Source organism: Hyperolius riggenbachi, chromosome 5 (assembly GCF_040937935.1).
Source record: "Hyperolius riggenbachi isolate aHypRig1 chromosome 5, aHypRig1.pri, whole genome shotgun sequence".
NCBI classification, from domain to species: Eukaryota; Metazoa; Chordata; class Amphibia; order Anura; family Hyperoliidae; genus Hyperolius; species Hyperolius riggenbachi.
Genome location: NC_090650.1, coordinates 40116081 through 40234308, shown reverse-complemented (window position 1 = coordinate 40234308; position 118228 = coordinate 40116081). Strand labels below are relative to the sequence as shown.

The 118228-nt window shown below is 45.8% G+C and overlaps 2 protein-coding genes across 5 annotated transcripts in view; both read right to left on the bottom strand.

The window, feature by feature from the left end:
• The window catches only part of ADAM22 (ADAM metallopeptidase domain 22), a 378095-nt gene extending 369939 nt beyond the window's left edge, over positions 1 to 8156 (bottom strand). For all 3 annotated transcript variants that reach the window (XM_068235530.1, XM_068235532.1, XM_068235533.1), the window contains exon 1: positions 7830 to 8156. In XM_068235530.1, the coding sequence (XP_068091631.1) occupies positions 7830 to 7914 (85 nt within the window). In that variant the 5' untranslated portion in view covers positions 7915 to 8156. The remainder of the gene's footprint in view (positions 1 to 7829) is intronic.
• Positions 8157 to 60918: 52762 nt separating this feature from the next.
• On the bottom strand, positions 60919 to 111876 carry DBF4 (DBF4-CDC7 kinase regulatory subunit). 2 transcript variants are annotated; one of them, XM_068235526.1, is made up of 13 exons: positions 111779 to 111876; positions 108390 to 108453; positions 105214 to 105383; positions 102345 to 102542; positions 96458 to 96508; positions 93189 to 93258; positions 91773 to 91840; positions 81626 to 81656; positions 81483 to 81528; positions 68860 to 68973; positions 66349 to 66481; positions 64658 to 64785; positions 60919 to 63208 (listed from the first exon to the last, which is right to left on the bottom strand). In XM_068235526.1, exons 2-13 carry the CDS (start codon positions 108436 to 108438, stop codon positions 61672 to 61674), a joined length of 2595 nt encoding a protein of 864 aa, XP_068091627.1. In that variant the 5' UTR covers positions 108439 to 108453; positions 111779 to 111876; the 3' UTR covers positions 60919 to 61671. The 2 variants fall into 2 exon arrangements, with proteins under 2 accessions (XP_068091627.1, XP_068091628.1); XM_068235527.1 differs by lacking the exon at positions 108390 to 108453 and having other exon boundaries at positions 60920 to 63208.
• Positions 111877 to 118228: the final 6352 nt, after the last annotated feature.

The window sequence follows — 118228 nt, the reverse complement described above, 5'->3', positions numbered from 1 at the left end:
TTTTGTAAAAACGTGTGGCTGTCCCATTCACTTTTCAGTGATGGGATCAGCCACGCAACGCACACAAACGCGGATGGCGTGCGTTCGTACGCGTCGCGTTCCGCACGCATGGCCATCCGCGTTTGTGATGTGAACGGGGCCTTAGACAGGTCCTAAAGAGCCAACACAGTGGGAACAAGTCATCAATTTTAACAAGCAGCATAGGCAGTAAAGAGAAGACAACCCTTTGTAGAAAGGTACTCAAGATCAGACACCAGGTATTTGTGTGTATGTTACGGCCATGACCCGAAGTCTGGCCACTTTGCGATCTGGTCAGGCCAATATATGAAGTGGCCGGCCTCTGCGGCCAATATGCAAAACTTATTCCGGGACATTCACGTTTTCGGGCTTTGGCCGGCCAGAACACGAAATGACAGGACCTGGCCGGCCAAGTCTCGAAGAAGGGCAAACAGCAGAAGTCAAAGTTTAACCACTTCAGTAGTAGCAGTCTCTGGCTCCTTAAAGTGACCCGGAGCAGGACCCAAACATGGCCTAATGACCTTACCTGGGGCCTTCTCCAGCCCCTCATAGTCCGTGAGGTCCCTTGGCGTCCTCTGGGCCCCGTTCTTGGTGGCTCCGTTCGCCACGCAACTGCAAAAGGAGTCATGCGCAACTGTTCTTGCACAGCCCCTCCGCGTGCCCCTCTCACTTGCCCATCACTGTGAGCATTCTGCGCATGCGCGGTTCAACCTCTCGAGAACCGTGTGTGCGCGCGCTGAGGGGCCACGCATATGCAGTTGCATATAACTCCCGGGGAAGTCGTGCTGCTGATGGAGCCGCCAGCAGAAGAACATTGATTTTACCAAGCTAATCGTAAAATCACCCACGCACTACCATTTTGCGGTTTATAGTATGAATGAGCCCTTAACCACTTAAGGACTGCAGTCATAAAACCCCTTAATTTTTTTCCATTCAGACCACTGCAGCTTTAACGGTTTATTGCTCGGTCATACAACCTACAATCTAAATGAATTTTACCTCCTTTTCTTGTCACTAATACAGCTTTCTTTTGGTGCTATTTGATTGCTGCTGCGATTTTTACTTTTTATTATATTCATCAAAAAAGACATGAATTTGGTCAAAAAAATGACTTTTTTTACTTTCTGTGCTGACATTTTTTAAATAAAGTAAAATTTACTATACATTTGAGCGCGAAAGTTATTCTGCTACATGTCTTTGATAAAAAAAAAAAAAAAACCATTCAGTGCATATTTATTGGTTTGGGTAAAAGTTATAGCATTTACAAACTATGGTGCAAAAAGTGAATTTTCCCATTTTGAAGCATCTCCGACTTTTCTGAGCACCTGTCATGTTTCATGAGGTGCTAAAATTCCAGGATAGTATAAATACCCCCCAAATGACCCCATTTTGGAAAGAAGACATCCCAAAGTATTCACTGAGAGGCATGGTGAGTTCATAGAAGATTTTATTTTTTGTCACAAGTTAGCGGAAAATGACACTTTGTGACAAAAAAAAAAAAAAAAAAAAAAAAAAAAGGAAATCTACCACGGACTCACTATGCTCCTCTCTGAATACCTTGAAGTGTCTACTTTCCAAAATGGGGTCATTTGTGGGGTGTGTTTACTGTCCTGGCATTTTGGGGGGTGCTAAATTGTAAGCACCCCTGTAAAGCCTAAAGGTGCTCATTGGACTTTGGGCCACTTAGCGCACCTAGGCTGCAAAAAAGTGCCACACATGTAGTATTGCCGTACTCAGGAGAAGTGGTATAATGTGTTTTGTGGTGTATTTTTACACATACCCATGCTGGGTGGGAGAAATCTCTCTGTAAATGGCAATTTTTTTTTCACACACAATTGTCCATTTACAGAGATAATTTCTCCCACTCAGCATGGGTATGTGTAAAAATACACCCCAAAACACATTATACTACTTCTCCTGAGTACGGCGATACCACGTGTGGCACTTTTTTGCAGCCTAACTGCGCTAAGGGGCACAAAGTCCAATGAGTACCTTTAGGATTTTACAGGTCATTTTACGACATTTGGTTTCAAGACTACTCCTCACGGTTTAGGGCCCCTAAAATGCCAGGGCAGTATAGGAACCCCACAAATGACCCCATTTTAGAAAGAAGACACCACAAGCCTGTATAATACACTTTGTAAACATTACAAAGCGTATTATAGGCTTCCTATGCAGCGATCGTCGGGTTAACAACCCGCCGGCGCTTCCGATTGGCCAGCGGGTTGACGTTGCGGGTGGGCGGAGCCTATTGCCGGCGGATGCGCGCGCATCCCAGCGCGCGATCCCCGGCAAAACAGTGTTCCAGGACCTGACGCCATTCTGCGTTACGTGGTCCTGGGGCTGCCACTTTGCCGCCACCAATCTGCAGTAGGCAGTCGGCAAGAGGTTAAAGAGGAACTGTCACGAAAATCTTAAAATTTAAAACACATACAAATAAGAAGTACATTTCTTCCAGAGTAAAATGAGCCATAAATTACTTCTCTCCTATGTTGCGGTCACTAACAGTAGGTAGTAGAAATCTGACATTACTGACTTTTTGTGCTAGTCCATCTCTCCATAAGGGATTCTCAGCATGGCCTTTATCTTCCCTAAACTGCTATTCACTAAGTGCATTTTCAAGATACAGAAATCACTGTGAACCCCCAATGAGATGGGCCAGTCCAAAACCTGTCGGTTTTGTCAGATTTCTACTACTTACTGTAAGGCAACATAGGAGAAAAGTAATTTATGGCTCATTTTACTCTGGAAGAAAAAGTACTTCTTTATTGTATATGTTTACATAGATTTGAAATTTTAAGATTTTCGCGACAGAGGTCCTTTAAGAACCAGAGACTGCTGGTACAAAAACTGGGGCTTACCGACCACACGCCACATGGACACGCCACTACCGCCGCTCTCCTGACGCTAAAGCTCACTCGCTCTGCCGTCCCTATGACAGCAGAGCTCTATAAGTTGGTCAGCACCCTGTGATCAATGGGAGCCAATGAGATCAGCTCACAGAGCTCTGCTGTCATAGCGATGACAGAGCAAGTGAGATGCAGCGGTGGGAGAGCAGATGGGGGGGGGGGCAGGGGATGTGCCCCCGAATTACAGTGTCACAGTGTAACCCAAAATTAACTTATCAGAAATTGTGTGCTGATTTGTGTTTGCCAGGATGTGTGTGCTGACATTCTGTTTCCAGAGTCACTGCTGAACTACAAACCACCAAATCCATATGTACCCTTCTATATTCTCTCTTCTCCCTGTACACAAACAGCTGCACCTCCTTTACGGATACCGTCAAGGTCATAAAGTTTGCGGATGACACCACCATCGTAGGACTCATGGAGGATAATGCGGAGCTGGAATATCACAACGAGATCGAGCGGATTCTCAGATGGTGCTCAGACAACAAACTTGTACTAAACACAGCAAAAAACGGTGGAACTGATAGTGAACTTCAGAAGAAACACTCCACCACCCAGCCCGGTCATCATTGATGGCACCGAAGTCACCAGGGTACACAGCGCGCGGTTCCTGGACACCACCATTACGGAGAACTTGAGATGGGATGAAAATACCTCTACTACCCAAAAGAAGGCCCAGCAGAGACTGTTCTTTCAGAGGCAACTGAGGAAGTTTGGCATGCCCAGGGAGCTACTGACCAGTTTTTATACGGCGACCATCGAATCTGTCCTCTGCTCCTCCATCATTGTCTGGTACTCGGGGACAAAGGATAGGCTCAAACTCCAGAGAGTCATCAACGAGGCTGAGAGGATCATTGGGTCGCCCCTGCCACCCTTGGACCTTCTCCACACATCCAGAATGAGGTCCAGGGCAAATAGAATCACTCTGGATCCCTCCCACCCTGGCAATCACTTCTTCAGTCCCCTTCCGCTTGGGACGTCGCTATAGGTCCATCTACACCAAAACCACCAGGCGTAGGAACACATTCTTCCCTCAAGCGATCACTCTCCTAAACTCAGATCCTCTCCCAATGCCATCTCCTAATCCCCTTCTGCACCTGGGTGCACTAGAGGACGAACTTGCATAATATAGTGACAATCGTTCTATGTGTCTTTTGCTATGTTGTAATGTTTCGTATAAATTGTACTGTGTAGTGTTACTTGTACTGTTTGCACTGCCAACTTGCCTTACGTCCACAAATAATTCCGGGTGCAGCGCCCGTCGCACTTGGCGAATAAAGTCATTCTGATTCGGATTCTGATATTCCTCTAGTTTTCTGATGTTTATCGCATATCTATTCACTGGCCCAATTGAATGTCAGCAGAAAGTGATTTACCAGACTCAGGTGATGAGGAGTAAAGACAAATGTTTAGAAAACTAAAACACAAAGAGGTACATTTTGAAAATCTTTCTTGTTCGTTTCTCAGCCGATTATATTAAAAAAAAAAAAAAAAAGGAAGAAGCTTCATAAGCAAATCAGGTCATGAAGAAGAACGGAGAACACTGAAACATGGGTGAAATTAAATTCCTGGATGTCATAAAAACTATTTCTAGTAACAGGCTATTGGTTTTCTGCCTAGTGACAGGAGAGCAGTACAGTCTCAAGTCTCAAATATGCGATCAAAAAACATACTGGGAAGTTCATTGGTCCCGTGAATAAGATTGGCCTTACCACTTTCATGTAGTATAAGAGCTTATCCAATCAATCCAAGGTATTTTCAATCTGTTGGCCCTTATACTACATAGATTTGGTAAATCTGTACAATCAAGATTGTATGGTGTGTGTTGAGCCTAAAGCTACGTACACACATGCAACAACGATCGTTCGTTGAGAATTGATGAAAGAACGACCTAAGTAAAGTTAGTTTTTAAATGTGTGTAACGATCTGATCGTTAGACCGAACGTTACATCACGTAAGGCAACTATTGCGCTTGCGCATAAAAATGAGAAGTTTCATGGCGAAATAGCGAAATGCGCATGTCAAGCCTAGTACGAATGACCGTTTCCAACGATGTACTACTTTTGCAAACGATCGTCGTTGGAAAAAATCCGCCAAGCTAGATCGTTTGTTTTTAATGATCTAGCTCGTCCGTCGTTAGACTTAATGATCGTTGGTTGCTTTTTTTTTTTTTAAACGATCGTCATTTGAAACGATCGGGGAACGATCGTTTCAAACGACTATAGTCGCATGTGTGTACGCACCTTTAGACTATGATAGGGACATAAGACCATGACTATGGCAGGATTAGACTGTAAGCTCCTCTGAGGATAGTGAAGCTTTGTTCACATTGCGTTCCATCCTCCTGTCCGTCCACGTTGGTCGGTATTTGAAGAGTTGTTTTTTTCCCGATTTCTCTGCATTGGACAATTTTCTTAAGCGCTTTTCTAAGCGCGTTTGCAGAACGATTGCGTTTTTTTCACTTCCTGACGTCAGTGAAGTGAAATCTTTGATCCGGAAAAGAATAAACACAATGTATTTATTCTTAAAAACGCAATCGCTGCACAAAGCGATTTTGTGAGCGTTTTGTGAGTTCCTATACCTTCCATTGAGCCTCAAAAATGGCCCAAGCACCGCTTATTTGAGCGGATCGGAAACAAACCGCTCAGATGTGAACTTTCTCATAGAGAATCATGGCACAGGCGTTTTCAGGGCGATTTTTAAAATCACCAGCGTTTAAAAATTGTCAAAAACGCCCCTAATGTAAACGAGCCCTGAGACTTTGTTCACATCTAAAATTGTACTCGCTGAGGCCAGCATTTTGCGATATTGTGAGTGATTTTTTTTCCCCCTCCCAGCGCTTACCTGCGTGCTACGATTATTTGTAAAGCGCTTTTCAAAGCGGTTTTGCAGAGCGATTAGTTTTTTCACTTCCTGACGCAAATCAGGAAGTGAACTCTTTGACCCGGAAAATAATAAATACAATGTATTTATTCTTAAAAGCGCGAACGCAATCTGCGCACAAAGCGATTTTGTGAGTGTTTTGTGTTTTTCCTATACCTTCTATTGTAGTAAAATCGCCCTAAGAATGGTACAGGCAGCTCTTTGGTGAGCGGATCGGAAACGAACCGCTCAGATGTGAACTCTCTCATAGGGAATCATTGCACAAGCGGTTTTAGGACGATTTTGAAAATTGCCGGCACTTAAAACAGGTCCTCAGTGACAGGACTATGCAGTCTGTAAAGTGCTGCAGGAGATGTCAGTGCTTCATGACTACATACCATAATATTATTATTATTATTATTATTATTATTATTATTATTATTATACACCATAGTATGAATATGATTGGATTATATTCAGGGGGTGTAACTACCAATTATGGAGCCCTCCAGCAAGACTTTGTAGGGGCCCCTAATGTTTACAAACTCACCCTTGCCTCCCCTTAGTGACCCTCACTGCCTGGGGCCCATCTTACATGGACCATAAAACAAATGCAGCCATCAGGATCTTCACACGCGCTCTGTAAAGTCCTGCAGACGATGTCAGTGTTTCATAAATACATACCGATACAGAAATAATATGGTAAGGACATTAGACTATGGTAGGGATTACATTGTGAGCTCCAAGGGACAGTCAGTGACATGACTATGTACTCTGTAAAGTGCTGTGGAAGAGGTCAGCATACATAATCATGAAAAAAAAAAAAGGGGGGGGGGAGGCTAAATGTGAAAATGTGAACCTACAGAGATATGGGCCTTAGTCATACACTTACACTTCCCCTCCCCCGCAGCATCCTATACTATAAGACCCCTGTCGCTGTGTCCAGCTGTCCCTGTATTTTGCTATTGCGCATGTGCGCAGTAACGGACAGCTGGACGGGACCAGGGAGTGATGCGGGCGCGCGCATGCGCACTGCCGGCGGCGGCAGGAAAATGACCTAGAGCCTGTTTTTAAACGGGCTTGGGTCTACTAGTTGAATATAATAATCACAAGATACAGATCACCAGGGCAGGCTTTCCAAGGACAATCACTGGGAGAGAGGCATACACTGAGGAAGACAAATTATTTTCTCAGAGATCAAATACAGAGACTGGGCTGTGACGCCATGTGGGCCCCTTACATCCCTGGGCCCTAGTGCGGTCGCAATCTCTCCTGCTTCACCACTGGGAATAAACATGGCGGCCTCCATAGACCTCTCACCATGCTTTACCCTCAACAAAACACACAACCCAATGAAAACAGATTGCACCACTCCTCCTTGCGCCATGTGTTTGTAAATGTTTGTTTCAAGTTTGCAATTAACTCTTCCACACCAGCAGCAATAAAGTATATCATAATACAAATAGAACAGGGATGATGCTGTAGATGAAGATAAAATACTCTCTGCGCTTGTGTGGGTTTCCCCCATGCACTCACATTTCCTCCCACACCTCAAAACACGTAGGATTCACCCCCTAAAATGTTGGCGCTAGATGATGACTTTGGTAGGGATTAGATTGTAAGCTCCTGTGGTATAGAGGGAGGGGGGCCATTTGTTATATAGATCCCTATGTAAAACACTGCAGAAAATGTAAACACTATATAAACAAACAACAGTAATAATTAAACAATAATAATAATAGCAGTTTATGTTAGGAATTGAGCTTGGGGTAGCTCAGATCTTTCCTCCCCAGCACTGATGGGGTTAAAGCATCCTGGTGAAATCCAGGCACACACCTCATGTCCCCAGGCCTGGTAATCAGGTGCTGGGTGATGCAGTAACGTGAGGAGGCAGTCCTGGACCCCCAAGCAGGGAAAGAGGGGGGGGGGGATGAGAGACTCTGCACCAATGCAGCTGTGCACCCCTCCCCTGGGTCAGTGCTCTGCATCTCAGCCCTGCATGCATGGGAATGGCGCATCCATCCGGGCAGAGGGGCTTACCTGGCTGGATGCTGGCATGGACCAGGCACAGGGATCCAATCAGGCAGCTGATCCATGGAGCCCAGCAGCCTCCTGCGCACTGCATGGCTGGCACTGTCCGGGTAGCAGCAATGATCAGAGCGATGCCCTCATTGTGCTGCTGATGCTGGGGTCTCCCTGCTGCTGAGGCTGCCAGTCATAGTGCTACATTGTATCCTCCTGCTTTCCATTAGTGTCTATGTGAGTGTGTGTGTGTGTGTGTGTGCTGGGCTTTTACTGCATTGGGTGGTTAGATTGGGGATGCGAGAGCTCTAGCACCTCCCAGGTCTGCTCATCCACATGCACAGCCACATCCTTACACACATCAATGCAAGGAGCCCTGCAATAGCCTGCCTCCTTCCCCTTGCTCTATGGGAAATGTAGTCCCCTCCCCTCCTGCCTGTGGCCTCTCTGCAGCTAGCATCACATTATACAGTCAGCTGTATGGTTCACCTGCCTCAATCAGGGCGCAGGGCTGCTGTACTGCAATGCCAGCTGCACTGGCTGCTCTGCTATCTGGCCATTTCAGCTCATTCATTGATAGATGGGCATGCTGGGTGCAGATGGAGCAGTATATGATGTTTAAAGGTAGCCATACACACTTAAAGAGAACCCGAGGTGTGAGACCTATGGAAGCTGCCATTTTTATTTCCTTTTAAAGGGAACCAAAACTGAGAGGGATATGGATGTTTCCTTTTAAACAATACCAGTTGCCTGGCAGTCCTGCTGAGCTCTTTGGCTGCAGTAGTGGCTGAATCACACACTTGAAACAAGCTAATCCAGTCTGACTTCAGTCAGAGCACCTGATCTGCATGCTTGTTGAGGGGCTGTGGCTAAAAGTATTATGCTGAAGTATTATGCTGAATACACAGGTTGCGATATCCCGCGTGATTCGCGGGATCGATTCGATTATTTTCAACATGTTCGATCGTGTTTCGATGGATACAGCCGTCGATTTTGCATACTTAATATGCAAAATCGATGGCTGTATCCATCGAAACATGATCGAACATGTTGGAAATGATCGAATCGATCCCGCGAATCACGCGGGAAATCGCAACGTGTGTATTCAGAATAAGAGACATAGAATCAGCAAGAGAGTCAGGCAAATGGTATTATTTTAAAAGGAAAAATCCATATCCTTCTCAGTTTAGGTTCAGGCTTTGGGCGGTACTTATCTCAGGAGGGGTAAGCCTCTGGGTCCTAATGAGGCTTCCTTCGTCCTCCTGTGAAGCTACTATCCAGCGCTGGCTCCCCCCGAAAATCCTCCGCACAGTAGCACCTGCAGCGATATTTACCTTGGGAATCACAGTGCAGCACCATTTTCCCTTTCGGAGCTCTGGAGGAAATAGTCGAGCCTGATCGGACCCGCTCTACTGCACAGTAGAGCAGATCTGATCGGGCTTAGCTATTTACGCCTGACCCCGAGGGGAAAGTTGGTGCGGGTTGCGTTGGATGACAACGGTAAATATTGCCGTCTGCTGCTGTCCGGGATTCCCAGAGCTGGATCTGCTGGATCCGTGCTGCGCTGGAGGAAGAGGAAGCCTCATTAGGACCCAGAGGCTTCCCCCTACCGAGATAAGACACCCCCTGCCCCCCAGGGCTCTTTTCTTGCAGGTTCTTTTTAAACAATACTAGTTGCTTGGCTGCTGATCTTTCCGGTCAGTAGGGTCTAAAGGCCCATATTCACGCCTGGCTTAAAGTGTACCTGAGGCAACACATGACATGATGAGATAATCATGTGTACGTACAGTGCCAAACATATTAATAACCAGGCTGTTTTACTTGCTTTATTTCACTGTCTGAAAGAGTTAATTTTCAGGCATGCAAGTGACAGTTTCTGACTTGTCAGTACCTTGTCAGGAAAAGAGTAAACATCACTGAGAAACTAATTACAGCCATAAAAGTTTTCTTGGCAGAATACAACTTCTGAGGACAGGGGAGAGGTAAGACATGGTCAATAGTTCACGTATTTTCACTCTGGGACACTTAATAGACTGCTACTGATTAGAAACAGTAAAACATTCAACCTACTTTGTGAATGTTTAAGAAAACCCTGGGATACTTTTTTTTTTAAAAAGTCATTTTTAGGAGTAGGAGGATAAATGTAATTGTTTATCTCATCAGTTTTTTTTCACCTCGGGTTCACTTTAAGTCAGCTGATAAAGACTGCCTCAGTTGATCATTAGTCGTGTATACGGCGGGTCTACTCACCCCCAGCGACGCCGATCGCCCTCTAATCCCATTGTTATGCCACTCCCCTGCCCGCCGCCTGATGTCACACACGCCGCTTGTCATCTCTCCGTCACTCCCCCGCATAGCAACACAGCACGTCATCAGCTACACCGCTGATGCGTGTGTGCAGCCCGGCCCATCAATGTCGCCCAAGGGGATCAGGTCCTGTGTGATAGAAGGGTGACTGGAGGTGTGGTTGGGGCAGGTCTGCAGGTATGATGAAGGTGTGGCTGGGGCAGGTCTGCAGGTGTGAGGAAGCGGGTACTGGAGGTGTGGCTGGGGCAGGTCTGCAGGTGTGAGGAAGCTGGTACTGGAGGTGTGGCTGGGGCAGGTCTGCAGGTGTGAGGAAGCGAGTACTGGAGGTGTGGCTGGGGCATGTCTGCAGGTATGATGAAGGTGTGGCTGGGGCAGGTCTGCAGGTGTGAGGAAGCTGGTACTGGAGGTGTGGCTGGGGCAGGTCTGCAGGTGTGAGGAAGCTGGTACTGGAGGTGTGGCTGGGGCATGTTTGCAGGTATGATGAAGGTGTGGCTGGGGCAGGTCTGCAGGTGTGAGGAAGGTGTGGCTGGGGCAGGTCTGCAGGTGTGAGGAAGCTGATACTGGAGGTGTGGCTGGGGCAGGTCTGCAGGTATGATGAAGGTGTGGCTGGGGCAGATCTGCAGGTGTGAGGAAGCTGATACTGGAGATGTGGCTGGGGCAGGTCTGCAGGTATGATGAAGGTGTGGCTGGGGCAGTTCTGCAGGTAGGATGAAGGTGTGGCTGGGGCAGGTCTGCAGATATGATGAAGGTGTGGCTGGGGTAGGTCTGCAGGTGTGAGGAAGCTGGCACTGGAGGTGTGGCTGGGGCAGGTCTGCAGGTATGATGAAAGTGTGGCTGGGGCAGGTCTGCAGGTGTGAGGAAGCTGGTACTGGGGGTGTGGCTGGGGCAGGTCTGCAGGTGTGATGAAGGTGTGGCTGGGGCAGGTCTGCAGGTGTGATGAAGGTGTGGCTGAGGCAGGTCAGGTGTGAGGAAGGTGTGGCTGGGGCAGGTCAGCAGGTGTGAGGAAGCTGGTACTGGAGGTGTGGCTGGGGCAGGTCAGCAGGTGTGAGGAAGGTGTGGCTGGGGCAGGTCAGCAGGTGTGAGGAAGGTGTGGCTGGGGTAGGTCTGCAAGTGTGAGGAAGCTGGTACTGGGGGTGTGGCTGGGGCAGGTCTGCAGGTATGATGAAGGTGTGGCTGGGGCAGGTCTGCAGGTGTGAGGAAGCTGGTACTGGGGGTGTGGCTGGGGCAGGTCAGCAGGTATTAAGGTGTGGCTGGGGCAGGTCTGCAGGTGTGAGGAAGCTGATACTGGAGGTGTGGCTGGGGCAGGTCAGCAGGTTTTTGGAAGCTGGTACTGCAGGTGTGGCTGGGGCAGGTCAGCAGGAATGATGAAGGTGTGACTGGGGCAGGTCTGCAGGTGTGAGGAAGCTGGTACTGGGGGTGTGGCTGGGGCAGGTCTGCAGGTGTGAGGAAGCTTGTACTGGAGGTGTGGCTGGGGCAGGTCTGCAGGTGTGAGGAAGCTGGTACTGGAGGTGTGGCTGGGGCATGTCTGTAGGTGTGATGAAGGTGTGGCTGGGGTAGGTCTGCAAGTGTGAGGAAACTGAAAATGGAGAGGTGGCTGGGGCAGGTCAGGAGGTGTGATGAAGGTGTGACTGGAGATGTGGCTGGGAATGTCTGCAAGTGTGATTGGAGGTGTGTCTGAGACATACCTGCAGGTGTGACTGGAGGTGTGGCTGGGACATATCTGCTGGTGTGACTGGAGGTATGGCTCGATTATGTCTGCAGATGTGATAAAAGTGTAATTGGAGGTGTGGCTGGGGCAGGTCTGCAAGTGTCATGAAGCTGGTACTGGAGGTGTGGTGAGGGCGTGTCTGCAGGTGGGATGAATGTGTGACTGGAGGCGTGGTGGGGGCATGTCTGCAGGTGTGACTGGAGGTGTGGTGGGGGCATGTCTGCAGGTGTGATGGAAGTGTGAGTGGAGGTGTGACTGGGACATATCTGCAGGTGTGACTGGAGGTGTGGCTGGGGCATGTCTGAAGGTCTGATGAGCATGTGAGTGGAGGTGTGGCTGGGGCTGGGACATGCAATCAGGGGGCATAACTACAAACAAATCACTGGGTGTACCCCCCCCCCCCCCTCACTTTCTGCGCAGGTAAATTGAGAACCAATGTTATTCAAGTGGCTAGTGCACACGTTAATGTTTTTTCCCCCATACAGAGAAAAACAGACAGCAGCGAAGCACTGTAGGCATTTTCTCTATCAATTAACATTAGCTTCTGTGATAAAATGTGCATGTTTTCACACATACAGACACACATGGTGTGCAGAAAACACATACAGAAAACTGACAGACGAGTGTGCTCCCTGCCTCAGCTTATTACACTCACTCTGTCCTCCTCTGATGGAGCAGAACTGGTTCTGCAGACTCCTCCAGCGGCACTACAGTACACAGCACTTGGGGAGGGGTGGAGAGGTTGGAGGCTGGGCTCTGTACACAAGACCCTGCATCAGGCATGCAAGTGACAGTTTCTGACTTGTCAGTACCTTGTCAGGAAAAGAGTAAACATCACTGAGAAACTAATTACAGCCATAAAAGTTTTCTTAGCAGAATACAACTTCTGAGGACAGGGGAGAGGTAAGACATGGTCAATAGTTCACGTATTTTCACTTGCGGACACTTAATAGACTGTTACTGATTAGAAACAGTAAAACATTCAACCTACTTTGTGAATGTTTAAGAAAACCCTGGGATACTTTTTTTTTAAAAAAGTCATTTTTAGGAGTAGGAGGATAAATGTAATTGTTTATCTCATCAGTTTTTTTTCACCTCGGGTTCACTTTAAGTCAGCTGATAAAGACTGCTTCAGTTGATCATTAGTCGTGTATACGGCGGGTCTACTCACCCCCAGCGACGCCGATCGCCCTCTAATCCCATTGTTATGCCACTCCCCTGCCCGCCGCCTGATGTCACACACGCCGCTTGTCATCTCTCCGTCACTCCCCCGCATAGCAACACAGCACGTCATCAGCTACACCGCTGATGCGTGTGTGCAGCCCGGCCCATCAATGTCGCCCAAGGGGATCAGGTCCTGTGTGATAGAAGGGTGACTGGAGGTGTGGTTGGGGCAGGTCTGCAGGTATGATGAAGGTGTGGCTGGGGCAGGTCTGCAGGTGTGAGGAAGCGGGTACTGGAGGTGTGGCTGGGGCAGGTCTGCAGGTGTGAGGAAGCTGGTACTGGAGGTGTGGCTGGGGCAGGTCTGCAGGTGTGAGGAAGCGAGTACTGGAGGTGTGGCTGGGGCATGTCTGCAGGTATGATGAAGGTGTGGCTGGGGCAGGTCTGCAGGTGTGAGGAAGCTGGTACTGGAGGTGTGGCTGGGGCAGGTCTGCAGGTGTGAGGAAGCTGGTACTGGAGGTGTGGCTGGGGCATGTTTGCAGGTATGATGAAGGTGTGGCTGGGGCAGGTCTGCAGGTGTGAGGAAGGTGTGGCTGGGGCAGGTCTGCAGGTGTGAGGAAGCTGATACTGGAGGTGTGGCTGGGGCAGGTCTGCAGGTATGATGAAGGTGTGGCTGGGGCAGATCTGCAGGTGTGAGGAAGCTGATACTGGAGATGTGGCTGGGGCAGGTCTGCAGGTATGATGAAGGTGTGGCTGGGGCAGTTCTGCAGGTAGGATGAAGGTGTGGCTGGGGCAGGTCTGCAGATATGATGAAGGTGTGGCTGGGGTAGGTCTGCAGGTGTGAGGAAGCTGGTACTGGAGGTGTGGCTGGGGCAGGTCTGCAGGTATGATGAAAGTGTGGCTGGGGCAGGTCTGCAGGTGTGAGGAAGCTGGTACTGGGGGTGTGGCTGGGGCAGGTCTGCAGGTGTGATGAAGGTGTGGCTGGGGCAGGTCTGCAGGTGTGATGAAGGTGTGGCTGAGGCAGGTCAGGTGTGAGGAAGGTGTGGCTGGGGCAGGTCAGCAGGTGTGAGGAAGCTGGTACTGGAGGTGTGGCTGGGGCAGGTCAGCAGGTGTGAGGAAGGTGTGGCTGGGGCAGGTCAGCAGGTGTGAGGAAGGTGTGGCTGGGGTAGGTCTGCAAGTGTGAGGAAGCTGGTACTGGGGGTGTGGCTGGGGCAGGTCAGCAGGTGTGAGGAAGCTGGTACTGGAGGTGTGGCTGGGGCAGGTCAGCAGGTGTGAGGAAGGTGTGGCTGGGGCAGGTCAGCAGGTGTGAGGAAGGTGTGGCTGGGGCAGGTCTGCAGGTGTGAGGAAGCTGGTACTGGGGGTGTGGCTGGGGCAGGTCAGCAGGTATTAAGGTGTGGCTGGGGCAGGTCTGCAGGTGTGAGGAAGCTGATACTGGAGGTGTGGCTGGGGCAGGTCAGCAGGTTTTTGGAAGCTGGTACTGCAGGTGTGGCTGGGGCAGGTCAGCAGGAATGATGAAGGTGTGACTGGGGCAGGTCTGCAGGTGTGAGGAAGCTGGTACTGGGGGTGTGGCTGGGGCAGGTCTGCAGGTGTGAGGAAGCTTGTACTGGAGGTGTGGCTGGGGCAGGTCTGCAGGTGTGAGGAAGCTGGTACTGGAGGTGTGGCTGGGGCATGTCTGTAGGTGTGATGAAGGTGTGGCTGGGGTAGGTCTGCAAGTGTGAGGAAACTGAAAATGGAGAGGTGGCTGGGGCAGGTCAGGAGGTGTGATGAAGGTGTGACTGGAGATGTGGCTGGGAATGTCTGCAAGTGTGATTGGAGGTGTGTCTGAGACATACCTGCAGGTGTGACTGGAGGTGTGGCTGGGACATATCTGCTGGTGTGACTGGAGGTATGGCTCGATTATGTCTGCAGATGTGATAAAAGTGTAATTGGAGGTGTGGCTGGGGCAGGTCTGCAAGTGTCATGAAGCTGGTACTGGAGGTGTGGTGAGGGCGTGTCTGCAGGTGGGATGAATGTGTGACTGGAGGCGTGGTGGGGGCATGTCTGCAGGTGTGACTGGAGGTGTGGTGGGGGCATGTCTGCAGGTGTGATGGAAGTGTGAGTGGAGGTGTGACTGGGACATATCTGCAGGTGTGACTGGAGGTGTGGCTGGGGCATGTCTGAAGGTCTGATGAGCATGTGAGTGGAGGTGTGGCTGGGGCTGGGACATGCAATCAGGGGGCATAACTACAAACAAATCACTGGGTGTACCCCCCCCCCCCCCCCCTCACTTTCTGCGCAGGTAAATTGAGAACCAATGTTATTCAAGTGGCTAGTGCACACGTTAATGTTTTTTCCCCCATACAGAGAAAAACAGACAGCAGCGAAGCACTGTAGGCATTTTCTCTATCAATTAACATTAGCTTCTGTGATAAAATGTGCATGTTTTCACACATACAGACACACATGGTGTGCAGAAAACACATACAGAAAACTGACAGACGAGTGTGCTCCCTGCCTCAGCTTATTACACTCACTCTGTCCTCCTCTGATGGAGCAGAACTGGTTCTGCAGACTCCTCCAGCGGCACTACAGTACACAGCACTTGGGGAGGGGTGGAGAGGTTGGAGGCTGGGCTCTGTACACAAGACCCTGCTGCACACTGAATAGGGACTGTCTACAAATCTTTGTCTGCAAAACTTTGTATGATTCCTTATCAGTGGCTGAGTAGAAGCATCATTGGAACAACCGTGCAGAGAGCAGAAAGATTTTTCACTCCACGCCGTTAGTTGTCAGTCTCTCAGGGCAGGGAAAGACATGTGTCTGTACAGTGCCAAGCACACAAATAACTAGGCTGTGTTCCTTTTTTTCTTTCTCTGCCTGAAAAAGTTAAAAATTAGGTATGCAAGTGATAGTTTTTGTCTAGGTCGGGATTGGGTCAGACTATAGCAACCCTCAGTGCTAAGGAATTGCAGCCATAAAACACTTTCCTGGCAGGAAATGGCTTCTGAGAGCAGAAAAGAGATAAAAAGGGTAATTAATTCATAGATTTTAGCTCTGCCATACTTCAATGAATGAAGAGATCATGAAACAGTAAAAACGTAAAAAGTAGATTTAACCACTTGCCGACCGCACGCTTATACCGTGCATCGGCAAAGTGGCAGCTGCAGGACCAGCGACGCAGTACTGCGTCGCCAGCTGCAGGCTGATTAATTAGGAAGCAGCCGCTCGTGCGAGCGGCTGCTTCCTGTCAATTCACGGCGGGGGGCTCCGTGAATAGCCTGCGGGCCGCCGATGGCGGCTCGCAGGCTAAATGTAAACACAAGCGGAAATAATCCGCTTTGTTTACATTTGTACGGCGCTGCTGCGCAGCAGCGCCGTGAGGCAGATCGGCGATCCCCGGCCAATCAGCGGCCGGGGATCGCCGCCATGTGACAGGGGACAGCCTGTCACTGGCTGCACAGGACGGATAGCGTACTGTGCAGCCCCGATCACCGGGGGGACAGGTAGGAGAGGGAGGGGGTGAATGTCGCCGCGGAGGGGGGCTTTGAGGTGCCCCCCCCCGCAACATGCCTGCAGGTAGGAGCGATCAGACCCCCCCTGCACATCATCCCCATAGGGGGAAAAAAAGGGGGGCGATCTGATCGCTCTGTGTGGCCGCGGATCTGTGCTGGGGGCTGCAGAGCCCACCCAGCACAGATCCAAACAAACAGCGCTGGTCCTTAAGGGGGGGTAAAGGGTGGGTCCTCAAGTGGTTAAATATAAAATAAAACTGTGGGGTGACTAAAAAAGTCCTTTTTAGAAGAAGGAGGACATATCCAATTGTTTATCTCCTTAGTTTATTTTCACCACGGATGTCCTTTAAGGGAAATATTGAGAACAAGGCAAAAAAAATATTTTTTCAAAAGTTTTTGAGATAATCAATTTTGAAAATGCAAAGGGAAAGGGGTTTTTAAACTCGGAAATATGAAAGGTTAAAAACCCTTTTTCCTTTGCATTTTCAAAATGGATTATTTCAAAATTCTTTTTTTAACCGTTTCCAATATTCCCCCTAACATACGTAGCAATGTTGATGATGATAGCGTGTATGGGGCCTTTACTAATAACCGCTAAATTCAGCACAAAATGTTCATAATTATGCAAAATTACGGCTTTATTACGTTTACATCAGTGTGCTGATAGGCAGTTGTCATGGGACTTGGGCTCACCATTCTTCAGATGTGTCCCGAGGGCATAGAGAGCTGGATGGTTCTGCCCACCCAGCTCTCTATGCTACATGCATGAAGCCAGACTGGTCACTGGTGTGGGAGCCTAGAGAGCTGGATGGGCAGTACTTTCCAGCATGCCTATCCAACTTCGGGATGCAGGGGAAGAGGGAGGTGACATCTGGTTTGACCAGGGAACAGGGACAGCCAACACACTTGTGGTGCCATTCTGCTGGCAAACCTTAGTTTGCAATTGCATCAAGATTTGCAAGTTTCAGTGGAGGGCGGAGTTCAAGGCACCAGAACTTCTTTATGTAGTGCCTTCCAAGATGTACAAATCTGGTCAATAGCGTAGGGATATCATTTCAGCCATAGTGGCTGCTATGGGGGCCATGGCCATTGGGAGCCTGGTGTGCAAGGCTGGCAGCCGCAAAATGGGGATCAGCGCCAGGTCTCTAGGAGACCCGAGGCAGACCCCCGCCTCCCGACCTGGGGAGTAGCAGCGGCAGCAAGTAACTCACCTCACCAGGCACCACTGTTAATCTCCAGTCTCCATGAAGAGAGAGGGCGCTCTAAGCATAGAGACAGGGATGCCTGGAGAAGATAGATCCTCGGTGGAGTCTGGAAAGGTGAGTTACCTACTGCTGCTTCTCTGCGCTCTCGGGGGTAAGGGCTACAGGTGGCTACCGATACAGAGGTCCTTCTGGCTACCTATACTGGGGGGGGGAGGGGGCTCGCTACAGCTGGCTACCAATATGGGGGTCCTTGTAACTACCTACATGGGAGGGAGGGCTACAGCAGACTATCAATATTTGGGTCCATCTGGCCACCTACTTAACTTTGCTACCAGTATGGCAGATGGGGGGTCTATCTGACTACCTACACGGGGGCTACAGATGGCTATTAATAAAGGGCTCCTTTAGGCTACCTACACAATGGGGCTACAGCTGGCTACCAATACAGGGGGTGACATCTGGCTTCCTCCTACAAGGGATACTTCTGGCTACCTATCCAGGGAGGAGGATTAAATAGGGGGGTCCTTCTGGTTGCCTATATGGGAGGAGGAGCTACATTTGGCAAACTATAGGGGGTTCTTCTGGCCCCCTTAAGTTGTTGTGTGGGGCGAAGGGTAAAAAGGTGCCTGGGGAGGGGGGAACCAAAACCACATAATTTCTAGCCACGCCCCTGAATCCGGCCCTGTTCTGACCTCTCCGTGTTTCCTGACGTGCCAAAGTCAGGTCAGGCGAGGTTGCTGGCGGTGCTGTGCGGCTGAACTGTCCTGAGCCTTCGGCATCACAGACCTGCTGGCAGCTAATATGTTTCGCATGTATTTGATATGTGTTCGGCCGTCATCATCTCAAGGTTATAAATGGGAGTCCTGCCTGTAAGCTGACTCTAATACGCATCACATAACATCTATGTAAACACTTCCTGCGCCGTGTTGGGGCCTTGAAGTCAGAGCCGTTAGCAGAGAATCCTCAGGGGAGTCCTGAGCGCAGCTCGTGGCCACTTAAAAATGCAGAAGATGATCCATAAGCGGGGCAGCTGGGCCGGGAGTTGCTGAGTAAGTGGGCTGGCCGCTGGAAAGATGCATGGCTAAGCTTACCTTGCCATTGATTGAGGGCTGCATTAGGTACTTAATCAATGTTACGTCCAGGAAGCCAGCAGCCGCTTCTCCCGTCTAATGTTTATTCTCATCAAGCCTGACAAATTTTTCTCTTTGTTTTACAGTTTTCCCTCTGTGTTTACAGGATAAAATTTCCTGTTGTTAGCAAAAACTACATTGCTATGGAATCTTCTTCATCTATTACAGTTACATCCAGCAAAACGGATCATTTTGCAACCCGAAGGGGCTTCACTTTCACAAATGCAGCGGTTTCAAAAATATGAGGTTTTTAAAGGATACCCGAGGTGACATGAGGAGATAGACGTGTGTATGTACAGTGCCTAGCACACAAAACTATGCTGTGTTCCTTTTTTCTTTCTCTGCCTGAAAGAGTAAAACATCAGGTATGTAAGTGGCAGTTCCTGTCTGAGTCAGGACTGGGTCAGACTACAGTGTGACCCTCACTGATAAGAAATTCCAACTATAAAACACTTTCCTAGCAGAAAATGACTTCTGAGAACAGTAAAGAGATAAAAAGTGTCAATAGTTCATAGATTTTAGCTCTGGCATACTTCAATGAATGTGTCATTGAGCAAAAACAATAAAACAGTAACAACTTAAAAAGTAGATTTAAATATAAAATAAAACTGGAATATCTTAAAAAGTCATTTTTAGGAAGAGGAGGATATATACAATTATTTATTTCATTAGTTTATTTTCACCTCGGGCATCCTTTAAAAAAAAAGTTTGATACTTGCCTCAGTAAGGGGAAGCCTGTGGATGATTCTGAGGCTTCCAGAAACCTCCTACAGCCCACTTATTTAACCACTTGACGACCAGTGGATTTCTGTCTGATCTGTGCTGCGTGGGCTCTCCAGCCCGCAGCACAGATCAGGATTATGCCAGGGCGATCAGACTTACCCCCTTTTTTCCCCACTAGGGGGATGTCCTTCTGGGGGGGTCTGATCGCCGCTTGCTGCGCTTTGCGGGTGGGGGCTCTTCAAAGCCCCCCTCCGCAGCGTTCTCTGCGCTCCGTCCCTCTCCCTCCCTCTCCCTCCCCCTGTGAGCTGCGCAGGACGGATATCCGTCCTGCGCATTGAAGGATAGGCTTCAGCCTATCATAGGCCGGCGATCCCCGGCCAATCAGAGGCCGGGGATCGCCGATCTGCCTTGCGGCTGCTCCGCAGCAGCGCCGTATGATGTAAACAGTGGGGATTTCTTCCCCGCGTGTTTACATTTTGCCGGCGAGCCGCGATTGGCGGCTCTCCGGCTGTTCACGGAGACACCCTCCGTGAACAGACATGAAAAGGCCGCTCGAACGAGCGACCGTTTCCATGGAAACCCGTAGACGACCAGTTTATGCCAATCGGCGTTAGCTGGTCGTCAAGAGGTTAATGCAGGCAGGGGAGGTTCTTCCATGAAGCAACTCGAATCACATACTTCAGGGTGGCAACAATTAGAGGTCGGCCTAGATGTATGGTGCCGCTTCACTTAACTACTCTCGTCTCCGCGTTCCAGTGATGGGATCTCCATCTTCCCATCCAGCATCCTGTATCCATGGCTACAGCAGTGCCTTATGTGACCTGTTACGTGCTGCCGGGTCACATGAGGCGCCGCTGTAGTCAGACAGGAAGCAGGACAATTTAGAGGGAGGGGGTTCTCGGCAGAGAGAGTTAGGGCAGCGCTGAGGTGGGGTAGGCCTCCTTGAAGAGGTGAGTTTTGAGGGCTTGTTCGAAAGTATTGAAAGAGGGAGCAAGCCTGATGGGCAGTGGGACTCCAACTGTGACTCCCGAGTATTAGCGCAGCGTAGCTACGTGGCTATATTTACCTAAGCTCACGTCTCCTAATGGGCAACCACTCGCTCTGGGCTCAGGGCCGGGCCGAGGCAGAGGCTGAAGAGGCTCCAGCCTCAGGGCGCAGCATAGGAGGGGGCGCACAATTCATTCAGCTGTCATTTCCAATTGTGTTTGAAGCAGAAAGAAATAAGAATATAAAGAAATAAGGCATACATAGCAGTGACTGCAGGCCAGAGAACTAGATATTAAAGAGACTCTGTAACAACAAAAACCTCCCCTGGGGGGTACTCACCTCGGGTGGGGGAAGCCTCCGGATCCTAATGAGGCTTCCCACGCCGTCCTCTGTCCCACGGGGGTCTCGCCGCAGCCCTCCGAACAGCCGGCGACTGTGCCGACTGTCAGTTCAATATTTACCTTTGCTGGCTCCAGCGGGGGCGCTGTGGCGACTTTCGGCACGGAAATAGACAGAAATACCCGATCTCCGTCGGGTCCGCTCTACTGCGCAGGCGCCGGAAACTTGCGCCTGCGCAGTAGAGCAGACCCGACGGCGATCGGGTATTTCCGCCTACTTCGGCGCCGAGAGGCATCAGAGCGCCTGCGCAGGAGCCAGGAAGGTAAATAATGACGTCACCGCTGCCCGGACTGCACGGAGGGCTACAGCGAGACCCCCGAGGGACGCAGGACGGCGTGGGAAGCCTCATTAGGATCCTGAGGCTTCCCCCACCCGAGGTGAGTACCCCCCAGGGGCCGTTTTGGCGTTACAGTTCCTCTTTAAGGTTGGGGGCCCTAAGGAGCCTCTTAGTCTAACAGCAATCAGTGTGTGACGGCTGGGGTGGGAGGGATGGAGGGGTGTACTTTGGTGTCTCAGCCTTGGGTGCTGAAGGACCTTGTCCTGCCTCTGCTGCATACATGGTTTCAATCATGTGACCAGTACTGTAGCTAAGGAGGAGCTTTGGGCCCAAGTTCAGGTATTACATTGCCCCCCTCCCCCAAGCACTCTATATATAACAATCGGTATGGTGCACCAAAACCTGCCATGGACCGCCATAGTATTAGCGGGGCAAGCAGGGCATGGGGAACAGTTTAACGACAATTACTATCTTCCAATAAGTTTTAGAATCGGTTTCAAGATCCTATGTTTGGCCTACAAATCTATACACAAGTCCTGCCCGAACTACATCGCTGACCTGATCAGCAGATACACACCTGGCCTCCCATTTCGCTCCTCCAACAACCTCCTTCTAACCCCCCCACGCATCTCGTACTCCCATGCTCGACTACAGAACTTCACTAGAGCTGCCCTAATCATGTAGAACTCTCTCCCACTGCCCATCAAGCTTGCCCCCTCTTTCAAAACCTTCGAACAAGCCCTCAAAACTCACCTTTGTCTGCATCCATGAAAGCAGGAAGTAGACACACTGAATTTGTATTTTTACAGAATTTGTATCAGCTGTAACAAAGACATGTTGTTCTTTAAAGGTTTTTATGCTGCTGTTTGGCCTAGTGCACACCAGAGCGGTTCGGCTGCGTTTTGCGATCCGCTTGCGGCTGCGGATACGCTTGGGTAATGTATTTCAATGGGTTGGTGCACACCAGAGCGGGAGGTGTTTTGCAGAAATGCATACTCTCGGGCTGCTGCAGATTTTGGATTGCGGATGCGTTTCTGCCTCCAATGTAAAGTATAGGAAAAACACAAACCGCTCTGAAAAACGGCAGTTCAGAGCGGTTTGCCAGGCTTTTTTTGTTACAGTAGCTGTTCAGTAACCGCTTTACTGTAACAATACATGAAATCTACTACACCAAAAACGCTTAACAAAACCGCAAAACGCTAGCTGAAACGCTACAGAAAAAGAAGAAAAAGCGTTTCAAAATCTGCTAGCATTTTGCGGATCTGCTAGCGGTTTTTGGTGTGCACCAGGTCTCTATCTTTTAGAGCAGAGAGGAAGTTCTGAGTTTAGGTACACTTTAAAAGCTAAATAAATATAGCATTTCCATTTGTGATATTTCAATGTATTTTAGTACTAACAAAATGAAGGCAAAAATATATGTCCTAATGCTCAGATAACCTAGTTTTAGATAATGGGATGCATGAAATAGAGGCGCTGTGAAAAAAGGACACAGAATACAGCCAAATTCCTTATTTTACAATAAGTATAAGGCTGCTTACACACCAAGACGTTACAGGCGCACGTTAGTGCGCCTGTAACGCTCCCCCAACGCACAGCAATGTAACACAAGTGGGCTGTTCACACAGCCCACGTTGCGTTACATGTAACGCTGCACGTTCGGTGCAAAGTGCAGCATGCTACGGCGTTGGAGCGGCTATAGCCGCGTTAGACTGTTTGCACATGCGCAGTGGGGGGCGGAGAGGAGGCGGGGAGAGCCAGCTACAGTAGCCGCGCACATGGCTACTTAATATTCACTGCACTGACGGGCGCTGATTGGCCGGCGGGACCACGTGATGCGGAGTGTCTCGCTCCGCATCACGTGGTCCTGCTGGCCAATCAGCGCCACTCTGGGAGACATTATAGGACTCGAGCCGCCTAACGCGGCTCACTCTACCGTCGGCTCTTGCAGCACCATACGTTGTGTTAGGTGCACGTTATGCGACCTTAACGTGGCACCTAATGCAACGTCTTGGTGTGCAAGAAGCCTAAAGGGGGCCACACACCATACATTTTTTTTAAATATCTGTTCAATTCAAGAACAGCAATCTGACTGATTATAACAAATCAAAATTCTGACCAATGTACCACACACCTATGTTAAATTTTTCCCCAATCATGAATAAAATCATTGAATGCTCAGAAAAAAATCGATTGGAACTGTACATCAAGTCATTGTTAATCCCTCACACACCATACAATTCTCGATAAAGTTGGTCTGAAATTTCCAACATGTCCAATCTCCAAAAATTGAAGAGAAAAAAAAAAAAGTCAAATTCGATCGGATTTATTGATCAAAAACAAAGAAAAGCCCTCGATTTTCCAGGACAACCGATAGAAATTATCGAATTGGATCTTTTAATTGTATGGTGTGTGGCCACCTTTACCCTAAGCATCAACCGCCCCCCCCCCCCCCCACTCCCCCAATTCTTATACATTTTTAAATTGCAACACGTTTTTGTTTTTTTCATGTGTGAGATGTGCGATTTGCATTTAGCGCAAGCCAATGGAAATGCAAAAAAAAGTTAAGTTAATAAAATTTAGTTAATCAGATACATTCTCAAGTAAATTAACTTCTTTGGTATGCACACACACACACAAAAAATCGCAATGCAAAATAGTGTATAAGACGCGTACAAAGATGCAAATTCGCAGAGGAAAAAACAAAGGTCAAAAGGGTGACAAACGAGTGCAAAAATACAGAAAATTGCATGCGGAATTTGCATGAATAAGTGTGAACGCTGCCAAAATGTTCCTCAAACCTCTCTTCTGTTGAAGCATGAGGCCTCTTTTCCACGAACTGTTGAGCTGTGTGCTCAGCAAGCAGTTGCCAGGCAGCAGTGAGCAGATACCAGGCAGCAACAAGCAGACAGGGGCAAGCTACCTACGTTGGGGGCATACAGGGGCAAGCTACCTACGCTGGGGGCAAGCTACTTACACTGGGGGCATACTGGGGCAAGCTACCTACGCTGGGGGCAAGCTACCTACGCTGGGGGCATACAGGGGCAAGCTACCTACGCTGGGGGCATACTGGGGCAAGCTACCTACACTGGGGGCATACAGGGGCAAGCTACCTACGCTGGGGGCATACTGGGGCAAGCTACCTACGCTGGGGGCATACTGGGGCAAGCTACCTACGCTGGGGGCATACAGGGGCAAGCTACCTACGCTGGGGGCATACTGGGGAAAGCTACCTATGCTGGGGGCAAGCTACCTACGCTGGGGGCATACTGGGGCGAACTACCTACAGTGGTAGCATACTGGGGCAAGCTACCTATGCTGGGGGTATACTGGGGCAAGCTACCTATGCTGGGGGTATACTTGGGCAAGCTACCTACGCTGGGGGCAAGCTACCTACGCTGGGGGCATACTGGGGCAAGCTGCCTACGCTGGGGGCATACTGGGGCAAGCTACTTACGCTGGGGGCATACTGGGGCAAGCTACCTATGCTGGGGGCATACTGGGGCAAGCTACCTATGCTGGGGGCAAGCTACCTACACTGGGGGCAAGCTACCTACGCTGGGGGCATACTGGGGCAAGCTACCTACGCTGGGGGCATACTGGGGCAAGCTACCTACGCTGGGGGCATACTGGGGCAAGCTACCTACACTGGGGGCATACTGGGGCAAGCTACCTATGCTGGGGGTATACTGGGGCAAGCTACCTACGCTGGGGGCAAGCTACCTACGCTGGGGTCATACTGGGGCAAGCTACCTACGTTGGGGGCATACTGGGGCAAGCTACCTACGCTGGGGGCATACTGGGGCAAGCTACCTACGCTGGGGGCATACTGGGGCAAGCTACCTACGCTGGGGGCAAGCTACCTACGCTGGGGGCAAGCTACCTACGCTGGGGGCATACTGGGGCAAGCTACCTACGCTGGGGGCATACTGGGGCAAGCTACCTACGCTGGGGGCAAGCTACCTACGCTGGGGGCAAGCTACCTACGCTGGGGGCAAGCTACCTACACTGCTGGGGGCAAACTACCTACACTGGGGGCATACTGGGGCAAACTACCTACACTGGGGGAAACCATGCTACTACACTAGGGGAAACTGTACTAGCTACACTGAGGGCAGCTATGCTACCTATATGGGGACAACTATGCTACTTATGGGGGGGGGGGGGCAACAAAATCCGGTTTCGCTCAGGGCGCTGTGAAACCTAAGGCCGGCCCTGCAAGCAGTTACCAGGCACCAGCAAGCAGTTACCAGGCAGCAGCAAGCAGTTACCAGGCAGCAGCAAGCAGTTGTGAGAGTTTGAGAGGCATACCACTGCCTGTAAACAGTTCGCAGAAAAGAGGCCTAAATGTCTACGTAGGCATTAAAGGGACACTTAAGTCAAAAAAAAAAAAAAAAAAAAGAGTTTTACTCACCTGGGGCTTCCAATAGCCCTCTGCAGCTGTCCGGTGCCCTCGCCGTCCCCCTCCGATCCTCCTGGCCTCGCCGGCAGCCACTTCCTGTTTCGGTGACAGGAGCTGACAGGCTGGGGACGCGAGTGATTCTTCGCGTTCCTGGCCACAATAGCGCCATCTATGCTGCTATAGCATATATCATATACCATATAGCAGCATAGAGGGTGCTAATGTGTCTGGGAACGCGAAGAATCACTCGCGTCCCCAGCCTGTCAGCTCCTGTCACCGAAACAGGAAGTGGCTGCCGGCGGGGCCAGGAGGATCGGAGGGAGACGGCGAGGGCACCGGACAGCTGCAGGGGGCTATTGGAAGCCCTAGGTGAGTAAAACTCATTTTTTTTTGTTTGACTTAAGTGTCCCTTTAAGTAAATCAAGGATCTTATCTATTTGCCAAAAATGCCGCACAATCCTTGCAAGATCCTTGGTAATTAATGTGTCTGGATGACACTTATATTTGCAAAATAATCTCTATATTGCCTTCTGATTGTATGTTCTAACATTGTCAGTCAACAGGAACAGAGTCCAACGATGGCTTACTAACTGAAAGCTTACTGTTTTTCTTTTAAATTAGCCAATAAATGGTATTATCCTGATTCAAAACTTCCTGTCTGTAAAATTATTATTATTATTTAGTATTTATATAGCACCAACATATTACGCAGTGCTGTACAGTGTGTATATATATATATATATATATATATATATCTTGTCACTAACTGTCCCTCAAAGGAGCTAACAATCTGAACACTACCATTGCTATATATCTATATTATGTAGTGTAAGTACTGTAGTCTAGGGCCAATTTTAAGGGGAGCCAATTAACTTATCTGTATGTTTTTGAAATGTGGGAGGAAACTGGAGTGTCCGGAGGAAACCCACGCCAACACGGAGAGAACATACAAATTCTTTGCAGATAATGCCCTGGTTGGGATTCGAACCAGGGACCCAGTGCTGCAAGGTGAGAGAGCTAACCACTACACCACCAAGCTCTAGTCTCCAGCAATGCTTAACTACTAAGATAAGGAATTACACACAGAGTGTTTCTCTCCCTCCTGGCTCTTCCCCCTCCCCTTGCTTGTAGAGTCATCAGACACAGGCTGGGGGCTGGAATGATCTACCTGTGATCTGTCCACACAGGAGGAGCTCTACTCAAAAGCCTCCGAGTTCTGTTTGTGATATTTACATTTGGTTCTTATCATTGCTGAACTAGTTGGCCTTAATTTTATCATCTGAGTGAGGACTCTTTTCCATTAACTGTTTACAGGCAATGAAATGCCTCTCAAACTCTCCCAACTGCTTGCTGCTGCCTGGTAACTGCTTGCTGCTGCCTGGTAACTGCTTACTGCTGCCTGGTAACTGCTTACTGCTGCCTGGCAACTGCTTGCTGCCGCCTGGCAACTGCTTGCTGCCGCCTGGTAACTGCTTGCTGCCGCCTGGTAACTGCTCACTGCTGCCTGGCAAATGCTTGCTGCTGCCTGGTAACTGCTTGCTGCTGCCTGGCAACTGCTTGCTGCCGCCTGGCAACTGCTCACTGCTGCCTGGTAACTGCTTGCTGCCGCCTGGTAACTGCTCACTGCTGCCTGGTAACTGCTTGCTGCCGCCTGGTAACTGCTCACTGCTGCCTGGTAACTGCTTGCTGCTGCCTGGTAACTGCTTGCTGAGCACACAGCTCAACAGTTCATGGAAAAGAGGCAGGAACTGTTGATAGGCATTGAAATGCCTCTCAAACTCTCACAACTGCTTTCTGCTGCCTGGCAACTGCTTCTTGCTGCCTGGTAACTGCTTGCTGCTATCTGTTAACTGATTGCTGAGCACACAGCTCAACAGTCCGTGGAAAGGAGGCCTCTTTTCCAGGACTGTTGAGCTGTGTGCTCTGCAATCAGTTACCAGGCCGCAGCAAGCAGTTGCCAGGCAGCAGTGAGCAGTTGCCAGGCAGCAGAAAGCAGTTGTGAGAGTTTGAGAGGCATTTCATTGCCTATGAACAGTTCGTGGAAAAGAGGCCTAAGGCAAAAAAATATTTTTAGGGAGCGATTCAAACTGCTAGCGATTTCCCTAAACGTTCAGCTAATGTTAATGGATGGGCCAAATTCCACTGAAGCGATTGCGATTACCAAAATCGCAAATGCAGGACATGCAGCATTTTTGAGCGTTAGCGATTAGCGTTTCTGCAATGTAAAGTATATAAACGCTAGCATAATCGCTCGTCAAAACCTACACAGAGCCATTTTGCTAGCGTTTTTACATTACTGCACACTGTAACAAAATTAAAATTAATTGAAAGGACCAATCAGAATTAAAACCGCTAATCGCTACACAACTGCTGGCAAATTGATAACACTTTTTAAAATCGCTCTTGAAATCGATTACAAACCGCTCATACAAAACGCTAGCGATTGCGATTAGCGATAGCGTTTTGTAGTGGGTTCCAGGCCTAAAGCTCGCCTTACAAAACATGGATTTGAATCACCCAAATGGACCCCGCCAGCCAGCCATTGTGCCCCCCCCCAAAAAAAAAAAAAAATGATAGGCTGGAGCCGACACCGACCTGGGGATTAGTGGGTGGCGCAAGGAGCAGGACAGGACAGGCAGTCACTAGAGGGTCTTCTTAATATAATGAAACAAAATGGCTGCCTCTAGGTCACATGGTCTCTTGCTACTGCTGAGAGATCTCTGTGGCAGATATTTTTGGTCTCATTTTGCTTTATGTGCCAGTAGCAACCTATGCTGTGTCATGCCACCGTTTTGCCAATATTCCTATTCATTCTAATAGAGATGCAGATCTATCAAGTTTATTGGTCGCTGCTCTTTGCTCGGTCTGTTGCTGAGCAATGAACAACAGTGATGGATTTAGTACGGCGTGACTTGGCGGGGAAGCTGTGTTTCGGTGAAAAGCAATTTGAATGGGCATTATTTTGATGGTTGACCATTAGAGAAAGGTGTTGAGGTAGAAAGTGCACAGAAGTCTCACCTTAGGGGGAAATCTTTGGCAGATAGTCAGATACAAAGGACTTGCAGATTTTTAAAGAGAACCTATGGGCAAGTTTAGTGAAGTAATGCCAACTTGTGGAAACATTATTAGGGCTCGTTTCCACTATTGCGGTGCGGTTTCCACCGCTGATGAAATCGCATGCGGATGCGATCCTGCATGCGTTTTTTGCCTCGAATTCGCATGCGAATTTGCATAGGTGAGGGTATATGCGATTTTAACCATGTCACTGCCTGTGTGAATTTACATTGGTACCTATGCGAATTCGCGGCAAAAAACACATGGGGAAAACGCATGCGATTTCCCTATTAACCTCCCTGGCGTTCTATTAAGATCGCCAGGGCGGCTGCGGGAGGATTTTTTTAATAAAAAAGTTGGCTGCATGAAAGCCCAGTAGAGGGCGCTCCTGAGGCATACTTCTGATCGCCTCCGCGATGAGCGGCCTTCCTTGTTTCGCTTTCCTCGTAGCCATGGCGACGAGCGGAGTGACGTCATGGACGTCAGCTGACGTCCTGACGTCAGCCGCCTCCGATCCAGCCCTTAGCGCTGGCCGGAACTGATTGGTCCGGCTGCGCAGGGCTCGGGCGGCTGGGGGGACCCTCTTTTGCCGCTGCTCGCAGCGGATCGCCGCAGAGCGGCGGCGATCAGGTAGCACACGCAGCTGGCAAAGTGCTGGCTGTGTGTGCACCTTTTTATTTGGAGAAAATCAGCCCAGCAGGGCCTGAGCGGCACCCTCTGGCGGTAATGGATGAGCTGAGCTCGTCCATACCGCTCAGGAGGTTAAATACATTGTGTGCGATTCACCTGCATTCCACACGCAGGCGAATTCTGAGGGCTCTGCCGTGCAGAAAAATCCTGCACAGAAAAACGCACAGCAAAACTGACAAGTGGAAACAGGCCCATCCATTTGTATTGGCTGTGCGAATCCGCATGCGGACAACGCATGCAGATTCGCGATAGTGGAAACGGGCCCTTAATGCTGTGATCTGATCTTTTGATTGCTCTGTGTCTAGCTTCAAAATAGTTTATATGTTTTCTTTGATCTAAAATTGCATTTTTTATAGGTATATGAAGTAAAGGTGGCCACACACCATGCAATTAAAAGATCCAATTTTACACCAGTTCGATAAAAATACTATCAGTTGTCCTGAAAAATCAAAAGCTTTTTTGTTACCTTCATTCGAGAAATCTGATCAAATGTCCCGTTTTTAGTCGATAACAGACGGTTGGGAGTGTTGGATTTTTCTGATCAATTTTTATGAAAATTGAATGGTGTGTGGTAGATTGGATATGTACATCAAATAATAGACAATCAGTTTTTTGAGTTTTCAATTATTTTATTCACGATTGGGGAAAAATTGAACATGTGTGTGGTACATTGGACTTTAGCCAGAGTCACACATTTTGCCCTCCCCTACCTCCTTTACCATGCTTCTCCCATCTGCCAGCAGTCACCTTCTATAGCAGGAGTGGGCAAACTACGGCCTGTTTGCACATTTCATCCAGCCTAACGATGCAGGGCCAGATTCTGTGCACCTTGCCCCCTATAGGTGAACTGGCGATACAGCGTCCTATGTAAACCGCGCCAGTTCACCATTTGAAGCTCACTGGCGGCTGCGGGAGTCTCCGGATCCAGCTGAAGGGTTATGGTAAAATGGCCTCGGACAGGCCCAGATTTGCATCACAGGAGCCTATAGGCACAGATGTCCTGGCACCCCAGACTCCGTCCTCTATGAGCTTACAAACCCTGGCCGAACAACACCGCAAGTGTGCTGGCTGGCTCAGCTGTCACTTCTCTTTTACTCCCTTTACCCATTATAGGTAGCTACAGGTCAGGGGCAAATCCAGGATTTCCAAGGGGGGGGTTCCTGAAAGCGGTGTGTGGGCGTGGCCAAAACATGGTGTGGGTGGAGCCAAATACTAGCAGTTTCTAGGCTAAATTGCACCCAGGGTGAGGGCGTAAAATGCGCCCCCAACGTTTAGACAGGTATAGGGGCCCGCAGTATAGGTAGCCAGCTATAGGTCCCCCCCCCAGTATAGGTAGCCCATATAGTTGCCCCCAGTATAGGTTAGATAGGTATATGCCCCCAGTATAGGTTAGATAGGTATATGCCCCCCAGTATAGGTTAGATAGGTATATGCCCCCCAGTATAGGTTAGATAGGTATATGCCCCCCAGTATAGGTTAGATAGGTATATGCCCCCCAGTATAGATTAGACAGGTAAATGCCCCCCAGTATAGATTAGATAGGTATATGCCCCCCAGTATAGGTTAGATAGGTATATGCCCCCCAGTATAGGTTAGATAGGTATATGCCCCCAGTATAGGTTAGATAGGTATATGCCCCCCAGTATAGGTTAGATAGGTATATGCCCCCAGTATAGGTTAGATAGGTATATGCCCCCCAGTATAGGTTAGACAGGTATATGCCCCCCAGTATAGATTAGACAGATATATGCCCCCCAGTATAGATTAGACAGGTATATGCCCCCCAGTATAGATTAGATAGGTAAATGCCCCCCAGTATAGATTAGATAGGTATATGCCCCCCAGTATAGATTAGATAGGTATATGCCCCCCAGTATAGGTTAGATAGGTATATGCCCCCAGTATAGACTAGATAGGTGGAGGAAGGTGCCCCTGTGTGGGGAGAAGATTGCCCTGGGAAGAGAAGAGAGAAAAAAATTGTGGCGGCGCCAATAAGGGATGCGGGAGCCGGCTTTATTCCTCGCTCCCTCCCTCCCTCTGAATTCCCCTCACCTGCGGTGATTGTGTGCCCGGCTCCCCCATGAGTGTGTGCGCAGCGGAGCGGTAGGTCCTCTTACCGCAGATCAGGCGCATCGGCAACTGGAGTCTCCTGCTTCCTGTTTACCATGACGTCACAGGAAGCATAGAGACTAGTTGCCGGTGCGCCTGATGTGCGGTAAGAGGACCTACCGCTCCGCTGCGCACACACTCATGGGGGAGCCGGGCACACAATCACCGCAGGTGAGGGGAATTCAGAGGGAGGGAGGGAGCGAGGAATAAAGCCGGCTCCCGCATCCCTGGGCCCCTCGCTCTAGTCAGAGTCCTTCTCGCCGCACACAGATATGAGCAGGCGGCAGCTGTGCATCTGTGGCTGCCGCTGCTCAGATTTAGAGGGAGACTTCCGGTCTTGGTGCAGGGGGGTGTTCTGTACACCCGGAACAACCCCTTCCGTGCGCTTCTGCAGGTGCCTCTTAGTATTGAGGTACCCTCAATATTAAGTAGCTAGAGGTGCCCCTGACTAAAGGGAGATCTTGTCAGTGGAATGCAGAGAGTAGAGTGAGTAACCTCTCATTTACACTCTCATCAGGACTCTACATAGGGAAGGAGGGAGATAGGCAATCAGGGAATGGAGTGAGCCACCTTTATATCATCTGGCGCCTGTAGTGCCTACAGTGCCTTATGGTAAATCCGGTCCTGGCCTCGGAAGTGCAGCACTGGAGTCCGTGTCTCCAGTGCTGGAATCCAGCTGCCATTTTCGTGTAGCTCTTCACTGCTCGGCATAGTGTAGGACAGGTATGTCAAACCAGTCCTACGAGGGCCGAGATCCTCACACATTTTTGATACAGCTCAAATGAACTGATGGGTCTGAATCAGGAAAGGTGTGCTCCATCAGGTAGAACACATTCCTTTCTTTCTCAGTCCATCCTAAACACTGGCATGGATCCGGCCCTCCAGGCCTGGAGTTTGACACATGTGGTGTAGGACATTTGCAGCTAGAGCTGCTGTGAAGACAGCCAGGGAGTGATGCTGAAAGCGGAGAGAGGAGTCGCCTGCCAGGTGAGTATGTTATTTTTATTTTCAGGTGCACCACAGATACCATATAAGGGTGCACTAATAAGGGGTCGGAGAGACAGAATCATTAAAGGGGAACTCTTCTTCAGAGGTTTTTATGGGGTAAATGCTGCCCAATGTGTTTTTAAGGGGGGGAAGGAGTGCAGCCGGCACACATTTAAGGCAGCGGAAGTGATTGTAGTAAAAAATAACTTACTGTGAGGTTCATGTGCCGCCAGGCTGCTCTGCCTCCAGCGCCGCTCACTACTTCCGCTAATCAGGTAATATCTGCCCAGAGCCCAAGAGATGAGCCGCTATTACACATGTGCGCATGCAGACAAGCGGCCAATAAGGAGATTGCATCCAATTCTTTAGGATCCAGAGACTTCCCCCTCCCGAGGTAAGTACCTCTCCTAAGGGCCCTTTTCCACCAGCGCGTTTGCGCTGGCTGAATCGCAAAGTCGCAAACCGCTAGCGATTTTACAATCGCTACGGTTTGCTTTTTAACATAGGAATCGCGGTAGGTCATTTCCACTACCGCGATTCGTTTTTGACGGGAACGCAAACGCACGGCGGAGCGATATTTGCCGCGATTTTGCTATGCAGGGCATAGCATAGCAAAATCGCGGCCGCGAATGTCGGGGAATCGCCGGTAATTGCGATTCAGCAATCGCTAGCGTTCAGCGTGAACGCTAGCGACTGCAAGTGGAAAAGGGCCCTCAGGGCTGGTTTTTTGGGAGGGTTCAGATTCTCAGATTGTACTTTATTCAATTGTACTTTATCTGAGAAAGTGTAGGGGCCGTTACAATGTTGCATTTTCATGAAATCCTCAAAAGAAAGCAAAAGAAACGGTCACCGGATAAGTTACTTGTTAAAGTGGACCTGAACTCAGAAGTCCTCTCTGCTCTAAAAGTTACAAAACAGCATAATAACCTTTAACCCTCCTGGCGGTCTATTAAAAACTGACAGGGGGCAGCGCGGCAGTTTTTTAAATTTTTTTTAAATCAGGTAGCAAACCTAGGGCTCGCTACATGATAGCCGCTGTGCAGCGGCATCCCCCCACCCGCATCGATAGCCTCCGGCGATCAGGAAATCCCATTCAAAGAACGGGATTTCCTGGAGGGCTTCCCCCGTCGCCATGGCGATGGGCGGGATGACGTCACCGACGTCGCAACGTCATTGGGAGTCCCGATCCACCCCTCAGCGCTGCCTGGCGCTGATAGGCCAGGCTGTGCAAGGGGTCGGGGGGGGGGGGGGGGGCGGTGCGGCGGGTAGCAGCGAATCGATATGCACAGCAAAGTGGCAGCTGCGTGTAGCAAAAAAAAAAAATTATGCAAAGCGGCCCGGTAGGGCCTGAGAAATCCTCCTGCGCGGCTTACCCCGAACTACAAGGTTACTGCCGGGAAGGTTAAACAAAAAAAAATGTCTTTGTTACAGCTGATACAAACCTTAACCACTTTACCCCCACGCGTACAGATTTCTCCGTCCCTTTTTCCATCCTTTCACCACCAGGGACGGAGAAATCCTTACTTTTCGCGCTCCCGCTCGCTCTAGCGCACACTCCCGCTCGTAAACACGCCGCCGGCCACTCGCCCGGAGATCAATGAACGGGAAAATCCATTCCCGTTCGTTGATCTAAGCCCCCGCAATGATCCGCTGCTTCTCCAATAAGCAGCGCGATCATTGTGAAAAAAAAAACTTTCCCAGCCTCCTAGTACTTCCTGCAAGCGTCCGGAAGGACACTTGCAGGTCGAATTAAGCAAAAAGTTACTGTTGCCAACTTGTGGCCAAATAGTAAAACTACACTCTAAAGCATTTTTCACATACAAATACATTAGTTATACACAAAAAATTAACTCCTTACCTCCCACACTCCCCAATTTTTTTTTTTTTGTAATTAAAAAAAAAATTACAATTAAACAAAAAATACATAAATAGTTACCTTAGGGACTGAACTTTTTAAATATTTATGTCAAGAGGGTATAACACTGTTACTTTATAAACTACTAGCTGATTGCCCGGCGTTGCCCGGGTATGTATTTGGCTGGTGTTGGTTCCGCACACTTTCTAACCCGAACACACAAACACTCAATGAGCAAGTTTGTGAGCTTTGGGGTCCTTGGCATCAATAATTTGTATATTCCCATAGAAATTAAACAAATCAGATTGGCTGTTTGTGGCTTCACCCCTCTCCAGCATTTGAACCTCAGTCACCCAATGACTAAGGCCCGGTTCACATTAGCGTTCCCTGTCCGGATCCGCCTGATCGGATCCGAACCGTATACTGTACAAACGGAACGTACGTTCCGCATAGCAATGCAAAGGCTATGCGGAAGTTCACATGCGTACGTTCCGTACAGTACGGAGCCGGACCGGATCCGGACTCCGGACACTTTTCCAACATGCCCTATTTTTTGGTCCGGCTCATCCGGCCCACGCACCCGGACCGGAGCCTAACTGCACCATCCGGAAATATGAAAGCAATGGGAAACGGAAGGACAGAACACACTGGAGATAACACCGGACGTTCTACCCCACTTCCTATGCGTATCATAGCGGCCATTTCGGATGGGGACACATGGGCCCAGCATATCTGGAGTGGAGCAGCAGTGACACACGTGCTGGAGCTGTTTTGGCAGTATGTCGGAGGTGGAGGTGAGGCCTACAGCGGAGGACCTGATTCTACAGGTGCACCAGGTGCACCTTCTGCAAACCCCAACAAATTTCAGTCTATCTGGACGGATATATCTGTCCAGATAGGCTGTGCTGCTGCCACTGCCTGAGGCACTCCTGCATGCGCTACCGCTGTCTGCCGTTACCCCCCCCCCCCCCCAATCAGTGAATGGGAATACAATTCCCACTCACCGATCTAAGTCCCCCACAGAAAAAACAACGGTCTCTAATCAGAGGCCGCGGTATTTCTGCAAAATAAAAAGTTTCCCAGCTTCCTTGTAGTTCCTGGAAGCGTGATTGATTTTTTCACTGTGGCCATCTTGTGGCCAAAATTTAAACTACACCCACATACTTTTTTTTTTACATTACATTACATTGTTTTACATTTAAAATTATCTGTTTCCCTCCCACACCAAAAATTACCCAAATAATTTTTTTAATAAAAAAAATTAAAAAATGACAATAAAAAAACAAACAAACAACATAAATAGTTACCTAAGGGTCTGAACTTTTTAAATACACATGTAAAGAGAGTATCTTATTATATTTTTTAAAATTATAAGCTTGTAAATAGTGATGGACGCAAACTGAAAAAATGCACCTTTATTTCTAAATAAAATATCAGCGCCATAAATTGTGATAGAGACATAATTTAAACGGTGGAATAACCGGGATAAATGGGCAAATATATGAGTTTTAATTACGGTAGCATGTATTAACTTTAAACTATAATGGCGAAAAACTGAGAAATAATGAATTCTTTCCATTTCTTTCTTAATCTTCCTGTTAAAATGGATTTAGAAAAAAATAATTCTTAGCAAAATGTACTACCCAAAGAAAGCCTAATTAGTGGCGGAAAAAAACAAGATATAGATCAAATAATTGTGATAAGTAGCGATAAAGTTATTGGTGAATTAATTGGAGATGAACGTTGCTTGGATACATACGATTTTTGACACTGTAGGCTGAAGTGGCTAAAGAAAACCCGAGGTGACAAGTGACATGATGAGAGAGACATGTGTATGTACAGTGCCTTACACACAAATAACTTGTTCCTTTTTTTTCTTTCTCTGCCTGAAAGAGTTAAATATCAGGTATGTAAGTGGCTGACTCAGTCCTAAATCAGACAGGAAGTGACTGATAGTGTGACCCTCATAAATAAGAAATTCCCCATTGTATGTCTTTCTCGCTCTCAGAAGCCATTTTCTGCTAGGAAAGTGTTTTATAGTTGGAATTTGTTATCAGTGAGGATCACACTGTAGTCACTTCCTGACAGGACTGAGTCAGCCACTTACATACCTGATATTTAACTCTTTCAGGGAGAGAAAGGAAAAAAGGAACACATCATAGCTATTTGTGTGCTAGGCACTGTACATACCCATGTCTATCTCATCCTGTCACATGTCACTTCGGGTATCCTTTACAGCCACAGAAAAAAAAAGAGGTTGGGGTGAGCCAACAGGATTAGGTTAGTCATAGTGAAAGTCTTTTTTCTTTCTTTTTTTTTACATTTTTATTTTATACAGCGCAGTTCTTTGCATTAAACAATTTTCTATAAATGTTTTTGGATTGTGCAGTTTTCATTAATCCTTATGGGGAAATTCACTTTGATATAAAAGTACTTCGGATTATTTACAAGCATGTTTCTGGAACAAATTATGCCCGCAAGCCAAAGTTCAACACAGTGGCGTAGCTAAGGAGCTGTGGGCCCCAGTGCAAGTTTTACATTGGGCCCCCCAAGCTCTCTATACAGAACAATTGATGCGGTGCACCAAAACCTGCCAATGGCAACTACAGTGTCAGAGGTGCAAGCAGAGGATGGGGAACAGCTTGTTCATGATCACTACTATTCAAAGCCTCTATAGAAGTGATCATTACTAGCACAGCATACCTCCCAACTTTTTGAGATGAGAAAGAGGGACACTTAAGCCACACACCCCTGATCACACCCCCGTCACACATACCATAAAGGTGTCACAAGAAAAATATGTTGTTTTATAATTCAATCCCCACTGGTTCTTTCTATCCTGGTTCATTTTCCTCCTTAGTAACATTTTAAAATTAGTAATATATCAATTTAAAGGCTGGGAATAAAGGTTAGAGCCAATCAAACACATTTTTTAGTAGAGAAACATATATATTTACATAGAAAGAGGAACAAAGTCCTGAAAAAGGGACATATGAGGAGGAAAGAGGGAAAGAGGGCCCGGGCTCCCAAAGAGGGACTGTGCCTCCGAAAGAGGAACAGTTGGGAGCTATGGCACAGGACCAATAAAGTGCTAAAACTGCGGTTGAGGGAGGGCCCTGCGGCCCAAGGGCCCCGGTGTCGTTGCAACCTCTGCAACCTTATTGCTATGCCACTGGTTCCACTGTACTTTTGTCTAGGAATCTCCTTCACTCAGTTGACCTGGAAAATAATGCTTTGTAGAGTAAACAAAGATCTCCTAGAAAATAATAAATTCAGCTAGATAACAAATAATAGATTACGCTGAAGCTGCCATATTTCTCCCCCTCTTTGGATAGGCCATGACCTGGAGAATTGGAGGCCCCAGCTGTGCCATGCAAGCAGGTACTGTGTTAATAGTCCATTTCATCAATCGATAAACCTCATAGATTAGTTATGGGCGGCCTTCCTGCAGACCACGTACAGAAGTCCTGCCCAGAGAATGGCGTTATGTACAATATCCCATCATGCATTTTTAATAAGCCACATGAAAAGATACAGGCCAAGTTGACTTCCTGCTGAAGGAAATGCACATAAGGGTTTCATTGCTCCCTAATGAACAAATACCATACACAGGGAGTGCAGAATTGTTAGGCAAGTTGTATTTTTGAGGAATAATTTTATTATTGAACAACAACCATGTTCTCAATGAACCCAAAAAAACTCATTAATATCAAAGCTGAATATTTTTAAAAGTAGTTTTTAGTTTGTTTTTAGTTTTAGCTATTTTAGGGGGATATCTGTGTGTGCAGGTGACTATTACTGTGCATAATTATTAGGCAACTTAACAAAAACAAATATATACCCATTTCAATTATTTATTTTTTACCAGTGAAACCAATAGAACATCTCAATATTCACAAATATACATTTCTGACATTCAAAAACAAAACAAAAACAAATCAGTGACCAATATAGCCACCTTTCTTTGCAAGGACACTCAAAAGCCTGCCATCCATGGATTATGTCAGTGTTTTGATCTGTTCACCATCAACATTGCGTGCAGCAGCAACCACAGCCTCCCAGACACTGTTCAGAGAGGTGTACTGTTTTCCCTCCTTGTAAATCTCACATTTTATGATGGACCACAGGTTCTCAATGGGGTTCAGATCAGGTGAACAAGGAGGCCATGTCATTAGTTTTTCTTCTTTTATACCCTTTCTTGCCAGCCACGCTATGGAGTACTTGAACGCGTGTGATGGAGTATTGTCCTGCATGAAAATCATGTTTTTCTTGAAGGATGCAGACTTCTTCCTGTACCACTGCTTGAAGAAGGTGTCTTCCAGAAACTGGCAGTAGGACTGGGAGTTGAGCTTGACTCCATCCTCAACCCGAAAAGGCCCCACAAGCTCATCTTTGATGATACCAGCCCAAACCAGTACTCCACCTCCACCTTGCTGGCGTCTGAGTCGGACTGCCCTTTACCAATCCAGCCACGGGCCCATCCATCTGGCCCATCAAGACTCACTCTCATTTCATCAGTCCATAAAACCTTAGAAAAGTCTTGAGATATTTCTTGGCCCAGTCTTGACGTTTCAGCTTGTGTGTCTTGTTCAGTGGTGGTCGTCTTTCAGCCTTTCTTACCTTGGCCATGTCTCTGAGTATTGCACACCTTGTGCTTTTGGGCACTCCAGTGATGTTGCAGCTCTGAAATATGGCCAAACTGGTGGCAAGTGGCATCTTGGCAGCTGCACGCTTGACTTTTCTCAGTTCATGGGCAGTTATTTTGCGCCTTGGTTTTTCCACACGCTTCTTGCAACCCTGTTGACTATTTTGAATGAAACGCTTGATTGTTCGATGATCACGCTTCAGAAGCTTCGCAATTTTAAGAGTGCTGCATCCCTCTGCAAGATATCTCACTATTTTTGACTTTTCTGAGCCTGTCAAGTCCTTCTTTTGACCCATTTTGCCAAATGAAAGGAAGTTGCCTAATAATTATACACACCTGATATGTCATTAGACCACACCCCTTCTCATTACAGAGATGCACATCACCTAATATGCCTAATTGGTAGTAGGCTTTCGAGCCTATACAGCTTGGAGTAAGACAACATGCATAAAGAGGATGATGTGGTCAAAATACTCATTTGCCTAATAATTCTGCAATATATATATATTGATATATACATACATCATAAACTTTTGACAATGGGGTTTGCAGTCTCTGCAAAGTCGTCCAATCCTTGCCATCAGGGCCAGATTTACCATAAGGTACTGTAGGTACATGCCTACAGGCGCCTGATGATAGAGGGGGCACTCACTTCCCTCCCCTAGCGCCTCCCTCTTTCCTGAGCAGAGCATAAATGAGAGTTTAGTCACCTGGCTTTTGGGCCTCTGTATTTCACTGATGAGATCTCCCTTTACTCGGGGGCACCTCTAGCTACTTAAGGCTCATACACACATCAGACTATAGTCTTTGGAAAATGAAAGATCACAGACCAATCTTACCCCCTTCCATGTAGTATGAGAGCCATACTCTACACAGTATTTTCTATGGAGGTGAACTCAACATCAGAAAAAAATCTTTGCAAGATGCTGCACACACAGATGCTGTACAGACACAAAAGATCAGTATCTGCAAAAGATCTGTTCCTGCCAATGATCCGTTCCTGCAAATTGCATTCATAGTCTGAGACCTGCAGATCATCATACACACCTTGTTTAACTGGATAGTGGTAATGGTTAAGGGCTCCACCTCTGACACGGGAGACCAGGGTTCGAATCTCGGCTCTGCCTGTTCAGTAAGCCAGCACCTATTCAGCAGGATACCTCGGGCAAGTCTCCCTAACACTGCTATTGCCTATAGAGCGCGTCCTAGTGGCTGCAGCTCTGGCGCTTTGAGTCCGCCAGGAGAAAAGCGCTATATAAGTGTATGTCTTTAGGCTCATACACACATCAGACTATAGTCTTTGGAAAATGAAAGATCACAGACCAATCTTACCACCCTTCATGTAGTATGAGAGCCATACTCTACACAGTCTGTTCTATGGAGCTGAACTCCACATCAGAAAAAAATCTTTGCAAGATGCTGCACACACAGATGCTGTACAGACACAAAAGATCAGTATCTGCAAAAGATCTGTTCCTGCCAAAGATCCGTTCCTGCAAATTGCAATGATAGTCTATGAGATCTACAGATCATCATACACACATGATTTAACTGACATTCATCTGCAGATCAAGCAATCATCTGCAGATCTGAAAATCCATCCTGGTGAATCTGATATGCAGATGAATGTCAGTTAAATCATGTGTGTATGATGATCTGCAGATCTCATAGACTATCATTGCAATTTGCAGGAATGGATTTTTGGCAGGAACAGATCTTTTGCAGATACTGCTCTTTTGTGTCTGTACAGCATCTGTGTGTGCAGCATCTTGCAAAGATTTTTTTCTGATGTGGAGTTCAGCTCCATAGAAAAGACTGTGTAGAGTATGGCTCTTATACTACAGGAAGGGTGGTAAGATTGGTCTGTGATTTTTCATTTTCCAAAGACTATGGTATGATGTGTGTATGTGGCCTTTGTCTTTTAACTGACATTCATCTGCAGTGCAGATCAGACAATCATCTGCTGATCTGAAAATCCATCCTGGTGCATCTGATCTGCAGATGAATGTCAGTTAAGAGGAGCTGTTAGGTATAAGGTCTCAGAGAAAATAAACACATATATCGGTAGCTAAAGATTGGCTGTACTTACATTACATATGCATTTCACTGTCCACGTTTGGATTTCACAGAATTTGTATATAGTATATGCAGAGATAGATGCTCCTGACAGCTCATGGCAGGCTCCATGTTTTTCTGTCAAATGTGGCGTCATGTCCTGCCTGCTTCCTGATCACAGAAAAGCTCCTACTGAATAACACAGTGTGCAGTGAATATTAATGAGCCATGTGGCTAGGAACAATAGCTGACTCCTGCAGTGTACTCTGCCCGGAGATTTATCAGTGCTACGCGCTGGACTGATTACAAGCTGCTGTAACGTCTCATTAGCAGCCGAGGGGAGGGCCCCAGAATGCTTTGCAGTATAGTATGCGGCTTGCGTCCTCTTGGGTCTATAACAGCTTTTCTGATAAGCACACATCAAAGGTAACTGAGATTTTTATCTTCACTAATGGCTTTTTGGCTTCCTTCTAAACTGTTTAACACAGGAGAATAGAGGTTTAAATTAGCTTCTGCAGCCTGACAGTTACTCTTTAAACAAGGTGTGTATGGGATCTGCAGATCTCATAGACTATGAATGCAATTTGCAGGAATGGATCTTTGGCAGGAACAGAACAGACCACCAGACATTTAAATACTTTCTTTCCCCAAGCCGTCCGCCTGCTGAACTCGAGCTACCACCCTAGCGAAACACGATAGTCTCGCACTGCGGGCCAAATCAAGTTGCTCCCTTTATCAAGTTATGCCTGTTATGTAATCTCGCTGCTGCTTAAACAATATAGTTATTATTAGTTTTTATCTTCTATTTTTCTGTCTGTCTATTGTCTAAATGCCCCCTTTCACATGTAACAAACTTTTCTATGCCGTGTGTACCACAAAAAATTCCGGGTGCGATGCCTGTCGCACTCGGCGAATAAACTGATTCTGATTCTGATCTTTTGCAGATACAGATCTTTTGTGTCTGTACAGCATGTGTGTGTGCAGCATCTTGCAAAGATTTCTATCTGATGGGGAGTTCAGCTCCATAGAATAGACTGTGTAGGTATGGCTCTCATACTACATGGAAGGGGGTAAAATTGGTCTGTGATCTTTCATTTCCCAAAGACTTAAAGGTTCGTATACACGTCCGATAAAGATCGTTCGTTACGAACGATTCGTGACGTTTACACGATATTCAAATTAGACCGAAAAGATCGTTCGTAATGAACGATTGTGTACACACGTGAACGATATAAGTATAAAGTACTGAACGACGAACGATTAAAAAATGCGTGCGCAAACGGAAGTGATGTTATGACAGGCAATAAGAACATGCGTTATCGGACGATCTTTGTACACACTGCAACGATTGAACGATTATCTTTCGAAAAAATCCGCCGGGTTGGATCGGTCCGATTGAACGATAACGATCGTTATCGTTCACAAAAACGATCGTTCACACTTTTTGAACGCACGATTATCGTTCCGATTGTCGTTATCGTTCGTTTTTGAACGATCGTTATCGTACGTGTGTACTCAGCTTTAGTCTGATGTGTGTATGCACCTTTAAAGGGAATCTAAACTGAAAAGGATATGGATTTTTCCTTTTAAAATAATACCCGTTGCCTGACTCTCCTACTGTTCCTGTGTCTCTAATACTTTTAGCCACAGCCCCTCAACAAGCATGCAGATCAAGTGCTCTGACTGAAGTCCGACTGGATTAGCTTCATGCTTGTTTCAGGTGTGTGATTCAGCCACTAATGGAACTAAATAAGGCCTCTTTTCCACGAACTGTTGAGCTGTGTGCTCAGCAAGCAGTTTCCAGGCAGCAGTGAGCAGTTACCAGGCAGCGACAAGCAGTTACCAGGCAACAGTGAGCAGTTGTGAGAGTTTGAGAGGCATTTCACTGCCTAGAAATAGTTAGTGGAAAAGAGGCCTAAATCAGCAGGACTGCCAGGCAACTGGTATTGTTTAAAAGGAAACATCCATATCCCTCTCAGTTTAGGTTCCCTTTAAAACTAAGGGTACCTGTGGCTACCTAATGCTAAGAGGCAACTGCAGCAACCTTTGACAGGTAAGGGAGAAGTGACAGCTGGGTCAGCCAGCACACCTGTGGTGAGTTTCAGCAGGGGTTTGTGGGTTCCTGGAGGGTGAAGTTAAGGCTTCCAGGACATCTGTGCCTATAGGCTCCTGTGATGTAAATGCGGGCCTGCTTGCCCTATAGATCCAACACGCTGACGCCGGTTGGGTGGATGGAGGAGAGGCAACAACACAGAAGTGGCAGGCTGTATTCCGCGGCGCGGCCGCCTGTTGGTTGTGTATGTGATGCCGAGCTTATATGTACAATAAACAGCCTTTTACTCCTTGAGGCCTGGAACCCACTACAAATAGCAAATCGCTAGCGTTTTTAATTAGCGTTTTGTAAGTGATTTCATGAGCGTTCCGACGCTTTTGGGAGCAATTTTAAAAAGTCTAAGCTTTTTGCCATCGATTGTGATAGCGATTTGCGATTTTAATTCTGATTGGTCCTTTCAATGTATCATAATTTTACTTACAGTTTGCATTAATTAAAAATTGCACTCAAATCGATATGTGTAGTGATTTGCCAGCGCTTCAATACTTTACATTGAAGCGCAAACGCTACTAAAATGCTGCATGTCCTGTGATTGCGATTTTGCTAATCGCTACAGTAGAATTTGTTAGATTTATTTACATTGGCAGAGCATTTAGGGAAAGCGCTAGCGATTTGAAATGCTCCCTAAACGCTCATAAAAATCGGTCTAGTGGGTTCCAGGCCTAAAGATGCCTGCTGAGCTGTTTGAATAAGCAGGGAGAAGACCGGAGAATCAAAGGAGAGTACCTGGAGTACTGATACGCTATAATGCAAGCGTTCTTCTGGTGGTGTGCTCACATGGGGGGACAGCCTGTTAGAATTCTCTGGCAGTGGTCCCGGTGGAGTGCCATGTGTGGGATACAGGTTTTACTGCCTTTACAGCAGGGATGCTTTCACGAGTAATAACGAGTGTGTAAACACTTGAATTCGTGATTTTAACCACTTTACCCCCCGCGGTACGAATTTCTCCGTCCCTTCCCCCCCCCCCCTAAAAAACGAAGGGACAGAGAAATCCGTACCTCCCGCGCTGCCGCCGCTGTCCGTGCTTCCGCTGCTCGTGCGCGCCACCGCTGCCCGGAGATCAATGAACGGGAAAATCAATTCCCGTTCATTGATCTAAGCCCCCGCAATGATCTGCTGCTTCTATGAGAAACAGCGCGATCATTGTGATCTTCCCAGCCTCGTAGTGCTTCCTGTAAGCGTCCTTCCGGACGCTTTCAGGTCGCATGACAACAAACTCACTGTGGCCATCTTGTGGCCAAATAGTAAAACTACACCCTAAAGCATTTTACATATACAAATACATTAGTTTTACACAATAAATTAACTCATTACCTCCCACACTCCCCAATTTTTTTTTTTCCTAATTAAAAAAAAAAAAAAAAAATACAATAAAAAAAACATAAATAGTTACCTTAGGGACTGAACTTTTTAAATATTTATGTCAAGAGGATATAACACTGTTACTTTATAAACTACGGGCTTGTAATTAGGGATGGATGCAAAACTGAAAAAAAATGCACCTTTATTTCCAAATAAAATATTGGTGCCAAACGTGATAGGGACATAATTTAAACGGTTTTATAACCGGGACAAATGAGCAAATACATTTTTAATTACAGTAGCATGCATTATTTAAAAACTATAATGGCCGAAAACTGAAAAATAATAATTTTTTCCCACATTTTTTCCTATTTTCCTATTAAAACACATTTAGAATAAAATAATTCTTGGCATAATGTCCCACCTAAAGAAAGCCTAATTGGTGGCGAAAAAAAACAAGATATAGTTCATTTCATTGTGATAAGTAATTATAAAGTTATAGACGAATGAATGGAAGGAGCGCTGAAAGGTGAAAATTGCTCTGGTGCTCAAGGGGAAAAACCCCTCAGTGGTGAAGTGGTTAAGACGGATCCCTTAAGTCAAAAAAAAAAAAAAATGAGATGAACTCACCTGGGGCTTCCCTCAGCCCCCTGCAGCCGACCGGAGCCCTCGCAGCTCCGCTCCGATGCCTCTGGACCCGCCGGCGACGACTTCCGGTTTCGCTGTCACCGGCCGACAGGCATGGGAACGCGAGTGATTGTTCGCGTTCCCAGCCTGTATATCGCCCTCTATGCTGCTATTGCGGCTCCTGGCCGCAATAGCAGCATAGGTTACGATATACAGGCTGGGAACGCGAACAATCACTCGCGTTCCCCTGCCTGTCGGCCGGTGACGGCGAAACCGGAAGTCGTCGCCGGCCCGTTTCCACTATCGTGAATTTGCTTGCGTTTGCCGCATGTGAATTCGCAGAGCCAATACAAGTGGATGGGACTGTTCCACTTGTCAGGATTCCTTTGCGTTTTTCTGTGCAGAAAAAATCTGCACGGCAGAGCCATCAGAATTCGCATACCGCTATGCGATTCGCATACAATGTATTTAATAGGGTTTTGGTATTCGAATTTTAATGCGAATTTGCATACGATTTCTCATGGAATCAATGGAAAAGCACACAGGCACTTCCATGGTTAAATTCGCATACATCAACATTCATGCAAAATCGTATGCAAATTCGTATGAAAATTTGCATATAACCACATGCGAAATTCGTATCCGCATGCAAATTTTTACCGTAGCAATTCCCACCGCACAAGTGGAAACGGGCCCTCAGGATCTAAAAGCATGCAAAATAAATTGCACTGCTTTTAGATTCTAAAATCCGGAGAGAATCATAACACCAAGGAGGTTAAACCAATATATTTTATACACCCAAATATGACAAACATCATATAGAGCATCCAAAGCTGTGATAAAACCTCATAGAAAATAGGTGTCCCCAGGCTACGGTGCTGCATATTGGCTATCCAATTGCCTATGAACAGTAAAAAAAAATGCTCAGAGAAAGTAGATTCAAAAATACCATTGCTCTGAACCAGGCCTCAGACACTTTAGCTTATTAGGCCTGTAAAACAAGCTACTTTGCATTCAAAACCACTCTTGCACACAGCCAAAGAACTTTGGAGGAAGGAAAAGAAGTAGCAAAAAAAAAAACTAAATAAAAAAAATAAAATAATGTTCTCCATAAACGGTATCCTCATCTCTCTGTAGCAAGGGTGCCACCCACTGGCAGTTAATAGCTCTACCATGGGCTCAAGATTCTCTAAAATGGTAAAAAGGATAGTCTTAAACTGAGATTTTATCTATTCTCACTTAAAGAGGAACTGTAACGACAAAACGGCCCCTGGGGGATACTCACCTCGGGTGGGGGAAGCCTCAGGATCCTAATGAGGCTTTCCACGCCGTCCTGCGTCCCTCGGGGGTCTCGCTGTAGCCCTCCATACAGCCGTGACGCAATATTTACCTTCCTGGCTCCTGCGCAGGCACTCTGATGCCTCTCGGCGCCGAAGTAGGCGGAAATACCCGATCACCGTCGGGTCTGCTCTACTGCGCAGGCGCAAGTTTCCGGCGCCTGCGCAGTAGAGCGGACCCGACGGAGATCGGGTATTTCCGTCTATTTCCGTGCAGAAAGTCGCCACAGCGCCCCCGCTGGAGCCAGCAAAGGTAAATATTGAACTGACAGTCGGCACAGTCGCCGGCTGTTCGGAGGGCTGCGGCGAGACCCCCGTGGGACAGAGAACGGCGTGGGAAGCCTCATTAGGATCCGGAGGCTTCCCCCACCCGAGGTGAGTACCCCCCAGGGGATCTTTTTAATGTTACAGAGTCTCTTTAAGGTGCCCATACACTCGTCAGATTGGCAGCAGATAGATAAGAAATGCATCTGATGATCTATCTGATGCGTTTTTAAGACATTTTTTACCAGGATAGAATTCCAATAGATTTCAGTTTGAAATCTATTGAAATTCGATCTGATGGCATTTTTTTTGCCATCAGATTTCCATTAAGGCCAATGCAAACTGATAAGCAATCTCATCAGATCGACCTAAATTTTCCACCCTGCCAGTTCGATGGAAATCCATCGAAATCGGCCATCGATCGGTCGATTGGCCAACCGATTTTCAATCGATTGATCGATCGGGATCGATCGGTCGGCCAGAAAATCGGCTGAGTGTATGGGCCCCTTAAGGGGTTTGTGAAGCTTTTTGGCACCAACCCCATTGATATACTGACAATGATGTCAGAAACACCTGATCTGCTGTATGCTTGTTCAGGGTCTGTGGCTAAAAGTATTAGAGGCAGAGGATCCGCAGGATAGCCAGGAAACTGGTATTGCGCGGCGGATCAACGGTGAGCGGTGGCGATCGGAAGTTACAAGCAGCTAGCTGCAAGTGCTAGCTGCTTGTAACAAAAAATAAAAATTATGCAAATCGGCCCAGCAGGGCCTGAGGAATCCTCCTGCGCAGGTTACCCCGAGCTGAGCTCGGGATAACCGGCAAGGTGGTTAAAGTGGTACTTGCAGAGATGACCAATGAGAAGCCAGGAATTCTGCCTTGCAATTGTATGCCGCTTGGAACCAGCCCAATAAACCCTCTTCCTGATGGTTTTTGATTGCACAATCCCAGACAATTTTTTGCATCTCATTGACAACCTCTAGTCACTTCTAAATTCCAAATGAGAAACACACAAAAGCATTACTTTTCCTTTAACCAAACCCAATCTAGCTTCCCATTTGTCTATACATACAGGACAGTATATGAAGCCCAGGGTAAGTTCAACTCTTTTTTCCCCCTACAGTAGTCTTTTAAGTGGACCTGAACTCTTGCACAGAACAGAAGGAAAACAGAAAAATGTACCCTGTATGTATTTAGAGAGTTTAGCCTGTCTAATTCACCCTCATCTATGACTTATCACCAGGGCAATTTGATCTCTCAGCTGCCAGCTGCCTGCCTCTGCAGAGCAGCTAATCTGTAAAAACAGGATGTTAACCCTATGTCCGCTTTCATGAAAGCTGGAAGTAGACACATTGCAGATTTAGATCAGCTGTAACAAAGAAATGTTTTTCTTTAAAGGTTTTTTTTTTATGCAGTTGCTTATCTTTTAGAGCAGAGAGGAAGTCTTGGGTTCAGGTCCACTTTAAAGGGAACCTGAAGTGAGGGGACTATGGAGGCTGACATTTATATCCATTTCAACAGATAAGCTAATTAAAAGCAATAGTAAATGCTTGGACATTGTTTAGAACCAATTATCATGTACTATAATGAAATATATATTTGTCAAGGGGTACTTGTTGTGATAATATATACTATGTTAGAGGGTACTTGGTGAGTACAGGGTTTTAAAAGGGGTACATACCAATAAACTGTTGAGAAATACTGCTCTAAAGCATTGGATTTGTTGTATAGTAGACTGCAGCGGGCAGCATTCTTTTCCCCGCCAGCGATGCATAAGCAAATCTGCATCCAACTTCACATGCTGGAAATCGTGATTCGGATGGAGTGGAAACAGGTCTTAGGGCTGCTGCACACCAGAGCGGTTCTGAAGAGTTTTTAAAATGCTCGCAGGGGGAAAACCGCTTGGCTAATGAAAGTGAATGGGATGGTGCACACCAGAGCGGGTCGTTTTTTCCACAAACGCAAACTCGGGGGCTGCAGCATTTTTTAAATTTCTGAGACATTTCTGCCTCAATGTTAAAGTATCGGAAAGGCAAACACAGGATTTTTAAGGGGGGGGGGGTTCCTGAAAGGTCCAGAAGCACGTATGTCCCGAGTGCTTCCGAATACAGGTGGCTCCATACTGCCCATGCACAAAAGTGCGCTGGCGTATTACGGAGCTGCCTATCTTTGGAAGTACTCAAGGACACGAGTGTTTCTGAGGGCTTCTGGTAGCAGCAAATGTGAACGGGGTACAGCGCTGGAACAACTTCCCAAGAGAGGAACAGGAGATAGACTTAGTTTGGACAAATCAGTGGAATATGCTACATAGTGTCACATAGCGCAAGCGATACCCATATGATGCAGGGATATATGCATCTGCGGAAGATGGCGGCGCTATATAAATACTAAATAATAATATTTTGCCTCGCCAGGATTGCACTTTTATTTAGCTTTCCTGTAAGACAAGAACACACAGTCAGCTCTAGGGGAAGAGGGAAACAAAGGTGAATGAGGGAGGGCTGGTGCACACCAAGAGTGCTTCTGAGCGTTTTTCAAATCAACAGTGATTTGAAAAGCGCTTGGCTAATGTTACCCTATGTGGGTGTTCCCACAGCAGCGTTGTGATTTTTTCAAAATCGCAGGTATACTGCATGTAGCATGTTTTTGAGCAATTCATTCAAAAATCGCTCTGAAAATCACTTCACAAAATCACACTCACAAATTGCTAGCGATTGCTATTGTCATTTTGGCGTTGCACTAGCCCAGAGAGAGGAGTGGAGAAATTGAGAATAGCCTGAGATGGAGCAGAGAACTTATCTGTATTGCTGTCCCACATCACACAGGCTACTTGCCTGTAATCTGACTCCTGTCCCTGTCAGTCTCTCACACAAGTCAGAAAGAAGCCCTCCTGGAGTCTAGGGACTGTCAAAAACTTTTCAGCTTGTTATCCACACCTTATCCACACATGCAGTCATTATAACAATGGGGAGAGACCAGACAGATGTTTGCCCACAGACCCTGAGTCCAGGCAAGCTCTGCATCATGCTGTGCATATTTACCAGCTTGCCTGCACTCTAATTTCGTCATGTCTGACACTTCTGTGCTGTGGAGAGTCCAGGACTCCATAATCAACATTCTCTCACTGCAGGCTGCATCTTCTTGTGAGGGTTGTGAGGGAAGCTCGGCTGCCTCTCTCATTCTATTAGCTGGAGGGAGGCACCAGAAGTAAGAAGGGAGGGAGAATGAGGCTGTTTATATTATGCAGGCTTCCCTGGCTGAATATACAGCTCAGTGCAGGGGGGAGGTTCCAGACACCCGGAATAGCCCCCTGAGTTCACCAGGAAAGTGGAAAACAGCTCTGAATAATGCTAGATCAAAGCGGCTTTCCAGGCGTTTTTGTTACAGAAGCTGTTCATTAACAGCTTTACTGTAACATTATATGAAATCTGCTACACAAAAACACTCCCAAAACGCTAGGCATTTTTAGAAAACGTCTGAGGCCCCATTCACACTAGAGCGTTTTGCTGCGATTTTGGCAAAACACTCAAACGCTAGCACTTTTTTTAAAAGCGCTAGCGTAATGAAACCCTATGGGCTTGTTCTTACTTGGGCGATTTGCGCTAATCGCCACAAATTGCCCAAAACCGGGCAAAAACTGCAAAAGCGTAGCCTGCACCATTTTCAGGCGATTTCCAGACGATCCCGTTTCAGTGCTATAGCAGCACAAAACACGATCACGCCAAAATCGCCGCAGTGTTCAGTGATTTTTCCGTGTGAAATCGCGGAAGAAAATCACTCCTGCAAAACGCCGGCAATGAAAACGCAGGTGTGAATAGAGCCTAAACATGCCAAGAATCGCTTTGAAAATCTGCTTCACAAACCTCTAGCGTTTTGCAGCTCTGCTAGCGGATTTTGGTGTGCACTGGCCCTCAATGCTTTAAGGCTGGTTTCACTGTGGGACGTTGCGTTTTAGGGGATGTTATGGTCGCATAACGTCCTCTAACGCAACGCCTGGTGGTGTTGGAGCAGGACAAGCCGCGTTACAAGCAGCTCTTGGTGCGCCTGCTCTGTCGGAGGCACTGCGGAGACCACGTGAGCGGAGCTCTCTGCATCACGTGGTCCCGCCAGCCAATCCGCGGCAGCTCCAGGATGTAAACACTGCAAGTGCAGTGAATAATAAGTAGCCATGTGCCTGGCTACGTAGCGGCCTCTCCCCGCCCATAAAATGAAAAAAAACAACCCCTACTGAGCATGTGCAAACCGTCTAACGCGGCTTAGCCGCGTGTAAAGTACTGCATGCAGTACGTTATGTAGACGTGCTGCGTTACAATGTAACGCAACGTGGGTACTGTGAACAGCCCTTTGATGTTTCATTGCTGTGCGGTGGGCTGCGTTACAGGCTGCTCTAACGTGCGCCTGTAACGTCCCACTGTGAAACCAGGCCTTGTTTCCATCTGTGCACTCCTGTCCGCTTTTCAGCAACATGCATCAATCTGTAACATTGATGTGCTGATAAAAAGCGGATAGAAGCGGACAGATGGAAACAATTAGGGTGGGAGCTCACTTGCCTTTGCAGCAGAGTAACCAAGCAGCTCGGGATGACCGAACAAGCTGTCTACATGTGGGGTTGGTGCGGCTGTGTAATATTTAAAGCTATAGGCTTGCTATACACTAGCGGTTCTGGATGCTTGCTTGGCTTAACAAGGGCGAAGAGATAATTTGCATCTTCAGTAGTGCTGCATTGTGCATAACCACAGATGTTCACTTATAGCTGAATTATTGCAAATTTCCGTCTGTTTTAAAGGAGAACTGAAGTGAGACGAATATGGAGGCTTCCATATTTATTTCCTTTTTAACAATACCAGTTGTCTGGCAGCCCTGCTGATCTATTTGGCTGCAGGAGACTGAATCACACCAGAAACCAGCATGCAGCTAATCTTGTCAAATCAGAGAATAATGTCAGAAACACCTGATCTGCTGCATGCTTGTTCAGGGTCTATGGCTAAATGTATGGTTTTAAATGAAATAAATATGGCAGCCTCCACATACCTCTCGCTTCTGTTGTCCTTTAATAAGGCAAATTTCACCAAGCATTTCCTTTGCAGAAAACCGTGAGTTTCTGTTATGTGCATTTCTGTATTTATCGCTGCATTTTTGTATGCGTTTGAGTTCTCTCGCGTTCGCATTTTTAAATAATTTGCCTTCCCATCAACCATTGATTTTTTTTTTTTTTACAAACTTAGCAGTTTCATAGGGAAGCATGAATGCAAATTACAGTATGTAGGAAGAACCAACATGCTGTGTGATTTTGAAACGGTACATTGCAAGGGCTGGTGCACTCCAAGAGCGCACCAGAGCGATGCAATTTTCACACAAACGCGGGTCCTGCAGTATTTCTGAGGTGATTCAGCCTCAATGTTAAGTATAGGAAAGGAGAAAATCGCTCTGAAAAGCGCTAGATCACAGTGATTTGCCATGCGTTTTTTACAGCTCTACTGTAACAAAAAAATGCTACACCAAATGCTCCTAAAATCGCTAGGCATGATTAGAAAATCACTAGACATGCCTAGAATTGCCCAGAAAAATCACTTCAAAAAGCGCTGATCATTTGTGATTACACTAGAGCTTTTTGGTGTGCACTGGCCCTAAATCACAGAGTTGCTGTTTGCCATGCGACCCATAAACTTTCAGGAAAGAGGAACTCCAGTGAAAATAATGTAATAAAAAAAAAAAGTGTTTATTTTTACAATTACCTATATAAATTATGTGTTTGCCCATTGTAAAATCTTTCCTCTCCCTGATTTACATTCTGACATTTATCACATGGTGACATTTTTACTGCTGGCAGGTGAGGTCAATGGAAGTAGCTGCCGCTTGCTTTTTTGGCAGTTGTAAACAGCTATTTCCCAAAATGCGACGAGGTTCACAGACAGGAAACTGCCAGCACTATGGTCCTGACATCACACTGTGGGAGGGTTTCACCACAATATCAGCCGTACAGAGCCCCTGATGATCAGTTTGTGAAAAAGAATAGATTTCTCATGTAAAAGGGGGTATCAGATACTGATTGGGATGAAGTTCAATTCTTGGTTACGGTTTCTCTTTTAGTGTGATTTCGCTTGCTTATTCTGCTCTGCAAGAAAATGCAGATGATTCAAACAAGAGAGCTCCCAGCCTTAACCACCTGAGCGGTCTGGACGAGCTGAGCTCGTCCAACACCGCCGGAGGTCGCCGCTCAGGCCCTGCTGGGCCGATTTTAATCAAATAAAAAGCAGCACACGCAGCCGGCACTTTGCCAGCCGCGTGTGCTGCCTGATCGCCGCCGCTCTGCGGCGATTCGCCGCGAGCAGCGGCGAAAGAGGGTCCCCCCAGCCGCCTGAGCCCAGCGTAGCCGGAACAAAAAGTTCCGGCCAGCGCTAAGGGCTGGATCGGAGGCGGCTGACGTCAGGACGTCGGCTGACGTCGATGACGTCACTCCGCTCGTCGCTATGGCGACGATATAAGCAAAACAAGGAAGGCCGCTTATTGCGGCCTTCCTTGTTTATTCTGGGCGCCGGAGGCGATCGGAAGATCGCCTCCGGAGCGCCCTCTAGTGGGCTTTCATGCAGCCAACTTTCAGTTGGCTGCATGAAATAGTTTTTTTTTTATTCAAAAAAAACCCTCCCGCAGCCACCCTGGCGATATAATCAGAACGCCAGGGTGGTTAAAGAGACACTGAAGCGGAAAAAAAATGATGATATTATGATTTGTATGTGTAGCACAGCTAAGAAATAAAACATAAGGATCAGATACATCAGTCTAATTGTTTCCAGTACAGGAAGAGTTGAGAAACTCCAGTTGTTATCTGACTTATTATCTCAACTGTTCCTGGACTATTTACTTTTCCTCTGCTAGAGGAGAGGTCATTACTTCACAGACTGCTCTGAAAGACTCATTTTGAATGCTGAGTGTTGTGTAATCTGCACATACTATAGAATGATGCAATGTTAGAAAAAACACTATATACCTGAAAATAAAAGTATGAGAATATTTTCTTTGCTGCTAATCTTCTAGTAATTATTCATAGTACACAACCAATTCACTATATCATATTTTTTTTCCGCTTCAGTGTCTCTTTAAGCTGGGTCTACACGCATAGATGACACTCCGATGTTTCTTATCAATCGAGCCACTGATGCGGCTCGATTGATAAGATCCAACAGGTCCGATCTCGCCAACGCAGATTCCCTGCTCGTGCCCCACGAGGGGACAATGGCAGGGAATCGAGCGGAAGATAAGCGGCGCCAGCGGGGACGAGGGTGGATCGAATCAGATGCATGCGCGGGCGAGCGGGGACGCGGCGGGCACGCGCTGGGATGCGGAAGAGGTGATCCGGCAGCTAATCGAGCCGCCGGATCGCTCCCTGTAGATACAGCTTTAGACCCTGAACAAGTTTCCAGATCAGGTGCTCAAAGTGAACACTGAGGTCTGTTTCAGACTACCGGCTGGCGTTAGCGGTGTGGCCCGGGAGCCACGCCACATAAACAGGCCTTCGGGGATTACCGCGTTAGGATATTGCTAAACTATGGTTACGCGACGTGAAAAAAAAAAAAAAAAAACTAGCAGGTTTTTTTAAATACACTCACGTTGCCATTGACTTACATGACATCCGGTCCGCCGCACGGTAACGCGTTAGGGGACTTCCAGCGCAAACAATGCAATTTAATTCATAGACTTACATTGCCCTGAGGTAGGAATGTGGGAAAATGCTGCACCAGGGTGAAAGGCCCCTGAATGGATTATGGTCACTGCATGCTTGTTCCAGGTATGTGACTTGGACTATTGATCCCAGAAAAAGAACCAGGCATTGTTTAAAAAATGCACAGAAAAGTCCCTAGTATCTGGCACAGATGGGGATCGCCAGATACATGTGCTTGCTGGTTACTTGAGCAACAGGATGAAAAAGGAAAAGTACAAACCTCCCCCAGGATAAAATACTAAGGGCCTGTTTCCACTACACGCAGATTGGATGCAGAAAAACGGATTCCAATGAATGCCTATGGGAAAATCTGCATCAGAAAACTTGCGCTTAGTGGAATCAGGCCCATAGGCAATCATTGGAGTCAGTTTTTCTGCATCTAATCTGCGTGTAGTGGAAACAGGCCCTTACCAAGCCTCCAGCGCTGTCCTGTAGTTCCTGGTGGCGTTCCGACACCCACCATGCACGGCTTCCGGTGTGTCACTAGATCCGCTGGGGGCCGTGCACGGATGCCAGAAACCGCTAGGAGCTACAGGGCGTCGATGGAGGCTTGGTGAGAATTTTATGGCTAGCAACCCCCTCCCCCAAAAATAAATATACAACAAAAAAAACAGTCCCTGTTATCCAGTCAGGTATGCCATTTAGTTGAGACTTCCAGTTGCCCGAGTTCTAGATAGGGGATTTTGGCCTCAATTCAACAAGACTTATCGAATTGGTTAACGACAGTTCGGTAAAATACAGAATTCGTTAAGTTGATTTCAGGATTCATCAAATTTATCTACAGCTGTTAGCGAGCATTCGGTAATAATTCGGTAATCATTCGTTAGTGATTTGTTAAAACGGAAGAAAGTGCAATTCATGAAAAAGAAAGTGGGCGTGGTTTAGCGTTACATTTAGGATTAGTTATCTCCTTCACTGCTCTGTCGTTATTCCTGTCAGATCATTGCTGACAGAGAAGATGGAGCCATTTGAAGTGGTTATGTATCAGCTGAGAGTGATTCAAAGGTGCAGAAGGGCAAGAATAAGGTCTAGAACCATATCAATTTGCAAGAGAATATATTTATTTGCTATAACAGGACATCTGCATTTCTCTTGAATCATCTTGTAAGAGAACACAGGCAGTGCCAAGGTTAGCTAATTTGCTAGCTGCACTACATTTTTTCAGAAAAGGCTCCTATCAAATTGTGGGATTGTCCCAAGCAACTTCCAGAATCCTGGTCCAGGTGTTAAAGGGACTCCGAGCAGTGCAGAAACTATGGAAAGATGCATATCATTTTAAAGCTCTCTTTCTCCTCTTTCCAATGATATATAAACCGCCGCCCTACGCCTTTTAGTTTTCGCTATTTTCGCGTTTGAAATTGCCGCGGCCGCGGTTTCAATTGCGAAAATAAAGAAAATTAAAAGGCGTAGAGTGACAATTTAGGTGTCGCCAGAAAGAGGAGAAAGAGAGCTTTAAAATGATATCCATCTTTCCATAGTTACTTGTATTACACAGGACGACACTTTCCCCAGTGAAAGCAGCTCCATTCAGCAGAAAAAGTCGCCCTGTGTAATACAATGTAACTATGGAAAGATGCATATCATTTTAAAGCTCTCTTTCTCCTCTTTCTGGTGACACCTAAATCGTCGCCCTACGCCTTTTAGTTTTCTTTATTTTCGCGATTGAAATCGCGGCCGCGGCAATTTCAATCGTGAAAACTCAAAAGACGTAGGGCAGCGGTTTATATATCATTGGAAAGAGGAGAAAGAGAGCTTTAAAATGATATGCATCTTTCCATAGTTTCTGCACTGCTCGGAGTCCCTTTAAGCCCTATTCAGAATGTTGCTAAGTAGTGTTCAAAGGACTGCCTTTTACCCACAATTCCACGGGAATCTTATGGCCTTGTGTTAAATTACCGCTGTAAAATGGAAATATCGACACGTTACCGAATTGTTATCGAATTCACACCGAATGCTGAAAAACCTTGATGAATACAACTAGAAATCGATAAACTTCGAATTCGGTAATTTAACAAACTGGAAAAAGTTATCTCAAAGATAATGATGAATCGAGGCCTTTAAAGTGAGAAACATATAGTGGTTGCTATAGTTATAAAGTGGAGCCGTCAGCCATACTATGGCCTCGATTCATCAACACTTAGCAAATTTCAGGATTCATCAAAGTTATCTACAGCTGTTCGCGAACATTCGGTAACGATTCGGTAATGATTCGCTAAAACGGAATAAAGTGCAATTCATGAAAAAGAAAGTGGGCGTGGTTTAGCGTTACATTTAGGATTAGTTCTCTCCTTCACTGCTCTGTCGTTATTCCTGTCAGATCATTGCTGACAGAGAAGATGGAGCCATTTGAAGTGGTTATGTATCAGCTGAGAGTGATTCAAAGGCGCAGAAGGGCAAGAATAAGGTCTGCAACCATATAAATTTGTAAGAGAATAGATTTATTTGCTATAACACGACATCTGCATTTCTCTTGAATCATCTTGTAAGAGAACACAGGCAGTGTCAGGGTTAACTAATTTGCTAGCTGCACTATAATTTTTTAGAAAAGGCTCCTATCAAATTGTGGGATTGTCCCAACCACTTCCAGAATCCTGGTCCAGGTGTAAAGCCCTATTCAGAATGTTGCTACGTAGTGCTCAAAGGACTGCCTTTTACCCACAATCCCATGGGAATCTTATGGCCTTGTGTTAAAGTACCACTGTAAAATGGAAATATCGACACGTTACCGAATTGTTATCGAATTCACACCGAATGAGGAAAAACCTTGATGAATACAACTAGAAATCGCTAAACTTCGAATTCGGTAATTTAACAAACTGGAAAAAGTTATCTCAAAGAGAATGATGAATCGAGGCCTATTTCAGGAAAAAAATAATAATACATAAGTAGATACATACTTGCTCTACTTACATAAGTATTGCATAAGTATTGCACTGTCCACGTTTTGATTGTAGTGATTTTTCTACAGTTAAAAAAAAAGAGAACATCCTTCACATTTCCAATTTCAACTGTGCCTATTTTGAAGCCAATCCTGATGTAATTTCCTCCCTTACCCTTCACTATAGAAGGTGCATTGTCTCAACATGAGAAATATTGGCCAATCAGAGAGGAACAGAGGTGTGGGAGGGGAAAAAGGCTTCAGCCAATCAGGCTGCGTTAGTTACGTCTGAGGGTAAAGTAGAGAAGAAAAAAAAAAAAAAAGACAACCCAGCATGCCTTGCAACTTCCTTTGTGCGTACCAAATTTTGTGTGTACCAAATAAGAGTCAGGTAAACTGGGGAATGATCATTTATCATCAAGAAAAGTAATAGTGATTGTACCTTTTGGATTGCCTGGTTAGCATCGGTGTTACTTGTTTACCAGATAAAAATAAAGAATTGATTTTTGATTTTATGTCCAACAGTTACACTTTAAAGCAGGAGGGTCAGCCATACTATACCAGGAAGAACACATAAATCAGTAAATACTTGATCTACTTACATAACAGATGTATTGTACTGTCCACATTTTGATTTCAGCGAGTTTTATATAGTAAATAAGAGAGAAAACTGTTCCTGGCAGTCTCCATGTCTTTTTCCCACAATCTGAAGCTAAATCTGGATGTCATTTTTTCCCTTAGTTCTCCTCCAATCATGCTGTGTCATTCTGGCTTCCTTTCTAACCATGTGTGAGCAAAGCATGAGATTTCAGCCTCAGCCTGTCACTCCGCCCAATCGGAGAGGAGCAGGAATGTGGGAGGGGAGATGACAAGCATCCCTCTTTCCCTCTGGTTGGCGATGGCAGAGGATAGAGCTTGAGACTATTCCAATTAGAGACTCATGTATGATCAAGCACTAATAAATGGGCTGGGCCGGTGTTCCCCAACCCTGTCCTCAGGGCCCACCAACACTGCATGTTTTGTGGAAATCCGCAGAGGTAGTAAATCAGCTCTGCTGTGACACCAATTACCTCACCTGTGCATGTGTGTGGTTTCCTGCAAAACATGCACTGTTGGTGGGCCTTAAAGGGAACCTGTACTGAGTTAAATTATTTAAAATAAACACATGAGGTAACTTCAAATGAACATTACATAGTTACCTTGCCATCAGTTCCTCTCAGAAGCTCACCATTTTCTTCTGACAATAATCCCTTCCAGTTCGGACAACATTTTGTCAGAACTGAAATATATCAGTTGCAGTCAGTTATATATCAGTTGCAGTCAGTTATATATCAGTTGCTGTCAGTTGTAGCTGAGTGGACAACTAATATGCCCAGTAATGTCCATGTTTCCCTATGGCTCAAGTGGACGATGTTACAGTTTAAGCGTGTGCTGACCAGAAAGCGGTTATGGGGTAATGGCCATTTTCAACATGGAGGACGGAGAATTCCCTTGATCACAGTGGACAAACAGGACGCAGGAGAGGAGAAAGAGATTGAGGAGTAAACTACACGGGAGGTAAGTATGACTTGTGTATGCTTATTCTGACTTCATTTTCAGTTCAGGTTTTCTTTAAGGACAGGGTTGGGGAACTCTGGGCTAGGCCCAATAACTTTCAATTGGCCCACCTCCCTTGTATATGGAATAACGATTGAAGGAGCCTATGGAAGTTTAATGGGGACAAATAGATCAAATGAACGAATAGTCACATGTCATTATTCAGCGAATAAAAACCATCCTTTGTTTCACCATTATAATATAACAATACACATTTGAAACCTATGTAATATGAAATGCTACTTCCATGCTAGCTCCGGAGATGCTGCATTGAAAATTGATATTACATGTTTCTTTTCATACATTTTTAGGAAATAATAATGTATCTATTTGTCAGGAGCCGAACAACTCCTGAAGAAGTGAAGTGTTCTTGACGAAACGCGTCATGGCAAGTGCTCAGCATTGATACATCATCTTCTCACAATATATGGCAATATGATGACTGTATGAAATGTACATACCTCTAATCATTCAGACAATTGTATTCAACCTGACTGGCTGATGAGCTGTAATACTTCATTACTATTTCATTGTGCATGTTATATGGGATATGCAATTAATTAGAATGATGGGTTCTATTTTTTTTTTAATGTGTATTGTTTATTTATTATTTGGTGAAATAAAGAATGGTGTTTATATGCTGAGCAATGACATGACTATCCGCTCATTTGATATATTTGTCCCCATTAAACTCCCATAGACTCCTTCAATCATAGAGAATAGAGCTTGGTATACTGAGATAATTACAGCAGAGACATTTCTGGATAGATTGGAGCGTGCCCTGCAGGGTGAGATCCAGAAAGCATTATAAAAACAGTGCAGTGTTCAAATATAATTTGATTTTGTGGCTGACAATCCCAATTTAAATGTCCCTTCAGTTCGTGCAAGCTGTATAAAAAAAAAAAAGTACTCATGAGTGTTCTGGTTGGATGGGCATTTTAAAGGACAACGGTAGCAAGAGGTATGTGGAGGCTGCCATATTTATTTCCTTTTAAAGGGAACCTAAACTGAGAGGGATATGAATGTTTACTTTTAAACAATACCAGTTGCCTGGCAGTCCTGCGGCAGTAGTGGCTGAATCAGACCTGAAACAAGTATGCAGCTAATCCAGTCTGACTTCAGTTAGAACACCTGATCTGCATGCTTGTTCAGGGGCTGTGGCTGAACGTATAAGAGACCCAGAATAAGCAGGAGAGTCAGGCAACTGGTATTATTTTAAGGCTACTTACACAGTAAGACGTTACAGGCGCACGTTAGAGCAGCCTGTAACACTCCCCAACGCACAGCAATGTAACTGCAATGGGCTGTTCACAGTGCCCACGTTGCGTTACATTGTAACGCTGCACGTCACTCTTGGAGTGCAGCATGCTACGGCGTTAGAGCGGCTTTGCCACGTTAGCCTGCTTGCACAGGCGCAGTGATTAGCCACATGGCTAATTAATATTCACTACACTGTGCTGACGTCACTGGCGGGACCACGTGATGCGGAGTGTTCCACTCACGTGGTCTCCACCAGCATATGCGTACTATAGTATGCATCACGGACGCATCAAAGAGCCGCTTCACGCGGCTCTTTGCTAACGTCCTCTGCCACCACCATGCGTTGCGTTAGGTGCATGTTATGCAACCTTAACGTAGCACCTAACGCAACGTCTTAGTGTGTAAGTAGCCTTAAAGGAAAAATCCACATGCTACTCAGATTAGGTTCCTTTTAAGCAATATCAGTTGCCTGGCTATCCTATTAACCTCCCTGGCGGTTAATTTTTTTTTTTGGCAAATTGGCAAAAAAAAATTTTTAATTTTTTTTTTTTGTTTCATGTAAAGCTACCAGAGTGGTAGCTACATGAAACACCACTAGAGGGCGCATGTGTCCCTCTAGTGCGATCGTCGCCGGCATCTATAGCAAACAGGGGAACGCGTATACAACGCGTTCCCCTGTTTGGCTTCTCCTGTCGCCATGGCGACGATCGGGATGACGTCATGGACGTCAGCCGACGTCCTGACGTTAGACACCTCCGATCCAGCCCATAGCGCTGCCCGGAACTCATTGGTCCGGGCAGCGCAGGGCTCTGGCGGGGGGCCCTCTTTCGCCGCTGCGTGCGGCGGCGATCAAGCTGTGCGCGCGGCTAGCAAAGTGCTGGCTGCGCGCACAGCAATTTATAGCATGAAAATCGCCCCACCAGGGGCTGAGATCTCCCCCTGCGCGGCATAGCCCGAGCTCAGCTCGGGCTTACCGCCAGGGAGGTTAAAACTCTGCCTCTAATACATTTAGCCCTAGACCCTGAACAAGCATGCAGCAGATCAGGCGTTTCTGACATTATTGTCAGATCTGACAAGATTAGCTGCATGCTTGTTTCTGGTGATATTCAGACACTACTGCAGTCAAATAAATCAGCAGGGCTGCCAGGCAACTGGTATTGTTTTAAAATAAATAAATATGGCAGCCTCCACATACCTCTTGCTACAGTTGTCATTTAAGAATGGCCAATTGAGTAAATGTAAATTGTGTTAATTATATTCAAGAATGTGCAGCTTGGAGATAGATCAGTCAATATCAGCTACTGCATGTGACTCTGTCCAATGTCAGGCTGCATAAAAAAAAAAATTGCATATACTCAAAATAATTAGCATCTCACTGAACGTGTGTGCACGTGCCTGTCAAAGCACACCAATGAAAACTTGAGAAATTAAAAAATTCTGCATAGTTTTCTTCCTGAGTTGTCGTTTAAGAGGCACAAACAGGCTGTAGACACTTAAAAACACTTAAACATTTGCAAAAATATTTTTACACATTACAAAAAAAAAAAAAAAAAATAATAAAAAAAAAGTCTGCATAAAATAATCTTAAAAACCATAAAAAGTTCCAGCAGAACTGCTAGTGGAAAACGAGCACCAATGAACATCGTCCTGAGAAGTCGCTTGGTCTTGTCGGTTGTCCTTAGTCTGAGAGTATTCCTCGCAAGCAAAACCGAAGAAATCAGATTGCACTTCACTGCTCTCAAATAACGATAATAGCCTGTCTGCGCAGGAGCTGAATTCAGACTGTTCCTGTGGGACGGACACCTTACAGGTAAGCATAGCCGGGAGGTCCTCTTGTTTCCTAGCCTTACGCTCCACCCGCTTTACCTTCCTGCGCAGTTTGCTGGAGGTCCGGTTAGGACTTTGGTCAGATGACACATCTGAAAAATTTGAGAGGCAACTCAGCGCCAAAGCCTCATTTGCAGTTTCTATTTCTGGATTGACATCCACAGGTTTAGAATGAGACGCTTTGGAAACTGGGGTGTCGTTCAGTCTAAACTTTTTACAGGGACTTTCATTTTCAGCCTCAGAAGATGTCCGATCATGTGCCCTTCCCACAAAAGGCTCCAAAGTCAATACAGGTGGGATATCATTTGGTTTCTGAAGGTCATCTCTCATATGGTTCTCAGTGATGGTTTCATATAGAGGAACTGTTAGCAGATCAGCCTCTGGTAGAAGGTTAGGCATTCTAGGGGACATGGAAAAGGGGGAGTCTGAGAAGGACATATTAAACACTGTTTGTTTTGGGCTTGGAGCTGTAGGGCACAATGGAACTTTGACCGGAGTGACATTTACAGCGCAGGCACAAACATCTGGAGAAGCTTTCACCCCAGTATCTAAAGGACAGTCAGCATTATCTGGTGGAGCTTGTACTCCAGTATCTATATGAAAGACAGGCACACCTGGATGACCCACAGCTGGAGTATTTAAACAACAGCCATCTGCTTCTGGTGGAGCTTTTAAGCCAGGGTGTAAAGGATAGCCAGCTGCAGGCAGTGGAACTCTTGCACCAGGATTTAATAAATAGCCAGATGCATGCAGGGGAGCACCTGTGCTAGCATTTAGAGGATAACCAGTCCCATGCAGTAGGCCACTCCCACCAGCAGGTAATGGATAGCTATGCGCATGCAGCGGAGCTCCTACATCAGTATGTAAAGGATAGCCAGCCGCATGTAGCGGAGCTCCTACACCAGTATGTAAAGGAAAGTCCGCAGCATTCAGTGGAGCACTTGCGCCAGCATGTAAAGGATAGCCAGACACATGCAGTGGAGCCCTTACTCCAGTATGTAAAGGATAGCCAGCAGCCTCCGGCAGACTTATTACTCCAGTATTTGGATGACACCCAGCAGCCTCCGGTAGACCTCGCACTCCAGTATTTGGATGACACCCAGCAGCCTCCGGTAGGCCTCTTACTCCAGTATTTGGATGATAGCCAGCAGCCTCTGGTGGAACCTCTAGCTCAGTTCCTGGCACAGTTACAGGGTTCTGTTTAATGACTGGAGCAACACAGGGGGCCTGATTACATAACTTAGTTCTTATGGCTTCTTGTCCGTTAGAAGTCTCTGTTGGCTTTGACACAGAACTGCAAGCAAGAAAGAAAAAACAGATTATAGAATGCCAGGCAGTTTAAAAGCAGGGCATTCTTTAGTCATCTAAACGTTAAACGCAAACCTCTTACATATTGTTTATACCCGTCAGGAGCTATGCAGCATACCTGAAGTGACATGAGGTGATTAAGACGGATTTCACTAGTCGCACGACATTTTATAAGTTACTGACCTGAGGAATCGGAGAAAGCCAGCGAAACGTGTTGTCAAATCCTATTTTGTTGTGTGCAATAAAACCTTGAATTACAGAGTCATTTCTGCTGCTAGGTTTTCGCAGAGGAGGTAGTAAGCCAACAACTACTACTTTTTTTAAACTGTTAAGGGTTTTATATTTTTTGGGTTCCTCCATCTACCAGTGCATGTTACACTGGTGATACTGGAGGTGACAAGTCAGTATTCTAAAGTGGTGTTAATCAGTAATGCAGGTAAAGTGCTCCTCTGGGCCTACAGGAGTAGGTTGGAGTGGCTAGACCTGGCTTTGGCTGGTACATGAAAAATCTGCTCATCTGCTCCCAACATCTCTAAGGGTACCTGAGGCAACCCAAAAGGTAAAAAGCTACAGGATATCTGATCACATATTTGGCACAGGTGCTTGGCTGGTGGTGGGGACAGTGCACAGATTGCTGGTCAGTTTGGCTACACTCTAGCGGTACTCAGTTATCGGCAGGTGTTGCAGTTTCGCGGGAGGAACGGGATTATGCTATAATAAAGCCGATTATTGCAAGAGAGACATTGGCAAGGGTGGGCACTAGTCGGGGAGAGGCAAGTGAGGGTAGGTTCTGGCTTTGGAGTGGCAGGCGAGGGCGGGCACTGGCCGGGGAGAGACAAGTGAGAGTAGGCGCTGGCTATGGAATGGCAGGCAAGGGCGGGCGCTGTAGGGGAGAGGCATGTGAGGGTAAACGCTGGCTGTGGAGTGGCAGGCGAGGGTAGGAGCTGGCTGTGGAGTGACAGACGAAGGCAAGCACTGGCCAGGGAGAGGCAAGTGAGGATAGGAGCTGGCTGTGAAGTGGCAGGCGAGGGCAGGTTGGGGAGAGGCAAGTGAGGGTAGGCGAGGGCAGGTGCTGGTCGGGGAGAGGGGCAGGCGAGGGCAGGTGCTGGTCGGGGAGAGGGGCAGGCGAGGGCAGGTGCTGGTCGGGGAGAGGGGCAGGCCAGCGTGGGGAGAAGAAGGAGGGGGTGTAATTTGATCTCTCAGCTGTGTCAGCACAGAAATTCTGCAGCCCTTGGCAGACACAGCTAATACACTGCATGTAAACACAGGATGTTAACCCTATGTCTGCTTCCATGAAACCAGGAAGTAGACACACTGCAGATTTATGTAAGCTGTAACAAAAAATGTTTTTCATTAAAGTGTATTATGATGTTGCTTATCTTTTAGAGCAGAGAGGAAGATGTGATTTCAGGTCCAATTTCAAAGTCAAATTTACCTTCTAGCTTCTTGCCTGTACTTTGCCCAGTCCACAAAGTCTAAATGCAGCGTCTTGATAAGATTATCCAGATCCTGATAGTGAGACTCCTTCTCATAGAACTTCTTGTGTCGCTCAGTCAGAGTATGCTGAAAACACACAAAGGCTTAGTATGCAGCCATAGCTTTACATCATCTTTAGATAGAAAATAATAGGGCAAAATTCAATGTACACTTCGTGATGAACCCCTGTACTGCCGGGCTGCCCTTTTCTCCTTCTCTGGAAGTATTGGGTACAATAGGGAGAGCGGCTGACTTCCCATGCACTACCCACAAATTTATTTAAAAGGAACCCAAGGTGTGAGACCTATGGAAGCTGACATATTTACAATACCAGTTGCCTGGCAGTCCAGCTAATCTTTCTGATCAGTTGGGTCTAAATCACACACCTGAAATAAGCAGGCAGCTAATCTTGTCAGATTTGTCATAGACCCCTTATCCGCATGCTTGTTCAGGGTCTATGGCTAAAAGTATTAAGCCCCATCTATACCATACAATTTTTTTTGTGTAATTCGATTCAATACGACATGTCCGATCGGGATTCGATTCATTTTGCCATTGTTCTGAAATGGCAAAATGAATCGAATCCCGATCGGACATGTCGGATCAAATCGAACCGCACAAAAACATTGTAAGGTGTAGATGGGGCTTTAGAGACAGAGGATCAGCAGGACAGCCAGGCAATGTGCATTGTTTAAAAGGAAATAAACCTATCAGCCTCCATATCCCTCTCACCTCGAGTTCCCTGTTCCCTTTAAAGTACCCCCAATGAATAACCTCAGGGTACGAGCTCTTCATTCATGGCTGGGAGCCTGGCCAAAAGACTTATGCCTGGTACACACCATGCTATTTTCCCTCAGATTTCAGGTCAAATCGATAATTTGACAGGTCCAATCCTTTTTCTGATCGGACTGGTGAAAAATCATCAATTCGACCCAAAATCTGACAGGAAATTGCATGGTGTGTACCAGGCATGAGGGGCCCTTTTCAGGAACAGAAGGGGTTAAGGATTGATATGGGTCGAAGGTCAGCTTTTGCTATGCTCGCCTACAAATTGACGCTAGGAGGAGACTGGGTTTGGCGATGTCACAGCACCTTGACAAAACTTGGCCAAATGGGTTTTCTTTTCTGGTCCTGTTCGCACTTAGGCGATTAGCAGGCGATTCTGAAGCACTAGTGTTTAAGGTTTTGGATTGCCTGGTTAGCATCCTTATTTGTTTACCAGATAAAAATAAATAGACAATGGATTTTAGATTTTATGCCCGGCAGTTACACTTTAAACAATACCAGTTGCGCAATACAAACTTGTAAAATGACAGGGATCTTACTGCCGTGATTGCCACTGATCCGGGTGATTTGCGATTAGTGTCGATCGCAAAATGCTTTGCTTGCAGCATTTTTCCCCGCAATTCTGGAGCCGTCGTGATACAGTGCTTAAAAAAGCGCTGATAGCGATCGCTTGGGAATCGTGAGAGTGTACAGTGATTTTACAGCACTATGTTCTAGCACTTTGTGCTTTTAAGTGAAAACGGGCCCTTACAGGAGATGCAAGATAAAGTTTGTACAGACAAATGGGTTAAGCGTTGGTGAGATGGTGACGATTGAACCGCGCTCATAATGGATCTCATTGCCTGCAGGCCACACTGTACTTACAGCATCCAGATCCACGTAGTTCTTTTGGCAGCATTCACAGTATCTGATCTTCTTCTGCCGCCTCTTCTTGTCTTCCTTCAGCACCTCTTGTACACGGCTTTCAATGTCCTGTCCTGGGAACGTCTTTTTTAACCTTAGAAATAGCCACAAATTACAGAGATATGTTTAGCCTACTTTATAATCACATACTAAGTGCAAGTGTACACAACTGGAGCAGCCACAATTGACCTGCGGGTACGCTGCGGTTTTTATAAACTACACAATGGCGAGAGTAATCAGGTGTAACGAGGGCTGTAAAAGTAAGCGTGCATTAATTCTTGTCATTGCACCTTACAAGCCCTATTGGCATAATAGCGTGCGTAATCGGGGAGCAGGCAGTCAGCGTACGCTATGCTGCTGAATTGCAGCATAGCGAACACTATCAACATAACGCAGCTCCACTACTCCTAGCACTTGACAGACAGCCTATTGGGCCAATCAGAGGGCATCCTCTTGCCCCCCGGCTGCTGTTACCTTAGCTGGCGGCCGCTTCTTCTCTTATATTCCCCGCTCATGCTTGTGTTATTTTGATTCACAGCTGCGCGCCTCGCATCTGCTGTGATGAGGCAGGAAGCAGAAGAGCGGTTCTCCTGGTAACGGCGATACACATCGCCGCTACAGGAAGCCGCTCTCCTGCTTCTGCCTCATCACAGCAGTCGCGAGGCGCGCTGCTGTGAATCACAATAACACAAGCATGAGCGGGGAATATAAGAGAAGCGGCCGCCAGCTAAGGTAACAGCAGCGGCGGCCGTGGGGCGCAGGGTAGCTATACTGGGGCACTACCTACCCATACTGGGGCACTATACTAGCTATACTGGGGCACTACCTACCCATACTGGGCACTGTACTAGCTATACTGGGCACTACCTACCCATACTGGCCACTATACTAGCTATCCTGGGCACTATACTAGCTATCCTGGGGCACTACCTAACCATACTGGGCACTATACTAGCTATCCTGGGCACTATACTAGCTATACTGGGTACTATACTAGCTATACTGAGGCACTACCTAACTATACTGGGCACTATACTAGCTAAACTGGGCACTATACTAGATATACTGGGGCACTACCTACCCATAATGGGGCACTATACTGGGGCACTACCTAACCATACGGGGCACTACCTAACCATACTGGGCACTATACTAGCTATACTGGGGCACTACCTACCCATACTGGACACTATACTAGCTATACTGAGGCACTACCTAACCCATACTGGGCACTATACTAGCTAAACTGGGCACTATACTAGGTATACTGGGCACTATACTACCCATACTGGGGTAACTATACTAGCCATACTGGGGTAACTATACTAGCCATACTGGGGCAACTAGACTCCCTATACTGGGGCAAGTATGCTAGCTATGCCGCTGCACCCCAGCCCGTAACCCGCTGCACACGACACTGTCCACTATGCCCCTCCCCCCAGACGGAGAAAAATTTGGTCGGAACGCGGTCCCCGGGCCGGAACAGGTTGGGACCCCTGCCTTAGAGGGCCAGAGCCTGTTGGTCCTAAATGAGTTAAACCACCCATACCACTCCCTTTGCTTATTTGTGCTACTAACTTAGGTACTCACCTAAGAAAGGGAAGGCTCTGGATCTCAGAGAGACCCATTCCCAAGCCTCTCCCCACGTCTTCGTTCCAGTGCTGTCCCTCCGATGAAATTATTTGACCTGCAGGTCAAATACACCTTTGGCCTTCCTCAGGCAAAACGTATGCTGGGCATACACGGTTCGTTTCTACCTCTCGATTCTCTGTTTGATCATTTATTGCCGCTCGATTCTGCAGTCGATTCTCTTATCTTCCGCTCCCTTTTCTTATCTTTTTCCATTCATTTCAAGAATCGAGCGGCAAAAGAATCGAACGGGAGATCGGACATGTCAGAAACCATCTATCTGCCTCAAAAACGTAGTGTGTATTCCCAGCATTAGGAAGTACTCCTGTCCCCGTTCCGAAGAGGAGCAGACCTGTACAGATTCCATGCATGCACAGTACGGATGGCCATGCTTCTGAGACACATGGGGACGCAATTGCTTCTGAAGCCTCCCAAGGAGGCCCAGAGGTGCCACTTCTGAATGGTGGGCAGCAGGGGGAACGAGTAGATTGAGACAGGACCCGATTTGCAAAAAATAAAACTATAAAAAGAGGCCACAAGGATTCCAAACTGCAGAACTTAGTGACAGCGGCACAAAGGAGGGGACCCGAAGGAGACTGAGGTTCATAGAAGGTGCATTTATATTGCCGGGAATCCTAACTTGTAATGCTGATCAGCCATTTACAAATGCCATATTAGCAGATTGGTGTGGTTACCAGGGGAAGGGCGATGGTAGATGCAGTGGAGTCTACATCAGAGGTAAGAGTAATACAGGAACAAGTGGCTGGTAATTCTGGGTAGACAGTAGATTTAGAGCGGAGCTCGTAGTCTGCCTTTGAAGTGCTTTACAGTGTGTTAACTCACTTTTTCCTTATTCCTTCTACTCTCTTAGCTTCATTTGCTTCCGCATCCTTTGACCACGGAGAAGTCGTGAAGGAGCGTAAAAGTGGAGACTCCAGGAAAATGGGCTGGTACAGGCTGCAATTAGAGAGAAGAATTCACAGAGTTAAAACTTAAAAAAAAAAAATCCCCTATGTGCGAGTCAGAAGATTTGCTAAATCCCAACTTTTAACATATGATCCACTTAATGATTTACAAAGCCATTGGGTTCAGCTGTTCCCGGCCAGTAAGATCAGTAGGGTTGCAACGGTATGAAAATCCACGGTATGATAACAGTAAAAAAAAATACCACGGTATGACGGTATTACGGTATACGGTATTACACAATTCTCATTTCAATTAACCTGAGCCTGCATGATCTGTGGCTGAAAAATGCAGGTTCTCTTTAAAAATGAACTTATCTGCCGTAGTGGCAGTCAGGTCACAAGTGACATGGGGAGAGATCAGACACAGACTATGACTATGGTAGGATTAGATAGTGAGCTCCTCTGGGGACAGTCAGTGACATGACTATGTACTCTGTAACGTGCTGCAGAAGAGGTCAGTGCTATAGAAATACATAATAATAATATGGTGGGCATTAGGAGCTCACAATCTAATCCTACCATAGTCTAATGCCCACCATATTATTATTATGTATTTATATAGCACTGACCTCTTCTGCAGCACTTTACAGAGTACATAGTCATGTCACTGACTGTCCTCAGAGGAGCTTACAATCGAATCCTACCATAGTCTATGAGGACAATCAGTGACAACTATAAATGTTATAAAATCTTTACTGAAGCACTATAAAATAAATACATCATAAACTTAATACAGGTCAGAGAGAGGAAAGTGAGAGAGAAGGAAGGGAAATACACAGCAGTCTGTGAGAGAAGGCAGGTAGGGACAGTAATGCTGGGTAGTGGGTACACACGTTGCGATTTCCCGCTCGATCCCGAGCTCGAGCCTGGTTGATCGATTGTTTCCGACATGTTCGATCGGGTCTCGATTGATACAGCTGTCTATTTGCTCATGTTAAAGAGAATCTGTATTGTTAAAATTGCACAAAAGTAAACATACCAGTGCGTTAGGGGACATCTCCTATTACCCTCTGTCACAATTTCGCCGCTCCTCGCCGCATTAAAAGTGGTTAAAAACAGTTTTAAAAATTGTGTTTGTGAACAAACAAAATTGCCACCAAAACAGGAAGTAGGTTGATGTACTGTATGTCCACACATAGAAAATACATCCATACACAAGCAGGCTGTATACAGCCTTCCTTTTGAATCTCAAGAGATCATTTGTGTGTTTCTTTCTCCCTGCATCTCTCATGCACTGAAGTTTCAGGCTGCTCTTTTTTCTCCTGCAAACAGCTTTGCCCTTGTCTGTAATTCCTCAGTATGTGAAAGCCCAGCCAGCTCAGAGGACGATTTATCCAGCTTGTAAAAGATAAGAGAGAAGAGAGAAGCTGCCCTAATCTAAATAATACACAGGCAGTGTGCATAGAGGGGCCTGGAATGGGGAATTCATAGCAGAACCACAACACTGAAGAACTTGGCAGCCTTCCAGACACAGGCCTGACAAGTCTGACAAGAGAGAGATACGTTGATTTATTACAGAGACTGTCATAGCAGAAAGTGCTGCAGTAAGCCAGAACACATTAGAATAGCTTTTGGAACTTGTAGGATGATAAAAAACAGGATGCAATTTTTGTTACGGAGTCTCTTTAAGTATGCAAAACCGACAGCTGTATCAATCGAGACCCGATCGAACATGACGGAAACAATCGATCGACCAGGATCGGTCACGCCGATCGAGCGGGAAATCGCAACGTGTGTACCCATTATAAGCGATAGCAGAGAGAGATGCAAGAATGTGGAAGAGTGTCACGAAATAGAGGAGGTAGAGGAAAAGGAGAGAGGGGGGGAGTAAGGCAGATAGAGGAATGTAGGAGGGACAGATGCTGAAAAATGTGTGAGAGTCAGAGGAGAATGAATGAGTGAGAGGGATGTGTCTCACCACGGGTGGTCCAATTCAGCAGGGCAGGGGTTAAAGCACTGGGAAGGGGGTAGAAGGAGGGAGGGTGAGAGGAGCATATGGGTTGTAGAAAAGCAAAGCAGGACAACAACAGGGCAGCCAGACACAGGAACTTCGCTTTCACTTCTACAGTAAATCTAGTGCAGACCTTCCACTGTGCTTCAGCTTCTCCGATTCTGTCACTGGAACACGCAGAAGAAACAGCTCATCTCTCCCCACCTTGTGTGCAGCTCTGTCATCTTACAGTCTCTGCAGCTGATAAACTCACCGCTGCTGGCTTTCATACTGGTGTCTGCCTGGCACGCACTTTCAAACAAGCCGGGCGGGAATGAGAGAAGGCGGCGCTCATCCTTAGAGCAGGAAGCTCTGCAGGGCTGTAATGTGAGCTCCGTGTCTCTGGCCGGGAGCTTTCTGCTTGTGGGTTCCAGCCGCGGCCAGGAGCTCCCTGCATATGCGCTCCAGCCGCGGCATGACGTCCTGTCCGGCGCCAGTCAGCAAGCTTTGGGAGCTTGCTTTTCTAATGGAGGGAGACAGAGCTGGGCAATAGCGGCGCGGTGGCGGGCATTATGCGGAAGACGGCGAAAGCATAAAAAAAAACTGTATTTCCAGAATCTGCATGGTATGATTATCATGCAATGTGAAACCACAGTGATACCGGTTTACCGCGACAACCCTAAAGATCAGTAAGGCCTTGCTTTTACTAGGGGGAACTGAAGACAATGATAGTGCACAGTCCACACACCACCCCATATTCCTCCAGTCCAGTGTGTGCAACTATTAGAGATGGCCCGAATGGTTTGACCGTGAACCGATTCACGTGAACATCGGTGAACCGCGAACTATATGCGAGTTCAACCCGCCCCCTATACGACATTATTAGGCTCAACTTTGACCCTCTACATCACAGTCAGCAGACACAGGGCAGCCAATCAGGCTACACTCCCTTTTATGTAAGGCAGCTGCGTCGGCCATTTCCTCACTCGGTCTGGCTGCAGTAATTAGAGAAGGGAAAGGTTGCTGCAGAGACATAGGGAAAGCTTAGTTAGGCTCTTGTTAGGCTTCTTAGCTTGCTCCTTGCTGATTCTTATTGCTAAAAAGCACCCCACAACAGCTCTTTTGAGAGCGAATGTTGTTCTTACTACCTTTTCACTGCACCTGTGTGACAGACAGCTGCACATTTGTAATACCAGTCACTGCATACCTGTTCAGGGTACCCGTGTGTGTGACAGCTTCACATTTGTAATACCAGTCACTGCATACCTGTTCAGTGCACCTACGTGACCGCACATTGTATTAGTCAAGTCACTGCATACCTTTCACTTCATCCCCCCCCCCAATATGGGCAAAACAGGCAGAGCCAGAGGCAGGCCCCCCAGCAGGTCTGTTTGAGGTCGTGCTGTCGTGATTTCGTGCGGCCCTGGACCAAAGTACAGTGTTCAGAAGGCGCGCGCCATCAACCCCCAAGATTGTCAGGACGTAATTGACTATTTAACACAGAACACCTCATCTTCCTCAGCTTCCACACAGAACTGTGACATATCTTACTCCCCTGCTCTGATTCTGGCACCCCACTTAACACTCAATCGGCCGCCACCACCAAAGTGCCATCATCACAGGGCTTAGCGGTGTGGAAATTTTTTGTGTGTCTGCCTCAGATTAGAGCAATGCCATCTGTACTCTCTCCCACCAAAAATTGAGCCATGGAAAGACCAAGACCCGCGTAGGAACAACTTCTTCGCAAAGGCACATGACGACAAAGCACAAACTGCAATGGGATGACCACCTGAGGAAAAGCAGCACACAAAAGCAAAGTCACACACCGCAGTGGAAGATACCAGGCCGCAATTATTTCTCAAAACAGGTGATACCCAAACTGTACCGTGATGTTGAAAGGAAAGTGGAGTCATCTCTGGCACACAGCGTTGGGTCAAGGGTCCATCTGACCATGTGGTCTGCAAAGCACGGTCAGGCCTGCCCGAAGACTAAGTCAGTCCCCACACACAGCATCTCTGCCTACACACCGTGTGACTGCCTGCCCGAAAACTAATTTTTCTGGCTGCACTGCAGCTGCAACAACAAAACAAAAAGGCATGTACATGTGTCAATTCCCCTTCGTGATCATTACCTTGCCGCGGTGAAGGGGCTTGCGTATCACAATGAAGCAATGACCGCCGGCTATATGAGTGTTTGGGGGGGGAGGCACACCCAAGATGATAAGGTCTTTGCTTCATTGCAGACAGACCAAATTCGATCAGCTGGACAGTCACTGTTCTGTCATTGAGCTACCTCAGCCCGGTGACCATATGAGCTTGAAAACCGCCATCGCCTGCACTCTCGCCATGGTGCGCACCAGTCCAGCACGGCCGTCACTACACAAACCGATGTTTGCGGTGCGTTACACAGTGAGTTTGGTCTGTCAGTGTAAAGCAGTACAATAATTACACTACCTGATTGATGTATACACATGCAAGATGGTTTTAAAGCACTTTAGGCGTCCAATTTAGCATGCAATGCGATTTCTGCCCTTAAAACGCTGCTGTGCGTCAAATCCGGATTTTGGGCGTGTATCCCACTCCACCATGCCCCCCTCCAGGTGTTAGACCCCTTGAAACATCTTTTTCATCAGTTTTGTGGCCAGCATAAATGTTTGTAATTTTCAAAGTTCGCCTCCCCATTGAGGTCTATGGCTGGTTTGAAAGTTTGCACAAACCCGAAGTTTTGCGGAAATTCGCCGGAGGTTTGAGCTATCTCTAGCAACTATACAGCAACTGTGTGGATTAACACGGTCTCGGAACCGTGGTAGATAGAATCTATGCCGCAGCTGTGGCTCCCTCCTGCCGATCCCTCCTCACCGCCGCAGACTTGTCTGTCATGTGATAGCTGAGCTTCCTACTATGGGTAAGGAGCCAGTCTCATTGGCTCTTTACCGGGTGTTCACCATGAGCCAATCACAGTATTCCTGGACCTCTATATAATTAAAAAAAAAAAAAAGTGGTCCTTAACCTTCCTGGCGTTATGATTATTTCCGGATTTTAGGGTATTTTCTGCACATTTCAGACTCATGCCTCCAGAAAGCCAGCCTCAGCCCCAGCACTCACTCAGCAACCTGGGCTCCAGTGCTTCAATTTTCCCTCTATGCTTCGGGTGGCGCTGTAAATCTGTAGTGAGATTGAGGACAGTGATCTCACCAGAGTGATTTAAAGCCTCAGAGGACAAGAAGGAGAACAGCTACCAACGTCTGGATCCCCTGGGAGGCGAGTAAAAATGCTATACTCTGCAGAGAGCCCCCGGCTGCTAGCCCGAGACTAGCTCGGGGTTACCGCCAGGTAGGTTAAGTGTCCAGAGGCTGCCATCCCTAATGTTTTAAAGAGGAGCTGTCAGCCATACTATCTCAGAACATACATACATATATATATATATATATACACATATATATATATATATATATATATATATATATATATATATATATATATATACACATATATATATATATATATATATATATATATATATATACACACATATATATATATATATATATATATATATATATATATATATATATATATATATATATATATATATATATATATATATATATATATATATATATATATATATATATATATATATATATATATATATATATATATATATATATATATATATATATATATATATATATATATATATATATATATATATATATATATATATATATACACATATATATATATATACACATATATATATATACACACACACACACACACACACACACACACACACACACACACACACACACACACACACACACACACACACACATATATATAGTGACAAAGTCGATACCCAGGAGGTAATCGATTTGTCCCAGGTTGTGTTGGATGGGAGGTACATTCCACCTGGGATCAGACGCTACATCCAGTAGCAGCTCCGGAATAAAAAGGTTTTGGCTGTCTGTCACATGGACAGAGGTTAAAAACCTTACTTGGGTCCGGAGCTGACCAGATGCAGAGTGGGCGGGCGCATCTGGTCGCCAGATCCTGGGTGGATCGATTGCTCTGTGTATGTGGGCTTCTGCTGGAGAAGGCTCACACAGGGTTAACAGAGCAGCTTTGAAAGGCTGGAGTAGGAGGAGAGAGAGTGGGTGTGACCAGCAAGGTCTGTAAGTCTGCTGAGAAAGACTTCACGTTTGATTCCAGGAAGCTGGTTTTTGCTCTGGAGAGAAAGTGCAGGCTGCACATGGAGTTTGGTGTGTTCCTGATATTGAAAGCTGAATGTAAGCTGCTGGCCTGGACTGGCCTTTTTGTTTTCATTTGAACTGTACTTTACAAACTGCCAAAAGACTGCTGTTTAAGAAGCCTGCTGTCCAATAAACTATTGTTTGTTTTGGAAAATACACCTGTCTGTGCTGCTATCTCCCGCTGAGTACTCACCATTTGCAGCTGATCCCTCACAATTGGTGGAGGATGCGGGCAACTTAGCATGCCTACAGCGACAGTGTGTTTGGCGCAAGAGTTAAAAATTTGAACAGCAGCATGGATGAAATGGTGAAGCAGCTGGTGTTGGCGAATGCGGCCTTGCAACAGGCTAATGCTGAGCAGCGGAAAACGAACACAGCCCTGCAACAACATACAGAGGCAGTACAGCAGCAAGCGGTTGCCCTGTGTGAGAGTCTGGCTGCAGCTGCGGAGGCCGATCGTCATACTGCTGAGGCTGACAGGAAAGCAGTGAGTGAGTTGGTGCAACAACTGGTGGCTCGGAACCAAGAGGGACAGCTGCCTGTACCTGGCAGTGGAGGCACCATCCGCGCAAGCCACTTCTTGCAGAAGCTGACTCCTCATGATGACGTCGAGGCGTTCCTCCATACCTTTGAGAGGACAGCGGAGAGGGAAGCCTGGCCTAAAACGCAATGGGCAGGATTGGTAGCGCCATTCCTGACTGGGGATGCTCAAAAGGCCTACTTCGACCTTGCCCTAGAGGATGCTAAAGACTACGACAAGCTGAAGGAGGAGATCCTGCGTAGACTTGGTGTCACCCCGGCGGTGCGAGCCCAGCGAGTTCACCAGTGGTCCTATTCAGCCGGATGCTCTCCAAGGTCCCAGATGCACGATCTAATCCACTTGGTAAAGAAGTGGTTGGAACCTGAGAAGTTAACAGCTCCGGAGGTCGTCGAAAGAGTTACCATTGACCGTTTCTTGCGCTCCCTACCGCCGGCTTTGCGAAGGTGGGTGAGTCATGCAGATCCACAGTCAGCTGATGAACTCATTGCGCTGCTGGAACGTTATCTGGCTGCAGAGGACTCTTTGGCTTGGGCCACTGGACAGCGCTCAGCTACCCGGAGACTGGCAGCACCCCAGGGAACTGGTAAGACAAAAGCTGACTTTGTGGGGGGTGTGGTCAGTGAGCCAAGCTCTGCAGGCCGAGGTCGACCAGGCACAATGGTAAGAAGTCGATCCCCGGTACAATGTTGGCAATGTAAAGAGTGGGGACATATTGCTGCTAACTGTCCTCAGGCAGTTGAACCCATGGAGTGCGATTACACTCGTCGCAGGTCCTTGTTTGCACGACCTGTGTATATCGCAAGCTGTGACTCTCATTTGGCGGTGGTAAAAATTGCTGGAAAAACTGTCCAGGCTCTCTTAGACTCTGGTAGCTTGGTGACCCTGGTGCATTCCAGTTTAGTGGACCCGGCCTGGCTGGGGAATCGTCGGGTCACAGTACAATGTGTTCATGGGGACTCTAAACAATACCCCACCGCCCTTCTCACCATTGAAACAAACTGTGGACCTGCCACTCAGGAAATAGTGGTGAGCCCGAACTTGGCACATAGTGTCATCCTGGGGAGGGACTTTCCACTGTTCTGGAACTTGTGGGAAGGGGATAACTGTGGAGGCTCAAGAGAGCTGGAATCTAAAAATAATACAGAAATTGATGGTAATGAAATGTTTTCTCCCTTGGAGGTGTTTGCTGGGGACTCTGAGTTATCCCCAGAGACCTCTGAGGGCTCGGTCCTACCAGAGCTGGAGGTTTCTCGGGATAACTTTGGGACGGCCCAGCTAAGGGATCCTACGCTGGCAAAAGCGTGGGAAAATGTCAAGGTGTTGAACGGTGAACCCCAAGTGGTCGGGGCTGAGAAAGCATTTCCTCATTTGGCGGTACAACCAGACTTGCTGTACCAGGTTTGTAAAATTCAGGGTGAGGTTGTGGAACAACTCGTAGTGCCTAAGTCGTATCGCACAATGGTCCTAGACCTAGCGCACAAACATGCCCTGGGGGGACATTTGGGTACCGAAAAAACTAGGGACCGAGTCCTACAGCGATTCTTTTGGCCTGGGGTACATGGAGATGTAAAAGCTTACTGTGAATCCTGTCCCGAATGCCAAAGATGTGCTCCAGCTCCCCATTTTCGAAGTCCGCTCGTCCCCTTGCCCATTATCGAAGTTCCCTTCGAAAGGATAGCCATGGACCTAGTTGGGCCATTGGTTCGATCCGCACGCGGTCACCAATACATTCTGGTGGTAGTGGACTATGCCACTCGTTACCCAGAAGCGGTTCCCCTGAGAAATACGTCGTCTAAAGTGATTGCACGTGAGTTGTTCCACATGTTCACCAGAGTAGGTTTGCCAAAGGAAATTTTGACAGACCAGGGTACCCCATTTATGTCAAAATTGATGAAAGAAGTGTGTAAACTGATGAAGATCGATCAGATTCGTACTTCAGTGTACCACCCTCAAACGGACGGGCTTGTGGAAAGATTCAACAAAACCTTAAAAAATATGTTAAAGAAAGTAGTGGACAAGGACGGCAAAGATTGGGATTGCCTTTTGCCCTACTTAATGTTTGCAATTCGGGAGGTCCCTCAGTCTTCCACAGGTTTTTCGCCGTTTGAGTTGTTGTATGGGCGATGCCCACGGGGAATCTTGGATATAGCCAAAGAAACCTGGGAGCAAGAGGCCACCCCCTACAGAAGTATTGTTGAACATGTGTCTGGCATGCAAGATAGGATTGCAGCAGTGATGCCTTTAGTCAGAGAGCATTTGCAACATGCCCAGGAGGCGCAGTCTCGTGTTTATAATAAGTCAGCAAAGGTGCGAGCTTTCAGTCCTGGGGATCGGGTCCTGGTGTTGGTTCCCACGGTTGAAAGCAAGTTTTTGGCTAAGTGGCAAGGACCATATGAGATTATTGAGAAGGTAGGGGAGGTGAATTACCGAGTTTACCAACCTGGCCTGAGGAAGCCGGAACAGATTTACCATGTGAATTTACTGAAGCCCTGGAAAGAGAGGGTGGCTCTTGCAGCTTCCCAGGTTACTCAAGAATCCACCAAGGGTGGAATAGAGCTGGTACAGGTGGCTGAGGCGCTGTCTGTTTCACAGAAACGGGAGGTCCGAGAGTTCCTCTTACGGAATCGAGAGGTGTTCTCGGAACTTCCGGGTTGTACCCAAGTCATCAGGCATGATATTGTGACTGAGCCCCATGTACAGGTCCGCCTTAAACCTTATCGAATACCTGAAGCTCGCAGACAGGCCATAGCAGGGGAAGTAGAAAGAATGCTGGAACTGGGGGTTATTGAGGAGTCCAACAGCGAATGGAATAGCCCCATAGTTCTAGTTCCGAAGCCTGACGGATCCATTCGTTTCTGTAATGACTTCAGAAAATTGAATGAGGTGTCAAAATTTGATGCCTACCCTATGCCAAGGGTAGATGAGTTAGTCGAAAGGCTGGGCCCCGCAAGATATGTCACCACCTTAGATCTGACCCGGGGATATTGGCAGGTGCCCTTATCTGAATCAGCCAAGGAGAAGACAGCCTTCTCGACTCCCCAAGGGCTGTTTCAGTATGTCAGGATGCCGTTTGGGTTGCAAGGGGCCCCAGCCACCTTTCAAAGGATGATGGACAAGATCCTCAGGCCGCATCAGCGGTATGCTGCGGCTTATTTGGACGACGTTGTCGTCTTCAGTACAGATTGGGAAAGCCACCTTCCAAAAGTCCAGGCGGTCCTGGATGCCATTAGAAAGGCGGGGCTGACAGCGAACCCCAAGAAGTGTGCAGTAGGGTTGGAGGAGGCTCGTTACCTGGGGTACACAATTGGGAGAGGTCTGATTAAGCCCCAAGTGCAGAAAGTGGAGGCCATAAGGGACTGGCCTAGGCCTACCACGAAAAAGCAGGTCAGGACCTTCTTAGGTTTGGTGGGCTATTATAGGAGGTTCATTCCAAATTTTGCCACTTTGGCCACTCCCATTACAAACCTCACAAAAGGGAAAAGTTCCTCCATGGGTGCATGGGGACAGGAGGCTGAAGAAGCCTTTCAAGGTCTTAAGGAGGCATTGTGCAGGGGTCCAGTCTTGATCACGCCTGATTTTAAAAAAGAGTTTCTGGTACAGACAGATGCTTCAGCTGTGGGGTTAGGAGCAGTCCTATCCCAAATCGTCAATGGAGAGGAGCACCCAGTTGTGTATCTGAGTCGAAGGCTGACCGCAGCCGAAGAAAGATATAGTATCGTGGAGCGGGAGTGTCTGGCCATCAAGTGGGCACTCGAGGCTCTGCGGTACTATCTCTTGGGCCGTCGCTTTCGCCTCATTACCGACCATGCTCCTCTCACATGGATGTCTCAAAACAAGGAGAAAAATGCAAGGGTAACGCGCTGGTTTCTGGCATTACAGACCTTTAATTTTTCTGTGGAGCACAGAGCTGGAAGACTGCATGGCAATGCAGATGCTCTATCAAGGGCATTCTGTCTTGCCGCAGACTGTGTCCGATCCCACGGGATCGAACAGAGGGGGGGAGTATGTGACAAAGTCGATACCCAGGAGGTAATCGATTTGTCCCAGGTTGTGTTGGATGGGAGGTACATTCCACCTGGGATCAGACGCTACATCCAGTAGCAGCTCCGGAATAAAAAGGTTTTGGCTGTCTGTCACATGGACAGAGGTTAAAAACCTTACTTGGGTCCGGAGCTGACCAGATGCAGAGTGGGCGGGCGCATCTGGTCGCCAGATCCTGGGTGGATCGATTGCTCTGTGTATGTGGGCTTCTGCTGGAGAAGGCTCACACAGGGTTAACAGAGCAGCTTTGAAAGGCTGGAGTAGGAGGAGAGAGAGTGGGTGTGACCAGCAAGGTCTGTAAGTCTGCTGAGAAAGACTTCACGTTTGATTCCAGGAAGCTGGTTTTTGCTCTGGAGAGAAAGTGCAGGCTGCACATGGAGTTTGGTGTGTTCCTGATATTGAAAGCTGAATGTAAGCTGCTGGCCTGGACTGGCCTTTTTGTTTTCATTTGAACTGTACTTTACAAACTGCCAAAAGACTGCTGTTTAAGAAGCCTGCTGTCCAATAAACTATTGTTTGTTTTGGAAAATACACCTGTCTGTGCTGCTATCTCCCGCTGAGTACTCACCATTTGCAGCTGATCCCTCACAATATATATATATGTATATATATATATATGTATATATATATATATATATATATATATATATATATATATATATATATATATATGTATGTATGTATGTATGTATATATGTGTGTGTATGTATGTATGTATGTATGTATGTATGTATGTATGTATGTATGTATGTATGTATGTATGTATGTATGTATGTATGTATGTATGTATGTATGTATGTATGTATGTATGTATGTATGTATATATGTATATATATATATATATATATATATATACACATATATATATATATATATATATATATATATATATATATATATATATATACATATATATATATACATACATATATATACATACATATATATACATACATACATACATACATACATACGTATGTGTAGGTGTGTATATGTGTGTGTGTGTGTGTGTGTATATATATATATATATATATATATATATATATATATATATATATATATATACACACACATACATACAACATTATTTTACTAAGTTTTAAAATGTACGTGCATTACTTTTATTAGAGTCAATTCAATTATGGTTCTACATATTGGAGGCATTGTGCTTGTATTTTGAGGTGGATTAGTATATATGCGGTTATCCTGGGTTAAAAGCTGATGACATCTGCATTCAAGCACGAAAGGATTTATAAAGCCTAGTCTGCCACATCTCCAGTCTAAATCCTGACGGTGAGCAGGGAGCTTATACCTATGATGATATTGGATGAGTGGAGTTGGTGGAGGTAGCTGGTGGAGGTAGCCCCCCCCCCCCCCCCTTACCTATCACAGCAGTGGTAGTAAACTTTTGCTTGTGGCCGCACTAACAGGGTTGTCTCCCCCCCCCCCCTTGATTGTTTGCACTATCATTGCCTATATTTGTTTGTTTTGAGGTGTGTATTATCAGATGGGACACCGCAGAGAAAAGTGGACCAGCAGATAAATGAACCGAGTGCAGCTCTTTGGACTGTCTAGTCCAAAACCTGACTGTACAAAGATCACTGGGCAGACATTCGTACAATAGATGTATCATGCTGTATGTAGATATAACATCACACTAGTCTGATCTCCATGCTAGAAGCTAAACTCAAGGGTTGTACCATTCCCAGAATGAACACCACTGTTCCAACCCACCTTTTGTCATCTTCCACCTTTAAACATGGACGCCTCAGTTTCTGAGCTGAAAAATAAAAAGATGGGATTTTCATTAGTTGATAACATTTCAGGCTGATAGTTCCCTCCCACAGTTTTGATATTTTGCATTCCTGGATACTGACCTTTTCGTTTCCGATATACAAATGGTTTATTCTATAAAAAGCAAGAAAACAAAATGTTAGGTGTTAAATGTGGACCTGGTATAATAGACACCAGTAAAATGTTCTAACTTAAACAATGCCTAAGGGCCCTTTTCCACTAGCCACAACAAGCAGATCGCTGGGCGTTTTGCCGATCGCTAGCACACCGTGATTTACATGTAAAGAGTGGTGCACTTTTTCAGTTAGCAAGTTTCGATTTTTCCCCAAGCACAAACATAGTGCTGCGCGATTATTGCAGCGATTGTGTTTAGCTCCCAGCGGTGAACGTCCCATCGCGTTGAGAGGTTAAGAGACTTTTTCAAGCGCAAACTGTCGAGATTTCCATATGGCGGAATATCGTTTTTCCGATAAACTGAACTGTGTATGATCAGATACACATAGACCTAATAATTTCCTTTCCTTAGGTTACAGAAGACAAAGACTTCTTAATGTAGGGTGATTATAGGTTAATATATACATTGATCATTGAGAAAGGCAAAGCATATTTTCAAATGGCGTTATAATATTGCCAAGTAATACCGAATTGCACAGTCTGTGCCCTCTAGAAAGATTAGTTGGGAATAACAGGCAGTCAGCTGCTGTAATATTTGCAATAGGTAATCCTATGCAACTTGCAGGAATAATGATATCAGGTTGTACCTTGCTAGGACAAACAATGGCCAAACAAGAAGTTAAGTAACAATGAAAAACAGACGAACCTTCACTAACTTTTGTTTATAAATGAACCAGTTTTTGTGTGCAATTGCTCAAACCCCTTTGTGTTGAGTGTCTACATCTTAATCCAAGTAAATCCAGATGTCCTCATTGTGAAGGGTAGACAGTGTCAGCTGAGAAACACAGGTTCCTTAGTTAATGGATAAAACGAAGCTTGGGAAATATATTGACTATGCTGTCAGCAATAGTTCATATTAAAAAGCATAAAGTTATATTACAATTCCCATCTAGGTTAAGAAAACAGACAGCACATGTATGTATTATTGCATAATAATTAAGAAGGGATATTTAAAAGGTTATGGCATTGTATATGTTACCTTTGTTTTTCCTATAGCTGGACAAACCAGTCATAATGTGTAAATGTTTACCAGTGTTGTATATTAAACAATAATGTTAGAGATATAAAACCATGCTAACAAAAACAATGTTTTATATAAGGAAGTCCATGGTGGTTTTAAATATGCCAATGATTTTTGGATCAAATCCAATCTATCTTAAATATGGTAGAAAAGGTCACTGTATAATAAATAATAACCAGTGATCCCATCCAGATCAGCTATCCATAAGATATGAAATGTTTATAACATTGATTCATTCACTGTGGGCTATAATAAAACACAATCAAAATGTCTTTAATTTTGCCACATATCCCATTAATCAGGTGATTAGTTAGCCAACAGCACCTCCAGAGGGTGAAATCCAACATTACACTTGGGTTAAAGATTAGTGACTGATCACTCCCACTGATCACTCCTACTGCCTTGTGATAGGTTGGAAGATTTAATCTCCTGGGCAGGATCATAGGTAGTGAGGGGAATAAGAAGAGATGGGTCAGTCATGAGGGGATCATCAGACCATCAGGAGATCTGAGCAGACCAGGACATAGAGGATTCATGCCATCTGAACACAGCCACGCCTAAGAGGAACACGCCCAGAGGCCATCTTGGTGACTATACTTGAACCCAGTTCTGATTTTTCTTTTTAGTCATATGGCTTATCACAGCACGAATATCTGAACTTTTGATTTATTGACGATTGTCTTTCTTAAGTTTATAGTCATTTATAGCCAAAGGGAGTGCGTTCTTCCAGTGCACAGGAATTACTCATTCCATATATTTGATAAAACCCATTCAGTGGGTATATTTTTCTGTCGTTTAACACAACCAATAGTTCGAGAATCGCTGACTGTGAATGCCATAACTTGTTTTGGATAAAAGCGCTAGATACTTTAAGCTACCTCCTCTAGATATTTTGATACTTTGCCGCAGCATGTGCAAGCCACACCTAGCCAAATTTAGGACGACTCAATAGATATCTTATTCCAAAATTATATGTATTTTACCCGCTTGCTCTGTGTAGTATCACAGGCCAGCGGAGGTTAAAGTGTAGACAGAGGGAAAATTCCTGTCACTTATAGTTGATTGCATAGCGATTGTGGGGCAACGCCCAGTCGTCAGATCCACTGAGTCATCCTAAATTTGTTATATTGAATGGTATAGCTGACATCAGCCAGTTTATTTTGGGATAGCGCATTTTTGATTTTGGACTGCGCAATTTTGATTTTTGATAGCCACCATTTTGTTTTTGATAGCCACCATTTTGTTTTTGATAGCCACCATTTTGTTTTTGATAGCAGCCATTTTGATTTTGATAACAGCCATTTTGTTGTCGTTCAATTCATCCATTTTGTCTCCAGAGACCCTGTGGTAAATTGAGTAACAGGGCCGACGGCCATATTTGATGAGTCATATCTCTGCACTGTATTTGAGTTGACTGCTAATTGGTTTAAGCCTTTTGTATTGGTGAATAAGTATAATAACATTTTGATGTTTTACTGAAATTATTATCCAGCTCATTGCTTATTATAAGAATGACCTTATGAGTTTTGTTTTATATCAAAAGTGCAATATTATATTGTTTTGATATTGTAATATTTATTCGATATTAAATTGATATTTTTATAAATTGGTCCACATTTATTTGCATGTTTAAACCAGTACTGTAAAACCTCGGAAAACAAGCTCACACAGTTAGGCGTATGTTTGTATTTTAGCTCCTCCTATTTTCCCAGGAGCGTTACATTTACATTTTTGATTTTATATTTATTTTTAAACAAGTTATACAAACATTGACAAAACGCCCGACATAAGATTGGAGGCCCCAGCGAGATCCGTTTACTTTCCATTACTGGTTTAAACAGTGTAAAAACGTTTTATTGAGCTGGTTTTATTGCATTGGCTATTGAATCATGAGTGCTACAGGTAGTGATTCAGAACTGCATTTGGAACAGACGTTCCGAAAAATTGTGGAATTTATATTTATACAACTGAAATATAATGAGGAAGTAGATGAATGGATAAGCGGAATGAGGAAAAGTATAAAACAGGAAGCTGATCATATATTTCAATCTAAGGGTCTGGTGGATCATTATCTTTCATGTATGACCACAATAACCTCGGATTCCGAACTGAAGAAGAGGTTGTTAGGCGCCCTACCCTCTGTTCTATATGGGTTATTAGAGGTAGATATCCTTGCACAGTCTAGAAAAAAAGAGATTGTACAGTTGAGATCCCAATTGCAAGGAACAGAGGGAGACGTCCAATCATTGAACTCCCAGTTACGGGATGTGGAATCAGATCTTCAAATTATAAGGGCTGATAGAGACCAATTAATGATTGATATTTCAGACAGGGAGGTAGCGATCAAAAGTCTGGAAAGAGACGCCGAACGGAATCGTGAAGCGCATCGCAGACTTAAACAGGATTTTGAAGAACTACAACAGCAGTACTTCAAAATCCAACAGGCAGGTAGACTCGATAGATCATCCAGCCCTTGCCCGCCAATACTCACTCCATATGACCTAAAATGGCAAGGCATGTTGGATCGTATGGAGACGGTATGTAAGACTATGAATACCATAATCGATGACAGTACAAGGGTCCCTAAAGATCAACATTTGGATTCCTCTCCAGAGAGAGATATGCAAATGAGGGCCCCTAGGTATGATGATTCCCATAAAGGTCACGACTCCCTTGCTGATATTGATTCAGATGAATTGGAGGCTGATGAGAGAAAGCGAGAATCCAGCCCTATCCCAAGAAGGGGGAAAGGTACGTATAGGGGGGAGTCAAATAGGGGAAATAATCAGTACCCCCAAGAAAAACAGAGCTCGGCCAGCATCATAAAATTCTTAAACACCGCTGTGCCAAAGTTCACTAAAAAGGGTTCAGCGCAAATAGCATCCCACATGGAGTTGTATGAATCCACTATGGACTCTTTAAATCTGTCTGAAGCAGACAAAATCAGATTTCTCCCATGGGTTTTTGATGACAGATACCGCCACTATTTCACCTCATTTAAGGAGCGAGGTATCATTAGATGGCAAGCAGTTTCACACGAAGTGAAGCTGGAGTTTGGGCCGTATCGCACTATCTCAGAAGCAAAACGAGATGTGTATCGACTTACTTGTCGACCCGATCAGAGCCCCCGAGAATTCCTTTCTGTGCTAAAAAACTCTTACAGTTTGGCATATCGGAATCCTAACTGGGAGTCTCTTGATTTTAAACAGGCATATTACGATGCATTGCCTACCCAAATAAAGTTAAGCATGGCCAATGAGTTAGACTTCGGAAACTCCCTAGAGAAAATGGTTACCTCAGCGACACTGCTGTTCAATATCAGTGGGAGTTCCAACGTAAGTGGGAGGAACACCAGAAAGTACCCAGAGCACAGAGTAGAAGAAACCAAAGTGAAAGCGGACCTAAACCTTGAATCCCAGCAGAAGAAAATACCTCCTGCAAAAGTACCTATCCAGCAGGGCCAAAGACAGCAACAAAACCCTAATCAAAACAGACCACAAAATCCTAAAGGGTCAGATAGGGATAGCTCAGGTTCTGAGAACCAGGTCTACCGTCCTCGGTTCAATCGCAGGTATCAAGGATACCAGGGTTACCAAGGAAACCAGGGTAGTCAAAGGTATAGAGGTTACCAGGGATATAGAGAACCCCAGGGGTACAGACGTCCCCAAAGATATAGACAATGGGATAACCGACCCAGGCAGCAGTGGGAAAGGAGACAGCACCCACCTAATTCACCTAGGGGTAGATCACCACCTAACTCACCTAGGAGTGGATCACCCGCAGGGAACAGATATGATCCCAGGAACCAGAACCCTCGCCGACCTAATAGGTTTGATCAGCTTGTTGATCAAGTGAACAAATTGAGTGACATGATGGGTAAGTTGGCTCAGGGATCTGCAGGAAGACAGCATGAGGATTTTTTAGCTGGGGAGGCAGGGCCCAGCTCTGCCAATTAAAGGAAACCGAGACAAATCACTATACGGAAATGGATATGGCAATACTAAATACGAGTAATGAACATGATGTGCAATGTACCGACCTACCCCAGGTCGAGAAAGGGAAGTCTAATGTTCTCGATATTTCAACACAAATATGTGATATTGTGTCATTTTTGCCAGAGACCAGGTAAAGGAAAGGAAGTTCCTCCCTTCATGGAAGGGCCCATATCCAATCACCGATAAGTTGTCTCCTGTAGTGTATAAGGTTAAGATCCCTAAGGGGGATGACTTTGTTGAAAAATGGGTGCATATTAATCAGTTGCGTATATGTCACCCTAGCTCACAGTTGCGAAGAATTGAGCAATCTGGAAATGTGTGCTAACAAATTATTTTTCTCCTGACAGGTATACCTAACGATGTGTTAATCTCTACTAGAATCCATATTGACACAAAGATTTCATACCGGCGCAAAGATGCCCCACCTGACGATTGCCATCCTTTACGCAGTCCTAATCTTGGGGAAGAGTGCCGAGCCAAGTGTGGTGCCAGGTCTAGCATTCCTGAGGTTACCGGATACAGCGGAGTTCATCATGACCAGATAGATGTTCCTATCCTAGAGGGTCCAGATGAGCCTAAACCCGCGATGTGTCGTTGAATGACGAGCTGATGTATCCGAGGTCCATTTGATGGAGATGCAAGCCTGATACCTGTTGCACACCAGATACTCACAGGAGTGAGTTGCTCAAATCTTGAAGCAGATCCGGAAAATCCTTTTGTTTGAACCAAAGGCCAAAGCAGTTCATCGCTGTTACAGTCGCTGTTTGCTACCTTTGCAGCAAGAAGAAACCTGTTTGTTTGCAGCCGGAGTATCATTTGCCAAGTCTATTTGTCTTGAAGCGTGAAACATGAACTTCAATGTGATGAAGACAATGTTTAAAGTCCATTTCCCTTTCATACTTGGATTACAAATACAAAACATAAAGCTTCGTTCGCAACGCGTTCCCCACAGGAATGAAGAAAACGTAAAACGTTTAATAATCCTTGTTGTTCTTTTGAAATGGTCACACCCTGGAACATTCCAAAAGAAAAGGGGGATGTGTCGAGATTTCCATATGGCGGAATATCGTTTTTCCGATAAACTGAACTGTGTATGATCAGATACACATAGACCTAATAATTTCCTTTCCTTAGGTTACAGAAGACAAAGACTTCTTAATGTAGGGTGATTATAGGTTAATATATACATTGATCATTGAGAAAGGCAAAGCATATTTTCAAATGGCGTTATAATATTGCCAAGTAATACCGAATTGCACAGTCTGTGCCCTCTAGAAAGATTAGTTGGGAATAACAGGCAGTCAGCTGCTGTAATATTTGCAATAGGTAATCCTATGCAACTTGCAGGAATAATGATATCAGGTTGTACCTTGCTAGGACAAACAATGGCCAAACAAGAAGTTAAGTAACAATGAAAAACAGACGAACCTTCACTAACTTTTGTTTATAAATGAACCAGTTTTTGTGTGCAATTGCTCAAACCCCTTTGTGTTGAGTGTCTACATCTTAATCCAAGTAAATCCAGATGTCCTCATTGTGAAGGGTAGACAGTGTCAGCTGAGAAACACAGGTTCCTTAGTTAATGGATAAAACGAAGCTTGGGAAATATATTGACTATGCTGTCAGCAATAGTTCATATTAAAAAGCATAAAGTTATATTACAATTCCCATCTAGGTTAAGAAAACAGACAGCACATGTATGTATTATTGCATAATAATTAAGAAGGGATATTTAAAAGGTTATGGCATTGTATATGTTACCTTTGTTTTTCCTATAGCTGGACAAACCAGTCATAATGTGTAAATGTTTACCAGTGTTGTATATTAAACAATAATGTTAGAGATATAAAACCATGCTAACAAAAACAATGTTTTATATAAGGAAGTCCATGGTGGTTTTAAATATGCCAATGATTTTTGGATCAAATCCAATCTATCTTAAATATGGTAGAAAAGGTCACTGTATAATAAATAATAACCAGTGATCCCATCCAGATCAGCTATCCATAAGATATGAAATGTTTATAACATTGATTCATTCACTGTGGGCTATAATAAAACACAATCAAAATGTCTTTAATTTTGCCACATATCCCATTAATCAGGTGATTAGTTAGCCAACAGCACCTCCAGAGGGTGAAATCCAACATTACACTTGGGTTAAAGATTAGTGACTGATCACTCCCACTGATCACTCCTACTGCCTTGTGATAGGTTGGAAGATTTAATCTCCTGGGCAGGATCATAGGTAGTGAGGGGAATAAGAAGAGATGGGTCAGTCATGAGGGGATCATCAGACCATCAGGAGATCTGAGCAGACCAGGACATAGAGGATTCATGCCATCTGAACACAGCCACGCCTAAGAGGAACACGCCCAGAGGCCATCTTGGTGACTATACTTGAACCCAGTTCTGATTTTTCTTTTTAGTCATATGGCTTATCACAGCACGAATATCTGAACTTTTGATTTATTGACGATTGTCTTTCTTAAGTTTATAGTCATTTATAGCCAAAGGGAGTGCGTTCTTCCAGTGCACAGGAATTACTCATTCCATATATTTGATAAAACCCATTCAGTGGGTATATTTTTCTGTCGTTTAACACAACCAATAGTTCGAGAATCGCTGACTGTGAATGCCATAACTTGTTTTGGATAAAAGCGCTAGATACTTTAAGCTACCTCCTCTAGATATTTTGATACTTTGCCGCAGCATGTGCAAGCCACACCTAGCCAAATTTAGGACGACTCAATAGATATCTTATTCCAAAATTATATGTATTTTACCCGCTTGCTCTGTGTAGTATCACAGGCCAGCGGAGGTTAAAGTGTAGACAGAGGGAAAATTCCTGTCACTTATAGTTGATTGCATAGCGATTGTGGGGCAACGCCCAGTCGTCAGATCCACTGAGTCATCCTAAATTTGTTATATTGAATGGTATAGCTGACATCAGCCAGTTTATTTTGGGATAGCGCATTTTTGATTTTGGACTGCGCAATTTTGATTTTTGATAGCCACCATTTTGTTTTTGATAGCCACCATTTTGTTTTTGATAGCCACCATTTTGTTTTTGATAGCAGCCATTTTGATTTTGATAACAGCCATTTTGTTGTCGTTCAATTCATCCATTTTGTCTCCAGAGACCCTGTGGTAAATTGAGTGACAGGGCCGACGGCCATATTTGATGAGTCATATCTCTGCACTGTATTTGAGTTGACTGCTAATTGGTTTAAGCCTTTTGTATTGGTGAATAAGTATAATAACATTTTGATGTTTTACTGAAATTATTATCCAGCTCATTGCTTATTATAAGAATGACCTTATGAGTTTTGTTTTATATCAAAAGTGCAATATTATATTGTTTTGATATTGTAATATTTATTCGATATTAAATTGATATTTTTATAAATTGGTCCACATTTATTTGCATGTTTAAACCAGTACTGTAAAACCTCGGAAAACAAGCTCACACAGTTAGGCGTATGTTTGTATTTTAGCTCCTCCTATTTTCCCAGGAGCGTTACATTTACATTTTTGATTTTATATTTATTTTTAAACAAGTTATACAAACATTGACAAAACGCCCGACAAAACGGAGCCTAAAGCTGGGTTCAGACTAGGCCAAAATGGTACCAACCCTACTTCATGCTTTCATCACATCATGGCTGGACTATTACAATGCCCTCTATGCAGGCCTTCCAAATAAAAAGACCTACACCACCTGCAGCTAGTGCTGAATGCTGCCGCAAGACTGCTAACAACCCAACCCCCCATTGCCACATAACACCAATCCTTTGCTCACAGCAATGGCTACTCATACAAAGGAGAATCCTTTTCAAAATTGGCACGCTAACATTCAAATCCCTACACAACCAAAGCCTTAGATACCTGAAAGATTTGTTGCAAACTCCCCCCCCCCCCCCCCCCCCCCCAAAACACTTGGAGGCACTTCACCATTTCCTGTTCAGAGAAGGAGTGAGGATGTTTACAATGGTTTGACACCTGTGCCATAGAACCTTCCATGTTCTCTCTACTCTTTTTTTAAGCTTAGTTTCAGATTTGCTTTAAAAAAGGTGTTCATAAAGGATTTAAAGGACAAATGAAGTAAAAGGTATATAACAGGGTAGACCGGTTGCCTGGCAGCCCTGCTGATCTATCTGGCTGCAGTAGTGTCTGAAAAACACCAGAAACAAGCATTCAGATAATCTTGTCAAATCTGACAATAATGTAAGAGACACCTGATCTGCTGCATGCTTGTTCAAGGTCTATGGCTGAAAGTATTAGAGGCAGATTATCAGCAGGGCTGCCAGGCAACTGGTATTGCTTAAAAGGAAATAAAGATAGGAGCCTCCATATACCTCTTGTTACAGCTGTTTTACAGTTATCACAATTATATCACCATGGTGATAACTGTAAAACAGCTCAGAAGAGTTATTAAAGAGAGTCTGAAGCGAGAATAAATCTCGCTTCAGACCTCATAGTTAGCAGGGGCATGTGTGCCCCTGCTAAACCGCCGCTATCGCGCCGCTAAACGGGGGTCCCTTCACCCCCAAATCCCCTCAGTGCAGCGGGGGAGCGCTTCCTGGTTGGGGCAGGGCTAACCGCCGCAGCCCAGCCCCACGCGCGTCTGTCAGCGCGTATCTCCGCCTCTCCCCCCCGCCCCTCTCAGTCTTCCTTCACTGAGAGGGGCGGGGGGAGAGGCGGCGATGCGCGGCTGATAGACGCGAATGGAGGCAGGGCTGCAGCCGTTAGCCCTGCCTCCAGGAACGACCAAGTCTGCGACCAAGTCTTGCGGGGGTGGGTTTGGGGTGAAGGGACCCCCGTTTAGCGGCGCAATAGCGGCGGTTTAGCAGGGGCACACATGCCCCTGCTAACTATGAGCTCTGAAGCAAGATTTATTCTCGCTTCAGGGTCTCTTTAAAGACAGGAGTTAACCTTAGTGAATTGAGGCCATTAGCAGTGGGCAAAGTGTGGCAGTTATTTCAAGCTCATTTTCGCCAAGCATGGAGTCAAACTTAAGCAGGTTTTGAAATTATTTACCTGGACGTCAGGAGGCTGTTTTACTGGTTGCATAGATTTTCTCTTCTTATCCAAGTAAATTTTTGCATCTGGGGAGGGGAAAAAAAAAAAAAAAAAAAAAGTCAGTGGGGATAATCAAAAAACACTGACAGGCCAACTTCACTTGACCCAGAGATAACTTTCAAGTTAAGCAATTAGCAGCTTCCAGTCAGGGCATTAACAATTCCCTAGCAGCAATTCTGCAAAGTGTGCTCCCAGCTTTATTTAGCCTGCAGCGAGATGCCTTGATACAAAGCAGTTAATTTGGGTGCACAGCCCTATCATTAAATTAAGCACGGCTATAGACCACAATGCAATTTGCTTCAAGGGTCAAGTAGTTTACTATATCAGGAATCCTCATAATACTCATATTTTATACAGGCGCATCACTATACAGCTCATTTACACAAGTCATTACATAACTAAAAACCTTTTTATTAGGGATGGGAGAAATCCAAAGTGTCTTTATCCTGTACATAAGAATTGTGTGAGAAACATAGTAATCCAAACTCATGTCCTCCTTGTGCCCTCCACTGCCCCCATGTGTCCTCCTCCTCTGCTTCCCCCCATTCTTCTTTGCCCCCCCCCCCCCCTCGCGCATAGATACAAGTAGCGGCAGCACTGGGTCACCTAATCTACCAGAGTTCGCAGCTGCTCTCCCTCACTGTTCCTCTAGTGCCAACTTCCACTGATGATGCAATCAGCAGAAGCCTGCACAGATGGCGGGGGAGTTTGGGGCAGAGTCAGGATTTGTCTAATTTGAATAGAGGGATTAGTCATCCCACCTCTACCTTTTATTATTTAAACTTCAGTCTGCAGCTGCCATGTTTTCCATTCCTACACATCCCTGTAGCTTGACCTGTTTACACCCATTACACAGGAAGGAGAGATCTTACGTAGAAATATAGAAGTAACAATTCAATAGACTTTAGTGTCAAGACATAAGGCAAGTGATTTAATGGTGACAGCTGGGGACTGTACGGACTGGGATCACCAGAGCCTGCTGAAAGTGATAAAGATGGCATGTTACAATACTCACCTAATCCTCAATGCCACCATGCTGCTCCAGTCTACCAACCAGAATGCACATCCTACCAGCGTTCTACCACCCGCAACCATATATCCAATTCTGTAAGGACTTGGCTGTATTCTCAGCAGTTTGTCCGGTGGACACTGAGGTGTGGGTGTGGACCAGCAGCAGGGCTGGCTGAGGCTCTATGAACTGGTGTGGAGACTCCTAATGGTATACGGACTCTAGGTTCAAAAGCCCTAGTTTCAAAAATGATTTGGCTAAATCCAGACCATTGGCTTACACGCCACATTTAACACTAGCATATGAAAGAACCAAGCTGACTGTTTTCTGAACGTTTACTTTAGGCAGACTATTATATTTCTTACCATCCACATGCAGGACTCTGATGCCCCAGTTCCAAGCATTTGCCAATATGCTGTTTTTTGGAAGAATTTCCTGTTACAAAAAAAAAAAAAAAAAAAGACGAAATAAGAGGAACATTTAAAACCATTAAAAAGCTACTTGAATACAAACAAATGGTTTGACCCAGCACTCTCAATGGAGACAAGCGTGCTATAGCTGATCAGAACTTAATGCTCATCAAGTTCAAAAATAGCAAAAAAAAGAGATATCAGCAGCACCGCTACAGTGAAAAAGTTAGCTCTTTTATTAGTGCAGTAAAATCATGTGGCAAAGATAGAGCTGGAGGCGACTACAGCCCGCTGTTTCGAAGCGACATGCTTCTTCTTCAAGTTGCAAGCTCATAATGACAAACAATGTTCTCATACCTTCTTAAATATGGCCACACATTCAAATGTCAGCCAATCCACAAATGAGACTTGAGAAGTGACCAATCAGAGCAGACCAAAAGAATAGAGGACCTGATGGGGAACTTCAGTACACAGGAAGTACAACCCACAAGTGACCTCACTGCAAGCAAACACTCCCATAAGAAAAACGGCTGCTAAACCACACCCAAAACGGACCTGATGGGGAACTGCCAAAGTATGTATTTCCGCCGACACGTCTTGTTGGTGGCGATACATCGATGATGTATTTTGCGTGTGGAGGGGGCCACGTTCTGAGCTCGACCTGTTCATATGTGAGTTGAGTAGTAAATGTCCATCTATTAGATTGACTGCCCACTCAGATTTGGAGCGGGTTCCATTTCTGGATACTATGGTGATCCGTCAGGGTAACCATTTTATCACAGACCTTTACGTTAAATCTACTGACCGTAATTCCCTCTTAGAATTCTCTAGTTTCCACCCTCGTTCTGTGAGAGAACACATCCCACGAGGACAATTTGCGAGAATTTCAAAGATAGTTACTGACCAGGCTATGCGTGACCAACGACTCCAGGAGACTGTTACTAAATTCAAGCAACGAGGTTATCCTGACCATACCTTTAAAGAACGGGATAGTAGACCTAGACGCCAGCAGAGCCTTAGACTCCCCTTTGTTTCCACTTACAATGCCTGCAGTGCTCAGCTGGGGTCCATTGTACGGAAACATTGGGGCCTCTTACGCCAGTCCTTCCCACAAGTTCATGAATTCAGATATCCCCCACTTCTGTCTTTTAAAAGACCTCCCACAATTAGAGACAAAATGGGACGAGACAAGTATGGGACAACACCTGTAGTTACTGACTCGGCGAGCAGATTTGGCACTTATCCATGTTTAAGTTGCCATGCTTGTAGCCATATTGTCAAAGGTGATAGTTTTAATCACCCATCTTTGGGAACAATTCTGCTTACAGCAGAGGAGGAAGTGAGCCGATGACAGCCGGGTGGTCACCAAATCTAGCCGCCGGGTGGAGCACCCGGCTAAAAGAGCCAGGGGAGAACACTGGCCCCAGTGTTAGTATCCCAGGCCCCACAGTACTGTACAAGTAGCTAGATTATAAAGCACTTAGGCCTCATTTCCATTGCGTTCCAATAGCGTCTGTTCGCGTTGGCAGTTTGAGGCATTTTTTTTTTCCTTTCCCGGCGCTTGGGTGGGCGATGCGGTTTTTTGTTAAAAGCGCTTTTCCAGAGCGTTTTTTTTAATTCACTCCCTGACGCAAGTCAGGAAGTGAAGTCTTTGACCCGGAAAAGAATACAATGTATTTTTTCTTAAAAACACAAAATCGCTGCACGAAGCAATTTTGTGAGCTATTTTCCTATACCTTACATTCAGGGCAAAATTGCCCTGAAAATGGTCCATGCAGCGCTTATGTCAACTGACAGCACACAGAATGCCCCAATCTGAACTACACCATAGGAAAGCGCTTTTAGGGTGCTTTTGAAAAATCGTCAGCGCTTAACCACTTCAGCCTACAGTGTCGAAAATTATATGCATCCGAACAACGTTCATCTCCCATTCATTCACCAATAACTTTATGACTACTTATCACAAATAACTGATCTATATCTTGTTTTTCCGCCACCAATTAGGCTGTCTTTGGGTGGTGCATTTTGCTAAGAAATATTTGTTTCTAAATTAATTTTAACGGGAATATGAAGGAAAAAAAAATTCATTTTCTCAGATTTCACCCATAATAGCTTTAAAATACTACATGCTACCATAATTAAAACCCACGTATTTTATTTGCCCATTTGTCCTGGTTATTATACCATTTAAATTATGTCCCTATCACAATGTATGGAGCCATTATTTTATTTGGAAATAAAGGTGCATTTTTTCAATTTGCGTCCATCACTATTTACAAGCTTATAATTTAAAAAAGTATAGTAATACACTCACTTGACTTGCATATTAAAAAAAGTTCAGACCCTTAGGTAACTATTTACGGTATGTTTTTTTTTTTATTAAAATTTGTATGTGGGGTTTTTCAGAGAGGGGATGTAAACAGGGGATTTTAATGAAATTTATTGTGCATATTTAAAAAAATAAAATAAAAAAATATGTAGATGTAGTTTTACTATTTGACCACAAGATGGCCACAGTGAGTTTTTGATTTTCCGTCTTGCAAGCGAGAGCTCTCGTTTGCAGGAACAGAAGGGGTGCCGTGAAACATAGAAAAATTGCGGCTTTCCGGAGAAAGCTGTCGGTTTTTCTTAGCGGGACATTGATCAATGAATTGGATCTGTATTCCCATTCATTGATCTGAGGTGCAGCAAAAGGCAGCGGGAGCGTGCGCGGCCCCGCAGCAGCTGTGCAGTCTATCTGGAGGGATATATCCATCCAGATAGACTGAAGTGGTTAAAAAAGTCCAAAAGCACCTCTAGTGTGAACGAGCCCATACAGCTGTGTGTGTATTGTAGGCCTACTCACCACTTCACCAGGAGCTCATCCCTGAGACTACCACCGTCCAATAATAAAGAATTCTTCCAGTTCTAATGCCAGCAGAGCACTGCCAGTTACTCTATTCAGTATAACGCCAGTGTTGCTATAGTAAAGTGCGTTAACCCAGTAACACGTGTGGTGCTAATACTGGTGAAACTGACGTGCTCTGCCTGCGCGCTGCAGATTTACCGGCCTTTTTTTGCATCAGGTCCAGAGTGCCATGTTCAGTATTGTAGTGCACTTTGCAAGTAGATCATATATGGCTGCACTTACTCCATAACCATCTCAGGAATCACCCACAATCTTACCAAGGTAATAAATCAGAATTCTCCAATTCATTGAATAATATAATAGATTCAAGCATTACCTGCTCCTTGATCACTTTTTTAAGTAAGGATTTCCCACGGCTTACATCATCCTGCAAAAGGAATAGTAAAACATTTATACATTTTTTTGCTTTGTTTTTAAGTCTACTTAACCCCTCAACCTCTCTGGAAACTTGATTGCCTGTGATTGCCTTCACTCCACCCTGTGAGTAATCCTTTAAGGTGCCCATACACTCGTCAGATTGGCAGCAGACAGATAAGAAATGCATCTGATGATCTATCTGATGCGTTTTTAGAACATTTTTTACCAGGATAGAATTCCAACAGATTTCAGTTTGAAATCTGTTGAAATTCGATCTGATGGCATTTTTTTGCCATCAGATTTCCATTAAGGCCAATGCAAACTGATAAGCAATCTCATCAGATCGACCTAAATTTTCCACCCTGCTAGTTCGATGGAAATCCATCGAAATCGATCGAAATCGGCCGTCGATCGGTCGATCGGCCAACCGATTTGCGATCGATCGATCGATCGATCGACCGCGATCGATCGATCGGCCAGAAAATCGGCTGAGTGTATGGGCTGCTTTATACATTATCCAAGGCATATGCACCAAGTGACTATTTTCCACATTTATGTTATCATTTATCATCTAACTCTAAAACAAGGAACTTTACTTAAAATAAATCTATGATCCAACTCTGTGTAGGAATGAAAGGAGTTTGCACAGATCCCCTTTGATCTCAGCAGGACTCCAGAAGTACAAGCTATCTGAACAAGTCTATTGTCTCTAATGTCAACATACAAATACTCATCAAAGGACCTTCTCTCTGCCTGCCCTCCCAAGGAACAATTACAAATTAACACCTCAATAGCTTTCCTCTTAAAATCCTCTGGGATACTCAGGAAATGCAGAAGGGGGCGGAGAGGTAGTGGATCCAAGTTTAAAAAACATATTTGCCCTCAGAAAAGCTTAATCACAGCTACACTCTGCAATGCCAGATCGATAAATAATAAGACTGCAACTATACATGACCTAATAGAGCTCTCTGATTTGACCTTTTTGACAGAGACCTGGCTTGGGAAGCATGCAGGCCCAACTCTTGAAGCAACCGTGCCGGCCAATTATTCAATCTTGCACTGTGAGAGACAAGTCGGCAAGGGTGGGGGGGGGGTTGCCATATGCTTCAGATCCTCTTTGAACATAAGGCCCCTGCCCATAGGCCCCACTGAAACCTTTGAATGCAGCTCAACTGTCAGCAGAAGTAAACATCAACATATTGCTCATATACCGCCCCCCAAAAAATGGTCCAGCCTTTCTTAAGGAAATATCTGAACTCTTATCCTGCCTAACAGTGGAACACCCTAGATGGATCATCCTGGGAGACTTCAATGCATGGGTGGATGATCACGACTCCCAGCTAGGAAGTGAACTACTTCTCATAATGAGTGAACTGGGTCTCTCTCAGGCTGTCAACCTCCCCACCCACACGAAAGGGCACACCCTGGATCTTATATTTCATTCCGGACTTTTAATATCACACATGGATATAAACCCAGTGGTATGGTCAGACCACCACATCATCCACTTCTCTCTGACAGCACCAGCGATAAAACACAGAGGGAAAGAACTCATAAGATACCGTTCACTGAAAGATGTCTCACCCCAGCACGTTCAGAATATCCTCAACTTCGACGCATTAACCAATCATTGCGCAGACCCAGACTCCATGGTCCTGATATACAACCATGCAGTGTCATCTGCCTATGACGCCCTCGCTCCAGTTCGCATCAAACGGTCTACACCACTTCACCATGCACGGTGGTTTGACAGCTCACTAAAGGACCTAAAGAAAGAAGTGCGCAGACTAGAAAGGAAGTGGCGAAAATCTCAGAATTCAAAAGATAAACACACCCTTGTCTCTCACCTGGAAAGCTACCAAAATGCGATCACCAAGAAAAAATCCTCCTACCTATCACAGGAGATCGCAAAGGCCGCCAACAGACCAGCCCAACTATTCCGCACAGTTGATAGACTATGTAATCCATCCTGTCTAAAACCCACTATAACTCCCTCAAAGGAGCTATGTGAGAAATTTGCCTGCTACTTTGCTGACAAAGTATCTTCTATTCGGTCTCTCATTCAGTCCACAGCACCCAAGACTCATGCAACTAATGGAAATAGCTGCAAAAACAACCTAACACCCTGGACTGACTTCAAAAGTATTAGTGAGGAAGAGATCTCAGACATCCTCTGTCGTCTCCGCCAGACAACCTGCGACCTGGACCCTGGACCAACTAAACATATGCTGAAATGCCCTGACCTGCTTGGTCCAGCATTTCACAAAATAGTAAATTGCTCTCTGCAAGCAGGGAGGTTTCCTACCTCTCTAAAAGAAGGAATCATCAAGCCCCTTCTTAAAAAACCTTCCATGGATCCAGATGCTATGAGCAGCTACAGACCTGTCTCCAACCTCCCCTTCTTAGGTAAAGTTATTGAAAAGGCCGTCTATCTGCAACTTGAAACCAGGCTGTCAGTAAACAACATCCTGGACCCTCTACAATCTGGCTTTAAGAAACACCACAGCTGTGAAACAGCCCTCATCCAAGTCTGCAACGATCTGCTCATGGCAAGGGACAGAGGGGAATGCTCCATCCTAATCCTGTTGGATCTCTCAGCTTCTTTTGATACAGTTGACCATGAAATCCTGCTTAACAGACTGCAGGAGTACTGTGGCATCAGTGGATCAGTCCTCCAGTGGTTCAGATCATTCCTGACTGACAGAACACAGAGAGTATGCCTAGGACCTATAATGTCCAAACCTGCACCTCTACAATTCGGAGTGCCACAAGGATCAATCCTATCCCCTCTGCTGTTTGCAATCTACATGTTGCCACTCGGTACACTTATCCAACGACATGGCCTGACGTACCACTGCTACGCCGATGACACACAGCTATACCTGTCCTTCAAACCTGGTGGAACAGACCCTACCCCAAAAATAAACTCTTGCTTAGCTGAGCTTCAGGCATGGATGAATGATAACTGGTTGAAACTGAATGCTGACAAAACTGAGGTCCTGTTTGTCCAAAGCCAGTGCTCGCCATCAAAACAGCTCTATCCTAAAGCAACACCAATCAGGATTGGGAATTCAGACATAAACAGCTCCAACCTTGTGCGCAGCCTTGGCGTACTAATCGATGGGGAATTGAGTTTCAGAAACCAAATTTCATCTGTAGTTAAATCTTCCTTCTTTCATCTGAAGAACATTGCAAAGATTAAACATCTGATTCCCCCAGAGGATCTTCAAACCCTAGTCCACGCCTTCATCACATCACGGCTGGACTACTGCAATGCCCTTTATGCTGGCCTCCCCAAAAAGGACCTGCGTCGCCTGCAATTAGTGCAGAATGCTGCTGCCAGATTGCTAACAAACCAGCCTCGCCACTGTCACATTACACCGATCCTTCGCTCACTGCACTGGCTACCAGTAGAATGGAGAATACTCTTCAAGATTGGACTGCTGACATTTAAATCCCTGCACAATCTGGGCCCTGGATACATGAAGGACTTGCTGAAGCTGCACCACACCTCTCACAACCTCAGATCAGCAAGTTCTATAAACTTGGTCACTCCCAGAGTGCACCTCAAAAAATCTGGAGACAGAGCCTTCTGTCATGCTGCCCCTACTCTTTGGAACTCCCTACCACACCCAGTAAAGACAGCACCATCCCTGGAGCTATTCAAATCCAGACTGAAAAGCCACCTGTTTAGCCTGGCATTTCCAGATTTATAAAATTCTTCCTCTGTACCACGATGGTCGGAGCCATGCTTATGCGCTTTGAGTCCCACGGGAGAAAAGCGCTTTAAAAATGTTATTTGTTGTTGTTGTTGTTAACCACTGCTACTTTGCAAATAATAAATTAAAAAGGGCCATTTCACATTTAATAAGGTTTAAGTCACTATGGCTAAGAACTCATATGAACCAGAACATTTTTATGGATTTTAATAGATATTGGCTATCATTCATAACGCATTATGCAGTAATGCTGAAAACAGCTGACTTTACCAAGCACTTAGCAAAATGTAAATTCATAAAAGCTGTTACCACATGAAGGTAAATTACTGCCTTGTGCGGTGATTATCTCAACACGTCACTAAATGTCAATTCATAAAGATTAGAGCAGGCGGCATTGGGACAGAGAATACCGCTTGCTTGGAGGAGGTGATAAGCATGCGGATAAGAGCAAAGTAGGCTGTGCAGGGAGCCGAAGTCTCTGCCAGTCTGTGCAGGGAGCCAAAGTCTGTGCGAGTCAGGGCTGTGGAGTCAGCATTGGAGTCGGAGCAATTTTGGGCACCTGGAGTTGGAGTCGTTGATTTCATAAACTGAGGAGTCAGAGTATTTTTGTACAAAATCCACAGCCCTGTTAAGTATTAGACCAAGAAGTGGGAGTCAAGGAGTCGGAGCTATTTTGGGTACCCGGAGTCGTGGTTTCATAAACTGCGGAGTCGGAGTCAGAAGATTTTTGTACCGACTCCACAGTCCTGAGACGAGTCAGTCTGTGCAAGTCTGTGCAGGGAGCCGTAGTCTGTGCGAGTCAGTCTGTGCAGGGAGCCGAAGTCTGTGTGAGTCATCTGTGCAGGGAGCCGAAGTCTCTGCAAGTCTGTGCAGGGAACCGTAATTACAGCTTGTAACAAAAGAGATATCGCCACACTTCTGCTGTACCGCTCAACGGGCTGCGGTAATTTACCGAACTTCAAAGGCAGCTGTAAAAGTCTTTATGAATTAGCACACAAAGATCTAAAATACCAAATGCGGTATTTTCCCGCCCAGATTTTTTTTACCGAACACACTTATGAATGATAGCCATAGAGTCCGACTTGACCACACAACAGGATGCTTCAAACAAAGGCAAGTGAGAATTTTTTTTCTGCCAAGGCCGATACTCACTTAGAAAAAGGTGTCAAAGGACAACTGAAGTGAGAGGAATATGGAGACTGCCATATTTATTTCCTATTCAATCAGATCTCCAGCTTAAAAATTAAAATCAAGCAGCCTTCCTGTAAAAGAAAGTTATAGTTACCTGCGCCGCCTGGTCCCTCGATGCCGTCCTGAAGACCCCGAATCACCGGACCTCTGGCATGTGGCCCCGTCTCCCCGAAGAATACTGCCAATATGTTTATTGGAGTATACTACAGTAAACATCTTGGAGTTTTTCTCTGGGTTGAGAGGGGAGGCGGGGCTCCGCACCAGAATCGGGTGATTCTGGGTCTTCAGGACGGCAACGAGGGACCAGGCAGCGCGGGTAACTATAATATATTTTAAGCTGGAGATCCGCTTAAGCAATACCAGTTGCCTGGCTGTCCCTGCTGGACCTCTGCCTCTAATACTTTTAACCATAGACCCTGAACAAGCATGCAGCAGATCAGGTGTTTCAGATCTGACAAGATTAGCTGCATGCTTGTTTCTGGTGCGATTCAGACACTACTGCAGCCAAATACACCAGCAGGACTGTACAGGCAACTGGGATTGTTTAAAATGAAATAAATATGACAGCCTCCATGTTCTTCTCACTTTAGTTGTCCTTTAAAGCGCACCTCTGATGAAAATAAAACAACGCATTCGGTATAATGTATGAAGTTATAAACGCACAGAGAGGTCCTCTGCTTCTACCTGTGCCACTGAGCCAGCCTATCACAGAGGCAACTGGATGGGGTGTGTGTGCGCATTCCATTACCTCATATTCTTATTTTTGATCAAAAGAGTTACATTGTTGCTGTGAAATGTGCACAGCAGCCATATCAGTGTGATATAAAATCTGGTCCATTTGGTTAGGTGGGATTGTTACTAAAATGGCCATCTCCAGACGACAGGAACTGTCCTGACTCTCAGGAGAGGTTACATACATGCTGAATTATAACCTACCTTTGCAGGTTTCTTATTGGCTTCTCCTTTCTGGTTTCCCGCTCGATGACTTCCTGGCTGAGCGGGACTTCTTCCTGGGGTCGTAGAAGGGTCAGGGCTTGATAGGGAACATGAAAACTTTAAGGCCTTGGTACATTTTGCCTCCTTTTTAGTGGTGATCAGACAGCTAATTTCTTTGCTAAGAAAACCTTCAACAGTCTAGAGAGAGAAAAGAAAAATTCATGGACATTTTAATAATGCACGATTCAGTGTAGCCATCATTCTTAAACCGCATAAAGGTATAATGGGAAATCAGGATCCAATTCCTCAAGCAACATTGAAAAGTCAAGGGGGCTGTTTACTGGCATCGGAGGCCGCAGTACAGGCGCTATATTCGTACCAGAGGCGGTTGTTAACCGCCTAGGCAGAGTTTCATCTTTAGCTTTGAACAGGTGTCCTAGAGCACAGTAACATATTACATGATGTATTTCACATACTGCAGAGCCAACACTGATGAATGCAGCCGCATGTTTCTCTAAAGGGTCCCCAAACAGCAACCCCCAATATCAGAGAGTCCCTTGTAAATGGATATACATAACCATACACTTTTTTTTTTAAGCAGGAGAACAGAGGAGCCAAAAGGATAAAAGGAAGCTAAATGAGCTTAAAAACCAAATTCTTGGTAAATAGAGGAGGTAGTGGTGGACTTACCTCCTCCAAGTAGACACACAACGACTGTAGTAAAGACAGTCAATATATTTTATTTATGAACTCCAAATATGCAACACGTTTCGCAGGATTGATCCCGCTTCATCAGGCAACAACAGAGCAATAGCATATGTGGTCAGTAAAAGAGCCAGGCACCTCAGAGGTCTTCACTATCGCTAATTTATACTTACTGGAGTCTTCCTGCAGCCCCATGAGCAGCACTGAGCCCCTCCCGGTCCACTTAGGGCCCTCCGTTCAGCTGCTAAGACTCCTGGTACCGGGGCTGATCGCGGCTGAACGGCAGACTGCGGGAGGCCAGCGTGGGACTCAGATGTGTTTATGGAAAGGGTGGAAGCCCCGGGTAAGTATTGATTACTTCACTTTGGTAATCTCTGGTTTACTTTAAATGGCATGAGAAGAATATGAAGGCTGACCCATTTCTTTTCTTTTAAACAATACCAGTTGCCTGGCAGCCCTGCCTTTCTATTTGGTTGCAGTAGTGTCTGAATAACACCAGAAACAAGCATGTGGCTAATCTAGTCAGATCTGACAATAATGTCAGAAAGACCTGATCTACTTCATTCTTGTTCAGGGTCTATGGCTAAAAGTATTAGAGGCAGAGGATCAGCAGGATTGATTGCTTAAAGGGACCCTGAACAGAGGGGAAAGAGGACTTCCTCCAGTGCCCTACCGTGGTCCATCTGTGTAATAGAGTCCCCACGGTGGTCCTTTTGTCAGCCAAAGTCACGCATGCGCCGTCCACACACCCAACGCATCATCATGCCAATACAATGCTATGGGGATGTTCACAGTACTGCGTAATAAGTGAATACATTATTCTAACTCGTTACAAGGAGGCTTTGTATCAAATTCTATGTCCAGTCTCCTGTGCAGTTCACAGTCACGTGTGTGGTGTGTGTGTATATATATATATATATATATATATATATATATATATATATATATATATATATATATATATATATATATATATATATATATATATATATATATATATATATATATATATATATATATATATATATATATATATATATATATATATATATATATATATATATATATATATATATATATATATATATATATCTATATCTATATCTGTACAGTGCTTGCGTTCCTTCAATTTTTTTTTTTTTTGTAACCTCCCCCCCCTCCCCAAATTGTCCCTACACTACAATCCATATACTATGCATACATAGACGTGTCTAAGGTAGTAATTAGATTGTGAGCCCCTCCGAGGGACAGTTAAGTGACAAGGCAGTCCTTTGTATAGTGCAGTGCAAGATCACAGCGCTATACAGATAATTTTTTATTTACATATGAAAAAAAAAAAAAAAGACAACCTGCCAACACCGATCATTGGCTGGCAGGCTGATCACTGCGGCCTGCTTTGTTTACGGATGGCAGCCGGCGCTCGTGCGAATTCAGAGCCATTCTGCAGCCGCAAATTGGCGTTTGGCGGTCGCTGAGTGGTTAACGTGGCAAAACTGTATTTATTAAACTAGCTTTCACTATATAAATAGGGAGATGATACATTTTAATTTTGATTCCAGATTACTCTTGAAAGTAAGAGGTCCATCCCCCCAGCTAGATTTACTGCGGAACTTCACTTAACCTCCTTGGCGGTAACCCCGTGTGTGACACGGGGTAAGCCACCGGAGCCTGCCGCTCAGGCCCTGCTGGGCCGATTTTTTTCAAACACGCAGCTAGCACTTTGCTAGCTGCGTGTTTGCTCTGATCGCCGCCGCCCCGCTACCCGCCGCGGAAACAGGCCCCCCCGCATACCCCTTGCGCAGCCTGGCCAATCGCCGCCAGGCTGTGCTATGGGGTGGATCGGGACTCCCTGTGACGTCACGACGTCCGTGACGTCGATGACGTCACTCCATTCGTCGCCATGGCGACGGGGGAAGCCCTCAAGGAAATCCCGTTCAGAACGGGATTTCCTTATGGGCAAGCGGCGCCGATCGGAGGGGACGGGCGGACGCCGCGGGGAGTGGGGAAGCATGTAGCTAGCGCTAGGCTAGCTACATGCTAAAAAAAAAAAAAAAAAAAACGCGCAGCCGCTGGAATTATACCGCCAGGGGGGTTAAACATCATACAAGTTTATTATAACCCGTTTATATTCACACATCAATTACAAATCAAGCATTAAACTCACCCCTCCTAGGTCTTTTATATCTTTCTCTAGCCTTTCCGATGTGACTTTTGAAGGGATATCTAGGTAAAAAACTCTCCCAGCTAAAGGTTTTCCTGCGGGGTCCTTTTCCGGTGGGCGCTTGATCCGTGGGGCGGCCTTCATTTTCACGCCTCTTCCTTGGGATCCTCCCTCTGTAAAAGCAGCAACGAGTCAGCACTGAGCAATTAAACATTCTTCATAAACATGTATGGTATATATATTTTATATTTGCCCCAATATCTGGGTACCTGGAGTCGGTGGTTTCATAAAAACGGAAGAATCGGAGTATTGTTGTATGGACTCCACACACAGCCCTGCCTTTATGACAGATTTTCCACTCACTCGGTTGCCAGGAATACCACCGGGAATGAGGAGACTTCACTGACAATGTACCCCCGTCTTTCTAGGCTTTTCCTACACTACTGGAGAGCATTTATAGCCATTTGTGCTGAGAGACCGGTCTACTTCATTGGTGACACACAGGCCCGGATTTACATCATCGGAGCCTATAGGCACAGATGTTCTGTCACCCTAGACTTCGCCCACCATGAACCTCACATTTACGCTCTGCTCAGGACTCTACATAGGGAAGAGGGCACTAGGGGAGGGAAATGAGCTACCTTTCCATCATCAGGCGCCTGTAGACACGTGCCTACAATGTCTTATAGTAAATCTGGCCCTGGTGACACACACAAACAAAGAGAAAAAGAAAATCTTCCCAATGGAAACAATACCTGTGCCCGGATTTGAAGTAAACCAGAGACAGCTTAACCTTGTGAGACGTGCTTATGGGGCTGGAGGAAGCCCCGGGTAAGTATCAAATCTTTAATAATAATTGCTTTTTTTGTATAGCGATTTTCTCCTGTCGGACTCAAAGCGCTTATGAGGCAGCCACTAGAGCGCACTCAGTAGGCAGTAGCAGTGTTAGAGAATGTTGCACAAAGAACTCCTTACTGAATAGGCGCCGGCTTACTGAAGAGGCAAGATTCAAACCCAGACCTCCTGTGTCAGAGGCAGAGCCCTTAACCATTACACCTTCCAGCCATCTTTTGGTTGAGCCGTCTCTGGTACACTTTAACTGCTGCCCATAAGTCAAATCTCACAGCTTTGGCTACCAAATAAATAAAAATGACACTTTATTTCAGGTCTTAGCCTCATACCTGAAACGTTTTGACTGCACATTATATGCAGAATATAAATGAGAGCTTGTAAATTAGAAGAATTAACCTGCATTTTAAATGCAGCTCACTGGGTGCAATTGCTATGCAAGTGCATTTGCATGAACGTCAGTACTCATAAGCATTTTTCAATCCTAATGCTGGATACACACCACGAGTTTCCGCGTCGAATGCGTCCGTCGATTCGATTATTTCCGAGCATTTCCGAACGAATTTCGATGATTTTTAGGTCGATTGCCATGTAAAGTATGGCAAATCGACCTAACGATCCATCGAAGCTTGAATCGGACATGTCGGAAATAATCGAAGTGTATCGACGGACGCATCGAACGCGGAAACGCATGGTGTGTATCCAGCATAAGGCTTGAGTCACTAAGACAAATAGCATGCCTTATCAGAGTTAACACACCTTATCAGGGTTAACATGCCTTATCAGTGTAGCATAGCAAGGGCTATAAACGTATACCTGCTAATTGGCAATGACGAGAGCTCCACTCATCCTGCCCTGAGCCCCTGCGGGTCCAATCACTTTAAAGGGACATTATCCCCACACTTTGATTGGCCCAATGAGTCGCCTGTCAAGTGACCGGAATGCTATTTGGCACGCTATTTGTCTTGGTGAAACAAGCCCTCAAAGAACAATTGTAGTTAGAGGTATACGGAGGCTGCCATATTCATTTCCTTTTTAAGCAATACCAGTTGCCTGGCAGCCCTGCTGATCTATTTAACTGCAGTATTGTCTGAAACAGACCAGAAAGAAGCATGCAGCTAATCTAGTCAGATCTGACAATAATGTCAGAAACACCTGATCTGCTGCATGCTTGTTCAGGGTCTATGGCTGAAAGTATTAGAGGCAGAGGATCAGCAGGGTAGCCAGGCAACTGTTATTGCTTAATATAATGTAAATATGGCAGCCTCCATATACATATAGATCACTACAGTTGTCCTTTTGACATGTGCTATTGCCCCCTGAAAGAAGTGACTGTGATTGCCTTTACTGTACCTTTTTTTTGCTGCATTTTCTGGTGATTTCAAAGCACTTGTATTGTAATTAGAAGCACTTTGCATTGCGATTAGTATTTGTTTTCTTTCCTTTGCGGAAAAAAAAAAAAAAAAAAAAAAAAAAAAGGAAATCGCTCCTGTAGGTTGCCCTGCATTAACTTTAATTAGCCCAGCGCTTTTGGAATCACCAGCGGTTGCATAGCATGGCTGAAACAGCTACTGTAGGCCCCAGGCCTTAGCGACTGACCAAAAAAATCGTGGTGTGTCCGCAATTTGGAAATCGCAAGTGATTTTTCAAATCGCTCCAGTGGACACCTGGTCAGAGTGTTGCTTTGACTACACTGCTGTCAGTTAGCTGTGAGTACAAAGCAATCAGAAATCTCCAAAAACCAACTTGTAGGACAAGCTGCATTTGGAAAAACTCAGGCCATGTCACACGAGAAAGAGAAAAACGTTGCAGCAATTAAGATGCGTAGCAGCGACTTCTAATACTGTATCTAATGCAACTGCAAAGAAAGCTCACAATTATCTAACGTTGGTGAAATCTAAGTTCTTGCAAATAGTAAGCCTCTAGTGCAGGGGTGTCAAACTCAAATACAAAGTGGCTGAAATAGAACACAGACCAAGTTGCGGGCCAACCTCAAAGTCTACTGGCCACCTTCCTCCTTTATAAAGTTCCCTGGTGTCTAATGGCCCTCCTCCCTTCCTTGGTGTCTAACGGCCCCCACCTTCCCCTGTACCGGTCCCTAGTGTTTAGTGTTTTCCCCCTACCTCCCCCATATGGCATTCCCTGGTGCTCCAGGGCTTTACCTCCAATATAGCTTCCCTGGTGGTCTAGAATGGGCCAAAAATAACGCAAAGTGGAAAAAACACTTGGGGGCCAAATGTAATGGCTCTGAGGGCCAGAGCTTGACATATATGTTCTAGTGTGACTACTGAATACTGCCCTGTTAGATCTCATTCAAAAATTCCACTCACTGCTTCGCTGTGCTTTGGGCTGGAAAATCACATCATTTGTCTTCTTCATTGTAGGTGGAGACAACTGTAAGGAAAACAGTTTCACATGTTCTATGTGCAGACAGTAGGTCATTTAAAGAAAAGGAAAACATTCGGGGTACTTTGACACTAAGGCTAGGCTCACACTTGGCATAGAATCGTTCTGTTTTCCACATCAGAAAGCAGAGGATAAACAGACATGTCGATGGATCCTATGTCATGTATGGGATCTTTTCATACACATCCACTTTCAAGGCATGCGCCGCCTCCAGTGTGATGAGCGTAACACTCTGTTGTGCGCTACACATTTGTATAAGAGACCGGCTGAAAGTCAGATATATACTGTACAAAGCAATAGTAGCAGTTGTAACAGTCACATGAAACCCAACGTGACACGCAAGTCAGTGATTCATACTCACCGGGTAGGCCTGCACGATTTTAAGAAAAGATTGAATTGCGCAGTTTCTGTCAGGAATTGCAATTTCGATGTTAGATACACAACGATGGATCAGCACATCGTGAGTAGGAGTGCCCCAGTATAGGTAGCCAAGTATAGGTGCCCTCCGTATAGTTTAGCCAGCTATAGGTGCCCCAGTATAGGTAAGCCAGCTATAGGTGCCGCAGTACAGATTAGCCAGATAGACTGTCCCTCACTGCCGCTGGTACCTGCTCTGCCCCCGGCCTCCTTCTCCTGAAAGTCCCGCATTGCCGTTCAGTAAGCAAGGCAAGTAGGCAACAAGTGTTGGCTCATTAACGGCGGGGCCTGTAACAGGAAGTGACATCACTTCCCAGTGGCCGTCGTTACTGGGCAACGCTGGCTGCCACTTCACAGCGGCTTACCACACGGCAATGTGGCAACGGGGATTGGGACTTTAACTACCTAACGACCGCGTCACACCAATGGACGTGAACGCGGTGGCCGCCCCAGGACCGCCTAACGCCAATCGTCGTCAGGTCCTTGAGCCGGCTACTGCAGGAGATCGCGCACATCTGATCACCGCTCAGGAGACTGCCGCCGTCTAATTATCATGTACAGCGCTGCGATCAGCAGCAGCGCTGTACTGGGGACAGCAGTGTCACACGGCTGTCCCTTCCTGTGTCTCGGCAGTGATTGACAGCTGATTGAATGGATTGGCTGGCGGGGGGGGGGGGGGGGAGGGGAGTTGGCAATATATGAAAATAAAAAAAGCAAACATTCAAAAATAAACAAACAAAAACATCCGGGGGGTGATCTGACCCCACCAACAGAGAGCTCTGTTGGTGGGGAGAAAAAGAGGAGGGAATCACTTGTGTCCTGCTGCTTGGCCTTAAAGCTGCAGTGGCCATTTTCACAAAAATTAGCCTGGTCTTTAGGGGGGGGGGGGTTCCACTGTGGTCCTCAAGTGGTTAAGGAGGAGGGGGGCCTGGAGCTGTAGCAGAGCAGAGCAGGTACCAATGGTGGTGTGGAAAACCACAGCTTTGATGATCTCAAGATAGTCCTGCCTCCATGCAGAAGAGGTCACAGGAGCTTCAGATTGGTCCTAAAGAAAGCACCTATGACCTCTTCCTTTAGAGGGTGGGGCTACGCACAGAAGCCAGACATCAAGACACCTAGTAAGTATAGAAGAAAACGCTACTGCAAGCCGGCGCCACCATAGACTATAATGGGAATCACATCTACAGCAACGTTCAGGGAGTAACGTCCGCGCCATCAGAAGACAGAGCCGAAGTTGCTTTAAAAGAAAACAAAAAAAAACCACAATAATTCGGCCTCCAGCAATCGCTGGAAGCCAAATTATATCATTCCCCCATTTACCATGGCGGCCTGGAATAGTAATTAACACGGCCCGGACTTGTCCTGAGGCAGGATCAGCCATATACCAGCTGTATCCTGCGCCCAAGTCTACCGGCGCCGATTTCATATGTACGCACCCCTTAGGGCTCTGCCTCCGACACATGAGACCTGGGTTCAGAAATCTCAGCTCTTCCTGTTCAGTAAGCCAGCACCTATTCAGTAAGGACTCCTAGGACTAAACTCCCCAACACTGCCATTGCCTATAGAGCAAGCCCTAGAGGCTGCAGCTCTGGCACTTTATTTGTCTGCCTAAATGTATGCATTAAAGTGGACCTAAACCTCCTGCAGGCCCTCAGCAGCCGTCCTGTGCCCACACATACCTAGAACGATTCTCCAGGCCCCCGCTGTGGCTCACTTTCTCTTTTGTCGCTCACAGTCCACTGCACCTGCGCAGCCCTTGCCGTGTGCATCCTCGTTCATGCTCCCGGCTGTACATTAGAGATTTTCTCATATTGTGCCTGCGCAGGACGCTTCCGGTGACGGGAGCGAACGAGGACACGCTCGGCCAGCGCCACGCCAGTGCAGTGGACTGTTGCTGGCGAAAGAGAAACTGAGCCACAGCGGGGTCACCGGAGGATCATTCCAGGACGGCGCTGGCACAGGACAGCTGCATGGCGCTGGCAGAAGCCCCAGCTAAGTGAAACTTTTTTTTTTTTTTGTGGTATCTTCAGGTCCCCTGTAAAACACGCAAGCACAATTCAAAAACGCACACAAAAACCCCACAAACACCGTGGAACTATATTTAGACAATACATTCAACTAGGAAGGGAAGTCTCTAAGAGCACCTGGGGAGAACTATATTTCTGTGAGGGGAGTTCCATAGCTCCCAACTGTCCCTCTTTCAGAGGGACAGTCCCTCTTTGGGAGCCCTGTCCCTCTATCCCTCCTTATTCGTCCCTCTTTCAGGACTTTGTCCCTCTTTCTATGTAAATATATATATATTTCTCTACTAAAAAATGTGTTTAAATTGCCTCTAAATTTTATTCCCATCTTTTAAATGGATATATCTCTTATTTTCAAATGTTAATATGAAGGAAAATGAACCAGGATAGATTGTACCAGTGTAGTTTGAATTATAAAACAACATATTTTTCTTAGAAATCTGTATGGTATGCTGCGTGACTAGGGTTGTACTAGAATTGTGCTGGGGGTGTGATCAGGGGTGTGGCTTAAGTGTCCCTCTTTCTCATCTCAAAAAGTTGGGAGGTATGGATTTCTCTTTTAACAAAAGTGTGAGTGGTCCTAAGAACAGGAAATGCGGCGCAGCAACTTTATCAGATAAACTTTTGGACCATTACATCCACTTCCGGTCTGGACAGGAAGTGACAGACGTCTCCCATAGAGGGACACTGACAGCAATAAGTACCCATAAGTTTCTGTGGCCTCCCGCTACCGGACAGGACGTGCGCACTGCACCGGCTGGAGAGAGAGCTGCCCTCAGACTACACACACAGCAAGCTCCGAGCAACTACAAAAGCCAGTGTGCCTGCCATAGAAATAGGAGTACCTCTCCCCCGCCCTGTACCGCTATACTCACCGGCAGCCCCGCCTCCTCCCGGCTATCCGCCTTCTCCGCTCCCTCCGCCAGCTTTACTGCCGCTGCTGTCACTGCGGATTTCCCGCCTCTTCCCAGGCCCCGCCCACCCGGCCTGCCTGTGTGTCCGCTGCAGCACATTCCACACAACGCAGGTCTCAGTGCTGCTACGGCTGTCATCACTGAGAGGGATCAACACTGCCCAATCCCACACGTGGGACACATACACCTTGCATTTTTTTTTTAATACAGTATTTCTTTTCAATTTCAAGAATTTAAAATCTGAGTAAAGGTGGACACACACCATACAATTTTTGAAATATCTGTTCAGTTTAAGAATTGCAATAATTTTTTCTGACTGATTGTAACATTTCAAAAATATGACCAATGTACCACACACCTATATTAAAATTTTCCCCAATTATGATAAAAATGATTGGAAACTCTGAGAAAATTGCTTGGGTGTGTCTATTAATAAATTGACAATCTATCACACAACATACAATCTTAAGAGAAATTGAAGAAAAATATCTGGCATTCTGGATAGATAAAAATAGAAAAAAACAGGTTTTTATTTATTCAGGAGATCCGATCGTTTTTATCGAATTGCCGTAAAATCGGATCATTTTATTGTATCGTGTGTGGCTACCTTAATGCTGGTTACACACTATGAGATTTTATGGTCAATTTACTGTCAGATCGATTATTTCCAAAATGTCCGATTTGCTTTCCAATTGATTTTCGAATCGATTTACTATTAAAGTTAATGGAAATCAATCAGAAAATGCTTGGAAATCGATCGGAAAGCAAATCGGACATGTTGGAAATAAACGATCTGACAGTAAATCGATCATAAAATCTCATAGTGTGTACCCAGCATAATACATCACACACCTGTGTTACCTGAGGCTTGTGCCAGCCCCCTGCAGCCATCCTGTGCCCACACCATCTCTGAACGATTTTCTGGTCTCCTGCCGTGGCTCCATTTGACCGCAAGTCGCCATCCACTGCGCCTGCGCGGCCCTGGCCACAGGTGTCCTTGTATACGGTCCTTTCTCCAAGAGCGTTCTGCCCAGGCACAGTACAAGGTTTTCTCATACAGGACGCTCCCAGGGACGGGAGCACAAATGAAGACGCGCACGGCCAGGGCCGCGCAGGCGCAATTGCCATCGGCTTGTAAGCTGGCGGTCAAGAAACAGAGCCGCTGCAGGGGACTCGAGAATCGTTGCGAGACGGCACGCCCGCAGGGGGCTGGCAGTGGCAGAAGCCCCAGGTAAGTAAAAGTCTTTTTTTAATCATTTTTCAGTTCCGCTTTAAAGGGATACTGTAGGGGGTGGGGGGAAAATGAGCTGAACTTACCCGGGGCTTCTAATGGTCCCCCGCAGACATCCTGTGTTGGCGCAGCCACTCACCGATGCTCCGGCCCCGCCTCCAGTTCACTTCTGGAATTTCTGACTTTAAAGTCAGAAAACCACTGCGCCTGCACGCCCGTGTCCTCGCTCACGCTGATGTCACCAGGAGTGTACTGCACAGACACAGACTATACTGGGCCTGCGCTGTGCGCTCTTGATGACATCAGCGGGATCGAGGACACGGCAACGCAGGCGCAGTGGTTTTCAGACTTTAAAGTCTGAAATTCCAGAAGTGAACTGGAGTCGGGGTCGGAGCATTGGGGAGTGGCTGCGCCAACACAGGATGTCTGCGGGGGACCGTTAGAAGCCCCAGGTAAGTTCAACTCATTTTCTCCTGATCCCCCTACAGTATCCCTTTAAGTGAAAACAGGCTTACATAGTTACATAGTTATTTTGGTTGAAAAAGACATACGTCCATCGAGTTCAACCAGAGAACTGTGTCTATAAATCAAGAAATTGACAATGCATCCTACACCATCAGAATGATTTGCCACTCTAGAGCTAGTTTTAGGGAAAAACAAAACAAAACTGGAAATTCAATCAGTTTTCTTAAACAAATAAAACTTTTTGACTTTTCAGTACAACCAACTGTTTATATTCAATTGCCAGGACAGCTAGCTAGGCACAACTCAGTGGTCAGTGGGGTGGTTTGGGAGAGGGTTGTAGTTCAAAAGACCCTGAGTACAACCCAAAAATGCTGGGGATTCCTTCAGCCTCTTGTAGACCAAAAGGTTCCTCTGTGTCCTCTGGGCTTCCTACCTTCTTCCTTCAGCGGTTCCGTTAGCTTGAGGACTTCACGAGGAGTTGTGCGCGACCATGCAAGCATGGCCCCTCCACGTACCTGTCTAGCTCACGCGCCCATCTTCTCGAAAGAATGATCCACGCATGCGTAGAATGCTCATGGCGACAGGCATGTGAGCAAAATCATTGCACGGAGGGGCTGCACACGCACAGTTGCGCTTGAATCCTCGTGAAGTCACTGGGCTAGCGGTGCCGCCGGTGGAAGAAGAGCCTGGAGGATGGCGGGACTGTGGACACGGACTGCGAGGGGCTGGAGGAAGCCCCAGGTAAGTTCCTTTAAGCATTTTTGGGTCGTGGTCAGGGTCCCTTTCAGTAAGGACTGGTTCACACAGGCGCATCCTCCCGGGATCGTCAAAAGGTGGCCACACACCATACAATTTTTTAAAAATATCTTTTCAATTCAAGAATTGCAATCAATTTTTCTGACTGATAGTAACATTTCAAAAATCTGAGAAATGTACCACACACATATAAAACTTTTCCTCAAGTATGATACAAATGATTAAAAATTCTGAAAAATTGCTTGGGTTTGTACATCAAGAAATTGTCACTCTACCACACACCATTCAATTTTCATATAAATTGATAAAAAAAAATCCAACACTCACGATCTTATCAAATAAAAACAGGAAATTCGATCAGATTTCTCAAATGAATGAAAAAAAAAACCCTTTCTATTTTTCTGTACAACAATCGTATTTATTGAATTGGTATAAAACTGGATCTTTTAATTGTATGGTGTGTGGCCTAGCAGAAATGGGGAAAATCTGGATCAAAATACGGTGTTTGCGCAACGATAGTAAGCAGCGCATTCACTGCAGTAAACGATGGCCACAGCAATAGTCATTTAAATGCTGTCTATTAAAGAGACACTGAAGTGAAAAAAATATATGATATAATGAATTAATTGGTTGTGTACTATGAATAATTACTAGCAGCAAAGAAAATATTCTCATATTTTTATTTTCAGGTATATAGTGTTTTTTCTAACATTGCATCATTCTATAATATGTGCAGATTACACAACACTCAGCATTCAAAATGATTCTTTCAGAGCAGTCTGTGAACTAATGACCTCTCCTCTGGCAGAGGAAAAGTAAATAGTCCAGGAACAGTTGAGATAATAAAAGTCAGATAACAGCCCTCTCCAGGACTTTGAAAGTCTCAGAGCTTAATTGCTTTTTGCATAGAGATAACAACTGGAGTTTCTTAACTCTTTCTGTACTGGAAACAATTAGACTGATGTATCTGATCTTAATGTTTTATTTCTTAGCTGTGCTACACATACAAATCATAATATCATCATTTTTTTTTGCTTCAGTGTCTCTTTAAGATGAATGGACAGCTGTTGGGAGGATCTCTTACCGTTTTTGAGCAAATATATTTTTTGATCCAGATTTTCCCGTCATCTGCCCGGTGCTTAGATGATCCTGGGAGCAACCCGTTTACCGCCGTGCTTCTGTGTCCTATTGCAGGGGGCAAAAATGCCGGAAAGTGCTGCACTCTGATCAGGGCCGGATTTAGGCCATGGCAGGGCTGGGCCGAGGCATAGGCTGGAGAGGCTCCAGCCTCAGGGCGCAGTGTAGGAGGGGGGCGCACAATTCATTCAGCTGTCATTCCTAATTGTGTATGAAGCAGAAAGAAATAAGAAAAGGGGATACATAGCAGTGACTGCAAGTCAGATAACTAGATATTAAGGTGTTGGGGAGGTTAGTGGCCCTGTGGCCCTCTTAGTCTAACAGCAATCAGTGAGTGACAGCTGGGGTGGGAGGGGTGGAGGGGCGCACTTTGGTGTCTCAGCCTTGGGTGCTGGAGGACCTTGTCCCTGCTGGGCCATGGCCTAGGGCACCACAGAAGCAGGGGCACCAAAGTAGCAGGCAAAACTAGTGCAGTATTTGCAAGCTATAGACTTCCGCAGCATTGGAGACAGAAAGGAAGAGGAAGCTTCTGCACTGAAGATGGAGAAATAGTGACACTGATGGTGGTGAGCTGGCTACCTATACTGAAAGGGGGAGTGGGAAAAGGAGGGATAAAGGGAGTCATCTGGCTACCTATACAGGAGGGAAAGGGGGAGGGGCCATCTGGTTACCTATGCTGGAGGGGTCATCAGGCTACTTATATTAAAAGGGAAGTGGGGAGGGGTCATCTGGCTACCTATACTGGAGGGGAGGGTTCATCTCGCTACCTATACTAACAGTGGCCACTGGTGACAGTGGCCTTGGGTGGTAGAGAGTACAAATCCGGCCTTGACTCTGATCAATTTTCTACTGATATCTGATCAATATCTGGTGAAACGATATTCAGTCAGAAAAGTATCTGATACCCTGGACTGAGCATAGATCATAATAGTGTATACTAATGGTTATCCAAATACTAATTTTCTTAATATACTTCTGTTTTCTCAAGTTCATTTGAACGAAAGTACTGTAAAACCCCCAATTTTTCTGGTCGCTTGAGACTTCTTGTTAACTGATTTCTGGATAACAGGGGTTTTACTATAGTTTCTTCTAATAGCAATGAAACATTTTTTAGACACAAAAAAAACCATCCATCTAAAAACTATTTTTTTTTTTTAGATGTTTATGTGTTTCCTTCAGGCTCTCCGGTTTCCTCCCACATCCCTAAAAAACAGATACAAATAAGGTAATTGGCTTTTCCTAAAAAATGTCCCTAGACTATGATGGACACATATGACTATGATAGGGATTAGAATGTGAGTTATTCTTCCTCCGGGGACAGTCAGTGACATGTCTATGTACTCTGTAAAGTGCTGCAGAATATGTCAGTGCTATTAATATATAATTACATAATAATAGTATGTTAGGACATTTGGCTATGTCTATGGTAGGATTAGACTGTGAGCTCCACTGAGGACAGTCAGTGACATGACTATGTACTCTATAAAGTGCTGCAGAAGTTTGTCAATGCTATATAAATACATAATAATAAATAATAATAAAAATACAGTAGAACATTAGACTATGGTAGGATTAGACTATGGTGAGCTCCTCTGAGGACAGTCAGTGACATGACTATGTACTCTGTAAAGTGCTGCAGTAGATGTCAGTGCTATATAAATACATTATAATATTATAAGAGGACATTAGACTATGACAATGGTAGGATTAGATTGTGAGCTTCTCTGAGGACAGTCAGTGACATGACTGTACTCTGTAAAGTGCTGCAGATGTCAGTGCTATATAAATACAAAAAAATAAAAATCATAACAAATAGAAAAGCATATAGTAGTAACACCTGTTTCTGTATTAAAGCAGAAACAGATGCTAATTAGTGTTGTCCGCATCATGAACGATTCTCTTTTGTGAGTCGAATCATCCGAATCATCAAAATGAACGATTCGGTTCACAAAGGGGGTGGAGCCAATAGCCCCCCCCCCCCCCCCTCTCAGCAGGCAGGGGGGTCTTGGAAGCTAGTGATGGGAATTCCGGCTCTTCTCGGAGAATCGGCTCTTCTGAATCGGCTCCCATTAAAGAGCCGGCTCTTACGGCTCTGAATCGGCTCTTCATTAAATATCACTAGACAGCACTCAGAATCGGAGTAAAAGCCCCGCCCCCATCTCCATGACAACTCCAGACTGCTTCTCTGACTGGGGCAATCCCTCCTGCTACTGCTCTGCTCCGCCCCATACACTCCTACAAGCTGCAAGAGTAGGACTACATCTCCCAGCATGCCTCAGCGTCCTTTAATACACAGCAAATCAGAGCTGTGTGGGGCGGCTGAGGCATCGGCTCTTTCAAAACTGAGAACCGGCTCTTGTCGTTCGCAGCAAAGAGCCGGCTCGTTCGCGAACGACCCATCACTACTGGAAGCAGAGCAGAGATGGATCGCTCAGTTGGAGGGGAGCCAGCCTTGCAGCCAGGGACAGGTAGATGGGAGAGGGGACACGGAGCAGTGCTTTTCAGCGCTGCTAACTTTGGGCGCAGCCAGCGCCGCCATAGACTGTAATGGGAATCAGTCTATAGCGGCGCTCAGTGAGGAAGGTCGGCTCCGTCAGAAGACGGAGCCGAAGTTGCTTAAAAAACACAATAATTCGGCCTCCAGCAATCGCTGGAAGCCGAATTATTTCCTTCCCCCACTATCCATGGCGGCCTGGAGGGGGAATAGTAATTAAAACGCCCCGGACTTGTGCAGAAGCAGGATCAGCCATATACCGCTGTATCCTGCGCCCAAGTCTACCAGCGCCAAATTCACATGTACGCAGGGGACATGGGTGCCACTG

Excerpts from the sequence above, each read along its gene's own strand:
- DBF4 (XM_068235526.1), bottom strand. The coding sequence starts at position 108,438 with ATGAAGAAGACAAATGATGTGATTTTCCAGCCCAAAGCACAGCGAAGC. Across the intron at positions 105,384-108,389 it reads GCCCAAAGCACAGCGAAGCA|AGGGAGGATCCCAAGGAAGA; the intron begins GTGAGTGGAATT and ends CTGCTTTTACAG. Across the intron at positions 91,841-93,188 it reads CAGAGTCCTGCATGTGGATG|ATGCAAAAATTTACTTGGAT; the intron begins GTAAGAAATATA and ends TCCCCTCCCCAG.